Source organism: Labeo rohita, chromosome 18 (assembly GCF_022985175.1).
Source record: "Labeo rohita strain BAU-BD-2019 chromosome 18, IGBB_LRoh.1.0, whole genome shotgun sequence".
NCBI classification, from domain to species: domain Eukaryota; kingdom Metazoa; phylum Chordata; class Actinopteri; order Cypriniformes; family Cyprinidae; genus Labeo; species Labeo rohita.
Window position 1 is genome coordinate 101,057 of NC_066886.1, and position 113,114 is coordinate 214,170.

At 36.2% G+C, this 113,114-nt stretch overlaps 5 protein-coding genes across 6 annotated transcripts; 2 read left to right on the forward strand and 3 right to left on the reverse strand.

Moving 5' to 3' along the window:
- The first annotated feature begins 2,372 nt into the window (after positions 1 to 2,372).
- On the forward strand, positions 2,373 to 14,124 carry myef2 (myelin expression factor 2). The gene is made up of 17 exons (XM_051135162.1): positions 2,373 to 2,545; positions 4,556 to 4,743; positions 5,224 to 5,276; positions 5,940 to 5,947; positions 7,216 to 7,309; positions 7,380 to 7,571; positions 7,907 to 8,060; positions 9,415 to 9,464; positions 9,547 to 9,607; positions 9,705 to 9,803; positions 10,160 to 10,201; positions 10,286 to 10,375; positions 12,375 to 12,470; positions 12,712 to 12,768; positions 13,330 to 13,508; positions 13,590 to 13,641; positions 13,727 to 14,124. Exons 1-17 carry the CDS (start codon positions 2,421 to 2,423, stop codon positions 13,888 to 13,890), a joined length of 1,704 nt encoding a protein of 567 aa, XP_050991119.1. The 5' UTR covers positions 2,373 to 2,420; the 3' UTR covers positions 13,891 to 14,124.
- Positions 14,125 to 15,191: 1,067 nt separating this feature from the next.
- slc24a5 (solute carrier family 24 member 5) lies at positions 15,192 to 27,590 on the reverse strand. Its single transcript, XM_051135161.1, has 9 exons — positions 26,926 to 27,590; positions 25,352 to 25,531; positions 25,184 to 25,267; positions 24,074 to 24,177; positions 23,902 to 24,002; positions 21,675 to 21,958; positions 21,271 to 21,477; positions 16,688 to 16,789; positions 15,192 to 16,591 (listed from the first exon to the last, which is right to left on the reverse strand). Exons 1-9 carry the CDS (start codon positions 27,083 to 27,085, stop codon positions 16,269 to 16,271), a joined length of 1,545 nt encoding a protein of 514 aa, XP_050991118.1. The 5' UTR covers positions 27,086 to 27,590; the 3' UTR covers positions 15,192 to 16,268.
- A 455-nt stretch (positions 27,591 to 28,045) lies between these two features.
- On the reverse strand, positions 28,046 to 70,076 carry LOC127181254 (thrombospondin type-1 domain-containing protein 4). 2 transcript variants are annotated; one of them, XM_051135923.1, is made up of 19 exons: positions 69,731 to 70,076; positions 69,209 to 69,454; positions 68,506 to 68,554; positions 67,890 to 67,941; positions 66,224 to 66,450; positions 65,724 to 66,045; positions 63,271 to 63,373; positions 61,480 to 61,616; positions 42,799 to 43,003; positions 39,385 to 39,560; positions 36,772 to 36,871; positions 36,396 to 36,590; positions 34,718 to 34,847; positions 33,535 to 33,739; positions 33,156 to 33,329; positions 32,908 to 33,081; positions 31,627 to 31,806; positions 31,392 to 31,536; positions 28,046 to 30,087 (listed from the first exon to the last, which is right to left on the reverse strand). In XM_051135923.1, exons 3-19 carry the CDS (start codon positions 68,526 to 68,528, stop codon positions 29,942 to 29,944), a joined length of 2,694 nt encoding a protein of 897 aa, XP_050991880.1. In that variant the 5' UTR covers positions 68,529 to 68,554; positions 69,209 to 69,454; positions 69,731 to 70,076; the 3' UTR covers positions 28,046 to 29,941. The 2 variants fall into 2 exon arrangements, with proteins under 2 accessions (XP_050991880.1, XP_050991881.1); XM_051135924.1 differs by lacking the exons at positions 61,480 to 61,616; positions 63,271 to 63,373; positions 65,724 to 66,045; ... (3 more) ...; positions 69,209 to 69,454; positions 69,731 to 70,076 and adding an exon at positions 52,894 to 53,022.
- Positions 70,077 to 71,136: 1,060 nt separating this feature from the next.
- Positions 71,137 to 93,812, reverse strand: LOC127181193 (leucine-rich repeat-containing protein 49). Its single transcript, XM_051135763.1, has 18 exons — positions 93,599 to 93,812; positions 92,684 to 92,752; positions 89,679 to 89,739; positions 89,261 to 89,479; positions 89,083 to 89,185; positions 87,448 to 87,651; positions 86,369 to 86,435; positions 84,997 to 85,140; positions 83,085 to 83,146; positions 82,216 to 82,366; positions 80,129 to 80,212; positions 78,192 to 78,367; positions 78,030 to 78,116; positions 75,305 to 75,539; positions 74,143 to 74,328; positions 73,958 to 74,067; positions 72,670 to 72,817; positions 71,137 to 72,588 (listed from the first exon to the last, which is right to left on the reverse strand). Exons 1-18 carry the CDS (start codon positions 93,662 to 93,664, stop codon positions 72,367 to 72,369), a joined length of 2,394 nt encoding a protein of 797 aa, XP_050991720.1. The 5' UTR covers positions 93,665 to 93,812; the 3' UTR covers positions 71,137 to 72,366.
- A 4,690-nt stretch (positions 93,813 to 98,502) lies between these two features.
- larp6a (La ribonucleoprotein 6, translational regulator a) lies at positions 98,503 to 108,023 on the forward strand. Its single transcript, XM_051134905.1, has 3 exons — positions 98,503 to 99,119; positions 101,812 to 102,010; positions 106,351 to 108,023. The coding sequence occupies exons 1-3, from the start codon at positions 98,542 to 98,544 to the stop codon at positions 107,440 to 107,442; spliced, it is 1,869 nt and encodes a 622-aa protein (XP_050990862.1). The 5' UTR covers positions 98,503 to 98,541; the 3' UTR covers positions 107,443 to 108,023.
- Positions 108,024 to 113,114: the final 5,091 nt, after the last annotated feature.

Consider the following 113,114-nt stretch of genomic DNA (forward strand, 5'->3'; position numbering starts at 1 on the left):
TAACTCAATATTGTAATGCATTACTTTTAAAAGTAACAACACTGTGCATTACATTACTTTTGCATTATTTGCAGTGTTTGTTTTTAATATAAAATGTTCTATTTTTGGCAAACGTAAAAGCCCTTTCACACCAAAAGTAAAATTAATCAGCCTCAGTCTAAAGGAAATGTAAATTCTTGTCTGTACAGTAGAACACAGGAGAATCCAACACTCTTCAGCAATAAAAAAAATGAAGCACAAATGTAAGTTTAATCTGTTAGTGTAAAAGGTCAGTTTAATGTTAGTCTCTGCACTACTCCCGATTTTCCCCCAACATAGGGACAAAAAACAACAAAGTAACTGGCGTTACTTGTTTGAAAAAGTAACTCAGATATTTTCTTGTAAATTGAGAAGTAATACGTTACTTTACTAGTTACTTGAAAAAGTAATCTGATTACGTAACTCAAGTTACTTGTAATGCATCACCCCCAACACTGATCATGACATGAGAAATAATATTAGCCTTGATCTTTTGGCATATAAGAGGTCTTTGTACCATTAAAACATCTGCAAGTTTCATGGTTTAAAACATCCTAATTATAAACAAAGCATTTATTTAATCAAACTCCAAAAACGGCTTGTTTGGATCTGCAAGATGACGTGACCCGGGCACAGTCATTTGCATAAACACCACCTCCAGAGCAAGGCATCAACGAATAGGGATCTTCTCACCATAGGCCCCGCCCACTGGTGTTCAGTCGCTTATTGGCTAACACGCTGAATGTGAGTGTTGAATCATGTCGAAAGCAAATAAAAATTACAATCATTGCCGCTACACTGTAAAAAACAATTTGTTGAGTCAACTTAAAATAATTTGTTACCCAGCTGCCTTAAAATGTGAAGTTCATTCAACTCAACAAAAAGTTTATTCAACTTGAAATGTTAAGTTATACTAAGTGACAACTTACATATTTGAGTTGATTCAACTTAAAATTTTAAGGGAGCTGGGTTACTTACCCAGCTTTTAAGTTTAACAAACACAAATTTCTAAATTGTTACTTAGTACAACTTAACATTTCAAGTTGACTGAACTTAAAAATTTAAGGCGGCAGGGTAACAAATTATTTTAAGCTGACTCAACTATAAATAAACACTGGTTAGTTTATTTATAGTTTATTTTTAATGGACCGTGTCAGAGTATTGATCGGAGCATGTTGTTTTGTAAACGAGGCACGGGGTCATGGAGAGTTCACAAAGAAACATTTGTTGAAAGATGGAGCGGTGCTATAGATCTAACTGCAGCTGCATCACAAACTGTAAGTAAATTAATTCATAATGCTTTGTCAGGAAAGTAGAGTTTTTTATTTTGTCAAAATACTCACATGCAATAGCGAGGGGGTGTTGATACTGTTTCCTGTGCAATGATGTTAACCAATCAGGCTGATTCTTGGCCAGCCTTAAAGGACCCGCCCCTTAAAACAGGCCGTTTTAGACAGAGGGTCAGAATGAAGGGTTGAAAATAATCAGTTTTCCACATATTTGTTTTTTTTTTTTTTTTTGTGCAAAAAACTTTAACATAAGTAAACCTTCGAATAGTAGTCAGAATACATTACCTAATATGTGTAATCCAGTAGATTACAATTACAAACTATAATTTCTGTCTATAAAACTATACATTTGTAATGAGTAACAGACTAGAGTTTGTAAGTAATCTACCAGCACAGGTGGTGTCAGAGTTTATATGTGGTTTCTAGGAATTTATGATTTTCTCTGTGATTTTCTACTCTTCCATTGTCCCGCCTTCAATGTGCGGCTGTGGGATTTTTCCATCAAATTTTTTTTTTTTTTTATATCTGGTACATGTTATTGGCATCATAAAGTCTAAACTTGTAGTTTATTGCACATTATTACCATAATTAACCTCATAACCTCAATGAATCTTACTCAAAACGAAACGTAATTTAGTCAGATAGGAATCAAATGTTCCATGTTCTGGTGAAGTGTTCACAAGCACATTGCAATTTATGCAAAAATATTAATATAAATATATAAAATATAAATATAAAAATAACAAAATATGAATGAGCACAATTAGACAATATCTAGTTTGGAAATAAATAATTTGTCACAAAAATACAGGATAATAAAGAATACAAATGCATTTTTTTTCAGAGTTTTTCTCACTGACAGTTTTCATTAAATGCACAAATTTAAGCGAAAACTTACCGTTACAGACCACAAAAAAACCAAAATGTTACAAATATAACACAGTAAAATATTTTTATTGTTTTGGAGTTGCTGGAGATACAGTATTGTCCAGATTAGTATAATAATATTTCAGCAAAATGCGCTTGTTATAAAAACAATCCAGCAAAATCCAGTAGCGAAAGTCTCGCGATAGTTGAGTGTGCGGGGACGCGCGCCTGAGAGGAGCAGCAGTGATGGCGGACGCGGAGCTGACGCTGGACCTGACTGACAGCAAACATGAAGAATCAGGCGATTCTCCCACTGACGAAGGAGACGCGGAGCCCCAGCAGACGCAGGAGAACACGAATGGCGTCAAAACGTAACTGAAAGCTCTTTAAAACTCAAGTCTTGCACGTGTCGCGTCTATTACGCGCGTATTGTTAGCTTGGCCTGTGCGCGAGCGGAGCGCATTCACAGAGCGAAAGAAACGCGTTTGTTTTTCCTTCGTGTCAGTTTGTGTTCACACCGCTTGTATCTGAAGAAATTTCCTGTAGTTCTCGGTTCCTCTCAGCGCGTTTTTTTCTGTAGTTCGTTTGTTTTGAGGCGCTGCGTTCGTTAGTGGCGCGCGCCAATCAGCGGTAACCCATAGCAACCGCCCCATCACCTGCCATTGATCAACACAGCCCGCCCACTTTAGCAACCGTCGAAAGTTTAGTTCTCGTTAAAGATTGATAAACCAGTGAACCGAACCGACCAGTTGAGTCACATCATTATAAACTTTGAATTGAAGCAAAAAAGTGTTTGGAAATGGGACAAAGATGCCTTCATTTGAGTGGGGGAGCTGAAGAGTTTGGTTTGAGTTGTTTGATTGGTGGCGATTTCTCTGCTGAATCATGGGTAATGTAGTTTCTCAACATGAATCCTGTTAAAATTGAGTTGAAATGACGGTTTTAACAAAAGCAAATACCATCGATTAATAACCTCGTAGCTTACAGTAGGACTGTTTTTAGAGGTTATTTGTATTTATTTATTTATTTTGTAAATCAGTTCCCAATAAAGAAAATGAATGAGTTTTGATCATTCATTCCAGAGTCTGACTTTTGCTGTATATGTTTGTCTTTAGGAAAGTGTTGCTTATAAAGAAAAAAAGTTTATACTTGTATTATTTTACTAAAAAATGTATACATATTTACAAAAAAGTTTTATAAAAGAAAAGAAATATATAAAAATATAAACTTTATTTTAAAAAAAGGAAAAAAGTTTATATTTGTTTAAAAAACATAAACATTATTATTGTAGACATGTTAGTAGAACCAATAGTGAAAATTGATTACATATATACAAGATATATGTTATATCTTTATTAAAAACAAGAAAAAGGTTTATACTTCTAGTATTTTTATATATATATATATATCTATATATATATATGTATATATACATACTTATATATATATATATATATATATACTTGTATAAAAACTTTTTTTCTTTAGTATTGTAGTGTATTATTTTATATATTACTGAATGTTGACAGAACCAATAGTGAAAATTGATTACAGAGAAAAGAAAAATATATACTTGTAGTGTTTTATTTTATATATAACTAAATGTTACTGAATGTTTATTTATTTATTTATTTATTGTTTACACTAGTAATGTGTTGTTTTATATGTGCCCCTGGATCACAAAACCAGTCATAAGGGTCAATTTTTCAAAACTGAGATTTATACATCATCTGAAAGCTGAATAAATAAGCTTTCAATTGATATATGGAGATATATATATATCACAAACACACGTGTTCCGATAGGACGGTATTTGGTCGAAATAAAACTATTTGAAAATGTGGAATCTGAGGGTGCAAAAAAATCTAAATATTGAGAAAATCACCTTTAAAGTTGTCCAAATAAAGTTCTTAACAATGTATATTACTACTCAAAAAATAAGTTTTCATATATTTACAGTAGGAATTTTACAAAATATCTTAATGGAACATGATCTTTACTTAATATCCTAATGATTTTTGCCATAAAAGAAAAATCAATAATTTTGACCCATTCCATGTATTTTTGGCTATTGCTACAAATATACCCGTGATACTTAAGACTGGTTTTGTGCTCCAGGGTCACAATATACTTGCTACTAAACCAATAGTGAAAATTGATGACAAAAACACAATTTTTAATGTTTAGAATGGAGAACAAATATTACAGGTCAAATACTTTGTTGGGCAAAATTTAAACAAGTAAAAATGTTTCTAAAGCAGTTGTTTAGAAATGGAGAACAAATTTTTCCTGTAAATTTTGATGTTTTTTGTTGAGTGTTATGGGGGTTTTTTGTAGTGTGTGTAAGCTGACGGTGTTTCCTTTCTTGTGTGTGTTTGCAGCGACGCCGAGGAGAAGCCGGAGCCCAAAGAGAAGAGCCGAAAGTCGCACCGCTACCATCCCTACAAAGAGCGTCACGGCGGCGGCGGCTCGGCGGACAAGAAGGCCGCCCACAGGAACCGGGTGTTCATTAGCAATATCCCTTATGATATGAAGTGGCAGGCAATTAAAGATCTAATGCGCGAGAAAGGTAACCCACGCAGAGACGGCGCTGCGCCCCGTCCCGTCCTCTCCCTCTCTCAGCTCTAGCTCGTTAAATGTGTGTCGAAGTAGAGAAGCGTGCGGCACGAATGTCGGCCAGGGGAGTTGCCTGTGTTCTGGTGTGAATCTGCCTGTGTTCTGGTGGTATTTGCTGTAGTCATTCACTGTAGTGATGATGATGATGATGATGATGATACTGATGTTGAAGGATTGTACAGGTGGGTGGCCTTGTGATTTTTCAACCTGTGTACAGTACCTGTAGAGGAATGAATGTAGCGCTAGAGCGGCCGGGTGCGTCTGTCACGAAGGTGCCGTTCGAGGAGCGGCCGCAGGGCTCAGGTGTATGTGTGTGTGTTTCACTGGGCTTTTCTACCTGTAGCGTCGCAGCCAGGGCGACCCTGTGCCGAGACCACTGGTGATTTAAATGCCTTGTTCTCTGTGGTATTTTCCCTTTGTATGTCTCATGTAGTTGGTGAGGTTACATACGTGGAACTCTTTAAGGATGGAGAAGGAAAGTCAAGGGTAAGTGTTGGTGACTCTGCGCTGCCTGCGTGAGGTTTGAAAGGCCTCCGCAGCCTCACTCTCATGTGCTCGGGGCCGGTAGAGCCGATATATTCTGTCGTACCTTTGACCTCGGGACGGTGTGTCGATGTGTAGCGTTACCGTAAAGCCCATTAAGATGATTATTTGGATGTCCTTTTTAAATTGGTGCTGACCCGTTCGGCTGGGGTCCATCTGTCTCTTTCTCTCACATCTGATGATTGCTTAGGTGTTTTTGATTTGGACCTAACTGACCTACGAGAGTCATCTGTGTCAGGTGTCTTCCCTTAAACCCCTTCATCCATCTGTCCCTTCATCTCTCCTCCCTCTCTCTCTCTCTGTCTCTGTCCCGTAACAACAAGATCCAGTTTCATTTGCCCCGAGTTCATTTGCTTCCATTCGTCCATCTCACTGTAGCCACGTCCAATTGAAATGCTCCCAACAGCTCGTTAAAGTAGAGTCATGAGCATGTGCTGTAATTGATCTTTCTGAAGCACTAATGATCAGTGAATCAGCTGTTTTTCTTTGTGCTGAAGCGCTTTGAACTGACGTGGTTCTGATCATCTTCTTTCTTGTCGTTCTCTCACCTCCTCCTCCTCCTCCTCCTCCTCCTCCTCCTCGCTCTTCTGGGACGTGCTCCTGCAGGGCTGCGGGTAAGAACCGCCATAGAGAAAATTAGCGCAATTAAAAATAGAACTGAGCGTGTTTTCATTTGGCAAATACTTGCATCAAAGAAAGTAAAATTATGAATATTTTTCCAAACATTTATAAAGGCAATCAGCAGCAAAATAAAGATACTTAAATTTTGTAAGCAATTATTATTCATTTTTATTTAGATTTTTTTTTTCCAAGCATTGACTTTGACACGAAAAAGAAAATCTTTTCAGTGCTTGGAAAAATCTAAATGATTGTAATTAGAATGTATTAATGATCATATTAATTTAAATATAGTAAAATTTAAGTAAAGAAATTACAAACAAGTTAATGCAATGCCTTCAAGTATTTCAAGTGTGGAAAAGTGCATTATTTATATTTTCCTAAACATTAAAAAAGGCAGAATCTAGATAATAGTCATACAAATATATTCATTTAAGTAATATAGAATTTAAATTACAGATTAATGCAATTAAGTATTGCTTTCAAGTGTCTGTCTGAAATGTCAGGTGTTCATGTAGAAATTTTTATTATTTATATTTTCCCAAACATTTAAAAATGCAGTCAATTGCGAAATAAAGGCACTTAAATTGTTTTAGAACCAGAAACATTATTATTATTATTATTATTATTATTATTATTATTATTTTCCAAGCACTAAAAAAAAAAAAATCAGCTATTTAAAATGCTTATTGTAAATATGAATAAATGTAATCAATGCGGTGTTGCCTTATTCAAGTATAAATTAATAATTTTATGAATATTTTTCAAACATTTAAAAAGGTAATCAACTGTGCAATAAAGGTTTTTAAATGTTTATTTCAATAAAGTAAATATGAAAAAAATTAAAACAATGGAAAGTTACCTTAAGATGTCTTGACAGCAGTGTGAAGTGTTATAATCAGTTATTATTACTCCAAACATTAAAAAGGTATTCAACAGTGAAATAAAGACATTTAAATGTTTTACAAGTAGTAAGAAAGTATTATTTATATTCTTCCAAGCGCTGAGAAAAGTAATCAGCTATATTAAATGTTCATTCAAATAAAGTAAATAAAAGCAAAAACAATGGAATGCTTTTTTCCCCCAAGCATTTCTTCAGGTATCTGACAGCAGTAACAAGTATTCAAGTAAAAATTATTATTGTTTATATTTTTCCAAGCATTGAAGTAATAAACTGTAAAATAAAGTCACTTAAGTTTTTTATTACAATAAGTACAGATTTACTGTTTACCAGTGTGTGTTTACTGCTGCTCTTCTTTTTCAGTGTGGTTGAGTTTAAAGATGAAGAGTTTGTGAAGAAGGCTATTGAGGTCATGAGCAAACATGATCTGAACGGACGGCCGCTGAACATCAAGGAGGTAAATGCTCATTCTGCCTGTTCTGTCCAGTGTGTTTGTCCAGACGGTGTCTGACACGTGTCTATTTCAGGATCCGGACGGTGAGCACGCGCGGCGCGTCCTGCAGAGATCGGGCCGCATGTACGGAGGTGGCCGAGGGCAGGACACCGGTCCGACCGGGATGAACGTCCCTCCCTCCATCGCCAACAACCCCAACATCCCTCCAGAGATCATCAGCGCGCTGCAGGCCGGACGGCTGGGAACCACCGTGTTCGTCGCCAACGTGAGTCTGAACGTGTCACTGCAGTTCATTATTGACTTTAAAAAAAGGTCTCATAGAGTCTTAATAAGCTCTTTTACAAATTAAATCAGTCTAAAAAGAGCAAAAAGACAGCTGAACATCCTTAAATCAAGATACGTTTACTGAAGATCCAAAATTAACGTCTTTTTTTTTCCTGAAAAACTGAACAAAATGAAGTGAGTTTATGATTAAAACGTGAATGAGTAGTGAAAACTTGTAGTCTTCTTATTTACTGTTGTTTTGTTTGTCCAGTAAAAGTATCTTGATTTAAGAATCTTGAGGCATTTGCACTGAAAAACATCTGTGTTGTGCTGCAGCTGGATTTTAAGGTGGGCTGGAAGAAGCTGAAGGAGGTGTTCAGTATGGCGGGGACGGTGAGGAGGGCCGATGTCAAAGAAGACAAAGACGGGAAGAGTCGAGGAATGGGAACGGTCACCTTCGAGCAGCCGCTGGAGGCCGTACAGGCCATCTGTATCCTCTCAACCTGAACATCATCATCCAGAAATAGTGCATAATTAAAGTCAAAATGGATTAGTTTTATGTGTTTATTTATCAGTTCATGCATATACTGAGAATCAAAGCCACACTTCAGATAAAAGCTGAATACAGAACAGTACTGATTAAAAAAAAAAAGGAAAATTAGGGCAAGACACTGCAGGTGTAAAGAGAAAACATTTTAATTCATGCATATCACCCTACTTTCCCTGGCTGATGAATCACATCACATTAAGACAAGTGCTTTTGAGACAAAAGTTTTCAGAAATTACATTATTCCCAGAACTGAAATCTTGAATATTGGATAAATTCATGTTTGAAACTTGTTAAAGAAAAACTCTTTAAAGAGATGGATTGAGATTGAAACCTACAGACACAAATTAGTTAAATAAAGACTTGGCTGTTTTCCTTTCACCAGTCTGAAAAAAGACACTCAATTGACCACAATCTCAAAATTGAGCAGTGCATGAAACAAACACTGGTTTTTCCTGTAGTGTCACTTCCAGAACAAACATTTACAGATAATGTACTCTCACCCTTGTCATCCAAGATGTTCATGTCTTCCTTTCTTCAGTCGTAAAGAAATTGTTTTTGAGGAAACATTTGAGGAATGTTCTCCATATAGTGGACTTCCATGTTGGCCATGAGTTTGAACTTCCAAAATGTAGTTTAAATGCAGCTTCAAAGGACTCTAAACGATCCCAGGGTCTTATCTAGCGAAACGATTGGTCATTTTCGAACAGATTGACAATGTATATACTTTTTAACTTGAAACGCTCGTCTCGTCTTTGTGATGTCCATGCATAGTCTGTGTAATCTGGGCCAATACAGTTATGTCGAAAAACTCCCATCTTGTTTTTCTTCTTCAACGACAAAATCGTCCTACATCGCTGTTTTACTTGTTTTACTAGACCCTTCTTCCTCGGCTGGGACCATTTAGAGCCCTTTGAAGCTGCATTTTGGAACCATTTTTGCACCATAGATTTCCATTATATGGAGATAATTCCTAAAATGTTTTCCTCAAGAAACATCATTTCTTATCGACTGAAAAAAGAAAGACATGAACATTTTGGATGACAAGGGGGTGAGAAAATTATCTGTGAATCTTTGTTTTGGGTAAGTGAACTTCTCTTTTAAAATGAGCTCTTTTATGTGCTGTGTATTTTTAGGCTTATTAGAGCATCACATCATTATCTTTGCCAAGTTGATCTGATTCTTTTGGAATCATTTGTGAGTTTCTGGTTATTCTGGGTCACCTTTTAGCGTGTGCTGCAGTTAGGACGGTTTGTTTTGAGCGTTAGATGACGTCTTCCTTCACTCGTGCTCACAGCCATGTTCAACGGTCAGATGCTGTTTGACAGACAGATGCATGTGAAAATGGTGAGCTGCTGCAGTGTTTATTCTTATTAAGTTTGTATGTGTTTGAGGCTCAGCATACATTCATCTGTTCATTGTACTGTAGGATGATAAATCACTTCCTCCAGATGACTTCAGGCCTGCAGAGAAACCGCCACAGTTACCCAGTAAGAGCTTTGTTGTGCTTGTTATGGATGTGTATATCTGTGTGTATGCATGTGTATAATTCTGTATGTAAATGTGTGTTTGTGACGTGTGCTGCAGGAGGTCTGGGCGGAGTCGGGATGGGTTTGGGTCCCGGCGGTCAGCCAATAAATGCCAACCGTCTCAGTGGAGGGGCCGTCGGCTCCATGGGACCTGGAGGTGTGTTCATGTTTGCGTAATTGTTCATGTGTGCTTTATATTTATTTGCATGCAAAAGCATTATTTGTTGTGTAATGATGCAGATTGAATCAAGTGTTTTTAATTGATACATTTAAACAGACAGTTCACATTGATTTGCTAAATGATTAGTTTGCTTGATTCATTAACTGAAATGAATCTAATTGACTGTAACCGCACTTAAGCTTTAATCAGATGTTTACATTTGATGCTACTAAAAAGTATCTGAATGCTGATGAAGATCATTAAACATGATGTGATTTTTAAATTGATAAATAAAAAGAGCTTAAACCTCCTGCTGGGATTGATGAGTTAACACAGGATTGGTTGTTTCGCAGGGATGGACGGGCCAGGATGCAGCAACATGAACCGCATGAGTGGTGAGTCATATTCATCTGGAGCAGATCCATCAGAGATCATGTGAGGATGCTCATCTAAGTGTGTGTGTGTGTGTGTGTGTGTAGGGATGGGCGGAGGTTTTTCCGGGATGGACTGTGTGGGTGGAATGGGAGGATTCGGTGGCAGAGACATGGGACCCATGAGCCGAATGGGAGGTAAAACATCGCTCCTTCAGTCTGTCTGACAGTCATTAATCTAATCACATGTATTTCTATAGGAGCATCTATCAAATTTCAGAAAATTCTGTGGCAACATCTTTGATTCAGTTAACATAAATAGTGATGATAATGTCATGGATAGATATTTACTGAGTAGTGCACTATTTTGTAAAGGAGGGTCCAAATTACAGGGTTAAAATGACTTCAGAAAGATGGCAGCATCATTATATTATTGTCACACAGAGATTATGTATATTAGTAAAATCAGTTGACTTCAGTAATCTTTGTTGCATCATATGCCAATGGAGGTGGTTCAAAAATGGGGAAAAATATACTTTTCATGTTTTTTTTCTGAGGTTTGTGTGCCTGTAACTCCAGAAGTATTAAAGATATCTTAATATCCTTTTAGATGTTAGTTTTAACCCCCTGTGACCCTGGGTCCTCAAATAAGGGCATTATATTTTAGTGAATTTCCCTGAGACTCTACATGCCACAGTTTTAAGTCTGGACGCCCTGTACAGAGCACATTCGGGGCTTTTCAGAGATACTAAATGTTTGGATGTTTCACCATGACCACTCCTTCTCCTTGGTCTTCAAAAATGTCTAATATTAATTTGAATTATGATAATATTTTGTGATTATTTAAATCTGGCTAATTTTTAAATCTGTTTTAAACTGTGTGTCATAAATAAACATCTCAGGAAAATGTTATGGGGTTTCAAATCAAAATATGACTCGTATTACAGAACAGGACGTCGATTTCGTACATGTCCTCATATGAGGACACCGGGACTATAAAGCATGTGTATTACGCATTTTGGAAGACAACAAATGAATAGGGAAAGAAATTATATTTTAATATTTCAATATTCCTATGAATATTTCAAATATTATGAAAATATTATGAAAATCTTGTCAATTATTACTCCCATTATTACACTTCTTTTTTCATTACATGTTGCCCCAAAAACATATTAATATGACAATTAGATTTAGTTTATAGATGCATTGTATATAATAAGAAAACCTGTTTATGGCCATTTTACACACATTTTGCATAAAGAAAAATGGTATATAAAATCATTCTGTTATAGCTGAGACTCATCTTTATAAGTAATAATTGTTAAAAGTAAATTGTTAAATTGTACACAGTGGTCATAAACCAAATGTGGGGTGCTTTGCATTTAAAAACTCTTTTATTTTAATGAGAAACAGATGAAGAACAAAAAATGCTGAAACTAAAAATGTTTCTTGTTTTAATCTGTCAAAACAGTTGCATAGAACATACATCTAAATTCTCTTTTTATGAAGCCTGTAATTCAAGAAGTATTAAAGGTATCTCAGTTTAATTGTAGATTCTGATTGTCAACAAGTTTCTTAAACCAGTCTTAAGTATCACGGGTATGTTTGTAACAATAACCAAAAATACATTGTATGGGTCAAAATGATCGATTTCTCTTTCATGCCAAAAAATCATTAGGATATTAAGTAAAGATCATGTTCCATGAAAATACTTTGTAAATTTCCTACCGTAAATATACCCAAACTTAATTTTTAATTAGTAATATGCATTGCTAAGAACTTCATTTGAACAACTTTAAAGGTGATTTTCTCAATATTTAGATTTTTTTTGCACCCTCAGATTCCAGATTTTTAAATAGTTGTATCACAGACAAATATTGTCCTTAACAAACCATACATCAATGGAAAGATGTATACATCTCATTTTAAAACATTTGAAAAAAATGACCCTTATGAATGGTTTTGTAGACACCTAGACACCCTGGTTGAGTTGACACAGAATGATCCTGTAGTGCTCTATACAATACATACAGTTTCAAAGCAGCTTCACAGAGATGAACAGGATAATCACAGAGTCAATGATGTAAAACTCATCAAATATGAGACAGATTCTGCTGTAAATCAGCTCTACTGAAGACAGTAATGCTGTTATTCAGATCATTTATGTTGAGTGTTCACTCATGTTTGTGCACAGACATGTATCGATCTGGAATGACAGGGATGGACCGAGACTTTGGCAGAAGTGACATGGGAATGAACCGCCCGTTCGGAGACTCGTTTGGAGGTTTAGGTGTGTACAGCTGTTTGTGTGTGTGTGTTCTGGTATATATGATTTATGATGACACTAATGTGTATAATGACATGGCTAATACAATGTAAACATGGTTTATGAGGTTTACGCTTCCTGTGACCCCAAAAGGCTTAAAAACGTACTAAACTGTTTTTTGAAATTAAAAAGTTACCAGTAGTTTCCGTGAGGTGCAGGGTAATAGAAAATACGGTGATGCTGACGCTCTTCTCTTTATCATCAGGTGGAGGATATACAGGAATGGGGAATGCTGGGATGGGACCCATGGGCTCTGGATTAGGTCATTAATCTCACTCTCTCACACACAAAATTACTTTTATTTTAAATGCAATTTATTTTGATTTAACAAAAACACTTTTTAGTGTTTTTAGTGTAAGACTTAATTCACCCTTTCACAAATCAAGTCCTTTAAGGTCTTAATTAATAAGGTCTTAAATTCATGTAGTCGTGGCAGTAAATGTTGCATGCACTGCAAAAAATCAGTATTTTTGTCTTGTTTTCAGTACAAATATCTAAACATATGTAAATTAAGATAAAATTACTGGACATGCAAAATCAACATATGAATTCTTGCTTTCTGAGCATTTGAATGTGAGTTTTTTTGCTTAAAAACCAGAAACAAATACATGAAATATATGAATGCTAGTTTCTTACCATAGTTTTTTTTTTTTTCCTCATGTGTATGAAAGTGAATTAAATTAATGAAGGAATTTGTAATCTGTAGGAATTTGTATATTCAGTTGTATATGTTGCTAATGAATTGTAATGTGTATTGTGTCCCGTTCAATTTATTCCTTACATTGTCATGTACAAAAATATCTAAAATGTGTGTGTGTTTCAGGAGGAGGAGGGATGGTGAACATGGGAATGGACCGCATGAACTCTGGCTTCGACCGGATGGGCGGGAACATGGACATGGGGCGTGGCTTCGGCCAGTACGGAGGCGGCTCAGGTCACATGGGTGGAATGAGTGACAGGGGGGTGGGGTCTAAGGCCGGATGCCAGATCTTTGTGAGAAACGTACGTATGATGATGAGTGAACATGATGAAGTGTGTGTGTCACTGAAGCGTGTTTGATGAGGATTGTGTGTGTTTCCACAGCTCTCGTATGATTTGACCTGGCAGAAGCTCAAGGAGAAGTTCAGTCACTGTGGTACGTGTATAACTCTCATTTCTGATAACGGCAGCGTCTTGATTTAATGCATAACAAATATAATGAACGTCTCTGTGTTGTTCAGGTCAGGTGATGTACGCTGAAATAAAGATGGAGAACGGCAAATCCAAAGGCTGCGGGACTGTGCGTTTCGACTCTCCTGAGAGCGCCGAGAAAGCCTGTCGAATGATGAACGGAACCAAGATCAACGGAAGAGAGGTCGATGTTCGTATCGACCGGAACGCTTAAACCTCCGCCCACACACTCACACACACTCACACACACTCACTGACGTCACACAGAGCCCAGCTTTTGTTTTGTTTTAAAAACATCATGACTGTCATATCAGCACTCTCACCAGCCGCTTCAGCTCCATGTGTTAGTGACCACCGCCCTTCTTTTTCTTTTTTTTGTAAACATTTTAATTTGTGGGACGTTCGTCTCGGACTAAATTTTAAAAAATAAAAAGCTGGCTGTTGTCAATTGGGTCTGGGTCTCGGTTTGTCAGATCTCACACTGAAGATGAAGTGTAGAATTCTTGACTGTTTTTGTATTTTGAAATTTGTATTCCCAGAAATACCTCTTAGGATTGTGTTTAACAGTTCATGTCATTATCACATCTCACACACTCTATATTATGATTATTTACTAGTTTAACACTTTAAACTGTCACTCACATTTTTGAACATAGATGTGAAAATGCACTGTCCAAACCTAAATTTTTATAATTCATGAACAAAAATATTTTGTCATTTGATTTTGATGTACATTTTCCATGGTAATACAATGTCTTATTTTAAAATGGTTTTCAAAGGATGAATTATGAGATTTTTAGTTTTCAACTGATGTATAATTTCTTATGATTTCTCAAGTGTGACAGGGAAAAAGGCAACGAAGAAACTCCTGTTATGATGTAAATGTTTGAGGTGCACTCTTTTCATAAATTAATCTGTTACTTTTCCTACATAATTTGTAACACAAACAGTGGTAAAATGTCTATTTAGGAGTCTTAGACCTTTCCAACGATGGTTATGATTATAATAGGATTTATTTATAATATGGGACTTCGAGGTTAAGTCTGAGGGGACGAGTTAAGACATTAAACCTTTGAAACCTATTTTTTTTTTTTTTTTAAGAAATGTAAGGTTTTCATAAGACCATATTTGAGACCTTAAAAAATGTTTCAATAATTGCACTTTCTTATGAACTTATAAATAATCCTGGGAACTTTAGTTTTTTTCTTATAATTCTTAAATATGTCTTATCTGCTCTTTTCTTATTTTAATTTAAGAAAAAGCTCATTCTTATTAACAAAAACAGTTTTTTTTAAAAAAAGTTTAGAAAACTGCACTTACAACTTTTGTATTTTTTTAAAAATTGTCTCAAGTAAAGCCACCAAGTTTACATTTGATACACAGTTTATTAAAAAGTTGCATTTCTTAAGATGTTTATGCTGTGTAAGAAAAATGTTACAAATGTTGTTTTTTTTTCCCAAAAATGCTTAAGACTTAAGAATATTAAACCCTTCTTAAGTCATAAATTATGTGAAACAACGTCTTTAACAGCATGGAATTTATTAGGCTTTCAAATATTAAGCATTAATCACACTCATCTAACAAATGAACTGTTAATGGCCTTATACATGGACAAATACATGACTAAGATTCACCAGAGTAAAGTTCTTAAGAAAGTCATTCATGAATCCAGCAGCAAGTCATATTTCCAACCAGAAGATGCATCAGTGAAGAAATGCCTTTGTTCTGTTCTTCACAATGAGAGTATGTTTTATTGTAATGCAATGTATTACAGTAATAATTAACCTCCAAAAAAAAAACCTGGATGAATTCACTGAGGTAGACGATGAGTATCAGTGTGATAAAGATTTACAGTTACAGAGATGAGTAATTCTGTAACTACAAACGCTTGAAAATGAAACAAACATATTGAGTAAATGATGTTCTGTTAGAATTGTTTGGGTCTAATCATCCGTCTTTGGCGTATCGATTTCTAAAGTTAAATTTGGACTTCGAGCTCATTCTTGATAAACACATATTTTCTCAAATAATTGTTTATTACATTGACCAAAATCCCTGAGCAATAAAGTTTTAGAAAGAAATCAACTCTTGCCACCATAAAAATAAACTGGGGGAAAAAGAAAAATGAGCTCATTACGAGCGAGAGACATTCAGTGTAAATACAATGCGTCACGCTGTCGACCAGAGCAAATTACTGAACACAGTAACACAATTAAATGTGTTCGTTTGTTTACTGTATCTTTTCAGGACTTTTTTTTAAAGATACAGTCAAAGATTTTTTGCTCCATCCATATTAAATAAAAAATAGTTGACTTTTAATGATGTGATGGTAAATGGCAGTTGAACATGACTGAAGTCAAACTACTGCATATAAAGGAAAATGTTTTAAAGGGCGTAAAAGAACGTGTTTTATGTGACTATATTAGTGTTTTATGATTCAGTGAGGTCAGGAGCATCCCTTGTTGCAGAATCACTTTATGGACCAATAACTCAAAACCTTTATTTTTTGTCCATAAAGTGCCCTCACATGATCGTTGAGTCGCACTGATGCCAACCCGTTGGTCGGTGACATTATATCGTCCCAGTGGCGCGTCAGTCACCGCAGGAGCGGATGGGATTGTTCCCGATGATCCCGAGCTCGTAGAGGATGGACAGCGTGGCGAAGAGCACGTAACACACCAGAGACACCAGACCCAGCTTCCAGTCCAGCTTCCAGCCGTTGATGTGAACGGCCACAAAGAGGAAGACGATGGAGAGCAGCAGCGTGCAGGACATGAAGACCAGACCCGCGCTGTTGACCTCCACCGGAGACCCAGTGTCCACAAACACCGTCTTGATGAACCACGGCAGACCCAGACACAGCATGTCGAACACGTTTGAGCCCACGATGTTGGACATGGCCATGTCAGCTTTACCTGCGAGAGACGCACAGAACAGCACTGATGAATCACACGTTCCACAATGACGTCTGGACATGTGAGGGTTTTTATTTTATTTATTTTTTTTTTAACCTTCGCGAGCGACCATCACGCTGGCCACGGTGTCCGGGATGCTGGTTCCCGCTGCCAGAAGTGTCATTCCCATCACCGTGTCCGGGATTCCCAGCGTCTCTCCTGGACACAAACAACAGATCCTGCTAAAAGTTTTCCTTTAATAACAGACAGAACTGAGTTCAGTGCATAACTGGAGTCATTAAAGGGACAGTTCACCCAAAAATAAAAATTCTGTCATCATTTACTCCTCATGTCGTTCCAAACCTGTACACTGTAAAAAACAATTTGTTGAGTCTACTTAAAATAATTTGTAACCTGCTGCCTTAAAATTTTAAGTTCAGTCAACTAAAAAAAAAGTTTATTCAACTTGAAATATTAAATTGTACTAAGTGACAACTTAGATATTTGAGTTGATTCAACTTAAAATTCAAAGGCAGCTGGGTTACTTACCCATGTTAAGTTTAGCAAACACAAATATCTAAGTTGTTACTTAGTACAACTTAACATTTCAAGTTGAATCAACTTATTTGAGTTGACTGAACTTTTTTTTTCTGAAAATTTTAAGGCAGCAGGGTAACAAATTATTTTAAGCTAACTCAACAAATTGTGTTTTTTATTTTTTACAGTGTATGAGTTTTTTTCTTCTTTTGAACACAAAATAAGGTACTTCAAAGAAAGTTAATAAACAAAGTTGACGGTATCCATTGACTTCCATAGTGGTTTCCCATATTCTTCAAAATACCTTCTTTTGTGTTCAACAAAAGAAAGAAACTCATACATGTTTGGAATGACATGAGTAAATGATGACAGAATTTTCTTTTTTTTTTAGGGTGGCAGCAAATCAGCATATTAGAATGATTTCTGAAGGATCATGTGACACTGAAGACTGGAGTAATGATGCTGAAAATTCAGCTGCGCATCACAGAAATAAATTACATCTTAACAGATATTTACATAGAAAAACAGCTATTTGAGATTGTAGTAATATTTAACAATATTACTAATTTTACTGTATTTTTGATCAAATAAATGCAGCCTAGACGAGCAGAAGACACAGCTAAAAGATTTCCTTTAATAACAGACGGAACTGAATTCAGTGCATAACTGGAGTTATTAAAGGGATAGTTTATGCAATCATTTACTCTTCCTCATGTCGTTCCAAACCTGTATGAGTTTCTTTCTTCTGTTGAATGAAAAATAAGGTATTTTGAAGAACGGGAGCCATTGAGTTAAATAGTGTGAAAAAAAATACTATGGAAGTCATCTGTTTGGTTCCCCACATTCCTCTGTGTTCAGCAGAAGAATCTCATACTACATCAGAAGCAGACATAAAATGAAATACTTGTATGAAAAACTAATATGACAAAACAAAAATTCTGCTGTATTTTTGCAATGTTGAGCTGAAAAAAATATAGATAAAAAAAGTACATTTACAAAGGGTTTCAAATTTGCTAAATGCTAAACTAAATGAAAATTGAGACAGCTGACAACAGACTTTAACATGCAGATATAAAGCTATAAATTATGTTTAATGTTTTTGACAGTCTGCTGTTTTCTAAGTGAATATCTGTTAAAATTAAATTTATTTCTGTGATGCGCAGCTGAATTTTAGCATCAGTCTTCAGTGTCACATGATCCTTCAGAAATCATTCTAATTTACTGATTTGCTGCTTAAGAATATAAAACCATGATACACTTCCAATTAAAAGTTGAAGTAAGATTAAAAAAAAATAAAATAAAAAATAAATTGATAAAGAATGCAAACTGATCAAAAGTGACAGTAAAGATTTCCATTTCAAATAAATGCTGTTCTTCTGAACTTTCTATTCATCTGTGAATCCTGAAAAATTAAATGTATAACTGTTTTCAAAATTGCTAATAATCATAAATGTTTGTTGAGCAGCAAATCAGCATATTAGAATGATTTCTGAAGGATCATGTGACACTGAAGACTGGAGTAATGATGCTGAAAATTCACAGAAATAAATTACATTTTAACAAATATTTACATAGAAAACAGCTGTGTAAATTGCAATAATATTTCACATTTGTACTGTATTTTTAATCAAATAAATGCAGGCTTGGTGAGCAGAAGAGACTCTTTCAGAAACATTAAAACTTCCTGCACTGTTCAGGGGCAGGAGGTTCAGTGTGTAGGTCCTGTAGTGTGACGTCCTCATCCTCAGGGTTTTTGTCTCTCAGTACCTGCTCATTAGCATCGCTCTAAAGCTCCGCCGGCTCTCCAGCGCTCATGTGAATGTGTGTGACCGTGTGCAGGATAATAATCCTATTATATGCAGCTGCATCACATGATTTCTCACGGGCCCCGTGGGCTTCGGCCGGCCGTAATCCAGCACGGACCGAGAGGAGAAACTCGAGTCTCCAGCATCATAATCCTTCAGGATACAGCGCTGGCATTTCAGGAATGGAGACGGGAGCATGTGACCCGCCCGCGTGTGACCCGCTCGAAACCCCAACATCTGCAGCGCAGCTACAGGACGACTGAACTAATGCAGTGTGATGCTGATCGACGCAGAATAATCGATCGGAACAAACACAAAACAAAACTAGACACTGAGAACAGCTGTGCTAGTCATGTTTGAAATATTTCAGAAACACGACTAACATGCAGGATAAAACTATACATGATTCTGTCTGGAGGAACAACAGCGGCTTCCTCTTCTGTCGATTTCATGCAGGAAACATCCAGGCAGTATGAAATATTCAGAAAGGGCAAATCAATCTCTAGATCTGCTGTGTGTCACAATAAATCAGTCCTGCATGTCTGCACCGACGCTGAAGGACTGAGACGTTCTAGGAATTGTTTTGTAAGTCTGTAGTTAGTCTTTAGTTGAATACATTTTTTAAATCATTCACTCTTGCTTTGAACAAAACCGTCAAACATTCTAATCTCTTCATCGAACAAAATCGACTAATGTTTAAATCTGTTAATCTAACAAGACCAACCAATATTTAAATTTTGCAATCACACAAACCTGACCGATGTATAAACCTCATAATCAAACAAAACTGACTCACATTTGAATTTCTTAATCGAAGAAAACCAACCAATATTTAGATCTTGTAATCAAACGAAACTGACCGATGTGTAAATCTCTTAATCAAACAAAACAACAAACATTTGAATGTCAACAAATATTTAAATATCTTAATTGAAGAAAATCAACCAATACTGCATCTTTTAAGCAAACAAAACAACAAACATTTAAATCTCTTATTTAAAAAAAACAGCCAATGTTTAAATCTCGTAACTGAACAAAACTGGAAAATATTGTAATCAAACAAAATGACAAACATTTAAATTTCTTAATTGACCAAAAACCAACCAATATTTACGTCTCTTAATCAAACAAAACCAAGAAATATTTAAATCTCGTAATCAAACAAAAACATTTAAATCTCACAAATATTTAAATCTTGAAATTGAACAAAACCAACAAATACTTAAATCTCATAATCAAACAAAACTGACAAACATCTAAATTTGTAATCAAACAAAACCAACTAACATTTAAATTTTAATCAAAACCAAACAATATTTAAATCTTGAAATCAAACAAAACCAACCAATATTTCAATCTCATAATCAAACAAAACAACAAAGATTTAAATCACTCAACTGAACAAAACCAACCAAAATTTAAATCTCTTATTTAAAAAAACCAACTAATATTTACATCTCATAATCAAACAAAACAAACATTTAAATCTCTTAACCGAACAAAACCAACAATTATTTAAATCTGGAAATCAAACAAAACCAACCAACATTTAAGTCTCGCAATAAAACTAAACAAACATTTAAATCTCGTAATCGAAGAAAATCAGCAAATATTTAAATCTTGAAATTCAACAAAACCAACAAATACTTAAATCTCATAATCAAACAAAACTGACAAACATTTTAATTTATAATCAAACAAAACCAACTCACATTTAAATTTCTTAATTAAACAAAACCAACCAAAATTTAGATCTTGTAATCAAACAAAACTGACCAAAGTGTAAATCACTTAATCAAACAAAACCAAATAATATTTAAATCTTGTAGCGAACGAAACAACAAACATTTAAATTTCTTAATCAAACGAAACCAAGAAATATTTAAATCTCGTAATCAAACAAAACAAACACTTGAATCTCACAATCGAAGAAAACCAACAAAAATGTAAATCTTGAAATTGAACAAAACAAACATTTAAATCTCTTAATCGAACAAAACCAACAAATATTTAAATGTCAATTAAACAAAACTGACAAACATTTAAATCTCTTAATCAAATCCAAACAATATTTAAATCTTGAAATCAAACAAAACCAACCAAAATTTAAATCTCGTAATCAAACAAAACCAAGAAATATTTCAATCCCGTAATGAAAACGAAAGCACTTAGGCGTTACAGATGTAACAGTATGACTTTCTGTAAAGCTGCTTTGAATCTGTTTTGTGAAACGCGCCGCACAAATAAACTTGACTTGTATTTCCTGTAGCTCATCGGGTTGAGTGTGATGCTTGCAACACAAAGGCTGTGGGTTTGCATCACAGCATGAACAGAACAAACAGACGAACGCTTGTTTACCGACGATGGTGACCATCCACACCAGCACGTATGTGAATCCGGAGATCCAGACGGCCGACATCAGGAAGGTGATCATGTAGCATTTCCTCCAGAAGCGTCTCCTGCAGTCGGGAACGGTCAGGAACAGCAGAACGACGACCGGCAGCGACAAAACCCACAGGATCCGCTTCAGATCGTGTTCCGGCATCGCGAACACGCTCTTCTGCTCTGAGACACACAAACGTGCAAACGTGAAGTTGCTGAAAACATTGTTATTATGGTTTGTCACATGCAGTGGAAACTTGTTTTGTGCGGATGCGATTCTTCGTAGGTATTACAAAAATTCTAATAAAAAGAGATGCAACAGAAAAGCAGAAAGATTTTATGCAAATAAAAAAGCAGCACACGTTAACGTAAGAATGTACCGTCCGTTATCTCGTTCAGGCCGTGCAGGCTGAGCGACAGGTGGGAATATCCCGAGTCGTCCTGGAAGATGCCGCTGTCGGCTCTGGAGCGGCGGTGAAGGCGGAGGCTGCTGTTCTCGCTCCATCCCATCAGCGGCTGCTGCTCGTCGCGCTCCTGCGAGCTCTTATTCACACACGAGCAGCACGGACTGAAGCGCTGCATCACGTACTCGCTGATCTTCAGATCGAAACACAGCACACACACGTACACGCCGTACACCAGCAGGAGACACGCGCCGTCATACCTGCACACGTCCGACAGAACACAACGATATGAAATTAGAGCATAAACAAACATGGATATTGGGAATGATGTATTTTCATAGGCTAGACTGTAAATGATGTTTACAATATTCAAAATTATGCAATTTTGATTTAAAAAGGGAACTGAAAGGTGTTGCAACACGCAGGGTCAGAACTTAATTTTTGTTCATTTTCTACAAGTTTTTGCTGGATTTAAAAAAATTTTGTGTGATTTTTGTGGGTTCACATCTTACATTTCTAATAGGAAAAGTCAGAGTTATGAGATACAATTACGACTGCAAAAAACTGTGAAAAAGCTTAAAGAAAACAAGATAGTTTCTATCTTATAATTCTGACTTTTTCCTGCCAAAATTATGGTTTACCGGATCGTAGAAAAAAATTTTCTTCCACTATAGAAAACCGATGCCAAAACATCTCAGTATGGGCGCTGTAATTTTGCAAATATTGCAGTTTTGATTCATTTGGAGGGTGATTCTACATGGTAGTGATTCATCTGCAGTGTTGGGGAAAGTTACTTTTAAAAGTAATGCATTACAATATTGCGTTACACTGCAACATTTTTAGAAAATGTTGTCTTGTTCTCTAGTATAAATTTCTAAACATTCTTGAATCAAGATGGATTTATTTCACAATTACGTCTTTTGTTCTGAAAAAATAATCAAAAATCTGTTAGTTTTTTCTCAAAACAAGCAAAAATATCTGCCAGTGGAGCAAGAAAAATAATCTTGTTTAGCCTTTGAATTAAGATCATTTTTCATACCTCACTGGCAGATATTTTTGCATGTTTTAAGCAAAAACTAACAGATTTTTGATTATTTTTTCAGAAAACAAGACATAATATCTTAAGTCATTTCACTTGTAAAGTAAATCCATCTTGACTCAAGAGTGTTTAGATATTTTTACTAGAAAACACGACAAAAACACTAAGTAAAAACATCATTTTTGCAGTGTACTTCCTAAAATCTAATGGTAACACTTTATTTTAACGTGTTCTTATTACGTTACATGTACTTACTATTATAATAACAATTAATTATGCGTAATTACATGCAAGTAACCCTAAGCCAGTACTTAAATAATTACACTGTAACAAGGACACCTTAGTTACACCTATGTAACTAATTACATAGTTACTTTTTAATGGAAAGTAATGAGTTACATTACTTTTGCGCTACTTTTAAACTTGGGCAGGGCTTGCTTGTTTGTTTTTAATATAAAAAAATATTTTTTTAGCAAATGTAAAAGCGCTTTTACACCAAAAAGTGAAATGAATCAGCCTCAGGCTGAAGGAAAAGTAAATTCACATCTGTAGTTCAACACTCTTCAGCAATACAAAAGCAATGAAGCACAAATGTTAATTTATCTAAAGTCATTTTGCATATTAGTATGGATGAACTGGATCATCAAAGGTCGGCAGCAAAAACATTGGTTAATAAAATGGGATTAAACACATAAAGTATATTTGTGTTATTTAACATTTAATTATTGTAGGTTTGCCTCATATTCACAGTTGTTTTTGCATTTCACAGTTTTTAATTAAGTCTGATGAATACTAAATCTGTCTTTTTTTGTGTGAGATGCGAGATGAATTAATGCATGTTCACATTTAGTCTAGAACTAAAATAATATCATGTTTACAAAGTGCACACAACGCCTCTGTACTTCTGATTTCTGTCAACATGGGGACAGGAGACTTCAGTCAATAACAAAGTAACAAAGCAACTGGCGTTACTTATTTGAAAAAGTAACTCTGATTATGTAACTTATGTTACTTCTAATGCGTTAGACACAACACTGTTTATTTGGAGCCCGAGTCTGTGCAGCAGGGTTAGTCATGCTGATCATGTGGTGGAAGCTCACAATCATGATGTAGCATCAAAAATAACCAACTAAAAGCAAACTTGTCAGAAAAACGAACACTCACCAGTGAACTCTGTTATCTGAGATGATGGCGATGACTGCTGCGACGCTGATGGCGTACGCCACGCAATCCCTAAACAACGGCCAGCAGGAGAGACGACCCACCTGAAACACACACAGATTCAGACACACACACCACACGCTAACGGAGCGAGAATAATGATACCGTCACGCACCACAGAGGTCAGCAGGCCACACGCCGCACAGATGCACAGCAGGTTATAGACGGCCGACCCCATGATGGTGCTCACGCCGATGTCTCCCTTCGTCACGAACACACCTGAGCGGAAACACACCTGACGTTACTTAAAATAGAAGTTCACTTCTGGAACAAACATTTATAGATAGTTTACTCACCCTGTTGTCATCCAAGATGTTCATGTCTTTCTTTCTTCAGTCATAAAGAAATTGTTTTGTGAGAAGAACATTTCAGCGATGTTCTCCATACGGTGGCCGCGAGTTTGAACGTCCAAAATGTAGTTTAAATGCAGCTTTAAAAAGCTCTAAACGATCCCAGCCAAAAAAGAAGGGTCTTATCTAGCAAAACGAGCAGTTATTTATTTATTTTTTTTATATACCTTTTAACCTCAAATGCTCGTCTTGTCTAGCTCTGTGTGAACTCTGTGTAATCCGGGTCAATACAGTTGTTGGTATGTCAAAAAACTCTCATCTTGTTTTCTCCTGCAACTTCAAAATTGCCCTACATCGCTGTTTTACCTACGTTTGATCTTCTTTGCATGTTCACTTTGTAAACACTGGGTCCGTATTTCTCAGCGATGAGGATGATTTTAAAGTTGGAAGAGAAAATGAGATAGGAGTTTTTTGACATTCCCTAACTGTATTGACCCGGATTACACAGAGTTCACGCAGAGCTACACAAGACGAGAATTTGAGGTTAAAAACTATATAAATTGTCAATTTGTTTAGAAAATGAATGATTGTTTTGCTAGATAAGACCCTTCTTCCTCGGCTGGGATCGTTTAGAGCTCACTGAAGCCGCATTTAAACTACATTTTGGAAGTTCAAACTCACGTGCACCATTGAAGTCCATTATATGGAGAACATTCCTGAAATATTTTCCTCAAGAAACACAATTTCTTTATGACTGAGGAAAGAAAGATATGAACATCTTGGATGACAAGGGGGTGAGTACATTATATGTACATTTTTGTTTTGGAAGTGAACTAATCCTTTAAATTGAAAAAGGTTACTACAGTCTTTATATGTCAATTTTGTCTAAGATGTTTATGCAAAAAATCCTCAGTAGAAAAACAAATAAAAAGTACCCAGAAACGCGGTGACGAGTTCTGGTGCCGAGCTCCCGGCAGCCATGAAAGTTGCTCCAGCGACGTCCTGCGAAAGACCGAGTCCTGAAACACACACAGATCCATGAAATCACACTGAACACACACACACACACACACACAGCAGAAACAGGAAAAACCACAGCTTACGCTCGCTGATGAGCTCCAGAGACGGCAGGAAGTAATCGTCACACACGATCGACACGGACAGAAGCATGTAGAAAATGATCATGAAGTAAATCAGAATCCCTCCATCCTTCCTCTCCTGAACCGTGAAAAATCCTTCAGGAAATTCAGACGACTGCGGTGGGATACAGTCAGACGCATTCTCTGAAACACACACACACACACACACAGATCTTTGGGTTCTGACGTCATTTTCTAACTTCAAGTGTTTTTATCTCAATGAAATGAATGTACTACACTGCAAAAATGATTTTCTTGCTTAGTACTTTGTCTTGTTTTCTAGTATAAATATCTAAAAAATTCTTGAATCAAAACTGATTTACTTTACAAGTAAAATGACATGTATTATGTCTTGTTTTTTGAAAAAAAAAAAAAAATTGTTGATTTTTGTTTAAATCAAGTAAAAATATTTGTCAATGGGGTAAGAAAAATAACTTAATTCAAAGGCTAAACAAGATTATTATTTTTTTGCCCCATTGGCAGAGATTTTTTGCTTGACAAAACAAAAACAAACAAAATTTTGATTTTTGATTTTTCAGAAAACAAAACATAGTATCTAAAGTCATTTTACATGTAAATTAAATTGACAAAAATTCCAAAAATACTTTAGTTCTTTGGTTCTACTTTATGTTTGTTAATTTAATATTTTTTGTATTTTTAAGTGATTTTATGGTACTGAAATCTATTTATGGCATAGTTATGATCCTTTTATTACCTGTTATCTGTTATTATAATCACATTTTGATGCAATTGAAAATTAAATGTTCAGCTTAAACCTCCAAACTGAAGGTTTAAGACTTACATTTGGTCTCTTTTAAAAAAATGAAAAACATTAAAAAGTAAAAAAAAAAAAAAGTTTAAGGTTTTTTAATTTCATTTTTAATTTCATTTTTATTTTTTTTATAATAGTAAAAATACTATTTTTGAAATTTTATATGAAATATATATTTTCCAAAACACGTTTTACTCTAAAACCGCAAGAAAATCAAAGCCATAAATTTAAGCAAGTTGTGTTCCAAATTTGAGGTTGATATCACAAAACAGTCAGTCTTGTTTAAGTTCCAATGAAGTCATTTTTGATTGTGAACAGCATAAGTGTGTCCTTTTTCAGGACCATTTAACCTTTTTGAATCATGTCCATCATTTTTTTTGTGTTCATTTAGCAAGTGCCAAACCTTTACAAACTTTTGTACCATTCTGATGAAACGTAAAACTTTTCTGGTCATAAATGACCGAAGAGGATCAGAGGGTTAAAGACGGTTCATATTCAGTAATATTATCAATTTAACTGCACTGACAAAACAAAATCTGAAACAAACTGATCTGAATAAAGACTCTTGTCTTCTGTAGAGCTGAAACTGTATTTGTTTCATAACTGATGAATTATACAACATTCACACGGTTAGTTTTTCTCTGTGAAGTTGCTTTAAAATCATTTGTATTGTATGAAGCACTATAGAAGTAAATGTGACTGGACTTCAGAATTCAATCTGTCTCTGACTCTCAAACACTTGTCGAATGAATGAAATCTTTCTTACCGAGATCCCGGCGGACTCTCGCAGACGCCGAACCCTGAAAACTCTTTCCAGCATAGAAGATGAGATGAACCACGGCGAATATCAGCAAAACTACAGCGATGATGTACAGCAGAACGTCTCTGCGCTTCTTCCTGTGAAGAACCACGTCTGTCCTCATCATTCCCAGCGACTAAAGACGCGCCAGGAGGAGACGCATGGAGCCGCCGGAGCCCAAAGAGACTCTGACGTTCAGAGTGTGTGTGAGCGTGTGTGAGAGTGTGAGTTAGGGGTAGTGTGTGTGAGTGTGTGTGTGTGAGTGTGTCACGGGACTCATTATTCTGCATGAACGAATCTCAAGCCTTCAGGGCTGAAGTGGTTTGACAAATACAAATGTTATCATGCACAATGACGTGCCTCTTAAGGAGATCATTTGATTCTCTGCGCATGTTGAATCTGTGATCACTCTGATTTATATGTGTTTTCTACAGCTTTAGTACAGCAGTTTGATGAGACTACACACATGTCTGTCTCTTCACCTGCTAAAAATGCCAGAAATAGTTCAGATTAGGTTAATCAAATTTCTGTTTTAATATTTTATTTAATACTACTACTAATACTAATAATAATAGTAATATATTATTATTTTTTCTTATTTTTACATTACATTGAAATATTACAATATAAATACTTTGTTTCATATTTTCATTTTACAGTAGCAATAATTATAAAATTTTAAATAATAATAATATTTGCTTGTATTACTATTATTATTATTTACAATAAAATTAATATTAATATTAATAATACAATTTTGGGCCAAACTGTGCAAACATGCAAGGAAGTCTAGAACATTAAAAAAAAAAAAAAATCACATATTAAATCATAATTGCATTTTTTTTTTAATTAATTTCTTTTTATATTCATTTAGCAATTTTATGATTTTATTCATTTTTAGTATGTGCTTATTTTGGTTGGTTTTAATTTACAGTTCAAATATTTATTATAACACTTTAAAAAATTAAACATGCAACAAAAACATGCTCATGTTACCCTAAAATCATTAAAAAAAAAAAAAAATATATATATATATATATATATATATATATATATAATAAAAAATAAATATTTTGCATTGGGAAAATTAGGCCTATTTGTGCATTCTGGCATTATATTTCAAATAATTAAGCACATTTACGAAATGTAAAAAAATTAGCAAATTACTCATAACTGTAATCTGTTTGATTTTTATTGTTTTTATTTATTGTTTGTTATTTATAATTTGTATTTAGCAATTTTATGGTTTCATATAAAAAATAAAAAAGCAAAAACTTTAGCTAATTATTCTGAGTTTTTTTTCTCACAATTCTTAGAACTACAACAAAAACTTTGAGAAAAAAAGTCAGAATTTTGAGACAAAAGGTCTGGGCAGGAAATCTGGGAAATTAAAAAAAAAATCACATATTAAATCATAATTGAAATTTTTTTAATCAATTTCTTTTTACCCCTAATTGTGCAGCACTACATTATCTTATCATAAGCTGTGATTATGGTATTATGTGATGCTGCAAACAGATGTTTTGATTAATTTCCAGGTTCAGTCGGATCAGGAGGAATACAGTTCAACTTTAGACTTCAATCAGCTTTATAAAGATGAAAAAGATACAGCTAAACGGCTCTGAATGAGTATGAAAATGTTGACAAATCTGTTTCAAAACTACAGAACCGAATGTGTTCGAAATATAAATACATGTGAGTACAGTAAAAATATAAGACTTACTTATTAATGTACGGACGGCCGGTGGTCACGGCAGTTCAAACACGCTTCAAACACGCTGTTGTAATTATGGAGCTAAAATAGTCTCAAAATGAATCAAGCTACATTTTCATTCTTAAATTCAAAGCATCAAGCAAAGCGCATTACGATTGGCTGGACAAAGAATTAACATCTGATTGGCTAAAAAAAATCACTAATTTATGAATCATTGTCTGGTAGGAAAGTCTTAAATACACAAATCCAGAGCGACTGAAACATACAGTATATTCAATATGGAAACATTCGGAAATGTGCTAAAATATGTATGAATTGAGTTATGCATTTGTGAATCTTATTTTAAAAAATGTAAATTTGGTTGTGCATTAGTTTGTGGTTAAAGTTTGTGAATTTGCAAACAAATACAAACGTCTTGGTACTTAACTGTAAAACCTATATAATGCATAATATAAGTATTTCTAATGCATTAATTCTGCCTTGTAATGCACCTTTTAATGCATTGTATGATCTTCATGAATAATTGCAACCACAGTTATAATGCATTAAAACACTGTTACACCTTTAGAAAATCTAGTGCAATATAACATGACAAAACTTCAAATATTATAATGCACTTTAACTTTGCTTACAATTATTTATGAAAAGCTATAATGCATTACTTAACATAATGCAGTACATAATGCATTATACACAAAGGCTTTGTTTTTTGAACTAGCTTCTGCATTTTTGACTCCTATTTTGTAAATACATTAATTTTGAGACTATTTTAGCTCCATATGTTAATTCTGTCAGCATGAATCATTGTCCATCTTTGTGTTTCTGCCCCTGAAGTTCATCAGTGAGAGTTTACCTGACAATAACAGGCCAAAGAAAGCGTATCTGACGGCTGCGTTCCAGATTTGAGGAACCGGATCCGGTTTTACAGTGAACCGCACACGTTCACACAGCGCCGCTCTTCTGAGAGATCGATTCTGTTCTGTTCACACACACTCCGTTCAGTCTGAACAACACTGAATCCACAATAAATCCATGCAGTGTGAACAGAAGTGAACAGAAGTGTTTGTTAATGCAGTGATGTTTTCTCTCCTCGTCCTGCGCTCTAGTGTTCACACGTGACGTACTGAGTACATACTGATTTCATGACGGACACGCTGCACCTGATCTGATGGAAACGTCCTCCACTGCCGTTCTGTCTGTATGAGCTGCAGTTCCACGTCATCTCCCGTCCAAAGAGAACTAGCGACGAACGGTCAGTCTGTGTTCCGGTCATGATCTCTGTCTCCAGTGTCCGGAGCTCCTCTGCGCCACACGCGTGCAGGACGCGCAACACGCCTTCTGATAGTAGTCGTACACGCAGAGACGCGCCTGAACCACCACGTTACAGTTGAAGTATTTGTCACGACACTTTTCATCTGAAACACACACACACATTCAACCGATGCAGAATGCACATTTCTCATTACTGTAACCTGGTTTTATTTATTTTAATGTACCACTTTTTAATATCTGTCTTTTTTAGTATTAGTGTTTATCTTGATTGCTATTCCTTTAGCAGTTTTATGATTTAATTGCTTTTTAGTATGTTTATTTTGATAGTTTTTAATATACAGTTGAAAAATCTCATCTGAAAAAACACACAAGTTGAACAGGCTCAATGATGAATCTCATGAAAACATGCACACATCACCCTAAAATCATAAGACGAAGAATAAATTTTTGCATGAGGGTAATTAATCATTTTTGCAGAAATAAATTATTTGCATAAGGAAAACGAAGCCTATTATTCCATTCTGGAATTACATTTATGATAATTATGCACATTTTCATGCAATTGTCTCATTACTGCAATCTGCTTTTGTTTGTTTTGTTTATATTAATTTAGCAATTTTATGATTTATTCATATTAGTATGTGTTTATTTTGATTGTTTATAATTTATAGCTTAAAATAGTTATCATAAATATTTATGTTATTATAAATATTTACAGACAAATATTTATCATAACACTTTTCATCTGAAAATCAAATTAAACGTGCAACAAAAACATGTTTGTGTCACATGCTACCATAAAATCCTAAGAAAAATAAATAAATTAAATAAAAAATAAATTATGCTTTGCATGGGGAAAATTAGGCATATTTTTGCATTCTGGCATTATATTCCAAATAATTAAGCACATTTACAAAATGTAAAAAAAATGATTTTTATTATTTTTATTTTAAAATAATTTATATTTAGCAGTTTTTTTAGTTTTCAAATTTTAGTTTTTTCTTAATTGACATTATTCTCGATGATTATCATTTGATTCTTATTACTATAGTTGTGTTTTTTATTTAGTTATTTAAGAAAAGCAAACTTACTCTAATATAGAAGCTACAGAACAAAAATGGGATAAACTAATTATTCTGAGGTTTTTTCCTCATGATTCTCAGAACTTGCAATTCTGAGAAAAAAGTCAGATTGTGAGATAAAAAGTACATTTTTGTTTTTTTTGGCTTGGCAGAAATAAACTTTTACAGTAATATAATGTTTGTATATAAATACCAGCATGATGCATAACTACTTTGAATTTAAATAACGTCATTATTATTGATAAATACAATTTCTTTCTTTTGATTTTGGATAAATGTGACAGTATTTCCAGAGGTGCGTTTATGAAATGAGCACAGGTGAATATGCAGTGGCATGTTTACATATTAATGAGTTTGAGACTGACCAATCAGAGGCAGGCAGGGCTCGGGGTGACACTCCTCCTTGTTGTGTGGCTTCAGTGTTTCCTCGCAGCGGTCGCTGGTCGTCATGTCATCAGACAGACAGCGCACCTCTCGCACGCGGTAGCCCGTCTCGCAGGTCTTTGAGCACTGCACACCGAAGAAAAACACACACGTGAGCTGATGATGAGTTGTAAGTGTGGTTGTATTTTGAGTGTTTTGTCGGTGTGATGGTTTCACCGCGCTCCAGTCGGTGTGGAACCACTTGGCTCCGCAGGTTTTGATGAAGCAGCTCTGCTGGCTGAGGGGTTTGTCCAGAGACGAGCACTCGTACCCCGGCATTACGGCGAAACCCTCGTCAGACCTCATCAGACACACCACTGCCCTCTGCTGACTGCCAGAGCCACACTCCGCCGAACACTGACACACACACACATAACATTTTTTATATATTTTCCCAACACATTCATCTTCCTTCTTCAGTATTTATTTGGATTTTGTATTTTTGAATGATTTTACATTTACATTTTGATTACATTTTTAGTGTCTTTGTTTTTTAATTAAATATTTAGTAAGTGTTTTATTTTGATCGCTTTTGTTTTAAAATCATTCACATTAATTTTGCATTTGGACTTTTGGTGTTTTATTTAGTTTTTAATGAAAAAATTACTTGTTTTAGTTTTGCATTTTTATGATATAATTAATTTTAGTAAGTGTTTTATTTTGAATGTTTTTATTTTTAAATAATTTTACTTTACTTTTCTAATTTGACTTTTAGTTTGACTTTCAATTGATTTTTTTTAACCATATATTTTAATTTAACCTTTTACGAAAACATTTTTCATGTTTTATTTTAAAATAATTTAAATTTTGCCATTTTGTGATTTAATAAATGAATAGTATATGTTTATTTTGACTGGTATTATTTTAAAAGCACTTTTTTTTAGCATTTTTATGATATAACTGACTTTTAATAAGTGTTTATTTGTGTTTTAGTTTAAAATCATCTTAATTTTAGCATTTTTATGATTTAATAAATGTATAACATGTTTATTTTGACTGGTATTATTTTAAAAGCACTTATTTTATTTAGCATTTTTATGATTTAACTGGTTTTAGTAAGTGTTTTATTTTAAAATCATCATAATGTTAGCCTTTTTATGATTTAATAAATGTATAGTATGTGTTATTATTTTAAAAGCACTTATTTTAATTGGGCATTTTTAAAGAATTTATTTTAACAGCTTTAGTGTTAATATTATTTATACCTATTGTGGATTTTCCTTCATTTTTAGTAAGAGTTTATTTTGATTGTTTTTTATTTATTTTAAAATCATTTATTTTAATTCTACATTTTATGATTTAATGAACTTTTAGAAGGTGTTTTATTTTGATTGTTTTATTTTAAAATTATTTTAATTTTAAATAATGATCTTTGCTTAAAAATTTACGAAGCCCAGTTTAATAAACTCTGATCTATAACATCAGATGCCCCCTTAAGAAAATCCATGAGCATCGTACCTGACTCCAGGGCCCGGTGAACCACTCGGTGCGGCTCTCACAGGGGCCGTTGTTGCAGGGCTGCACCTCAGTGGGCCGTTGGGAGCCGCAGCCCTCCAGAGGAAGACTGCTGACGTGATCGCTGAGACACTGAACGCTGCGCGTCCGCACGCCCGCGCCGCAGTCCGCCGAACACTGCGTCACACAGCAAACACGTCATCACAGTGAACCCAGCGACAAACACCCGATCGGACACGAGCGGGACTCACCTGAGCGCTCCAGTCGCTGAAGAACCAGCTCTTGGTGCACGGACCCACGTCGCAGTTCTCCACGTCGCTGGGACGCAGCTTCATGTTGCACTCGTCGTCAGCCACGATATCGCCCACATTACTGACACAGTGCACCTCACGTGACCTTTGACCCACACCGCAGGGCACCGAACACTGACGACACACACAGGGAACACACAGTTAAAACTGTGTTGAAACATTAGTATTAAATATAATGGTCTGTATATATGTTTTCTGATTTGCAGTTCTCAACCCCAAGCTCCGCCCACTGCCCCCGCTGATAGGCTAGTGCTCAGAGTCCTCACGTGTGCGGCCAATCAGCGGGGAGGAGGGGCAGTGACTGACAGCTGTCACTCACGGGGCTCCATTCCGAGCGGATCTGCCACTCGCTGCAGATCTTCAGCTGGCAGGAGCTGCTGGTCTCCGGTCGCTCCAAGTGCTGACAGCGGCTGCTGTGAACGTTCAGCGTGCGGTTGGCGTACGCCTGACGACACAGGACCTGACGATGCTGCAAGCCCAAACCGCACGTCTTGCTGCACTCGGACCATTCGCCGATGTCCCAGCTGAACGCACGATAGAAATCAGAAATGTGAATTCTAACAGAACAAACCAATCAATATTTCAATACAACAAAGCCTACAAAAGCAAAAACATCCTTATTTGTGACCCCTTAAAAGCATTTATTTTAATTTAGCATTTTTATGATTTAACTGATTTTTAGCAACTGTTTTTCATGTTTTATTTTAAAATCATCTTAATTGCAGCACTTTTATGATTTAGTAAATGTACAGAATGTGTTTATTTTGACGTATTATTTCAAAAGCACTTTTTTTTAATTTAGCATTTTTATGTTTTTTATGTTTTATTTTAAAACAAATTTATTTTACAACAAAACCTACAAAAGCATCCTTTTTTGTGACCCTGGAGCACAAAACCAGTCTTAAGTAGCACGGGTATATTTGTAGCAACAGCCAAAATAAAAAACATTGTATGGGTCAAAATTATCGATTTTTCTTTTATGCCAAAAATCATTAGGATATTAAGTAAAGATCATGTTCCATGAAGATATTTTGTACATTTCCTGCCGTAAATACATCAAAACGTAATTTTTGATTAGTAATATGCATTGCTAAGAACTTTTCCCAGTATTTTGATTTTTTTGCACCCTCAGATTCCAGATTTTCAAGCCATTTATTTATTCATCTTTCAGATGATGTAGTCAAATCTCCCAGCCCTAAAACCTGCTCTGAAACCATGTTTATTGTGAAAAGCACTATACAAATACATTTGACTTGCTTCATAACCACCACTAGATGTCAGTATAAGCTCAAGACGGCTGACACACAATCATTTACTGCAGTGTTCTTCAAATCCAGTCCTGCAGAGTTTAATTCAGACCTGATCCAACTCACATTAACCTCCTTCGGGATCATTAAAATTTCATGCAGTCTGATCAGGGTTTGAGCTCTTCAGGACAGAGGATCCTGATTTATTGCAAACAAGTTTAATCAACACACATTAAAAAAGAAGCAGAGACTCACAACGCAGGGCAGGGCTGGACGTTACACGGCTCCTCTTGCGGGCTGGGTTTGGTGCTGCTGTCGCACAGACTGTTCAGTACTTGAGCGTGAGTTACACGATGAACGCAGATGAACACGGTGAACCGGCTACCTGAACATCACATACAGCAGTCAACAAACCAGCAACCAGCAAACCCTCAGGTCGTCCAAGATTAGGATGAGTTTGTTTCTTTATCAGATTTGTAGAAATGTGTCATTCCATCACTGTCTCAACAATGGAGTGAATGGGTGCCGTCAGAACGAGAGTCCAAACAGCTGATAAAAACATCACAATAATCCACAAGTAATCCACACCACTCCAGTCCATCAGTTCACATCTTGAGAAGACAAAAGAAACAAATTAAATTGTTTTTAACTAAAATACGAGTCCATAATCCACAATAACGCTTCCTCCAGTGAAAAAGTGGTCTGGTCTGAATCAGGAGAGAAATCTGCACAGATCAAGCACTGTTTACAAGCCAAAACAGCCCTAAAATGTAACACTTTTGTCTTCTCAAGATGTTAACTGATGGACTGATGTTTTTATCAGCTGTTTGGACTCTCATTCTGACGGCACCCATTCACTGCAGAGGATCCACTGGTGAGACAATGATGGAATGACAGTTAGCATTTAAGTTAGTTTTTAAATCAGATTTGTACAAATATGTCATTCCATCAATTGCTCACCAATCAATCCTCAGTGGTGAATGGGTGCCGTCAGAATAGTCCAAACAGATGATAAAAACATCACAATAATCCACAAGTAATCCACACCACTCCAGTCCATCAGTTAACGTCTTGACACGACAAAAGAAACAAATTAAGTTGTTTTTAACTAAAATAAAATCCATAATCCATAATAACACTTCCTCCAGTGAAAAAGTGGTCTGGTCTGAATCAGAGAGAAATCTGCACAGATCAAACACCATTTACAAGCCAAAACAGCTCTAAACCTTAACACTTTTGTCTTCTCAAGATGTGAACTGATGGACTGGAGTGGTGTGGATTACTTGTGGATTATTGTGATGTTTTTTATCATCTGTTTGGACTCTCATTCTGACGGCACCCATTCACTGCAGAGGGTCCAATGGTGAGACAGTGATGCAATGATGCATTTCTACAAATCTGATGAAGAAACAAACTCATCCTAATCTTGGATGAACATATTCCAGTTAGTTTTTAATCAGATTTGTACAAATGTGTCATTCCATCAATTGCTCACCAATCAATCCTCAGCAGTGAATGGGTGCCGTCAGAATATGAGTCCAAACAGCTGATATAATAACACTTCCTCCAGTGTAAAAGTCCATCTCCTGTTGTCTCTCACATCAAAATCCAGCCACATATTTGTTTAGAGCTGTTTTGGCTTGTAAACAGTGTTTGATCTGTGCAGATTTCTCTCTTGATTCAGATCAGACCACTTTTTTCACTGGATGAAGCGGACTGGAGTGGTGTGGATTACTTGTGATGTTTTTATCAGCTGTTTGGACTCTCATTTTGACGGCACCCATTCACTGCAGAGGATCCATTGGTGAGACAGTGATGGAATCACACATTTCTACAAATCTGATAAAGAAACAAACTCATCCTAATCTTGGATGATCTGAGGATGAGCACATTCTCATTTTTGGGTGAGCTATTTGTTTTTGTAAATGAACACCTCGTCCACAGGAGGCGCTGCAGTCTGTGGTGCCGCTGAGTTTCCAGTTATATTCTCTGGTTCTGGTTGAAGGTGGAGCTGCAGGAAGCTTATTATCCGGTACGGGAGGAGGATATCTGACTCCTGAACTCTCATGATCCTCCGGGGTCGACTGTCCGCTTGCATCAGAACCAGCCTGACCGTTCACAGCGTTCACTGTGGAGTGACGCAAGATACACTGAACAGAATGCCATTTTGTTTCACAAGAACATTGCAAAGACAGAGCTCTAATATAAAGGGAACACACATTTTCCAAGTGTGTTGGATTGCATGACATAAATCAAATCTCATTCCACATCCCTTTTAAAAAAATTGATCTTAATATATATTGACTAACCATCCAGCTGGTTCTCTTTAGGACGTGGGGCGTCTACAGCATTCTCTGATGGCATGATGAACTCATAATGAACGCCTGGATTGGGCTGCTGGTAGATCATCTGAGGACAGACAAACACACAGATGAGACATCAGCGATGATCAGATCTTATTAGGAGTTCGAGTGTGTAGCACTGAAACCTTATTGTAATTGTTTGAATGGTCACGGATGAACGATTTCCACATAAAACTGATTGTGCCAAACCGTAAGTCGTAGAGACTTGAAACTTGGAGGGATGCTAGTACTCACACCACCTACAACATCACCAAGGCTCGCCCAAATCGGCCTGACGGGGGCGCTACAGCGATCAAAAATAAAAAAAAATTTTGTGTATTTCAAATTTTTTTGCAAAACCTACTTTTGCGAGCTAGTTCTAGGTTTTCACCTGATCTGAACCAAACTAGTGCAGAAAGATTCTCTGGAGAGTGAATATCAATAATTATCAAAAAAAAGTTGAACTTTCAACTCACTGTAGCAAAGGGACGCCAAAACGTTTTAGTAAAATGCCTATAACTCCTGAACGGAATGAGATATCTTTGCAAAACTTGGCACACTTATGTTAGAGCTCAATCTGAGGTCACAGGAAAAAAATGTGGAGAATGGCCACTTGGTGGCGCTATAAGAGGGAAAAAACTTAAAAATGGCTATAACTAGGCAACCGTTTGTTCTATCAACATGAAAATCAATGTGCACTGCCTTTGTCCAAAGCGCCACAAGTGTCTACAAGGACATTAGTGTATCTCAAAAAAGCTTCCTTTGAGCACCTATTAGACAAGGTTAACAGAGGCTGATCAGAACAAAACTCAGTGGACCTGTTTGACTCGCAGCCCCAAAGGTCTGTAAGAAATCTGAAAGAAATCGGCCACTGGGGGGCGGTACTGCATTTTTTGATGGCGTATTCAATATCTTTTTTCTAAAAGATATATTTTTGAGGGCAATATTCATATGGTATTATAGACCTCTTCATTCTGAACACCTTTATATCAGGAACCACTGCTGTCAAATCATTTTTTAAATGATTGAGAAGATGTGAAAAACCTGCCTTTGCGAACTAGTCAGGTTTTTTGCTCAGTCTGGAAAAACACAGCAGTGCAATTCTCTGGACTCTCTAGGTCAATAATTACCAAAAACATGTTGAAATGTAATCTTTGGCAAGCTATAATGGGGTCCTTTAGAAAAGGGGCCTTTCCAAATATCCCGAAAAGCCTATAAAGCCTAAACCAAAACTCAAAGCTTCACAAAACCTGCTGAGCACATGCAGCAGGTGATTCTAAACAAGCATGCAAAATTTCAGGCAGATCGGACCACAGCTGGTGCTATAAAAGTCATAAATGTTATAAAAACATTGTATTTCTATGGTAAATCACCTGAATTTGACAAAAATGCTTTTTAATAATTGATTTAGGTGGTTACAGGCTTGCTAAACAATATGTAATGTCTTTTTCCTAAAGTGCTTGAACCCCGGTAATCGCTGCTTGCAGCTATATTTATTATGATGCAAATTACAAAAATATTAAAATATAACATTATATTAAATATTCAGTATTATGTTCAATAATATAACATACCTACTAAATTAACAAATATACACTATCGCTTAAAAATTTGGGATCAGTGAGACTTGTATTGAGACTTATAACACAGCAAAATGTTATTACAACATAAAATAACATTTTTTATTTTAATATTCTTTAAAATGTAATTTATTCCTGTGATGCAAAGCTGAATTTTCATCAGCCGTTACTCCAGTCTTAAGTGTCACATGATCCTTCAGAAATCATTCTAATATGCTGATTTATTATTAGAATGATCAATGTTGGAAACAGTTGTGCTGACAAATATTTTTATGGAACCTGTGATGCTCTTTTTCAGGATTCTTTGATCAATAAAAGGTTCAAAAATACAGGATTTATTTAAAATAGAAAAGTTTTCTAACAGTATACACTACTGCTCAGAAGTGTGGGGTCAGTACATTTTTATTCCTTCTTTTTTTGAAAGAAATTAATACTTTTATTCACCAAAGATGTGTTAAATTAATAAAAAGCGATAGCATAGATTTACACTGTTAGATTTTGAATAAATGCTGTTCTTTTTAACTTATTCATCAAAGAATCCTGAAAAAATTACATATAAACATTGATAATTCTAATAATAAATCAGTATATTAGAATGATTTCTGAAGGATCACGTGACACTGAAGACTGGAGTAATGATGCTGAAAATTCAGCTGCGCATCACAGAAATAAATTATATGTTAAAGAATATTAAAATAAAAACCATAATTTTTTTATTGTAATAACATTTTGCAATATTACATTTTTTTCTGTATTTTTGATCAAATAAATGCAGCCTTGATGAGCAGAAGAGACTTCTTTAAAAAACATTACAAGTCCTACTGATCGCAAATTTTGAGCTGTAATGTACATTCAATAATGACCCAATAATAACAATAGTATGAATAATAACAACAATTACATAGTTATATTAATATTTCAGTATAATGTTGCAATAGCATAATATTGACTAAAAGTGAAAGTGCAAACGACAGACATCCAGTGTTGAGGTGTCACTCACATACACATCCAGGATTTCATTGGTCGGCCCCTCGGCCAGGAAGGATTCTCCTGCGGTGCTGCTGATCTCATTGGGCCGTCGGTACGTGAACATCGTTCCCACTCCCTCATACATTCCTGGACGGTCAATGGCCCAGTTTCCATTAATAATGGATCGTCCAGACCGGCTGAGCAGGGCTGCACACACACACACACACACACACACACACACAGTAGCTGCTCAGAGTTATGACCGGATTGTTGCTGACAGGGAAGTTCAGCAGTTAACGGTGCTTCTGACAGTCGCTGACACGCACATAAAACTCGAAGCGCGCGCTGAATAACGCACGCAGCTCACGCTCGGTGACCTCGGGCCATCGCACGGCTCATCTTTGCTCTCTGAGCGTTTACACGGGATGTTTATTGAATCCTGTGGCTCATAAATCAGCAGAAGGAAAATCCGGACACTGTGAGAAAAGAATTTTCCGTCCTCCGCTGAGCTTGTCATTGAATTAAGCCACGGTTCGCCCCGCAGCACTGACATCCGATTCTCCACAGGGCAACCCGTGTTCAGCTACTGGAAACAAGCAGCGAAAGCGTCACACTGTTAAATTAGAAACGCTGAGCTGGAGGCCGAACGATGGGGAGCGTGTTTATCTGCGCAGCCGCAGGCGCAGGAAGGAGGCCGTGAAACCGCCGAGCGGCAGCGTGACGCTCGTTACAGCAGCGACTATAAAAACTCATTCAGTCTTGGTCTTTAACTAACAAACCAGCACTTACAGAGACTGAAATACACGTTAGGATGTTTTCCATTGTAACTGCACAGATCTGATGTGTTTTACAAGCGCATGATGGTTAGGAGCCGGTTCTGAAATAGCCGCGTCAGCCGCAGCTCACAGATACAATTTGACTTTTTAAGACACAGTTGGAGCCACAGAATCACATTTACTATACTGCAATCACGCAAGATTTCAGCTGGAAATAAGGCCGTTCATACTGAGAATGATTACTATAACAATGATGACATTCAAATGACAGGGGAATTACATTATTGGAATCACTGGCAGAGTGTTTATTTTTTCCAGTTGATTAAAAAAAACATTGACAGCCAATCAGAATCCATCTGACCTTAAAAGGCTCAAGCATTTAAAGCAGCAGGCGATGAAACTGCAGTTTGTGCGCAGAATAAACAAAGTTATGGTCTGTTGGTTCGGATACTAATATTGGTCCAAAGTTGGAAACATCTTTTCCAAAACTTTTGTATGCATGCAAATTGTACAATATCCCTAGTCATTGTGCAGTTCTCATATTGTATTTTTGGAAATCTTTTGGAATATTTGTCCTCTCCACAAATTTGTCACTACCAAATATTTTAATAATTTAATTAGAAGGGTTATACTGACTTCTTAAGCTTTTATTTCAAAAGTAATTTATGAGATTTGTTGTATTTTGAATCCAATTTTTCTTTGTAAAAGGCGAAAAGTTGATCATACTGATTTCAAAGTTAAGGATTCACTAGTTTTTAATATATTGATCATAACATCTGAAGTTGATAATTCAGTATATTTTATTTTTGACAAAACATCCCATGTTTTGGTAGTGACCACGTCACATTACAGAATTTTAACTCACATACTAAAACATACAAAAATACAAAAAAAAAAATGGCATAACTACAAAAATGTTCTTTATTTCCCCCGAATATGTGGATTATGTGTTCCCTTTTAACTGAACTGCAGAAAAAAGGTGTTTGGTAGTGACGTTCCTTAAAGTTACACACATTTTTCAGACTTTTGAACACATTTACCACAAATTGATGAGACCTGTCTACTCACATCCTTGTAGCTCTGAGAGGGAGTGAGCAGGAATATTTCCTGATCATAAATGTAACGGGTTTAGTTAAAATCAGTCCTACAGCCAATGGACTAAAACATACACTGGTTTGGTCGTGACGTGAAAAATGCGGGGCACATAAAATACATATTTTTTAGAACTTTACTTTTTAAAAGAATCAAAAAGCTAGTTTTAAAAACAACAACGGAAAAAAATACAAAAATAATTTTAAAGTCCACTTCCAGAACAAAAATTTACATATAGTTTACTCACCCCCTTGTCATCCAAGATGTTCATGTCTTTCTTTCTTCAGTCAATAAGAAATTATGTTTATCTTTCTCTCCATATAGTGGACTTCAGTGGTGCCCCAAGTTTGAACTTCCAAAATGTAGTTTAAATGCAGCTGTAAAGGACTCTAAACGATCCCAGCCGAGGGATGAAGAAGGGTCTTATCTAGCGAAACGATCTGTTACTTTCAAAACAGTTGACAATTTATATACTTTTTAACCTCAAACGCTCGTCTTGTCTAAGTCTGCATGTACTATGTTTTTTGCCGGTTCAATATGGTCAATACAGTTAGGGTTTGTCAAAAAACTCCCATCTTGTTTTCTTCCCCAACTTCAAAATCATCCTACATTGCTGCAGAAGAACTGACCCAGTGTTTACAAAGTCAACATGCAGTACAAATCAAATGTCCTTTACAAAAAAAAGTAAAACAGCGATGTAGGACGATTTTGAAGTTGAAGAAGAAAACAAGACTACACAGACTACACACGTGCATCACAGAGACGAGACATGACGAGTGTTTGAGGTTAAAAACTATATAAATTGTTTAAAAAAAATGACTGATCATTTCACTAGATAAGACCCTTCTTTCTCAGCTGGGATCATTTGAAGCTGCATTTAAACTGCATTTGGGAAGTTCATACTCGGGGCGCAAGTCCACTATATGGAGAAAATTCCTGAAATGTTTTCCTCAAGAAACATCATTTCTTATTGACTGAAGAAAGAAAGAAATGAACATCTTGGATGACAAGGGTAAATTATCTGTAAATTTTTTTTTTAATATAATTTTCACAAGTTCAAATTTGCACACTAAGTCTGAAATTTTCACACCTTAAAATATAAATACGACCTCATGTTGTGTCAGTCACGTTTACACACTGCCTCTAAAACTTTCGTCTGTCATAAAAAAAATTTCAAAAAACGGATCAGGTTCGATTTTCTGCGACGGCAGGACAGCCTAACTGAAAGCACCCACTAAATGATGATTTTAAATGCATTAAGCTTACTAATATTTTAAATATTTTTGTGGGTTTTACTAGATATTGAAGGATCTTAATAAACACCTAAGATTTAAATACTTAAATGCTTTTTAAATGTGTTTTTTGGTTGTGGGACAGCAGTTTACACCAGTTCTGTAGAATAGCCCATAGTCAATTGTATTGCAGTTATTGTTATAGTTACTGTTAAAGTTCTTACTAAAGTTATTGTTAACATTATCATTCTTGGTCTGGGCGCTAATATAGTTATTTGTTATCATTATAGTTATTGTTACAGTTATTACAGTTACGGTTCTTGCTGTGATCAGCTCTTTACTCACCCAGGTAGTTCCTGCTCTTCACCATCTCGGTGACGTTGATCTTGGTGGCTCCTGGCGGGATCTCCACGATCTTGTGATAGCCCACTTTGGACAGGCTGTGCTGAAACAGGCCGGAGACGAGCTTACACCCGCTGTTGTCCCCGCCGCACACACCACACTTATCAGGAACCTTCCCAGAACCCAAGAAATCGTCACAGCCGGCGCTCTGAAACACACACACACACACGGTCGGTGAACTCTAAGGAACACACACACACACGACCTCTGTCACACTGAGGTCAGAAGAATCTCTTGTCACATGATCCGTTTATCTGGCTAATGGTTTGGACAGCTTGATCTCCACTACACACTGTACGCTGACGGAAACCACCATTAATCAGACGTCAGCGCTGGACACGGGAATATATTTCTCTTTTCAGCGCTTCATAAATCCAGCCCAGACTGTAAAACCAAAGGTTTAGGGAACAGGTGCAGAAATACGGGAGTGAAAAGACAGAAAGACAGGGAGAAATCCAAAATGAGGAAATGATGGAGAAAAAGAGTCTGGAGCCAGTGAGCCTGTGGGAGGTACAGCCACAAACACCCATAATCCCTTACTGAAGTCAGAGCCAGCGGTCACTCAGCATCTGACCTTCTGTCAAACCACGTCCAGATCTCCAGAACAACGGCCGTCCCGTCCAGAGCGCAGCAGTACCGATTCACAATCACTGAACTCACACACAAACGCTGGAGCGCACAGTGGAGACGAAGGAAGGTTTGTCAGCAGGGTTGCCAGGTCTGCGAAACAAAACCAACCCAATCGTGTATTATTCTGCTGTTATCCGCTCTATCGAAATTGTGTTCTGTGGAGAACCCCATATCCAAAATAAAAATTTCCTTATAAATTACTCTCCCCCATGTAATCCAAGATGTTCATGCCTTTCTTTTTAAAAGAAATTAAGTTTTTGAGGACAACATTTCAGGATTTTTCTCCATATCGTGGAGTTTCAGTGCAGCTGCAGTGCACAATCCCAGCTGAGGAAGAAGGCTCTTATCTGCCAAAAACAATTGGTTATTTTCTAAAGAAAATGACAATTTATATACTTTTGACCTCAAATGCTCGTCTTGTCTAGCTCTGTGATGTGCATGCATATTCTGTGCACTCCAGTTCAATACAGTTACAGCTGGGGTGCTCAACCCTGATCAAACACACCTGAACCAACTAATTAGGATCTGAAGGAGCACTTGATAATTACAGACAGGTGTGTTTGATCAGGTTTGGAACTTAAATCTGCAGGAAGGTCGATCTCCAGGAACAGGGTTGTGCACCCCTGAGTTAGGGAATGTCGGAAAACTCCCATCTCATTTTTTAAAAATTAAAATGTGTAGTGTGAAAATGACCGATCGTTTTGCTAGAAAAGACCCTTATTCCTCAGATGGGATTGTTTAGAGCCCATTGAAACTGCATTTTTAACCTTCCATCCGGTGAGCACCGTTAAAGTCCACCATATGGAGAAAAATCCAGGAATGTTTTCCTCAAATAAACTTAATTTCTTTGCGACTGAAGAAAGAAAGACATGAACATCTTGGATGACATGGGGTAAGTAAATTTTTAGGAATTTTTTATTCTGAAAGAGTAATCCTTTCAGCCGCGGAAACAGCGTAAAAGTAGCCCAACTCCGCAGTAAATCTGTGGACTTGGCAACCCTGTTTGTTGAAAAAAATATCAAAATTAGACAGATTAAAAAAAATGATGAAACTTTCTAATAATAACTTCAAAATCATCCTACACTGCTGCAGAAGTACCAACCCAGTGTTTACAAGGTGAACATACAAGGAGGCTCAAACACCCTGTACAAAAAAAGATAAAACAGTGATGCAGGATGATTTTGAAGTTGAAGGAGAAAATGAGATGGGAGTTTTTCGATATACGCTGTATTGATCCGGATAACACAGAGTACACATGTGCATCGCAGAGCTAGACAAGACGAGCATTTGAGGCTAAAAAGTATATAAATATGATTTTTTTTTTTTAAAGAAAATTACCAATCGTTTCACTAGAAAAGACACTTATTCCTCCGCTGGGACAGCTGAGAGCCTTTTGAAGCTGCATTTAAACTGCATTTTTAAAGTCCACTATATGGAGAAAAATGCTGTAATGTTTTCCTTAAAAAAAAATGTATTTCTTTGTGACTGAAGAAAGAATAGAAATTAATATCTTGGATGACATGGGGGTGAGTAAATTATCAGGAATTTTTTATTTTGAAAGTGGTGTAATACTTTAACCCATGGCAACAGTGTAAAAGTAGCCCAATTCCGCAGTAAATCTATGGACTTGGCAACCCTGTTTGTTGAAAAATGAAAAAAAAAAAAAAAAAAGAACTATGAAACCCTCTAACAAGGCAGTTTTTTGGTCCAAAATCCAAATCTTGGTAATGACTTTTTAAAGATTTATTTTTTTGGCCATTTTTGCCTTTATTAAGACAGGACAGATCAGTAGTGACAGGAAGCAAAGTGGGAGAGAGAGAGATGGGGGTGGGATCGGGAAAGGTCCTCGGGTCGGGATTTGAACACAGGACACCCGAAGCAACTGACAACCAACCAGAATCCATCTGACCAACAACTTCAGCATTTAAAGTGGCAGATGACAAAATGAATGGAATATACTTGCTGTTACAGTTATATCGTTATAGTTATCATTACATTTATTGATTTAGTTATCATTATAGTTAATATAGTTATTCTTCGAATTATTGAAATATCTTTAATTATTGTTACAGTTACCATTATAGTCATTTAAGTTATTATATTTATTGTTTTAGTTATCGTTATAGTTATTGCAATAACATGTCTATATTGTTTGACTAAAATCCTTTCAGACACAAAATACAACTGATGGTAATGATTTTCAAACTATAAAAATAATGACACACACTGTAAAAAATTCTTTCAAAACGTTTTCAACTTAATATAATTTTTAGTTTAGTCAACTTGAAATTTTAAGTTGCTTAATGTTAATTTAAGTGACAACCGGAATATTTTAGTTGACTAAACTAAAAAAATTTAAGTCAGTGGGCTAACAAATTATTTTAGTTGAAACAACTAATTTTTTTTTTTACATTGCAGAGGAACAATATATACAGTATAAGGAAGCCTGTTTAAACCACTGATTAAAAAAAATAACAAAAAGGAAATTGTAATTTTTTCTCTCAATTGTACGTTTATTTCTCAGAATTGCAAGATCACGCAGTTCTGAGGAAAAAAATCTAAATTGTAAGACAAGAGTCAGAATTGTGAGATGAAAAGTCACAGTGACCTTTATTTTTTATTCAGTGTTGTAAACGAGCTTCCATATAATTATTATAGTTAACCTTATACTTATTGCAATAATCATCATTATAACGTCAATTCTGTCTGACCAAAATCTCTTCAGACGCAAAACACAGAAGACGGTAATGACTTTCAGACGTGTAAGTAGGACTTTCCCAGGAGGACCTGAAGGAAGCATCAGACCTGAATCCAGGTCATTTGGTTCCCAGAGTCTCTCTCTCCCTCTCTGCAGGACATCCGGCCTGTTTGGCACCCGGAGAAACACCAAAACACGGATTTCAGCATTCCTAAGATTCCCTTCAGACTCGCTGCTGCCGACAGCTGACGGCGTTTCGGTGATGTTCCGTGCTCATATAAAGACAGTTCTCCTCGCAGGTGGAGATGATGGTGAAGAATCAAGAGTTTCTGCATGTAATCATCATCCATCATCACACGGTTTTTCCTCAACGCCACGGATGTGACAGCTGGACGCATGACGGCCGAAACACCAAACCTCTAGAGTTTCAGCCTGACGGATCAGCGTCTCCTGTGATATGTAATATCCTCTCTACAGTAAAAGCTCTTTGAAGCCACGGGCGGCTCCAGTTTGTGGTTCACCAGCGAGAATGAAGCTGGCAGCGGGAAAGACGCAGTCCGACTGACCCGACGGCTACAATTACAGCGGCCCGGGATATTTTACACTCCATAATGGGCGAATTCAAACAAAAGCACCTTCACACGCAGCAGAACACACACGTCTGCGCACAACCGATGACCTCGAATTATTCTGCCTCAATTTATTGATATTTCAAGCCCTTGACTGAACCAGTGCAATTATTACATCGCATTTCGTCTTGTTTTCCAGTACAAATATCCAAGCATTCCTAATCCAAGATACATTAACTTGAGACGCAAAATCAAGTGAATTCACTGCAATATAAAAAAAGGCTTTTCTTACTTAGTATTTTTGTCTTGTTTCTAGTCAATATATCTAAAAAAAAATTAATTAAGATGCATTTACTAGATAAGCAAAACGACATAAGATATTTAGTCTTGTTTAAAGCAAAATGTTCTTATTTTTTTTTTCCCTGAAAACAAGTAAATTATCTGCCAGTGGGGTAAGAAAAATATTCTTAAAACAAGAGGCACTGGCGGATAATTTTACTTATTTTAAGCAAACTGCACTTCATTAATTTTTTTCCCCTGGAAACGAGACTAAATATCTTATGTAATTTTGTTAGTCTTCTCATAAAGTAAATTAGATATTTTGACCAGAAACATAAATACTAAGTAAAATAAGCATTTTTATTTTTTATGCTTAAAACAAGTTACGGTAAAAAAAAAAAAAAAAAAAAAAAAAAAAAAAAATAAAATATATATATATATATATATATATATATATAAAAAACCTGTTTCCATTTGAATTAAGTTAATATTTTTTTGAAGCACTGACATATTTTTTCTTGTTTTTAAGCAGTGTTATTTTAGTATCACATTGGTTTAGTTTTTGTCAGTTATAGTAGTTTTATTCATTTTTATTTCAGTTTTAGTTTTAGTTATTTATGTACATCAAGCTAAACTAATGACAAAATGAGAAATGTTTGTAACTAGCTGAAATAAAACGTTTTTATACTTTTATTTTATTTCAGTTCAAATTTGTTTTATATCAAGTAAATAAAATATTTTTTATGATTTCAGTTTGAGTTTTACTTGGCTCAAACTCACGTAAATTTTCAGAAAACAATACCTTAAGTAAATGCATCTTAATTTAGGAATTTTTAGATATTTTGACTAGAAACAAGACAAGAATACTAAGTAAAATAAGCCTTTTTGCCATGTTTATGCTTAAAATATAAAAAAATAATATTTAAATAAATCGTTATAATAAGTTAATATTTTTCTGAAGCGCTGATATATTTTTTCTTGTTTTTAAGAAGTGTTATTTTAGTATCATATTGGTTTAGTTTTGGTTTAGTTTTTGTCAGTTATAGTAGTTTTATTAATTTTTATTTCAGTTTTAGTTTTAGTTATTTTAGTACATCAAGCTTAACAAAACCAGAAATGTTCTTAACTAGCTGAAATAAAACATTTTTATATTTTATTTTATTTCAGTTCAAATTTGTTTTACATACACATATTTGTTTTAAGTAAATAAAATATTTTTTATCAGTTTTTACACTGCAAAAAATGCTTTTCTTATTTCGATTTTTTGTCAAAAAATTCTTAAATCAAGATGGATTTTTTAGACAACCGAAAATTGTCTTGTTTTCAGAAAAAAACAAGTCAAAATGAAGTGAGTTTTTGCTTAGAACAAGCAAAATAATCTGCCAGTGGGGTAAGCAAAATAATTTTATTTCAAACAGAAAACAAGATGATTTTTTTTACCCCATTGGCAGATTATTTATCTTTTTTTTAAGCAAAAACATAATTAATTTTGACATGTTTTTTCTGAAAACAAGACAATAATTTTTAATTGTCTAAAAATCCTTTCTATTATATTTTGGCTGGAAACAACACAAAAAATCTAAGTAAGAAAAGCATTTTTTGCAGTGTACTTGGCTCAAAACAAGATTTCATATCTTCTGTCATTTAATGCCTTAAGTAAGTGCATCTTGATTTAAGAATGTTTCGATATTTGTGCTGGAAATCAAGACAGAAACACTGAGCAAGAACATCATGTTTTTCAGCGTTCAGGTGAGTTAAACAAAGCAGCTCTTTGTGTGTTTAACGCTCACGTTCACCTGGATCTTGTTTATACTTCAGATTCACATTCTGACTTCTGGCATAAATAAAATGCAGTAGTTAGTGTCCTAAAGTCTTCTTTCTGGGCTCATATAATAAATAACGATCAGATGAAATACGGCCGCGAGCCGCTGGACGGACATCTGCGGCGCTGCTTTATGGCAGAGTCTCCCGCTCTCCGTACGAGTTCCCACGATGCACTGGGAGCGGCAGCCAGCATCTTATGGACAGGCTGGAAACCATTCAAGTGCTCTTTCCATCCAGATCAGCGTCTCCCTTACAAAGCCAACAAACAGACACCAGGAGCTCTCAGATCGCTTCATCTGCCCACGGCCGTCAAACATCACCGTGTGTGGCGCCTTTTTATGAGATGATAATTCAGAACGGTGATATCACATCATCATGATGGATTTAGATCACATGAAGATGGAGATGTACAACACAACACAGATGGACCCTGACTGTACTCAACGTGACCTTCTAACCCTCTGGTTGCTTATTTTAGACTGAAAATTGTATGTTTCGAATTCGAATTTCAAATTCTCAAATGATCTGAGAGACTGTAGATCACCACAGAAAAACAGTTCAGCTTATAAAAACAAGCACAAGGTTAGAAAGTACTGTACTTAAATACACAAAAATAACCTGTTCTATGTAGTTACACTACCAGTCAAATGTTTTTGAACAGTAAGATCTTTAATGTTTTTATAGAAGTCTCCTCTGCTCACCAGGCCTGCATTAAACACTAAAAATTTGAAATGTTTTTACTATGTAAAATAACTGTTTCCTATGTGAATATCTATTAAAATGTCATTTATTCCTACCAATTCAAAGCTGATTTTAGCATCATTACTCCAGTCACGATACTTCATAAATCTTTCTAATATTGTGTTTTGCTGCTCAAAAAACATTTATTATTATTATTATTATATTGAAAACAGCTGAGTAGAAGGTTTTCAGGTTTCTTTGATGAATAGAAAGTCTGAAATAGAAATTTCATTATAAACGTCTTTCACTTTATCATCACTTTAAAGCATCCTTGCTAAATAAAAGCATTAATTTCTATAATTTCTTTTTAATTTCTAAAAAACAAATACTGACTTCAGTGTATAATGTTACAAAAGTGTTTTATTTCAGATAAATGTTAATCTTTGGATCTTTAACTAAACAAAGAATCCTAAAAAAATGTACTCAACTGTTTTCAACATTGCTAATAATCAGAAATGTTTGTTGAGCAGTAAATCAGCATATTAGAATGATTTCTGAAGGATCATGTGACACTGAAGACTGGAGTAACGATGCTGAAAATTCAGCTGCGCATCACAGAAATAAATTATAGTTTAACAGATATTCACATAGAAACAGATATTTTAAATTCTAATAATTTTTCACTATTTTTTAACTGTATTTTTGATCAAATAAATGCAGCCTTAATGAGCAGACGAGACATCATCTGCATTAGTGACTTTTCAGCTTTGAAATCACAGGAATAAATTGCATTTGAAAATATATCCAAATAGAAAGCAATTACTTTAAATAGTAAAAGTTTTCAAAATTGTACTGTTTTTGCTCTGCTTTGGATCAAATAAATGCAGGCTTGGTGAGCAGAAGAGACTTCTTTCAAAACATTAAACATCTGGTAGTGTACAAGCAATATTTCAACTCCTGACATGATCATGTAAAGCTGGTAAACACAGTAACTTTCAAAAAAAGAAAAATCACCTCAAAAGGACAATTTAGACACTTTCCAGCTCATTTTTGTGTCGTAACATTTATATAACAACTGATGCATGAGGCAAAACGTGGGAATCTGCAGAGGCTTAGAGAACATTTACAGTATGATGAGGGAATATATTTCCCAACCGTCTGAAGCAGCAGCGTTTGTAATTGTTTGTGTGTCACATTCCTGTGAAACTCCTGCGGCTGAGCTCATGTGGACCCCATGTGGAGGACGGGACGGCAGCATGTGTCCTCCAAACGCACAGATGCACTCTGGGACTTTAAGAGCATAACCGCAGGCTCATAACGGCCACCGTTTACCGCGGTAAACTCCAGCACTGGAGCCGCTGTAATTACCTTCAGACTGTAAACGGCTGACTACCGGTCTGCCACGCACAAATATACACACCACACACAAAGAAAACTCAACCAGAGCTCAAACTCATGCTCAAGATGTGTACGATTCCTCACATCACGTGTGCTACTGACGTCACTAAGTGATCAGATGCACCATTTTCACCTGCTGGACCAGAAAACACGTGAAAGGATCCCACAGATCACATGTAAGCGCAACTTCAAGTTGTGAGTTGCAAACATGTGACGCGAATCTGCTTCGGCTGTGATTTACGGCTCATCTGAGCGCCGACATCAGCATGAGGAAACGGAAACGAGCGACACCCAGAGCCTCAAGGGTCAAGGTTACACCATAAACACGCGGCGTCCTCCCGTAAAGAGCGCTAAAATAGCCACAAACCCGGCACCGAACGGCTGTAACGGCTCTCATTCTTTCATCTCTTGGATCCTGTTATTAAAAGCCCAGCGATGACATTTAAAGGGCCTCTGCGGTGTCGTATCTGCAGCGTTTGACATCTTCATGATGGAAGGGGAAGTGCTGGAGGAAGTGAACGTGGCCTTCTGTAGCATCTGTGCAGATTATTCACACTCATCACACCCAAAACACACCATAAATGTCACAATAACGATCAAGGACGCTTGTTAAATCGGCGTATTTAGCAAAAATCTAGGATGATGCATTCAAACTGACATCCAAAGTTGAGCTGACACGACTTATCGCACAAAATGAGTCATTTTATTTAAGTGCAGAAGCATTTATCTTGCAAATTCAACTGAAAATCATAAGATCCGTTGATTCACATCAAATGAATGAATCAGTCTGACATCAGATGTGACCCTGGACCACAAAACCAGTCATAAGCGTCCATAATAAATGAGCTTTCCATCGATTTATGGTTTGTTAGGACAGAATAATATTTGCCCAAGATGCAACTATTTGAAAATCTGGAATCTGAGTGTGCAAAAAAAAAAATCAAAATACTGAGAAAATCACCTATAAAGTTGTTCAAATGAAGTTCTTATCAATGCATATTACATTTCAAAAATTTCATATATTTACAGTAGGAAATTTACAAAATATTTTAGTGGAACATGATCTTTATTTAATATCCTAATCACTTTTGGCATAAAAGAAAAATCAATAATTTTGACACATACGGTGTATTGTTGGCTATTGCTACACATAAACCTGTGATACTTAAGACTGGTTTTGTGCTCCAGGGTCACAAATGTCCAAAAATACACAAAATTAAAAACTATTTTAGGTATATTATTATTATTATATATTTTTGTTAATAATCAAGTGATAATGTGTATTTAAAATCTAAAATAATTTTTTATTTGGATCTTGATTAGCTCAAATCAACTCAAATATCAAATGAACGAATCACGCTGACATAAAAACATAATATTTGTTAAAACAGATTCGCAAAACTAGTCTTTTTTTTCAATTATCTTGCAAATTCAATTTTAAAACGTTTTATGTTTTAAATAATCATGTGTTAATGACTATTTATCTACAATATAGTGAATGAAAATGAAATACTTTCCAAATGAAAGGTGCCTAATCTCAAATTATTTTTGATGATTTCGATTCATTCATTTGATTCACATCAAATGAATGAATCAGAGAAAAACAGATTCACAAGTTCAAAACTGAAAACTAAACAGTCAAACTCATTCAGACTGCAAATTCTGAGTGGATGTGAAGTTGTTCAAGCATCTGTTTCACACATTGGTTTAATTAATATTTATGCGATAAAGTTAGGCAATATTAAAACATCTGCATCTAACAAACATCCCTAAAAACAATCCAGTTAATATTTTGCACAACATATCAACAAGCCACAGTGTGCAGAACAAGACTGATAACAGCAGCTCAGACAATGCATTTCTTAAAATGCTTCCATGCTTGTCTAAATGTAAACTGAAGAGGTGATTTCCCCGAGACTCTGAAGCAGTGTCATCAAACCAAACATGAAACACACAGACCTGCGTCCACGGCTTCCCCAGAACACGCATCTGCAGACACACGAGCAGCAGCAGAGCCACGGCAGACAGCATCATGACACACACACGCTCTCTGTGCGACTGTGTCGTCCTCTGGAGCGCAGATCTCACACACACACACACACTGACACACACATTGACACAGACGTGAAAGCTGAGCTGCTGGAGGAGGAACAGTGGGAATGGAGAGAGAGAGAGAGAGAGAGAGGGAGAGGGAGAGAGAGATTCTGGGACATGAGGTGGGAAGTTTCAGGATGACTGAGAGAAACACAACAGTGAAACAACTCATGCTACTGAACATTTACCATATTACTTTGCTAATGCTGTGTATGAAATGTGCTACATATAAACAAATACATGGACACTGCATGTTATTAGCATCTGGAGTCTGGAGGTGGGATGCACAGAAAACTGTTCCTATATACATGTGGGAAACTGATCACAGCACAGTCCAGATGCACACGAGCGTGGAGGTGAAGGCCACTGACGATGAGTTTAACAGAACGCCGGCCTCCACTTCTCCTGGGACGCTTCTGTTAACCGTAAAATCAACCCACTGTTAATGACAGCAGAACTAACTGTACAGAATCACACACATGGTAAGAAAGAGAGAAGCAGCAATCAATCACCCTAGCAACCGCCCACAATGCCCTGGCAACGACTCTCAGGCCCAATGAGAATATCCTAACAACCACATAGCAACACCCTGGAAACCATCCACAGCGCCCAAGCACCACCATGGCAACCACCCACAACACCCTGGCAACCTCATAGCAACACCTTGGAAACCACCCAAAACACCCCAGCAACCACATGGCAACACCCTGGCAACCACCCAGAACACCCTAGCAACACCCTAACAACCACACAGCAACACCTTGGAAACCACCCAGAACAGCGTCAAAATTACATAATCACAACTACCCAGAACAGCCCAGCAGCCACATAGCAACACCCTGGCAACCGCATAGCAACACCTTGGAAACCACCCAGAACACCACAGAATCCACATATCAAAAACCTGACAATCACACAAAACACCCTTGTACATTAATACTGTTGCAACACCCTGGCAACAACCCAAAACACCCCAGCAACCACATGGCAACACCCTGGCAACCACCCCGAACACCCTAGCAACACCCTAACAACCACACAGCAACACCTTGGAAACCACCTAGAACAGCGTCAAAATTACATAATGACAACCACCCAGAACAGCCCAGCAACCACATAGCAACCCCCTAGAAACCCTCCATAACACCCAAGCAACAACATGGCAACCACCTAAAACACCCTGGCAACCGCATAGCAATACCTTGGAAACCACCCAGAACACCACATATCAAAAACCTGACAATCACACAAAACACCCTTGTAAATTAATACTGTAGCAACACCCTGGCAACAACCCAAAACATCCTAGCAACCACATGGCAATACCCTGGCAACCACTCAGAACACCCTAAAAACCAAACTGCAACACCCTGGTGAACATCCACAACACCCTAGCAACACTCTAACAACCACACAGCAACACCTTGGAAACCAACCAGAACAGCCTTAAAATGACACAGTAACATAATGACAACCACCCAGAACAGCCCAGCAACCACAACACTATGGCAATCACCCAGAACACTGTAACAACCACACAGCAACACCCTGGAAACCAATGTTCATTCTTAACGAGTGAAACTGTGTGAGCGTCTTTACATTCAGACTTGAACGTGAAGCTACAGCGATAAATCCAGCCCAGTGTAAGCAGCAGGCGCTGAAGGCCGGACTCTGAAACAGCATTACATGTGCGGCTGCAGACAGACTCACAGCTCACATCGGCCCGAGAGACGCACTTGTAGAGCCTCCAGATATCTCAATACAAACATCACCATCAACACCTCACACACACACACACACACACTAGAGATTAGAGAATGGTGAAGACAAGTCTAGTTGCTTTTTAACAAAATATTAGTGAAAGGAAGAGATTAAACTACTAAGGACAGTTGTTCCTTCACTTTAGATGAAACCACTTACATTTTACATTTGTTTTACATCATGTTTCTAATTTTTGCAACACTTGGGATGGATACAGATTAAACCCTCATTAGTATGTATTTTATTATTTTTTAATGCATTATTATTAGTGCTGTCAAACAATTAATCGAGATTAATCACATTTTTTCATGTGTACTGTGTATATTTTCAAAATATATACTGTATGTGTGTGTGTGTTTATATATACACATATATTAAATATACACAGTACACACACATATATTATGTAAAACTTTTATTTTGGATGCGATTAATCGTTTGACAGCACTAATTATTATTTAAGATTTACCGTTTTTATTATATTATTGATTTATGATTTTCTAGCAATACATATTCAACTAATATGTTTTTGATGTTAAAAATAAGTTTATTTAATGCAATTAATAATGCAATGTAAATAATAGAGCTAATTTTTCTATTCATACGAAACAAATCTACTGATTGCGTTAAATATGTGAAGAGTTTATTTGCAAAAACATAAAAGTCAATTTAAAAAAAATTTAAATTATGTTTTTTATGTTATCACATTTTTATTGTTTTACTGTGTTAGTTAACTGTATTTCTAGCTGTATTTTACTTAATCAAATTAACCCAACTGCAGTTTGATTAATATTAACTGGAATTCACAATGAAAAATCATTATTTTAAAAAATTGTTCAAAATTGCTCAAAAAGTTATCTGTTCTTGCAAATGAACTCTTTATATGATATTGTCAGATGATTTAAGTTTCAATATATTTGATGTGTTCAAAAGCAAATGTATAAAATATATTAAATTTAAATACAGTTTTTAATTTTAACTTTTTACTTCCACCACTTTTTACTTGCTACTATGGTGTATAAAACATGCACTATAAATTATTTTTCCATGCCTACATGTTTCCTCCAAAAACTAAAATGGTGTTAACATGGTATTATTTTAAATGATATTTCCAAGCTGCTTTTCCATGTCTCTCTGTGAAGCACCTGAGATTTGCACCTTTATTACTTTTATAAATATATTGTCTGGAGCCCAGTTTGCGCTATCACTGGAAAGTGTCGTCGTTCCTCTGCTCTCCCTGTGAATTCTAGTAGTTTTTCCTGCAGTATTTCATCTCACTCTCATTCAGCTCACAGGCTCAATCACTGATGCTGTCGTGCAGACAAAAGCAGCGTTCAGAGCCGTAACTCACCGCATTTACATTAATGCATCTGGCAGATGCTTTTATCCAAAGAGACTTACATTCCATTAAACGCATATATATTATAGAGTTCAGGAACTCCTTGAGCCTTAAACCCGTGACTCTGGAGTTTTTACTGACATGAGCTACGGGTGCACTGACATCAATCTCACTCATTAACAAGTCAACATTATTTACATAGCGCTTTTTACAATGTGCATCATTTCAAAGCAGCTTTACTGCAGTATTAATGTCTTACATTTCAGAAAGTCTTCATTTACAGTAGCAGTTCAAAAAAATAGGGCAAGTATGGCAAGAAACAAAAATTCCTTAAGATGTTTTATAGTAAAATAAAACATAACATACACTCCGTATGCATGGAAGCTTGACAAAAAGGTACCTTTTTGATTTTTTTTATGTGAATATGTGAATGCAATGCAATCACATATTATATTTTTCTTGGTAAACAAGGGTATTTCAAGCAAATAATTTAGGTCACAGGGGTTCCAATAACAAAAAAGGTTGGGAACACCAGCTGTAAAGACATGAAAACACACACACACACACACACACACACACACACACACTCCTCTGGCTTTCTGCCGCAGTTCAGTGCTCAGTGGGATTCCCTTCATAAAGGCTCTTTCTTTTCTTCAGTGTGTGAAACGGTGAAATTCCCTCTCAGGCTCGTCTACAGCTGCAGTTACACTTCTTCAGCATTTACCAACACGCCAAACTGTTTCAGGACAGTAAATGCACCCTAAACACACGTTTGTTCATCTCTGCATGAAATTTTAGCAGCTGAAAAATGTGCAACCTCATTAAAAATACAAACAAATGTACTTTGGCATATGATGAAAGGTAAACACTTTACTCTTTACAGTAATCTCCCATCTCACTGCATTAACTATGAGCAATACATCTGTTAGACTATTTATTAATCTGAGTTAACATTAATAATACATGCTTAGAAATATTGTTCATTGTTAGTTCATGGTAACGAATGTAGTTTACTAATTTTAACAAATGGAACCTTAATGTATAAGAAATCTATCATCTAAGAAAACCTCTGGAAGCATGTTTCCACAACAGGAGACATTAAAAAAAGAAGGTAATTCAGAATTGCAAGATGTAAAGTCAGAACTGTAATATAAAGTTACAATTGTGAGATGTTACAATTGTGAAATGTAAAGTCAGAATTGTAATATAAAGTTACAACTGCGAAATGTAAATTCAGAATTACGAGATGTTAAATCAGAATTATAATATAAAGTTATAATTTTGAAATGTAAAGTTACAATTGTGAAATGTTACAATTGCGAGATGTAAAGTTACAATTGTGAAATGTAAAGTTAGAACTGTGAGATGTTACAATTGCGAGATGTAGTTACAATTGTGAGATGTAAATTCAGAATTATGAGATGTTTAGTCAGAATTACAATATAAAGTTACAATTGTGAAATGTAAAGTTACAGTTGTGAGATGTTACAATTTGCGGATGTAAAGTTACAATTGTAAAATGTAAAGTTAGAACTGTGAGATGTTACAATTGCGAGATGTAGTTACAATTTGCAGATGTAAAGTTACAATTGTGAAATGTTACAATTGCGAGATGTAAATTTACAATTGTGAAATGTAAAGTTAGAACTGTGGGATGTTACAGTTGCGAGATGTAGTTACAATTGTAAGATGTAAAGTTACAATTGTGAGATTTAAATTCAGAATTATGAGATGTTTAGTCAGAATTACAATATAAAGTTACAATTGTGAAATGTAAAGTTAGAACTGTGAGATGTTAGAATTGCGAGATGTAAAGTTACAATTGTGAAATGTTACAATTTGCAGACGTAAAGTTACATTTGTGAAATGTTACAATTGCGAGATGTAAATTTACAATTGTGAAATGTAAAGTTAGAACTGTGAGATGTTACAATTGCGAGATGTAGTTACAATTGTGAGATGTAAAGTTACAATTGTGAGATGTAAATTCAGAATTATGAGATGGTAAGTCAGAATTATAATATAAAGTTACAATTGTGAAATGTAAAGTTAGAACTGTGAGATGTTACAATTGCGAGATGTAAAGTTACAAGTGTGAAATGTTACAATTTGCGGATGTAAAGTTACAATTGTAAAATGTAAAGTTAGAACTGTGAGATGTTACAATTGCGAGATGTAGTTACAATTTGCAGATGTAAAGTTACAATTGTGAAATGTTACAATTGCGAGATGTAAATTTACAATTGTGAAATGTAAAGTTAGAACTGTGGGATGTTACAGTTGCGAGATGTAGTTACAATTGTAAGATGTAAAGTTACAATTGTGAGATGTAAATTCAGAATTATGAGATGTTTAGTCAGAATTACAATATAAAGTTACAACTGTGAAATGTAAAGTTAGAACTGTGAGATGTTACAATTGCGAGATGTAAAGTTACAAGTGTGAAATGTTACAATTTGCAGATGTAAAGTTACAATTGTAAAATGTAAAGTTAGAACTGTGAGATGTTACAATTGCGAGATGTAGTTACAATTGTCAGATGTAAAGTTACAATTGTGAGATGTAAATTCAGAATTACGAGATGTTAAGTCAGAATTATAATATAAAGTTATAATTGTGAAATGTAAAGTTACAATTGTGAGATGTTACAACTGTGAGATGTAAAGTTACAATTGTGAAATGTAAACTTACATTTGCAAGATGTAGTTACAACTGTGAAATGTAACGTTAGAACTGTGAGATGTTACAATTGTGAGATGTTAAGTCAGAATTACAATATAAAGTTACAATTGTGAAATGTAAACTTACAATTGCGAGATGTAAAGTCAGAATTGTAATATAAAGCTACAATCGCAAAATATTAAATTAAAATTGTGACATGTAAAGTTACAACTGTGAAATGTAAAGTGTTAGCGAAAATAACTACAACCTCCCTGACAAGTACAACATTCTCATACAGTGATCATTTTTCTATTACATTCACACAGAAACTGATGATCATATTTGAGTTTCAGATGCTCACTGAATCATGTTTTTTGGAAAAGTTGCTCTAAATCCGACCCAAACGGCCTTCCTGCCAACATATCTAAATGTCAAGGCTAATGCGGTGGATTTGGCGTTTGATATCTTCATCCCGTCCACAGATCCTCCTCATTACCCGAGGAAGAGATCTTTAAGCTCTGGATTTGTCGACCAATCTCTGTCAGCTTTCAGAAGAATTCAGAGCATCTGAGAGAAATGTCACAAAACATCCTACAGCGGAGGAATGGAAGCGTCGTTAAAATGTAACCTTTTGTTTGTGCGGCGCGGCCGCGTGTTGGCATGTGCAGCTTGTTATTGTGGCGTCTGTGTTACATCTTATTTCTGCAGGATTTGCTGAAGTGACATGTCTGCAAAAAGCACAGCTGGACGACAGGCAGATTCCGGAGCGCTGAAAGCGTGGCTAATTCACTCACAAACACAAAAGATCCTCCGGCTCAGACAGTCGGCAACTGTTGTGCATCTGACAGTCTTTACGTGCAGGATGTGGCACGCCGCACTGAACTCTGGGTAATTAACGCATATACGGAATAATATATCTGTAAGAGAAAAGCTTTAATAGGGACGACAAAGAATGATGTCCAGATGATCAACTGTTAACAACACGTCACTAAAATTCTGTTAGGATCAAACTCAAGAAGAAACAACCGGCTCATCATTGAGATACTATTATACATTTAAATTTGATTTGATTTGATTTTTTTAAATAATAGTTTTAGCCATTTTGTAGTGTTTTTGTCATTCTCATTAGTAGTTGTTTTGATATATGTATTCTTTTTATTCATTTTTATTTCAGTTTTAGGTTGTTTCAAGTTAAACTAAGAGAAAATGAGAAATTTCAGTTTTAAATATTTTATTTTATTTCAGCTAACATTTTACGGTTTTAGTTTTTGGTTAATTATAATAACAAATAAATAATCTAAAGCTTATTCTTAAAACATTTTCCTAAAGTGACACTGTTTTTATGACAATTCAGCACATTTTCTCCCTAAATTCTCGTTTTAATGCAATAATGAAAATCTTACTGTTTTTGGTAACACTACAATAAGGTCACATTTGTTCATTAGTTAATTAGTAAATGCATTAGTTAACATAAACTAACAATGAGCAATATATTTCCTAAAGCATTTATTAATCTTTGTTAATGTTAGTAGTTTATAATAAATAAAAAAAATATAATATATAAAAAATGTAGTTTATAATAAATAAATACATTTTATTACAAATGAAGAAATACCACTTTTGATTTAAAAATGTACTGTAAATGTTACAATTAACATTGACTAAAAATGCTTTAGAAATATTGTTTATTGTTCAGGTCAACTAGGACTGTCAAATAATTAATCTCGATTAATCGCAAACAAAATAAAAGTTTAAGTTTGGCTAATATATGTGTGTGTACTGTGTGTAATTACTATGTATATATAAATATGCACAAATTAATGTATATATTTATGAGAAAAGTGTTATTTATGTACAAAATATTTTTATTTATATATAATATAAATTATATAAAAATTATAATAAATACATATACATAATAATCACACACAGAACACACACATATATTAGGCAAACTCACACTTATTTTGTATGTGATTAATCACAATTAATCGTTTGATAGCCCTAAAGCTAATATATTTAATTAATGTTAACAAATGAAACCAGGGTTGCCAGGTCCTAACAACTAAACATGACAAATTGTTAATCAAAAGTGTGTTTTAAGGGGGATCCCCTGTTAAAAATCATGTTCTGGGGGTTAAAATAATTTTTGATGGGGTTCCACTAGTAAAATTCGCATTCCAGGAGCTAAATATCACGTTATTGGGGTCGCTTCAATCTGTGGACTTGGCAACACTGAATAAAACATTATTGTAAAGTGCTACCAAGCTTTCTATAAAAATCAGTATGTAATAAAACAAACACTATTATACTTTAAATTTACTGTACAAATGAAATAATATATCAATATTTGCATCAAAGAAATGAGTTTTTTTTAGATGTGTGTGACTGTAAATGATCTGCACTAGAAACTCCCATCACATGAGATTCAAAGCCATGAGCTGTCAGACACACAATTAAGTTACTGCAAATGAAACTTTCTGCTAAATGACAAGAAACAACAAGAGCAAAAGAGCTGTGTGATGTTTTCACATCCTTCAATCTCCACTGCCCTCCACTGCACAACCGCAGCACTGCAGCTCCTGCACTTAATAGTGTCCTGCTGCTGCTGCCGCATATGAACCCACATGTGAAAAAAACATTCCAGCACACGTGTGCAAGCAAAACAATTGTGAATACCTGATTCCTACCTGACACTGTCCGGCCACACACACAGACGTCTGGTTCTGTCCGCACGGCGTGCCGTCGATCACTCTGTCCGCCTGACGCACGTAGAAACGAAAGCCGACGGCGCGACAGTTGAGCTCACAACGCTGCTCACTGGAAACTGATCAAACACACACGACTTCACATGAGAGAATGTTGAACGTCTTTTCTGGGTCAAAACAAACCTGAATGCATTGTGAGGCTTAAAGGAGAATCCACTTCCAAAACAAAGATTCACAGATAATGTTCTCACCCCCTTGTCATCCAAGATGTTCATGTCTTTCTTTCTTCAGTTGTAAAGAAATTGTTTTTTGAGGAAAACATTTCAGGATTTTTCTCCATATAACGGACTGATATGGTGCCCCGAGTTTGAACTTCCAAAATGTAGTTTAAATGCGGCTTCAATAAAATCACAGCTGAGAAAGAAGGGTCTTATCTAGCAAAATCAATCAAGATCAATTTTAATTCTTTTTAATCTCAAATGCTCGTCTTGTCTTTCTCTCCCTGAACTCTGTGTATTCTGACTCAAGACAGTTAGTGTATGTCGAAAAACTACAATCGTATTTTCTCCCTCAACTTCAAAAATCATTTCAAAACCATCCTACATCGCTGCAGAAGAACAGACACAGTGTTTGCAAAGTGAACATGCAAAGAAGATCAAACACCCTTAACAAAAAAGGTAAAACAGCGATATAGGGTGATTTTGAAGTTGAGGGAGAACATGAGATGGGAGTTTTTCGACATACACTAACTGACATGAACCTGAACAAAAACAGTCCAGACAGAGTGAGACAAGACGAGCATTTGACATTAAAAAGTATAGAAATTGTATTATTTTCTATTAAAATAACCAATCGTTTCACTAGATAAGACCCTTCTTCCTCGGCTGGGATCGTTTACAACCGCATTTGTGATCGTTTGAAGCTGCATTTAAACTGTATTTTTGAAGTTCAAAATTGGTAGAAAAATGCTGAAAAGTTTTCCTCAAAAAAGTGAGTACATTATATGTGAATCTTTGTTTTGGAAGTGGACTTCACCTTTAAATCACTGTAAGCACTACTGATGAGAACACAATGAGACGCCTGTAATGATTCACAGCAGCCACTAGAGGACAGCAAAGACACATGATGGTGAAATAAACCAGAATGAGTCTTTGATTGTTTGTTGAAATGAACCTAGTTTGTCATCAAGACAAAAATACTAAATTCTGGCATGCCTTCACTGTTCTTCATTTACCGCCTGCGGTAGAAGAATATTTCACATAAACCATAAACATAAGTGAATATGAATCAAACACTGGCGCAGTTTCACACTTCATAAATCAGATCTGTTCAGTGGAGAACATTCGCTGCACAGGATCCGACATGCTGGGAAACTCCACTGCAGCACAAATGAACTCACTCAAATGTGACTGTAACTTTAATTACAACATGATCATTAGAGCTAATTAACAACACAAATATGTGTGCGGCATTCAGGATATTTTTCCTCGGGGTAACAAGAGATTTGTGCCAAAAACGTATGCAGAAAACTGGGGTAAGATTTTTAAAAATGTTTTTGAAAGACGTCTCTTCTGCTCATCAAGGCTGTGTTTTTTGGACTAAAATCTTATGTGAATGTACTTTAAAATGCACTTTAAAATGACCAACCCCAAAGTTTTGAATTGAGTGTAAGAAGAAACAGCATATGAAATCTCTCAGATTCCTATGAAACTTTCTAAAATCATTCCGTCAGCAGAAGCTCATTCATGTCACGAACTGAGAGAATCCGCTCACCGTCATTAAAAGGTTCCCAGTGGTAGAGTCGCCCCATGAAGGGCTGCGTGTTGAACGTGGAGCACTGCAGCTCTCTCATTGGTCTGCTGGGTGACGGACAGGCCTGTCGATTCACAAACACGCTGCTTTTAGATTCAGTTTGAGTAAATCTTGCATCTCTTTAGAGTTTTCAAACAGCATCAGTTTCTTTGACATGTTGAAACTAAACAGGGCATTAAAGTGTGTGCTGCTGTAAAAAGTGTGTGAATATCTATGAGTCAAAGCCGTTCAAACCACTTTACAAGTTCAGGCTTAAAAATGCCATTTTGCTGGGTGAAATGAATGTGTGAAACATCAATAGATATTAGGGTTACACTTTATTTTGATAATGCAGCTTAGACATTCTACTAACTAAAAGTCATTTTGCAAATACATTTCAACTGTCATGAATTTGTAACTAAATTTCAACTGACTCATTACTTTGCAGCTACACCTCAACAGATTCTCGTGCTTTTGCAACTACGTCAGCCGTCATTAATTAAGTTGTCTTGAGAAATCCAACTCACTCAAATTCTATTTAAACAACTTCTTCTGAGACTAAAATGCTCAACTCTAACTCGTCCTACAGCTTTAACTCTACAAACGCCAAAATCAGCCCAGATCTTCAGACTGATCTGACTATTCAAACTCCCAGAATCCTTTGAGACTCAATCAAACTTCCCTTCTATGTACTGTATTTCTAATCCAATCAAACTCATTCAAACTCGTCTATCTATCTATCTATCATCTAACCATTACTGACTATCTATGGCTAGCAACCAGAATCATGCTAACAACGTGCTAATCATGTTAGAAACATGCTAATCATGCTAGCAACTTTCTAGTAACTTGCTAATCATGCTAGAAATATGCTAGCAACATGCTAATCCGGCTAGAAAGATACTAGAAAAATGCTAATCATGCTAGAAACAAGCTAGCAATATGTTAACAACATGCTAACAACTTGTTAATCATGTTAGAAACAGACTAGCACCATGCTAGCAACTTGCTAATCATGCTGAAAACATGCTAATCAATGCTAACAACGTTGTAACAACTTGCTAATCATGCTAGAAACATGTTAACAACGTGTTAATCATGTTAGCAACATGCTAACAACTTGCTAATCATGCTAGCAACATGCTAATCAGGCAAGAAACATGCTAGCAACTTGTTAATCATGTTAGAAACATGGTAACAACTTGTCAATCATGCTAGCAACGTGCTAACAACTTGCTAATCATGTTAGAAACATGCTAGCAACATGCTAATCAGGCTAGAAACATGCTAGCAACTTGCTATTCATGATAGCACCATGCAAACTACTTGCTAATCATGTTAGCAACATGCTAATCATGCTAGAAACATGTTAACAACATGCTAACAACTTGCTAATCATGCTAACAACATGTTAACAACATGCTAATCGTGCTAGAAACATGCTAGCAACTTGTTAATCATGTTAGAAACATGGTAACAACTTGTCAATCATGCTAGCAATGTGCTAACAACTTGCTAATCATGTTAGAAACATGCTAGCAACATGCTAATCAGGCTAGAAACATGCTAGCAACTTGCTATTCATGATAGCACCATGCTAACTACTTGCTAATCATGTTAGCAACATGCTAATCATGCTAGAAACATGTTAACAACATGCTAACAACTTGCTAATCATGCTAACAACATGTTAACAACATGCTAATCGTGCTAGAAACATGCTAGCAACTTGCTAATCATGCTAGAAACATGTATCTATCTATCTATCTAACAGATTAGCCTTCAAAACATTCAAGATTTAAGATTTTAAAGTATTTTAAACTTCAGTCTGTTTCAGACTGAAAACCATCAAACTTTTAAAACTTCTAAAATCTTTTAACAGTTTAAAACTTTTAAGTCTTTTTAAGACTTTAAAACTTTTTAAAACAAACTTTTTTTATCTTGTTTGTAACTAAATTTCAACTAACCCATTACTTTGCAGCTACACCTCAACAAATTCTCATTAATTTGCAACTACAAGTAACTAAATCTCATTCATTTGCAACTAAATATCAACTCACTCATTAATTTGCATACATGTCAACTAACTCTTATTAGAGTATTAGTAGACTTAGGTTAGGGTTAGTAGAATGAGTTGACATTTGTCTGCAAATTATAAAGTAGTCAACATTTGAAGCGGATCAGAAAAGTTTATCAAAATTGGCAAGAATGGATATTTTGGGACGAGTTTGATGAAAGGTTTTGATCCACTTTAAATGTTGACTACTGTAGTAGGAGAATATCTGTTAAGCAGACAGTCTGCTGAAACTCTAATCACTGCTAGTTGACATGTAGTTGCAAAATCAAAAGTGTAACCAATTTTAACAGCTGTAAGCAGATCTACCTGTATAATGCATATTCAGACATAAACAGAGGCGTCTCTCTGCAGATGTTACCATGGTGTTGCAGATCTTGTGGCGGTTCGCGGTTCCGGGGCAGGAGGTGTTTGGTAGCGGGCTGTACGGCCTCGTCTGCACTGCCGCTGTGTTGATCTGCGGTCGGGTGTGCTGGGCGGCGGCGGGCGGCTGGACGGCTGAGTGATAGCGGGTGTTTTGATACGGGTTTCTCTGATGAGTTCTGTAACTCTGGCGTGGGAGGTTTGATGTTGATCGTCTCTGTTTGTGGGACGTTCGGCTGGATTCTTTCTGTAGAGGCGTTACGTATGGCATCCTGCCGTATCCGTAAGCTCCTGGACCGATACGGCTACTGTTTGTTCTCCTTAAACAGATATGATGAAATCAAGCATGAAAAGCTAATAATTATATGAAATGTAACATTAAATTAAACAAATGGGGCTACCCAATTCATTAAAATATAATGAAATAGCAAAATAAATCATGACTGCCAAATAAAGGAGTGAGAACGGCTGGTCTGTCTGCTGAAGATAATGTCACACCTCCATCCATATCTGCCGGGGCTCACGTGTCTCTGCTGGCTCTGGTTCGGCGTGTCTGTGGCCGCGTTGTGCGGCGGCGCTGCTGACGGATACTGCGGCAGACAGACTCTGGTCTGTTCCTGAACTCCTCCGCCGCAGGAGCGCGAACACTCGCCCCACGAACCCCAAGAGCTCCACGACCTCAAAGACGCTCCTTCAGAACCGGTCTGCTGTGGATCAGACCGTATCTGAGCACGTGTGATGGCGCATCACGTACATAAAGAGGAAACAAAATGACATGTATTTAGAGCCAGAGCACTAAGACTGTCAATCAACAGCTGACGGCCAGTCAGAGGCCAGAGGGCGTGACCTCACTCAGCCGGACCCTAAAACTCAAAGCTGTGGTCGTTCTCAGGGTCATTGAGAGGTCAGACAGCTGGAGACCATGTGATCACTCTTACTATGACAGGAATGAGACGACACTCAAGCACATGTTTTCCTCTCTGGAAATGCTTCATTTTTTTTTAACAGAAATCCATGTGGTGACACTTTGAGTTCAGATGAATATTATGCAGGGCTCCCACACCTTGGTTAACTTCAATTCAAGGACCTTTCAAGGACTTTCCAGGTCCAAGGACTTAATGTGGGGACACATTTGAAGTGAGAGCAAGGTTACATCGTGTTGCCTTGTAAGATACATTGTTGCAGTTTTCATGTGTCAAATTGTGCAAAAAAGCTTTTTTTGGCCATATGACAGAGATCTGATATTCTATTTGTCTTAAATCTGTTTTGCATAAAACTGAAGAACATTCGGTACATCTTACACTATTTTCTAAAATGATCTGATATGGATTTGCATGGATTTTATTGAAAAGAGCTTATGCTCTTGTAAATGCACGAAACTAACAAAAACCAAGCAAGCTAGTATGCACAGGGCACAAAGTGTTACCAAAATAACACATTAGGGAATAATATGGACTTTTTTCCAGAAAACTTCTTGCACAAAATAAATTCAAGCACTTTCAAGGACCTGTACCTATGTGTGTTTATTTTCAAAAACTTTCCAGGGCCTTGAATTTTTTTTTCAGATTCACAAACTTTCACAAACTTTTTTCTAAGATTTCAAGAAACTCTAACTATATGTGACCCTGGACCACAAAACCAGTCATAAGGGTCAATTTTTTGAAATTGAGATTTATACATCATCTGAGTAAGATGAATAAATAAACCTTCCATTGATGTATGGTTTGTTAGGGACAATATTTGGCTGAGATTTTGAGCTATTTGAAAATCTGGAATCTGAGGGTGCAAAATATTGAGAACATCCCCTTTAAAGTTGTCCAAATGAAGTTCTTAGCAATGCAAATTATTAATCAAAAATTAAGTTTTGATATATTTACGGTAGGAAATTTACAAAATATCTTCATGGAACATGATCTGTACTTAATATCCTAATGACTTTTGGCATAAAAGAAAAATCAATAATTTTGACCCATACAATGTATACTCGTGCTACTTACACCCGGGTTTGTGGTCCAGGATCAGATCAAATTAAACAAAATCCAAGCCAAATACAGTATCAGTAATTTCATCAATTTACCTCAGTTTATCAGCCAGTGATGTACAAATTTAATTTTGGAAACAGCAAAATAGTTAAATAAATAAATGCATGAATAAATAGTCTTACCTGCCTTGTTGTGTGATGACACATGAAGATCAGCCACAGAAACACAGTGACACTACAAACACAAGAGATTATAAAAGTCACTAATGCAGATGAAGTCTCTTCTGCTCATCAAGGCTGCATTTATATGATCAAAAATACAGTAAAAAAAAATCTGTTTCTGTGTAAATATCTGTTACGATGTAATTTATATCTGTGATGCGCAGCTGAATTTTCAGCATCATTACTCCAGTCTTCAGTGTCACATGATCCTGCAGAAATCATTCTAATATGCTGATTTGCTGCTCAACAAACATTTCTGATTATTAGCAATGTTGAAAACAGCTGCACAATATTGTGGTGGAAACTGAGATGCATTATATTTTTTTAGGATTAACAGATGAACTGAAAGTTCAAAAGAACAGCATTTCCTTGAAATAAAAATATTTTCTAACATAAATGTCTTCACTGTCACTTTTAATCAATTTAATGCATCCTTGATGAATAAAAGCATTCATTACTTATATGTTAAATGAAGAATAAACGCTTTTATTCAGCAAGGATGCACTAATTTTGATCAAAAGTGACAATGAAATGCTAAAAGGAATGAATGAATAAATGTGAAAACAGTGTTCCTCACCTGATGTTCAGAGCTGCTCTCATACTGAAGACTGACTGCAGCGCTGCACCTGTACACACACACACACACACACACCTGTGTCACTCAAGTTCAAACTCACGTTGTACTCTTTTAGACCTGAGTTGACCTCTGACCTGACCTGCTGACCTCTGGAGCACTGGAGCTGTTAAATGTGTTAAAGACTGCAACACTGCAGCTGCTGCATTCAAGTGCATGTGGGAAAGTCACGCAGGAGTCAGTAACCACACATTCATGAAGGTTTGTGTGATATAACGTGAGTTATATGTTATGTGAAGGGGTAAAGTATCAAAAAAGTTTCATAGTATTACATTTTGGTTACACTTCTTTCTAAGGTGTCATTGTTACAGTATAATTACATGTTTAAGCACTGCTCAGTGTTAATTTACAACATGCACTTACTATAGAATTATGATTAGTTGCATGTATTTATGCATAATTTACTGTTATCACTGTTGTTGGTGTGTTACCAAATGTTACCACAGTGTTTTCTTAAGTAGCTACCATGAAATTATCATATACATATATGAAAAAGTACTATCGTAACTTGCTTTTCCAAATATTCAAATGTGAAAAATACATTTCTTATAGCTCCTACACATAGTAAAATGACAGAATTACCATTCTACCCTGTGTTGGTGCCTGATAGAGTTTGTGTGGTGATAGTGTAGTAATAGTGCGGTACCCGTTGAGCTCCAGCTGTTCTAATGGTGAACGCGTTGATGGATCGTGACGCGTCCTGACGCGCGTAATCCTGCGCGTTCAATAATAATCCTGCAATTTACGCGTCCCTCATTAGCAATAATCTCCATCATTAATGACATTCAGCCTGTTCAAATGCGATGATTCCACTCCAGTAAAAGTTTCTCCGTCAGTCAAACATCCGTGGAGACACGAAGCGCTCAGAGACAGAATGAGAATGCGCCACCTGCTGAGAGAGAGAGAGAGAGAGAGAGAGATTCAGTAAAAACAGGAAACTGGATTCAAAAGCATCTGCTACAGTTTATAGACATTAAACAAATTAAATGCCACCGTTTACACGTCTAAAATCTCTAAAACAGATTTTAGAGTCTGTTTTATAACATACAGGTCCCCCAATAAAAGTGCTACAAATATGATACAATTATTTTAAAATAATGCTAAGATCCACTTATATTTTCTTGAGGTTAAACTACTCTTTCTTTGACATTTTATTTTGAACACTCACCTTCAGTCAGATGGACTCTCTGTCATCTACATCTCTAAGACTGGGAGGACAAATACCTCATGAAAATATATAATGTGTGCTTTGATTACACACTTTGTGTCTTGTTTGTTTCAAAAGACACCAAACGTTCCTCTCTTTTGCCCTCAAGGCAAAAAGTTGCAAAGGGGTGCGAAAAAAAATGAATGGTTTCTTCAGTTGTCACTTAATCTGCTCAAATGTTTTCATTGAGGTATCAGTGTTTCACAGATTTTTTTTGTTCTGCAGATTTAAACAGGTCTAAGTAGATCTGAGAAATATTCCTGTGTGACAGCACCACTTTCAGCATCTTAAATTATTATTTTTTTAATTAATAATACAAATAAAATAAGATTGCATGTCAAAATAAAACTTCTGGACAATTAAAATAAGTCATCTGAAGCCCATGCCAACCGAAAATAATAGAATTAAAAAATATATATATATATATATACATACATACATACATATATAAATAAATAAATATTAATTTCAATAAAATAATGAATTAATAAAACCCATGCCAACCTAAAATATGATAATAATAATAATAAATAAATATATATATATATATATATATGCATAGGCCCATCAGCTTGGGCCAACAAAGTTAGAAATAATAAATAAATAAAAAAATTGATTGCACTAAAATATTGCACAAATAATTGGCCTCCAAAACCCATGCCAACTTAAAATAATAACAATAAATAAATAAATAAATATATTAAAATAAAATCAATCAATTGGACCCAAAAAACAAACAGAAAACAATGTATTAATGTGTTAATAAATAAATAAAAATTAATTCATTGCAATAAAATAATTGTTGCACAAATAAAGGCATCTGAAGCCAGTGCCAACTTACAATAACAGAATAATAAATTATAAAATGTTAAAATGAAATGGGTGTCAGAGATTCAACAGCTCAGTCTTCATTCACAAACACTGAGGACAAATAATCATCCTAACCTCTGTTTTTCACCTTCTCACCTCTTTCTGCCCGCATGTTTTTAGCTGTCATTCATCAGCTGCAAGCAGGATCCCATCGCTGTTGTTTTTGTGAAAACGCAGTCATCAGTCTGTCATCTGCTTTGATTTGAGCACTAGTTAATGGTTAGGAGTGTTTGACAGGAATGTTTCAGGACAAAAGCTGTTGATGCAGGAACAGTTTGAAACTTTTCCTGGAGGATCTTTAGTTCAAGCACAGCATCATTAGGAAATGTGGGGGAAAAAAGTTGATTTTTTTTTAAACAAAAGTAAAAATAAAAATGTATTTGATTCATTTAATGATTGTTTTATTTCAGTTAATGTTTATTTAATTTTTTTTTTACTTAAGTAAAGTAAAAAAAGTATTATAAATAAATATATTATTAAAATATGATTTAATTGGTTAAATAAAGGTGAAAAACTTTTTGATGTTTTCTTTTTTCTTGGCAAATTCAGGTCAAAGTTTTTTCACTTTTATCTTTTTAATAATCAGTCAAATACAAAACATAAATTGTGAAAGATCATGTGGTTTGATTTTGACATTCAATATGAGGAAACGACAGGCATCATAGACAGAATGAACAGAAGATCTGAAACACACTCTACACACACACACACACACACACACACCTGAACACAAACGCTTCATCTACACAAACATGAGTGTTCAGAAATGAGTCAAAACTCAACTGATCATGCAGCTCAAGTGCAGATTAAACTCTCTTCATAAACCGTCTTCATTCGCGCTCAGATTTCACTTTCAGTCACAGCTCAGCAGAGAATCTTGAGCTAGTTAGTTAAACTCTCAACATGTTTAGAGCTGTTAACTGGACTGACCCTAAATAAAATAAAATAAAATAAAATAAAATGAAATAACTCCAGAAAAAAGTAAGACCTCTGAAGGCCATTCCAGACTAAAATAATAGAATAATAAAAATAAAATACACTACCAGCTTAGGCCCTATTAAAATAAAATAAAATAAAATAAAATAAATAAAAATTAAAAAATAAAATAAAATAAAATAAAATAAAACTGCTGAAAAAAGTAAAGCATCTGAAGTCCATTCTAGCCTAAAATAATAGAATAATAAAAATAAAATGTTAAAATAAAATAGACTATCAGCTTGGGCCCTAATAAAATAAAATAAAATAAAATAAAATAAAACTGCTGAAAAAAGTCAGGAATCTGAAGTCCATTTTAGCCTAAAATAATAGAATAATAAAAATTAAATACACTACCATCTTAGGCCCTATTAAAATGAAATAAAATAAATAAAAAAATAAAATAAAATAACAGAATAATAAAAATAAAATGTTAAACAAAAAACTGTCTGCTTGGGCTCTAATAAAAAAAAAATAAAAAATAAAATAAAATAAAATAAATATTCCTCTACAGTCTGATTTCTCTTTCTGCTCAACTACTATCATGGCAGAGCAACAGTTTGAGAAGAATCTCCATCTTGTTAGTTGAAGTTTAACTCCACAGACATCTGAAGGAAACTCTGTCTGTAATACGCGTGTAATGTCTGTTTCATCAGGAGCACCATTAGAGACACAGAGGAAGTTATTGGCCCACAGGACTGAGCGGATCCGCTCAGATCAGGACAGTCGCGCTGTACATTCAGACTCTGCGTTCACGTCTGTGATTTTCTGTGGAGCCGCTGGAGACTGGTGTGTCTGAAGGCCTGTCTGTCCCTCATCTCCAGCACGGCGTCTCTCACGATCTCGCTGAAGAGCGACGGCCAGATCTTCTGCAGCGCGTCTGCCTTCACGCAGTGACCCGACGCTCTGTGGATCAGCCCTCGCAGATACTGCTGCACCATCCCCGAACGCTCCGCCGCGTCAGCGCCGCCCTCCTGACACACGCAGAGATGAGTTAGTGCCGCTGGACGCGGAGCGACCCGTATCTGTGTCGGCGTATGTAGTGCGCCTCTCACCTCGGGGCCGTCGGACAGTCTGCTGGGATAGTTGAAGAGCGCTCGGCTCAAACCGTCTCCCAGCTGTTTGCCGTTCTCCTTCAGCTCCTCTGGACTCTGACCGCTTCTGCGCCCGCGGCCGTCCAACAGGAACTGCAGCTGCCGCTTCCTACAGCGGACGGACAGAACCACTGACACATGCAGCAGGAACAAAACATCTGAGACTGAAAGATGCTGATTCATGTGATCTGATCTGCCGTCTGATTTGGGACTGAAACCATGTGGAGATGAATTACAGTCTGAAGTCTATGCCAACTTAAAATAATAACAGAATAAAATAAATAAATAAGTAACATTAAATTAGAATATTAAATTAAAACTGATGAAAAAATTAATTAAGGCATTTGAAGTCAACCAAAATTAAAATTAAGATTAAATTTTTTAAATTAAAAATAAAATCAAATAAAGTAAGGCCTCTGAAGTTCATGCCAACTGAAATTAAAATTAAAATTAATATTAAACATTTTAAATTTAAATTAAAATTAAATAAAGTAAGGCCTCTAAAGTCCATGCCTACCAAAATTAAAATTAAAATGATTCAATTAAAATTAAATAAAGTAAGGCTTCTGAAGTCCATGCTAACCTAAACTAAATTAAAATTAAAATTAAAATTAAAGCAGGGCCTCTCAAGTCCATGCCAACCTAAAATAAACTTAGAATTATGAATGTTTAATTAAAATTTAAAGTCTATGCTGAACTAAAATAATTCTAGAATAGAATAAATATATAAATTTTATTAAATTGAATGAAAACTCCTAAACAAATAAAGCAAGACTCCTGCATCAAATGCCAAGTTAACGCAATAATAAAATAAAATAAAATACAATAAAATAAATTTAATTTTAATTTTAGCACCATCTCTGTTCAGGCTTAAAAAATAAAACTTATTTTAATTTAAAAAAAAAATTTAATTAAAAATTTAACGTTAAAAAATTAAATTAAATTTTATTTAATTTAAAAATTAAATTAAATTAAAAATTGTAATTAAATTAAATTCCCAGGGTTTTAAGTTTTCATTTTATGAACTGCAATGACTTTTCCAGGTCCAGAAATCACACTTTTTAAAGTCTCTGAGGTGCTCATGGGTGCAGCAGATGGATGAAAAGATTTTCTGCACAGCACAAGAACAAACTGTATTTAATACTGTAAATCCTGGAGCGCTGAAATAATTTTGGACACACACACACACTCGCTTTAGGATGGCAGCTGCTATGGACATGCACTGGCTTGTTGTCTCTCACACACACACCTGGACTCCTCCAGCAGCAGCAGCAGGCGGCAGCGTGGCGTTTCTGTAGCAGCGACGTGACCCAGAGCGCCGAACATCCGCTCCGATGCCATGATCTCATTCATAGTGACCTGAAACACACAAACATCATCACACACACACTCCCAACACACACACAAACACACACAGAGACTGACTGCTCACACCTCAGTGCCGTTGATCTTCTGCAGGTTGAGATGCTGCAGTCTGTAGATGAGGAAGGATCTCCAGAGCGTCAGACCCACCACCGGATTCCCCTCCGAATGGACACTGATCTGCTCCAGACGCCGCACCTGAGCCAGAGCCGCCAGCTGAGGGAGATGAGTGATGCTCGTCTCCATGAACATCAGGTGCTGCGGGACACAACAGCATCAGATGGGTGTTAAAACAGTCACGATTCATTCACACGGCCGATTCATTCTGAAATGAAGCAAGTGATTGTCTATGTGTGAGTCATTGAATCATTGAGTCACTCGATTTGTTCAAAACCGTGGATTCATTTAGAAACGAAGCAAATGATTGTTTATGTGTGAGTCATTGAATCATTGAGTCACTCGATTTGTTCCAAACTGTGGGTTCGTTAGAAACTAAGCAAGTGACTGTCTATGCATGAGTCATTGAGTCACTCTATTTGTTCAAAACCGTGGATTCGTTCAGAAATGAAGCAAATGATTGTTTATGTGTGAGTCATTGAATCATTGAGTCACTCGATTTGTTCAAAACCGTGGATTCGTTCAGAAATGAAGCAAATGATTGTTTATGTGTGAGTCATTGAATCATTGAGTCACTCGATTTGTTCAAAACCGTGGATTCGTTCAGAAATGAAGCGAGCGATTGTCTATGTGTGAGTCACTGAATCATTGACTCACTCGATTTGTTTAAAACCGTGGATTCGTTCAGAAATGAAGCGAGCAATTGTCTATGCGCGAGTCATTGAATCACTGACTCACTTGATTTGTTCAAAACCTTGGATTCGTTCAGAAACTAAGCGAGTGACTGTTTTTATGCGCGAGTCATTGAATCATTGACTCACTCTATTTGCTTAAAACCGTGGATTCATTCAGAAATGAAGCAAGTGACTGTCTTTATGGATGAATCACTGAATCACTGACTCATCTGATTTGGTCAAAACTGTGAATTCATTCAGAAATGAAGCAGGTGAATGTCTTTATGCGTGGGTCAATGAATCATTGACTCACTCAATTCATTCAAACACTTGAATTCATTCAGTAACAACTCAGAGACTCAAAAGTTCTGCTGTGGCTTTGATTGCAACTATTTTCTTTAGTGAAACTCAGCAAACTCTGTGTGAATCGCTGTGATTCTCACCGTGAGGTTCGGGAATTTGAGGCGGATGCGCAGGAACATGGGAATGATGGAGTCAAAGTGGATGTATCTGAAGGCGACGGTGGTGACGCTCGCAGCTGTCTGAACGCCCCAGCAGCGCTCCAGCGTCTCCAGGGCCCCGGGGCCGAACAGACGCAGCGTCTCGCCGTCCAGCTCCGCCAGATGACTGTCAGACATAGACAGACTCTGAACGCTGGGACCGCCGGCGTCCTGCGGTCTGCAAACACAAAACATAACACATCACATGAGCAAAACGCCTCCTGTTACACACAACTGTATGAATGATTTCAACATGTCTGGGCAGAGACTCTTCTGAGAGGAATATTTGGACTCCAGCCTGTTGTAAATTCACATTTGGCACAATGAGATCCACAGTGTCTGTCATCCACATCTGATCCAGCTTTTGCTTACAATTGTTTTTATATACAGCTAATGCTAAGTACTACAACCAATCCCTAACAAAATCCTTGCATTTGCACAGAAAATGGATTTGCACATACCATGCAAATACTTTGCACATTACTTATACAAACTGCCATTCAAAAGTTTGGGGTCAGTAAGATTTTCTTAAAGAAATTAATTCTTTTACTCATCAAGGACGCATTAAATTGACGAATAAAGTGACAGAAAAGACATATATAATGGTACAAAATATTTCTATTTCAAATAAATGCTGTTCTTTTGAACTTTCTATTCATCTGTGAATTCTGAAAAATAAAACATATCATAGTTTCCACAAAAATATTGCGCAGCACAACTGTTTTCAACATTGATAATATGTTTGTTGAGCAGCAAATCAGTATATTAGAATGATTTCTGAAGGATCATGTGACACTGAAGACTGGAGTGATGATGCTGAAAATGCGGCTATGATCACAGAAATAAATTACATTTGAACAGATATTCACATAGAAAACAGATTTTTTGAATTATAATAATATTTCACATTTTTACTGTAATTTTGATCAAATAAATGCAGCCTTCATGAGCAGAAGAGACTTCTTTCAAAAGCATTAGTAAATCTTCCTAAACCCCAAATGTTTGAAAAGTAGAGTTTCTTCAGCTGTGTATGAATTTATACATCTGATTATTACATTACAAGCTGGTTTTATTGTAACAGTGATAAAGATACATACTAAACAAATCTCACAGTAGTTGATTCATACAAAATCAAGTGTATTTCTGACTGGCGGGTGAATTAAGTGTTGAATCAGTGTCAAAATCACAATCGTTTGTCAGTCATCAGCGTTTCCAGTGTGGTTTTGTTAATTATAATTGAAGCAATTTGGTTTTGAGAGATTTAATTTCGAGAGGTTAATTCTGAGGGGAATAATGCGTTTTTAATGAACGCTCTTGATGAGACGCACGTGATTGGCGCTGTAATTCTCTGCCCACATACAGACAGAAACACTCACGGCGCAGACGCTCCTTAATGAATCTGTAGTGCTCTTCTGCTCATCGCTAATCACTGATCCTACACAGAAATTCTTCATTTAATGGACTCAATTGACAAAGTGAGCCACCAGGAATCAGATCAGTCTGCTGTGGATCACCGAGATGCTTTTAGCAAGTATTAAAACACACAAAAGTGCAATAGTGTGACTTATCCTGGTTTATCGACATTTTCGGTCAGGCCTCTTCTCTTATAACTGGATAAATCTGATGTTTAATATAACATAAAACACTAATAAATCATAAAAATATACAATTAAAATAAACGAATCATTCAGAAACAATCAAAATTGTAAATTTTTTTATTAAAATCTTTAAATAAAATAATTTTAATTAAAACTTTTTAAAAACTAGGCTAATAATTCAGTTGTAATAGGCTAAATTAAAGCAATAATTAAAAATATAAAACAAAAAAAACCTCATGCATAAATAAAAATGTCAAATTAAGATAAATCAATCATTCAAAACAAAAACAATTAAAATAAAACACTTAGTAAATATTAATTAAATCATTAAAATGTAAAATCTAAATAGATAAATAATTTAAAAATAGAAACAATCAAAATAATAAAAATAAGACAAATTTTAAATTAACAGAAATAATTTTAATCAATCAAAATAACACACTTAGTCGGATTTAATTAAATTATTAAAAAAAAGTAAATTTAAAATAATTCACAAAAAATCTAACCGAAATTTTTACTAAAAAAAAAAAAAATTAAAATGAAATAAAATAAAAATTAAATATTTTATTTGTTGTCACATGTCATGTGACCTTTAACCAAGAATTGAATCAGAGAAGTGTGAAGATGCATGAACATTATTGAAATAATAATCAGGAGGACTTCAAGAAAGTATTTCAGCTGACTAAAAAATCTTTGGAAATTGTCTAGTTATTCTTAAAATAAATCTTTTTTGTGTGTTCAACAGATAAAAGAACAGCATACGGTTTGGAAACAACATGCATGTGAGTAAATCATGACATCATTTTGATTATTCCTCCAACACTCTACATTTCTGCATCACGTATCACCTGCAACCATGGCAACGGGGCTGCATCCCTATTGGTTGACTCTCTGAATAAGGAAATCAAATGCAACACTGTTGCTAATTAAAACAAACCAACAAATCTAATAAACACTCAGTACAGCATCATCACCCTCCGCTGATACATGAACACAAACTCTGACTCTGTGCTGTATGTCAGTGTGTTAATCAGTGACAGCAGAGTGAGTTAATGAAGCCGTCAGTGTACCTGGGGTCTCTGGGACTGTTTGGTCGACTTGTTGATCGTAACCTGTTCTCATTCCCTCCAGCTGAGACTGTGAGCGGACTCAAGCGTCTGTGACAGAGAATCACATCGGTCAAACACACACACACACACACACACACAAATACACTCATGAGTGACCCTCACTTGGGCTCATCCGGTGACGTCTCCTGCGTGTTTCCATTGGTCTGGGCGGGGCTGTGGGCGGGGCTGTTGTCTGGACTGACGTCTTCCTTTGTGCCGTTCTGGGCAGGAAGCTCGAGGCACGCTTTCAGACCCTCCCATTGCTGCGCTGCGTTCTGGATCGCAAGTCGACGTCTTTCCTGCGACAAAAAGAAAGAGCGCGGCCTTCAGAACTGTGTACAACTACTACTGCTTTAAGGAAGCAGCATCGGGGTAAACCTCATGAAGAATCTTTTATATAGTTTATTTTATATAGTTTATTATAGTCTACTACTAATATATCAATATTTATACATATGCATTACAGTAAATGAGAATTCAGGTCATTGACATCGTCAATAATCAGTCTAATGTCAATCACTCACTAATTACTAAATATTAATTAAATTTGAAATGAATAAGAATTTAAATATTAAAAATATACATTTTTAATTGCACGTACTAAAATAAATTAAATGGTAAAAATGTGAAAATAAAATAAATGTGACCCTGGAGCACAAAACCAGACTTAAGTATCACAGGTATGTTTGTAGTAATAGCAAAAAATACATTTTATGGGACAAAATTGATTTTTCTTCTATGCCAAAAATCATTAGGATATTTAGTAAAGATCGTGTTCCATCAAGATATTTTGTGAATGTTCTACTGTATATATCAAAACCTAATTTTTGATTAGTAATATGCATTGCTAAGAACTTCATTTGAACAACTTCAAAGGTGATTTTCTCAATATTTAGATTTTTTTGCACCCTCAGATTCCAGTTTGTCAAATAGTTTGTCAAATATTGTCCTGTCCTAACAATACATCAATGGAAAGCTTATTTATTCAGCTTTCAGATGATGTATAAATCTAAATAAAAAAATAAAAAATACCATTATGTCTGGTTTTGTGGTCCAGGGCCACAAATGGTTTTTAAACATAATAAAACACTTAATAAAATTAAATCATAAAAACTGAAAATGATTTTAAGATAAAAACAACCCAAATAAAACATTTACTAAATAAATAAAAAAAAATTAAATAAGTGACTTAATAAAAACAATCAAAAAGAAACAACAAAAATAATCATTGTAACATAAAAACAATTAAAATGAAACCCTAAAAAATGTGTTGTGTCATGTGACCATAACCGACGTCAGAGATCACACAAAAGTGTTGATAAATTGTTCAAATATGAACTAGACTAACATGACGAGATTTGATGAGACATTTAATGAGATTCTCTCATCTGGAGTGTCTGCACTGTTCTGTATCCATAATTAGAGCCTCATGAGATTCAGATCAACAACATTCTGGAGAAACTGTAGTTGTGTTTTATGTTCTTGACCTCCAGATGCTCCTAGAGAATAAAGACTGAATCCTGGGACTGAATGTGTCACACAGATGTCAGAGCTCAAGCATCGCTGTGATCCAAAAGAATTTGACTGGTTCCATCCATGTGTCTGGATGAGCTCCATATCCCATCATGCACCGGGGCAGCGTGTGATACGTGCGCAGCCGCTGCCACCCACAAACAGCACCTACAGGTGATGAATGCACCACTCCTGTGTGTGAGTGAGCGATGCTGAACTCAACGGGAATTATCAGGCTTACATTACAAATCCCTGCTGGATCTCAGCTCATCAGCACACGGTCAAAAACACTCACGCATGCGAGAAATCACGACCGCAGAAACTGGCGCTCCTCCTCAGTGTTTGTTTTCCAGCACAAATATCTTGACATTCTTTACTTGAGATGAAAAATGACAGAAGATAATGAAGGAATGCATCAAAATGAAGTGAGTTTTTGCTTAAAACCAGAACAAACATCCTGCAGTGGATTTGTTTTCCCTCTGAATTGAGCTGATTTTTTTGGAGATATGTGTTGTGTTCTCGTTCTGTGTTAAAGTGTGTGTTTGTACCTTGTGTGCAGCCTGTTTGTGACTCTCTTTCTTCTTCTCATCCTCCTTTCGTGCTGAAACGCTCGCCGTGCGTCTCTCCTCCTCCTGCACAACAGCAGCACAGTCAGCGTGCAATTAACACACACACACTACACAAATGCCTCTGTGTACTCTACTGTGTGTGTGTGTGTGTGGATCAGAGAGGATTATTTTCAGACAATTTGCCAACCGCCCAGCTGTTTGTTTCCCAGCATGCACTGCAACAGTTTCGGAGGTCTTGGTACAGGATCATTTGGAGAGAGATGGAGATCAGGCTACACACACTCACTGTCTGTCTGAATGTGATTTACTAATAAACGAGTAACAAAACTATGAAAGCCAATTTCTACCACTGAATAAAAAATAAAAAAGGTAATTGTGACGTTTTATCTCACAATTCTGACTTTTTTCTCAGAACTGTAGATATAAACGCAAAATTGCAAGTTATAAAGTCAGAATTGCAGGATAGAAACTCACAATTCTGACTTTTGTCTCTCAACTGCAACTTTGTATCTTGCAATTCTGACTTTTTTCTCGCAATTTCGAGTTTACATCTCACTTTTTTCTCAGAATTGTGTCATATAAACTCGCAATTCTGACTTTTTTCAATTGCAAGTTATAAAGTCCAGTTCTGAGGAGACAATAAAGACTGATATATTATAAGTTGCAATTGTGAGTTTATATCTCATAATTCAGAGAAGAAAAGTCAGAATTGTGAAATAACAAGTCACAATAAACTTTTTTTAAATGTATTATTCAGTGGCAGGAACAGGCTTCCATGCAAAACAGTCTTTAATATGACAGCTGATAATCTGCACTATATATAACACACAACACTCCTCTTTTCATGCAGTTTTGAACACGTTTGATCAGCTGATCCTGGAGCTGTTCTGTAAATCAGCACATCACAGAGGCCAGATGTCAGATCAGCTTTTCTCTGAGTTTTATGAGTCATTATTCCCGGATGTGTTTAGCGATTCTGGCCGATGGGGAATTCTTTAGAAATGAGCACTGTGTATTTTTGTAATATTTCTAAGTATTATATGCTCAGATCAACAGTGACTGAAATTACCTGCTGTGATAAACTCATTTAACATCATTGTTTGCTTCTAACAAACACAATCCAGGGCACAAAATGTAGATTTGTTTTTTTTTTTTTAGCTTTTTAAAGATATTTTTGAAAAATATACATTCATAAAATACATTTACACCGATAAATTAATTTTTTTTTTTTTTATATTTATAAAATCTATTTATTAATTATTTCTATATTGGTAAATGTACCAAAAAATATTTATGTAAATTATGCAGCTCTAATTTTACTCCATGACATAATCAAAAATTCTAGAAAATGACAAATTTTTAATTAAAATTTGTGCCTCCTGCTATCATAATAATAACCTGGTTATTTTGAAAATACAATGTATCACAACAGAAACATACTACATTTGAATCATTATTAGAACCCATGAAATGAATTGTTGATGTATTTTCTTTTTAAACCTGGCCTTGTTTTGAATTAGTTTAACCCTTTTTGTTTACATCACAACTGTGACATATTTGTATCATAACAAATGTGACCCTGGAGCACAAAACCAGTCTTGAATAGCACGGGTATGTTTGTAGTAATAGTCAACGATACGTTGTATGGGTCAAAATTATAGATTTTTCTTTTATGCCAAAAATCATTAGGATATTAAGTAAAGATCATGTTCCATGAAGATATTTTGTAAACTGACTACCGTAAATATATCAATATATCTTAATTTTTGATTGGTAATATGCATTGCTAAGAACTTTAATGGCGATTTTCCCAATATTTAAATTTTTTTGCACCCTCAGATTCCAGATTTTCAAATAGTTGTATCTTAGCCAAATATTGTCCTATCATACATCAATGGAAATCTTATTTATTCAGCTTTCAGATGATGCATAAATCTCAGTTTTAAAAAAATGTACCCTTATGACTGGTTTTGTGGTCCAGGCTCATAAACAGGTGAAAACAAGTCATCATTAGTGCACACACACACTCAAAACTGTAAAACAGCATTAAAGTCAGCGGGACTCACTGTGACGCGCTTCATGTCGAGCAGCTGAAGGTGTGGCGAGCAGCAGCGGAGGAGAGTCTGTCTGTAGCATGACTCCAGCGCGACAGGGTTCCCATCGACGCTCAGCTCGCTCAGAGAGCGGCAGTGCCACAGACAGGCCAGCGCATCAAACCTACGAGATAATCATCAAGTCAAAGTCAGGTCACCCTTATTATTACAATGTAGAATGTTTCAAAGCAGCTTCACAGTAAATAAACAGGAACGGTGTCATGTTACTTCCCTCTGCATGGAAGCCTGCTTCTGCCGTGGAATTGAAAATAAAAAACGACTTTTTAATCACAAACACACTCGGAAAATGAGAATTCTCAGATAAAAACCCTAGCCTGAATTGCAAGATATAAAATCAGAATTATGAGAAATAAAAAGTTTCATTTTTTTTTATCCATTCCGTGGCTTAAACATACTTCCATATCACCGCCCAAAACTGAATGAGTAAATTAAATGAACTCAGTTTTACATACACGATGCGTGACCCCGTGACCCCAGTTAGCCCCGCCCACAGACCCTCCCTCACACACACACAGGCAGGGCTGTGAATGCAGCAGTATGACACAGCAGTAATGAGGGACAAACACGCAGAAACACTCGGCCGTCACACCGCATCAGACTGCAGCACTCCCTTAGCAACCACAGCATCCCACCATGACAACACAGCAAAAACACATTGCTAAATCATGTTCCCATGGCTACAGAATCAGACACACTAGATGACTGTCCGAACGCCTCCACCCATGTGTGTGTATGTGTGTGTCGTGCTACTGCAGTATGAGGACACGACACGTCCTCAGACAGGACGGGGTTAAACACACGCGGACGAATGCGGCTCTTACCTGCTGATGCTGTTAGCGCTGAGAAACAGACGCTGCAGACGAGGAAGATTCTCCACATCCGTCTGCAGACAAACAGAGACACACAGAGAGATGATGCTGCATCCCACAGTCACCGGCACACCGATCCATCCGCCCGATCACACACACACACACACACACGCGTGCTGATGGGAGGGGCAGCGGAAGAGCAGGATGACTGCGGGGGAGGGGAGAGAGAGAGAGTGTGTGTGTGTGTGTGTGAGATGCTCAGATTCAGCACACACACGCAGGAAGTGTTCAACAGCAGAAACAGCCAGTCATTGTTTTCAACTGAGGGTTTTTCAAAAGCAATATGTGGTTGCTAAGGTGATGAGGATGGTTGCTAAGATGTTTCGCAGTGGTTGGGGATGGTCACTGAGTCGCTGCTGTGGGATGTTTCTGGGTGGCTGCTGTGTTGTTGAGGATAGTTGCTAAGATTTTTAAAGTGGTTGCTAGCATTTTAACTATAGTTGCTAAAATGTGGTTTCTAGAGGGTTTCTAAGATGATTCTAATTGGTTGCTAGGGTGTTCAGGATGGTTGCCAAGATGAATAAATTACTGGAATATTTATATCATCAATCAGTGAAAACACAGTGTTTGACTGAACAACACAGACAAGATATGTGTGTTGTTCCTGGTGTCTGAATGTCTGCATTGATCATCCTCTCTCTCCCTGACTGCAGCTAAATTTAGCAGCGATGTCCCAGACACTAAATGACGTCACAATCCAGCTGATGTCCTGCACAACTCCACCAATCACACACAGAGAGACAGACAGACAAATGACACCAATCACAGACAGACGGATAGACAGACAGAGACAGGCAGACAAATGACACCAATCACAGATAGACGGATAGACAGACAAACAGACGGACAGACTGATGGACAGGCGGATAGACGGACAGACAGACGGATGGATGGATGGACAGATGAACGGATGGACAGACGGACAGAGACGGATGGACGGACATACACAGACATACGGACGGACAAACAGAAGGACAGATGGATGGACGGATGAACGGATGGACAGACAGAGACAGATGGACAGACAGACAGACGGATGGATGGACGGACAGACAGAGACGGATGTACGGACATACACAGACACGGAGAGACAAACTGAAGGACCGATGGATGGACGGATGGACAGACAGACAGACGGATGGATGGACGGACAGACAGAGACGGATGGACGGACGGACAAACAGACGAAAAGACAGACAGATAGACACACAGACAGAGACAGATGGACGGACGGATGAATGGATGGACAGACAGAGACGGATGGACAGACAGACAGACGGATGGATGGACGGACAGACAGAGACGGATGGACGGACATACACAGACATACGGATGGACAAACAAAAGGACTGATGGATGGACGGATGAACAGATGGACAGACAGAGACGGACAGACAGACGGACAGACAGACAGACGGATGGACGGACGGACGGACAAACAGACGAAAAGACAGACAGATGGACAGATAGACAGACAGACAGAGACAGATGGACGGAAGGACAGACAGACATACAGAGGGACGCACGGACAGACAGATGGACAGGACGGGTGGGTGGATGGACAGACAAACAGACAGAGACAGATGGATGGATAGATAGACAGACTGACAGACAGATGGACGGAGGAACGGACAGAGAGAGGGACAGACAGATGAACGGACGGACAGACAGACAGAGAGATGGACGGACGGACAGACAGACAGACAGAGACGGACAGACAGACATACGGACAGATGCATGGACAGACATACGGACGAATGCATGAACAGACAAACAGGTGGACAGATGGACTGACAGAGAAACAGACAGACCGGCGGAGTCCTTCATGTATGTGATGGACACTAATACGTGTGCAGCTCCTCACCACAGATGTGATGCTGTTGTGACGGAGGTTTAGTTCAGTCAGACAGTTCAGACCTCGCAGATTCTCCACTCGAGTGATGCGGTTTCCAGAGAGATTCAACAAACGAAGCTTTGACAAACAAGACACGTTTTCAATCTGAGAGATCTGAAAAGAGAGAGAAACAGAGAATTAGAAATATTCCTATTAGAAATAAATGCTGTTCTTTTGAACTTTCTATTTATCTATGAACCCTGAAAAAATAAATTGTATGATGGTTTCCACAAAAATATTGTGCAGCACAACTATTTTTAACATTGCTAATAATCAGAAATGTTTGTTGAGACGCAAATCAGCATATTAGAATGATTTCTGATGGATCATGTGACACTGAAGACTCGAGTAATGATGATGTATATTAACAAAGAAATTATGAGCCACAAACTGTTGCTCCTCAAAAGCAATGAGGCGTTAAACCCCGCATATGTGTTCAACAGCTGACAGAAAGCACACAAACCAACACTTAACATGATTAAAATAGCCTGACGCAGGAACTAAATGACAGAAGGATGCTGGAAATGATTGATCCGCCTCAAAAACACCCTGCGTCTCCTCTCATGATGAGGGTTTGTGATGGATTATTCACAGCAGTGAGGAGGCGGAGCTACTTATGCACAGCACGATCAAACCACCAATCAACCAATCAGCATCTGCCTCCACAATCACAACACAAACAAAAATAGCACAAATGCTGCTGCTTTACATGAATAGAGTGCAAAATATGACCTTCTTTAACATGATGTGATTACCTTGAAAAAGCTGCTGGTCTTTCAGAAGGTCACTTTACATATTTTCATTTAGATATTACATGAACTGAATAGTTTGCATGGCAAAACTTAACATTCATGTTAAAGTCATGAAGTCATGATTCTTTCATATCATTACATACATTCAGTATAAGAGAAAGATCTGAAAATCTGAATAATAAATGTAGGGCGGGGTTTGATTCTGTGCACTGGTTGTTGATTGGATATTAATATGTGGGCGTGGCTCTTATGTGTATGCAGATGAGCATGAGCTGCAGAGGCGGAGTTTAAGAGCAATAAATGATTACAGAAATCTTAAATCACAAGAGAAAAGATGATCCAGTTATGATCTTTTAATTCAACAAGGTCAATAAATGTTTAAAAATAACATATGCATAGACAAATTGTTCATAAGATGATTTATGCATTTATTTCCATTTTATTTGCATGTTATTTCACACTGGCTGTGATTTGATGGTAGACACATCTAACAGGATTTGTGCATTTATTAAGACGCCGTGCAGCTGTCAGTGTCTAATAATAATAAAAAAAAAAAAAAATCAAATGCAACATTGCCTAAGAATCTGTACCTGATTACTGTGCAAGTCCAGAACGTCAAGTTTAGTGAGGCCGTCCACATCACAGATCCTCTGGATTCTAGGACACACATTCATTGATCACTGATTAATACATTAAATACAGCAGCATGAAACACACCCAGAATGACTGAATGGAGTCGTGTGAACAGGAGAAACTCATTAAAGTCACTGGGTTCATGTGCAACTCCCTCGAGACGCAGCACAGAAGCGGCTCTGAGAGGAGAGATCTGTTACGACGAATCCCTCACGGACACAGAGAAATACTGACAGAGAGTAATGAGATCCTGCGGCATTCAGCATGAGATTCAGCAAACTCCTCCGAGAGAGACGAGGCGTCTTCAGGTGAACGTGACGGCTTAGATTTCACCTCAACAAAACATGAGAAATGATATAATGCAGAAATGAAGCCTAATGCATTCTGATGCATTTTTGCACAGGGTCGTTCTTCTCACAACAATTATGCAGAAAATGTATGTAACACTTTACTTAAAGGATTATAAAAGTATTTTTAATTATGCCTTTTAATGCATCTCATGAATAACTGTAATTACATTTATAATTCTTTTTAAGAAAGTACAATGCATTAAAACATGACCAACAATCAGTTGCAGATGCCGAGAATCTGCAAATATTATAATGCATTTTAACTTTAGTTAAAATATTTATTTATGGAAATATTTAATGCATTAAAATGCCTGTTATGAAGAACTTCATACTGCATTATCATAAAATCTCCAAGTAAAGTGTTAATGAAATTTGCTGCATAATTGTTGTGAAAACAATATTAGAATGCAAAGTGGATTTATTGCTCCTCAAAATAGGCTTGAGGTTTTTCCTTCGGGAATATGATCTAGACGTATCCAAACATCAGAATGCAACTTATTCAATAAAACACACCAGCTTTACTTCAGATATCAAACGCTGACAGTTTAATTGGGGTTATGTTGGATTTAAGAGCAGGGTGTGAGCATTCCTGTGGGATTACACAGCTACAACTAGACCAGTGTGTGTGTGTGTGTGTGTGTGTGTGACCCGACAGCCCACCCACCTACACACACACACACACTCACCTGTTCTTCCCGAGCAGCAGCACACGCAGCGAGGTGAGAGAGGAGATGCCAGACATGTCAATCACGCGGTTGTCATGGAGATCGAGGAACACGAGGCGCTGCAGGTGAAGCAGGTCCTGCAGGTGTGAGATGAGGTTGTGCTGCATGTTGAGGAGACGCAGGTTCTCGGCCCCGTCCAGACGAGGGACATTCGTCAAACCGCGCCTGCGGGACACAGATCACAGATCAGTCAATCAGTGTCTTAATCAACTGCCATACAGACGTCTAATTACACTGCATCTGCTAAATGACTCTTTCTTGAGAAAGACTCTCCTGCCACCTACTGGTGTGATTGTGTCGTGACGTGTTCACACACACTGATTCCTCAAGCTTAAACCTTTGAATATTAAGGGAAGACACTGCAAGGAAAAATGCTGCTTTTTTATGCACCTGTTGAGTTTGAGATTTTGGGCTTTTTGCTTTTACATAGTTTCAAGTGTTTTTCTAATATAAAGAAAATATCCAAAAGACAGTTAAATGTTTATTTCATAGCACTTTATCTATTTGTGTCAATAGATTTCAATTGTAATACATATTTTTAAAGGTGTTTTCTTAAAATGAGTTTTTTTTCACCTAAACTGAGCCATAAACATTTTTATTCCTGCTTATATGCCGAAGATTTTTACAGAGGGATTTGTTCATATAGAATTTGCTTGATTATATACATTTTATTCCCCCCCAAAAATTGTAAAAAATAAATAAATAAATAAATGAATAAATAAATAAATATTGTCTTCTGTCTGTTTTTTCTAATTTATGAACAAAATTATGAATACAAAATTCCCTCTGTAAAAACTCTAATATGACTCTAATATGTCAAAAAAATTATACAATAATTTTGAAACTGACTTCATACAGTGTTTAGGTTTTTGTACTAGATGTTTATGCAAATTAGCACATATTGCATTAAATAATGTCTAATTTGCATACTTTAACATTTTAGAAAACTCGTAATACAAAAACTGTTTGCAATTATCAGGTTAATCTATCAACTGGACAAGTAAGGTGTTAAATATTAGTTATTTTTTTACCCTATTCACAAAAAAAATACAAATATTAAAAATCATGTTTCAAAATGTTGCATCAAATTCTCAGTGTCAGTCATTATTTAACAATTAATGAATATGAAAAAAGAAATATGGGTGGTGTTACTCAGGATGTTGCTATCATGCATGTGATCTTAGGTATTTTTTCACTGTTTGAGCACACACACACACAAAATACACATCTACCAAAAATAAATAAATAAATAAATACTACTACTAATAATAACCAATATTTTGAATTTAAAATGTATAATATTTTATATAATATACATTTTATTTTAAAATTGTTATTTTGTGAAAAACAAATGTTTAAAAATACTGCTTAAAAAGCGTTAAATACAGGAAAACACACAAACTTTAAAAAAAAAAAAACTAACTAAATAAACAAATAAACAAACCTTCATTTTTTTAAAGAAAAACAAATTGAATGTTAAAAATACAGCTTAAATGCAGTGTTAATACAGCTTTAAATCATGTGCTCTTATGTTTGTTACTACGTTTCATTGCAGTTGCTAGGGTGTTTCTTCCTAAAGGTAAATAAATGGGATACCGGTCCAGATCCAGTCTCTCCGGACAGGAAGTGATGTCATCTCTGAAGCTGAAGGCAGTCAGGAAACATGGGACAGAACTGTCACGCAGACTTCCTGTGTCACCTGAAGAGGAAGTATTATGATGAGTGCGATAACAACTGCATTTCACACAGATGTTCCTGTGATTCAGCCTCTTACCCCGCATGTAAGTAAGCGCTGCTTTGCTCTGAAGGGACGCGGACCCCGCGCTGTGAGCGGCCCTCTTTATGCGGTACGCCTGCGGCCCCAGATCCCCCACCATCCCCACAGGAAGAGCCACAGGGAGAGAGAAAACGCCACGATCCGCTGGCGTGAGCTCACTGTCACAGGACAGGACCGGAGCGCGCAAGGGACGGAGAGACACGTGCAGACGAGCATCTGACCAACACACACAACAACAACACAGATGAAAGAAGATTAGTGTTGTTTATATACGGATAAACAATTAAAGATGCATAAAGATCAACTGTGTTCAAATAAATGGAAAAAAAGTAAACAATCACTGGCACATAATAAAGTATTAATAAAGTAGTATTATTAGATACTAGTGATATTATGACAGCAGAGAGATCTGTACCGGTTCTGGATGGGTTCACATTCAGTGCTTTCTGCAGGTCATTTGATAACCTCAGATCAAGCTGACACAAGAAAAGAGTGACAATATTTAAGTTATTATCAGTTTATTAACAACTACTGTACATCAAACACTAATTGATACATATGTATGATTTGATACACTACTGCTTAAATTTTTTTTTTAAGATTTAAAATACTTTTATTAATCAAGGATGCATTAAATTGCTCAGATTTATAATGCTACAAAAGATTTCTATTTCAAATACATGCTGTTCTTTTTAGCTTTCTGTTTATCTGTAAATCCTGAAAAATAAAATGCATCACAGTTTTCACAAAAGTATTGTGCAGCACAACTGTTTTCAACACTGATAATAATCATAAATGTTTGTTGAGCAGCAAATCAGCATATTAGAATGATTTCTGAGTAATGATGCTGAAAATTCAGCTGCGCATCACAAAAATAAAATACATTTTAACAAATATTCACATAGAAAACAGTATTATTGCATTTAAATTGCAATAATATTTCACTATTTTTCTGTTTTGTACTGTACTTTTTACTGAGAGCAACAAAACTTCTTTCAAAAACATTAAAAAAACTTACCGACCCCATATGTTTGAGCAGTACTGTATATACCATTGTAATGAATCAAAGCATATAAACCATGGTATTTATACAAAACACCAAAATATTGCTGAATACCATGGTATTTCAATGGCACATTTTGACATTACGCCCAAAAAACCTTTTTAAATATCATGGATATCATTATTTACACTAAATGAAACCTATATAAATACTTTTATAATAAATACGACCACAAAAAACTGTCATGAGAGCGTCTTATAATGCAACAAATTTTAATGTTTACAAATAAAATCTTATGCATCCTTGAAATTAAATTCTTTGTTTCACAGCAAATGCTATTTGACTTTTTATTAGAGTACATTATATGTTTACTTCTTGAGTTATTAGGCATGACGTGCTATTGTTTTCCAGAAACAGACAAACGTTCCTTTATGAGACACAAAGACGCTGTACATAGAAACTGGAGATGAAACTAAAGATGAAAGTAGCTGATGAATAAGAAAGCATAAAAACTTTGACAACCATAAGAAATGAAAGCATTTAGATGCCTGTGGAGGAAAAAACTCTCTGTCTGTAATTATAATCTATAAATTATAAGATTAAACCCCTAATGTTCCTCAGAAACCACTGAAGCATTGAACATGAGCTGAATTCATTGTGCTCAGAACACAACCTGTAATTCGTGCTCTTTAACCACTCCAGGACAAAATGAGAGCGAAAAGAGAGTCCAGCTGGACAAGAAAGCCAGATCTAATCAGATTAGAGAGACGATGGGAAATTACTCTTATTATATTTGATTTGGGTCACATACTATAGAAGCCCATTTCTGTAAAAGGATAAAAATATAAAAAAGGCAATTGCTACTTTTTATCTCACAATTTAGACTTTTTCCCCTTGTAATCCTGAGAAAACAATCAGAATTGTAAAATATAATTTTTTTCTTGCAATTGCAAAGAAGTCTCACAATTCTGAGTTTAAGTCTTGCAATTTTTACTTTTTCCCCAGAATTCTAAATTTAAATTTTGCAATTGTGTTTCTTGGATTTTTGCCACAGAAAAAAATATAGTTATAAACTGTTTACTATAACTAATTATGACTTTATCTTGCAATTCCAAGCAAAGATGTCTGAATTGTGAGCTATAGGACTCACAATCGCAATAATTGCGATTATTAATTACGATTATCACAATTTATATCGAATGATGTTTTGAATAGCTTGAATGAAGCAACTGCATGCCACATTTTTATATATAGTTTCTTCTTTAAATATAAAAAAGAAAAATTAAAAAATTAAAACAATGAGAAAAAAAAAACTTATAATAACCTGTAGGAAAAATACACACCCACACATCTTAAAGGAGTCATCGGATGCCCATTTTCCACAAGTTGATATGATTCTTTAGGGTCTAAATGAAAAGTCTATAATATACTTTGGTTAAAAATTCTCAATGGTTGTGTAAAACAACACCCTTTTTACCTTGTCAAAATCAGCTCTGCAAAAATCATCTCATTCTGGTCGAGGCTGCTTTAAATGTTAATGAGCTCTGCTCGCCCCGCCCCTCTCTTCTCTCTGTGGAGTGAAGAGCCTGTTTACTTTAGCCACGTCTAGCCGCTAAACTTGCTGACTAGCACATTATTAGGAAAGGCAATCGATACAAAGGCAATTCATACAAAAACCCTTATACTCACTTCTGCTGTAAGTGAAGCTGGATCATGAATGATTTGCGTGAACACAGACGGATATATGTAGATCGGGAGGCGCATTCACTTCACAAACAAACGTAATCCACTGCATCTTCAGCGGCTCAGATGTCGGGAGTAAATGACGACCACTATGTTCATTATTACATCCAGCAACACAACACCTCAATCGCTCAATCGGAGATATTCTTGTCTAACTTACATCCCTGCTCCAGCATCAGAACAAGGAAAGTTACTGGACTGTTACAGCTGGTCTGAGGTAAGAGCTCATGTCAATCAACTATTGTGGGCGTGTCCTCTGTCATGTGACGCCACAACGACAGGCATCTGAGAACGGCTCGATTTGAAAAAGGGGATATTATTTTTACAGATTAATTAAAAACCACTGCATGGATTTTTATCATTATAGGGTAGATTTGTACATAAACTGACAACACACATTAATGTTCAAACAACATGAAAAAGTGAACTTAGCCTCTGACGACCCCTTTAAGAAAGCAGAATAATGTAAAAAATAAAGTTTTTTTTGGTAATTGTGCCTTTGAACACAATATGAATTACATAACTGTGATATCTGTAATTGTAATCATGATTAGAAATGTGATTATTTGTGCAGCCATAGCTATAAGATCAGAAATGTGACAAAACCAGTCAGAATTGAGATAAAATATCACAATTTTTAAAGACTTTTGTTTTTAATCCCATGTATCTCTCACCGGTCTGTGGGTCAGTCTGTCCGGCAGTAATGACCGCACCGCTGCCAGGTGCTGCTTATAGCTGTGAACCTGCACACACACACACACACACACACACACACACACACACACAGTTGTGTTTCCATGTTTTATGGGGACATTCCATAGGCGTAATGGTTTTTAGACTGTACAAACCGTATTTTCTATCACCCTACACCTAAACCTAGCCCTCACAGGAGACTGTGCACACTTTTACTTTCTCAAAAAAACTCATTCTGCATGATTTATAAGCCTGTTTCCTCATGGGGACCTCACAAATGTCCCCACAAGGTCAGAATTTACTGGTATTACTATCCTTGTGGGGACATTTGGTCCCCATAACGTGATGAATACCAGGTGCACATATCACACACACACACACACACACACACGTTTGTTTTTGTGAATTGTGGGGACTTTCCATAGACTTCTATAGTTTTTATACTGACCAAACGATATTGTCTATCTCCTAACCCAACCCTAACCCTAAACCTAGCCCTCACAGAAAACATGTTTGCATCGTTACACTTTCAGATAAACACCATTTACTATTTTTAAGAATTTTTTAACGGTCCCCACAATGTCAAAAATTTCAGGTTTTACTGTCCTTGTGGGGACATTTGGTCCCCACAATGTAGCAAAAACAAGTACACACACACACACACACACACAAAACACACTGAAATACACTTAATACACACTAATCATTAACAACTTATGTCACTCTGTATGTCAGAACTTCAGAAGGTACTAACAGAACTGTTGGTATTAACATGGGACATGGTGATTTTTCTGTAAAGCACATTCTGGTTTGTCGGTGCTGTGAATAAGGGCTTTGTCTCCATCTGTATGTGATCTGCAGCAGCAGCTGCTGAGTTTGGCAGATCAAACTCTTACCGCCGGCGGCAGGAATCGCCCTGATGCCGCTTTCTGATGCTCGTCCTGCTGCTTAGACGAGCGCATGTCCGCGCCTTCCTGTCACAGAGTTCACGAACATCCGCGACTCACTGCACGTTTATGACAGTAAGTCTTGAGATGGAAAACATGTTGCATTTCCAGCAGTGTTTCTCAACAAGTCTCGTGGAAAGCGCGTCACTGCGCGTCCTTAGCAACTAACTTTTAGTAAACAGTTACGGGAACTTCCGGTGGCAATCGCGGAAGTTCACTGTTTCTGTCCCTGCGTCCCAGTGTGCATACTATCCACCATATCTGCCCTAAACAGTACTGAAAATGACTAATATCACATAGAATCTAGCATGGACAGTATGCACATTGGGACGCAGACTGTGATTGTATCAGACTTCCGAAAGAAGTAAATTAAAAAATATTCATCATTATTAACCTTGCTGTCTCACACTTTATTTCTGTTCTTACAAAAAAAACAAAACGAAACAAAACAAAAACTTCTAGCTTTAACTTTCAGCATCCTTACATCTTCTGTTCTTTCATCTGTGTAATATTTCTGGTTCTTTTTCACTTTGATTTTTCTGACAAAAGAGGGAAATGATGAGACGATGTGTCCTGGGCTTTTTTTACTTTTGATTTACATTTACAATAGTCATTACAAAAAAAAAAAAAAAAAAAAAAAACTGAAATAAAACAGTTTAAAAATCAAGCTCAATAACAATAAGCCTGGAATAAAATAAAATAAAATAAAATTATTATAAATGATTTTAATACTGTTTTACAGCTACAGAAGATTTCTCACAATTAACATACGAGTATTCATTGTTTAATGTTCAGTATTGCTTAAAAAGCATTACAAATATTTAAAGTGAATCTCTGGTAAAGAAATAAAATCTAAAAACCAATATGAAAACAATCCATCATAAAATCATGCACAGACAAAGCACTGATGCTGTACATGTGTCTCTGTTAAAATAATAAAATAAAATTAAATTAAATTAAAAATAATCATGTTTGGATAATATATAAAAAATATGATAACCAGTGTTGGGGAAAGTTACTTTTAAAAGTAATGCATTGCAATATTGCATTATTATGCTACATAGTTACTTTTTATGTAACGTAATGTGTTACATTACTTTTGCATTCCTTTCTTGTTTGTTTTTAATATAAAAAGTTCTATTTTCGAGCAAACGTAAAAGCCCTTTCACACCAAAAAGGTGAAATGAATCAGCCTCAGACTATAGGAAATGTAAATCACAAAAACACAGGAGAATCCAACACTCTTCAGCAATAAAAAAATGAAGCACAAATGTTCGTTTAATATGTTAGTGTAGAAGCTCAGTTTAATGTTAGTCTCTGCACTACTCCTGATTTTCCCCCAACATGGGGACAGAAAAGCTGAGTCAATAAATAGGAAAACAAAGTAACTGGCGTTACTTGTTTGAAAAAGTAACTAGTTACTTGAAAAAAGTAATCTGATTATGTAACTCGCATTACTTGTAATGCATCACCCCTAATACTAATGATAACAAATACCAGTTTCAGAATCAGAATTAGTTTTATTCGCCAGGTGTGCACAAACACACAAGGAATTTGTTGTGTTTTTTTTAAGGTGCTCCTGGTACATACACACATACATATCTGACACTTGCATTATCAAGCAGCATAAAGAACTGTTTTAAACATAAGGTGGATCTGATCTGGATACAATACTGAAGCAAATAAATCATTATTAGCGAAGCAGAATGTTATTTGAATAAAAATGTCCTCGTGAGGGAGTGAATTGATTTTAATACTGTTCTCCAGCTACAGAAGATTTCTCACAATTAACATACAAGTATTTATTGTTTAATGTTCAGTATTGCTTAAAAAGCATTACAAATATTTAAAGTTAATCTCTGGTAAAGAAATAAAATCTAAAAAACCAATATGAAAACAATCCATCATAACAGCATGCACTGATGCTGTGAATGTGTTTCATAAATGCAAACAGCTGCTCATCAACTTTCACAGCATCTGCTTCTGCCACCAAACCAGCTCAACAGCTCACAAACACAAACGCTCTTCAGCTTCACATATATCTTAAAAAAATATATCAGAACACAAAGCTAATTGTATTTGTCCTAGACATTCCTAAAAAAAATTTTTTTTTTATTATTCCAAAATATTATTACATTTTTTTTGTTGCTGTTGGTTTATTTGGAATAACATCTTGCTATTGCAATGTTTTCCAAAAAAGTGGTAATTTATATGGATCAGCATGTGTGTGTGGTAAAGGTCAGTCAGTCAATAATTCTTCCCTTTGACTCATTTCACAATGAGAAATTACACTTTGCACTATGCAAACAATATTTCAACAGTGTTCACTGTACTGCCTTTAATTTACACGGACTCCATTACAATAAAATGAGTTTTTAATAGGAATCATCTAAACCATCACAATCTTAATGGCCTTAAAATGCGCTTCATTTCCTTCATGTCAAATGCAGTTCCTTGACTGTGTGTAAAATCCGTCTGAGCAAAACTAAAAATGCTATAAACACAACTCTAAATGAACGTTCTGTAGGCTAGATTCACGGCCAGACGCGGTATAAGCAGCAGGTCTATAGGAGTGAGTGTTAAGCTCGATTTACTGTGTGATTTCCTCTGCATCTGTCGTTGGCGAGAGACTGTAAACTCATCATGATGGACGATGACTTCACATGCATCTCATGAAGTCACTCTAATGCGCTTTATGATTGATTAATGGCTTACTCTGGTAAACAGAGACATAAATAGTGCTTGGACATCCTCTTTGTGGAGAATCACTATGTCCAGACACATGAATGATGATGTTTGCATTGTGCACTTTATCAATAGTGATGCATTCATTCATGAGCAGGAAGGTCCTCTGGGTTCAGCGGCTATAAATACCGCAGCAGAAACGCTGCATTTCCAACCATCTACATAAAAACACATTCAGACCCTGAACCGACCGCTGATGGAGAACACGGGTCAGACAGATCAGAACCACAGAAACACGGATCTACATTATTACTGCTGCTCAATACAGACAAACACAGAACGGACGAGACGATTCATTCAGGCTTTGTTACTGTGTTTCCATAATGCACAGCTGCACTGGCTTCCAAATAAAAGCTTAAAAGCTTGCATGAAGCGTCTTAAAGTGAACCTGGAGCGTGATTGTGTCTGTGCTGCTCATCATCAGTATGCGGGACACGGCCGTGACGTCCTGCAGCAGCATCACCTCATTCACCACTGAGCCCAGCCCTGCACACACACATCAATCACAGACACGTCAATGACTCACACCCTCATGACGTCACACACTCACCTTAAAACAACTCCAATGCACTGGACTGAACTACACAACAGGCTGCCTATATATATTTAAGATGTTTTGGATAAATATTTCTGTGTAGTATATATATATATATATATGTATATATACATACACATACATACATATATACATATATATTTTTTAAATTTTATAATGATTTTTTTGCTCACCAAACCGGCATTTATTTAAACCAAAGTAGAGCAAACACAGTAAATTTTTTAAATATTTTTACTCTTTAAAATAACTGTATTTGTTTAAATATATTTAAAATTGTATTTTATTCTTGTGATTTCAAAGCTGAATTTTTAGCATCATTACTCAAGCCACATAATACTTCAGAAATCATTCTAATATTCTGATATGCTGTTATATACATACATATATATATATATATATATATAGTGTTGAAAACAGCTGAATTTATATTTTTTTCAGGTTTCTTTGAAGAACAGAAAGTTTAGAAGAAAAGCATTTGCAAAAACTGAAATCTTTTGTAACATTATAAATGTCTTTATCATCACTTTTGAACAATTTAAAGCAAAAGTGCAAAAGTAAAAGTATTAATTTCTATAATTTCTTTCAAAAAAATAAAAAATAAAATAAAATAAAATAAAAAATAAAATAAATAAAATAAAATAAATAATAAATGATACTGACTCCCAGGTTTTTGAATGGTACAGTGTACAATGTTACATAAGCCTTTTATTTCAGATAAATGCAGATTTTTGGATCTTTCTATTCATCAAAGAATCCTGAAAAAATGACTGAATGTTTTTAATATCGATAATAACAATAAATATAATAAATATTTTTGTAAATAATTTTTCTTGAGCAGCAAATCAGTATATTGGAATGATTTCTGAAGGATCATGTGACACTGAAGACTGGAGTAATGATGCTGAAAATTCACAGAAATAAATTACATTTTAACAGATATTCACATAGAAAACAGTTATTTTAAATAGTAGAAATATTTCACAATATTACTGTTTTTGCTGTACTTTGGACCAAATAAATGCAGGCCTGAGATTTTAAAAAACTTAACGTAAAAAATCATATTTGTAGATGATAGATAGATGTAATGCTTTTCATATAGTATATGTAATATATATATATATATGCATAAAATACATGTATATATTTTATATAATAACAATAATCATAAAGATTATTGTGTGAGTCATTTCTCCATAAAGATTAAATTGTGTGTGTGTGTATATATGTATATATATACAAATATCAAGTTTTACACGTCATTATTTCAATTTAAAAACAAAAACATCAGGGACTTAGAAACTTTTTTTTTTTTTTTTTGGGATTACTAAAATTAAATGACTTCACAGCGTCGTCTCATGATGACGAGTCGTTTCTTTCGCCCTTCCGAGCGGTAAATCCGCTGCTGTAAAGCCTATTATCCAATTTGCACGTCTAAATTGGGTCGGGCGCTTTGATTGATCGCCGCTGGCGTGTTTTTTTTTTTTTTCCCTCCCCTAATTGCCCTCACGTGAATCGATGATGATTTACCGATATAAATGTACGGACGAGGGGCTCGCGGCCTCTCTAAGTAAAGATAAAGAGACGCGAAGAAATGTCGGCCGCGCTGAACGCGTTCCTGCGCTGCGTCGCGTTCCTGCTGCCGCCCTCTTGGCTTCAGTTTTGCTGGTGGGTTGGGGAGGCGTCATGGCCCAATCCCAGAGCTCGATTCAAACACACAAAGCCTCTTACATATGAGGAAGTAGCTGCTCAAGACGAACCCAAACCCGTCCCCTCTTCCTCGTCTGACAGCGGCGCGCCGTCACCGTCTCCGTGGCGCAGATTCTGGACGCTCTGGTCCGCCGTGGAGCGCGTCCTCTCGGCTCCCTTTGATCTTCACTCGCGCCTGGGAAGTTTGTGTTCGCCGTACCGCGCCGCCGTCGCTTCCCCTTCGAGCGCAGACGCCAGCGGAGCCGCGGAAGAGGAGGCGTTCACGGCGGAGATCATGAGCTCCAGCACCGAGCAGCCGCAGCCGGACGCGGAGCCGCGGGAGATCAGCGCTCCGGTGACCATCACCGTGGCCATCCAGGCGGCGGAGGACGAGGAGCCCGACGAGGAGCCTTCGTCCAACACCATCGAGCTCCAGACGGGCAGCGGCAGCGAAGACGAGATCGGAAGACACGATAAATCCAGGTAGAGTGACTCCAGTCGTTCACATTCAAATCGCTCTCGCATATAATAATAAAGTCATTGATTTCCATCGATTTGTCCGTCCGTCATCAACACGCACACAAACAAACAGCAGCCGCGAATCCAGCGCTATAAATAGACGCGCTCACAATGTTTGACCCCATGAAAGTGCACATTTCTAATTGTCATTCAGAGCCTGTGTGTGTGTGTGTAAGTGACACCTGTCGCAGCTCATCAGGTAGGAATGGGACCAGACCTGTTGCTCTACTAGTTCCACACATCATCCAGATCCACTGTCCACTCCAGTGGTCCACCAGCATCATGATGCAATACTCCTACATGTCAAACGGGCACACGAGAGCTCCACACATTACACAATACTCACTGACTGTCTCAGGATGGCCAACATCAATCCGTGTTTTTGATCTTTCAGATGAGATGGACCTCCACTATGATCATCCTCATGTGAGAGATCCACGTCCTAAAACTGTAAAAGATGCCCATGTGTTTTCAAGTATAAATGACCCAATTCATCAAATCAATGTGGAAATATTATTTTTTACAGTTACAGTAAGTTTTGAGTCACTAAAAGTTGAAATCTAATTTAAATGTATTTTAATTCATTTTTTTGGTTGCTTTAATTTTTATAATTTATTTTTGCACATTTTTACACAGTGTTTTTAAGTAAGTTTTTCTAGCCACTAAATGTTTAAATCAGTTATTTAAAATGTATTTTAATGTATTGTTTTTGGTTACTTAAATTTGAATCTATTTATATTTTTATAATTTATTTTTGCACATTTTTACACAGTGTTTTTAAGTAAGTTTTTCTAGCCACTAAATGTTTAAATCAGTTATTTAAAATGTATTTTAATGTATTGTTTTTGGTTACTTAAATTTTAATCTATTTATATTTTTATAATTTATTTTTGTACATTTTTACACTTTTACACTTACAGCCCCTCCCCCCTGTTTATTTCAATCTTTCTTCGTAAGCTTTCTTAATGTTTTTTTTTTTTTTTTTTTTTTTTCTAGTCGCTAAATGTTTAAATCTAAATTATTTATTAATTAAAATGTATTTTAATGTTTTTTTTTATTTCTATTTTTTTTTTTTACACTTTCTGCAGCCCCCTAGTTTAAATCTTTAAGTGTTTTTTTCCTAGTCACTAAATGTTTAAATCTAATTTATTAATTTAAATATATTTTTATGTATTTTTTTTTTTTTGGTTACTTGAATTTTAAACCATTTATATTTTTTTTTATAATTTATTTTTGTACATTTTTACACTTTCTGCAGCCCTCCAGTTTATTTATCTTTTAAAATCTTAAGTAGTTTTTTTTTTATCTAGTCAGTAAATGTTTAAATGTAATATTTATGTATTAATTTAAAGGTTTTTTTTTTTTTTTTTTTTTTTTGGTTACTTGAATTTTTTATAATTTATTTTTGTATATATATATATATATATATATATATATATATATATATATATATATATATATATATATATATATATATATATATATATATAAAATTAATTGTATACTTATTTTAATATTTACAAAATTACTTATTTTAATTTGTATTTAAACTTGTATTTATTTGATCTAGTATTTATTTAAATATTTTCATCTATTTATTTTCCATTTCTTATATTTACTTTTTTCTGACATGTTTTTTTTCTCAGTTGCCTATCCTTGCTGCCCCCAGTTTATTTGTTTTTAATCTAGCTTTTTTTTGTATTTTTATTTAATTCTTTTCCCCTTATTTTTTATATTTAACACTTTCTCAAATTTTCCACTGATCCAGCATTTCCATGTAGCCCCCAGTTTATTAGTTTAATTACTTATTTTAATTATTTATTTAATTTTAATCTATTTAGCTTCATTTTTACACCGTTCTTCTCAATTTTTCCACGAATCCCCTCGTAAACCCGTGGTTCTCGTTCACTAATGTCCCCAGTGAGCTGAGCGAGCGCTGACCCCGTGGCCGTTTCGGAGCGTCTGAACTCTGTCCGCCGGCTCATCTGCGCTGTTGATGTGCAATTAAATCTCTCCCACGTGACCTATTGAGCGTTTTCCCACTCTTGGAGCACAAGGGAGCGTTAAGTATGATGCGAGTAGTTGATGGTCTACGGCCCACGGGCCCGCGCGTGTATTGTTGTGGAGCACTAATGAGTCCGGCCGATGCCGCTATTGTGCTTCCGCAGCCGTGGGCGGATCGTGACGGGCCGCTTTCTGCGCTTGAAGGGCTTCCCCGCCTTGTCTGAGAGCGGCTCTTAACGCGCGTCTCTTTGGGAGTTTGTGTGCCCGTCCCGATTTGAAAGGTTGTGGGCCGGAAGGCGATGAGTCATGCGTTTAATTTGTTTTCTGAAGGTTATTTCCAGCAGGCGGGTAGGTAAACCGTGGAATCTGGTAGAAAAGATTGATTTGTTTTGCTGCTGGAAGCGGAGCGCCGGTCTCCGGAGAGCGTGAGAGCGAGCACGTTCAGCATGTGTTCGGCGGTCAGATGGAGAGGTCTCGGCGCTGCTCGTGTGTTGGTGTTCGTGGGCAGCGAGCCGTGATGCTCGTGTTTTCGCGCAGGCTGTTGGATTGTGGGGGAATCTGAGATTTTAGGGGGATGATGGGAAACAGACGGGCTCCCTGCTGCGGATTCACGCCAGCTCACTAGCTTGCGCTTCTTGTGTTTGTCCGTCAGTGGCGCCGGGACCAGCGGCGGGGAGCTGGAGGAGGAGAGCTGGCAGCCTCCGGACCCAGAGCTCATCCAGAAACTGGTGGCGCAGATTGAATATTATCTGTCCGACGAGAACCTGGAGCACGACGCCTTTCTGCTCAAACACGTCCGCCGAAACAAGCTGGGCTTCGTCAGCGTCAAGCTCCTCACCTCCTTCAAGAAGGTAAATGCCTCGTGTTCCTGTTCTTCAAGACCTCATGACCTAAAACACGCAAAAGCTGTTAACTTTGTATTTTATTTTACCTAAAGCTGACACACATTTGTACCAGATTTAGACACGCACACAGACTTCACATAGTACATACATCCATATGAAGTATAGAAATTTAAAGAATGTATATACATTTTGCTTTGGACATTCTATATTTCTATATTTCTAATTTCTAACAAATCTAAAACCCACATGAATGAATGAATGAATGAATGAATGAATGAATGAATGAATGAATGAATGAATAATTATTAATTTATACTTTATTATACATTATAATATTTAATTTATTATAATTTATTTATTATTAATTTATTTATTATTATTATTATTATTATTATTATTATAATTAATAAATTAAACAAATATACAGACACACTATTAAAGAATTTTATTTTAAATTATTGAACATTTATTATTATTATTATTATTATTATTATTATTATTATTATTATTATGAATAATTGATCATTTATTATACATTATAGTATTTAATTTATCATTAATAAATGATTAACAATAATAATAATGATAATAATAATAGATATTATTATTATTATTATTATACATTTTAAAAATGTATATATATATACACCCTAAGAATTATATTTTATTTAAATTATATTTAAAACGAGAACATTATTATAATTAATTATATATTTTATTTAAATTATATTTAAAACGAGAACATTATTATAATTATTATAATTATATTATTATTATTATTATTATTATTAATAATAACAACAACAACAACAACAACAATAATAATAATAATTATTATTATTATTATTATTATTATTATTATTATTACTATTATTATTGTTGTTATTATTATTATTATTATTATTATTATTATTATTATTATTATTATATTTATTTATTTATTTATTTTATATGTAACCCTGGACCACAAAACCAGTCATAAGAGTCAATTATTTTTTTTTTTTTAATTGATTTATACATCATCAGCAGGCATACATAATCTGAAATGTTGCCATTGATGAGTAGTTTATCAAATTACATTTTGATACAATTACGGTAGGAAGTTTACAAAATATCTTCACAGAACATGATCTGTACTTATTATTCTAATGATTTTTGGCATAAAAGAAAAATTGATCATTTTGACCCATACAGTGTGTTTTTGGTTACTGCTACAAATATACCCGTGCTACTTAAATACTTAAGGTTTTGTGCTCCAGGGTGACATATATTCATATAGAAAATGCATGGAATGTCCAAAATGAGAAATAAAATGAAATATAGATGTTTTGTTCTAAAATGAGAACATCCTAAATGAGACCAATAATCAGGTTACGGAAGTAAAAAGTATGAACTTTTGTACTTTTTAGCATGACTTCAACATTTCTGCGAAAGTGTTTAATAGCCAAATTCCCGCTGAGGAACTGAACTACCCATAATCCTGATGACAGATCAGCCAATCAGAGAAGTCAGCGTTACCATGGAAATGAGAATCTTGGCGAGAGTTAAGCAATGACCGCCCACTCCCATGAGGCATTGCGAATGACGTAATCAAACCGGTCTGTGATGAATGTTTTCATGCTTCAGCAACGAGTAAAAATCAGTTTGATATTGTGCTGTCGTTTCTGATTGTCATTCACAATACTTCATGGACGTCCTTGACTTGCATTTTTCTTTTTGCTTTAAATCAGTGATTGATTCATCTTTGAACGGGCTGCGTCGCTTTGGTTCGTGACTCACAACTCTTTATTTATGTTTTATACCCATGAAGAAAGTGAATGAGAACAGTGCTTGTAGAAGCACAACCTTTCAACAAATGAATAGTAGTAAATGACGGTTTTGTTGGGCTATTGACTCTTAAAAAAGGAACCGGCATTTCAAAATGTTCCACTTTAACTTCCTGTTTCAATAAGAAATCAGAAGCGCAGGGGGAAACGCATTTGTCGAGTCATTTGAAGTACTCTAGTCTAAATTACCGCTCTGCAATCATATCACACGCTGCTTCTGACGCTCATGTTGGAGAGATGCCACAAATTGGTCTTTCACTGCCTTTTCTGTTCTTTAGCGATCTTAATTAAAGCTCTACTTTGATGTGCAATGACAAGGGAACATAATTACTTTTCTCTTTGAGACATTAATGCTGCATGGACGACAATCGAGACTGTTGATGAATGGAAGCTTTTCACAGACGGCGACGTGTTTCTGCAGTTATTAACATTGTAAATCATTATTTACAACACACAAATTACAGAAAACTAGTTGGCGCTTTCAGGAAGTTTCTAATACAACAACACTCACATGGCGACACTTGTGACCCTGGACCACAAAACCAGTCATACGGGTCTTTTTTTTTTTTTTTAAATTGAGGGTTGTAGATCATCTGAAAGCTGAATAAATGAGCTTTCCATTGATGTGTGGTTTGAATATCTGGAATCTGAGGGTGCAAAAAAAAAAAAAAATCTAAATATTGAGAAAATCACCTTTAAATTTGTCTAAATGAAGTTCTTAGCAATGCATATTACTAATCAAAAATTAAGTTTTGATATATTTACAGTAGAAAATTTACAAAATATCTTCATGGAACATGATCTCTACTTAATATCCTAATGATTTTGGCATAAAAGAAAAAACAATAATTTTGACCCATATTGTTGGCTATTGCTACAAATATACCCGTGATACATTTATCTTTTTTGACCAATGATTTATTGATTTCCAATGACATTTAATTTATTTATTTATTTTTTTTAATATAAATTTTCTATGTTTTTTTCCTTTTTTGGAAAGCCAGAGAAAAGCGATTATGATTTTTCTCTTCTTTTTGCTACACTGTATTTTAGTGTTATTTTCCAGTACAAATGTTTAAACACTATTAAATCAGGATACATTTACTTGAAGCAAAATGCCATAAGATCAAGTATTGTTTGTATTTTAACTTAAAACAAGGAAAATCTCTGCTGAAGGGATCAGAAAAATGTGACCCTGGAGCACAAATAGTGTCTAAAATAGCACGGGTATATTTGTAGCAATAGGCAACAATACATTGTATGGGGCAAAATGATCGATTTTTCTTTCATGCCAAAAATCATTAGGATATTAAGTAAAGATCATGTTCCATTTTGTAAATTTCCAAAACTTAATTTTTGATTAGTAATATGCATTGAAAAGAACTTTGAACAAATTTAAAGGTGATTTTTTTTTTTTTTTTTTTTTTTTTTTTTTTTTTTGTTTTTTTTTTTTTTTTTGTGCACCCTCAGATTCTCGATTTTCAAACCGTTTCAATTTCAATGCAACCAAACCCTTATGACTGGTTTTGTGGTCCAGGGACACATTTACCTTCTTTTTTTTTTTTTTTTTTTTTTTTTCCAATATGTTTTTTCCTCTTTTGGAAAGCCAGAGAAAAGCGATTATGATTTTTCTCTTCTTTTTGCTACACTGTATTTTAGTGTTATTTTCCAGTACAAATGTTTAAATACTATTAAATCAGGATACATTTACTTGAAGCAAAATGCCATAAGATCAAGTCTTGTTTGCATTTTAACTTAAAACAAGGAAAAAAAATCTCTGCTAAAGGGATCTGAAAAATGTGACCCTGGAGCACAAAACCTTAGTCTCAAGTATCACAGATTTATTTGTAGCAATAGCCAAAAATACATCGTGTCACAATGACTGATTTTTCTTTCATGCCAAGGATATTAAGATCATGTTCCATGAAGATATTTTGTGAATTTCCTACCGTAAATATATCAACTTAATTTTTGATTAGTAATATGCATTGCTAAGAACTTAATTTAGACAGAAAGGTGAATTTTTTTTTTTTTTTTTTTTTTTTTTTTATTTATTTATTTATTTTTTCCCCCTCAGATTCCAGATTTTCAAATTGTATCTTGGGCAGATATTGTTCTATCAAACCATGCATCTTTGGAAAAATGGACCCTTATGACTGGTTTTGTGGTCCAGGGTCGTAAATAATCAGCTTAAATCAAAGGGAAAACAGGAATATCTTTCCAACCACATTAGCAGATGTTTTCTTGTTTTAAGCAAGAACTCACTTGAGTGATGCGCTTTTCAGAAAACTTGTAATTTTGCTTCAAGTAAATGTATCTCGATTCAGGAATGTCTGGAAAACACGACAAAAACACTAAGAAAACAGGAACACAAAATGTTGTAGTTTCCATTACCATAATAGACTTTAACCCAGCTATGACGACTTCTGAGAGACCTGGAAATGTGAAAAGGTCCATGTTTATAACATGACCGATGATCATACCTGAATAAGGTGACATTGCGTTCTCTCTCTTCTTCAGGTCAAGCACTTGACGCGGGACTGGAGAACCACGGCGTACGCCTTGCGTCACTCCAACCTTCTGGAACTGAACGATGAGGGCCGTAAGGTGCGACGCAGGATGACCGTGCCGGTTTTCGCCAGCGAGTCTCTACCGAGTCGCATGCTGCTACTCAGCGAGCTCAAGCGCTGGCCGGAGCTGGGCGTGGCGCTCGGAGGCGACGGAGGCAACGGCGCGACCCAACAGGAGCGGCTGATGGAGCTTCTGCTGAAGGCCTTCGGAAACTACGGGCCCATCGCCTCCGTGCGGGTTCTCAAACCCGGGAAGGACTTGCCGGCCGATCTGAAGAAACTGAGCGGGCGTTACTCCCAGCTGGGAACGGAGGAGTGCGCCATTGTCGAGTTCGAAGAAGTAGAGGCGGCCATGAGAGCCCACGAGGCGGTCGGCGGAGACTCGGGCGCCCGAGGGCCGCTCGGATTGAAGGTGGTTCTAATCGGCACCAAGCCTCCAAAGAAAAAGGTGCCGAAGGACCGGCCGCGGGACGACGGAGTCGGCGGGATGCGGAAGAGTCGCTCGCTCAATAGCCGGGTCCGAGAGTTGCAATATCACGGTGACGACTCGGCCGCGAGTTCCTCGGAAACCGAGAGCAATCCAACGTCGCCGCGCTTGGCTCGCAAGTCGCGCTCGTGCAACAAGCTCAGCCCCACCAGCGCGGGGCCCAATCACCTCAGTCCGGTGGTTTCGCCGCGCTCCAGTCCTTGGAGCAGCCCTCGCGCCAGTCCCTGCACCCAGCGCAAGACGCACCACTCGGGGAAGTCTCCCCTGGCCAGCGAGGGCCGCTTGAGCCCCGAACCGGGACGCCGTTGGGCGGACTATTCCTCGGACAGCAGCTTGACCCCTTCGGGCAGCCCGTGGGTCCAGCGGCGGAAGCAGGTGGCGAGTCAGGAGAGCAGCCCGGTGGGAAGCCCGATGCTTGGGAGAAAGATCCAGAACGCCGACGGGCTTCCTCCGGGCGTGGTTCGGCTCCCGAGAGGTCCGGACGGCACGCGAGGCTTTCACTCGGTTCCCTCCGGCGAGCGGGGCAAGACTGCGTCCACGCAAACCTGTCTTTAAGGACCGTTCCTGTTGTCGCCCGGACCCTCGCACTCTCAAAGCAGTCGTGACATCTCTGTAGGACTGGCCTGTCTTTTTGTAAAACCTTTTTCTATATGCTATTTTTGTTAACGTTTTATACATCTTAATTTCTCGCTGAATGATGGCATCACAAGGGAAGCTGTTCTGAAAGTGTTTCAGTTTTAAATCTCCGCCGTACTTTTTCTGTTCTCCCGGCGTCTGACTCCCGTGTAAATGTTGTAAATGTATTCTGTGTGGGTCGCGGCTCGGGCGTTCGCTTTGGACGCCGTTGCCGTGATCTCGGGAGCCCTCGCGCTGGAAATATCTTTAGTTTTATTTGCTTTCTCTTCTGTTTTGTTTCTGCCTTCAAACACGCTTCTCATTTTAGTGATTTACAGATCAGATGGGATCGTTTTTTTGTTTCTCTGTTCTTCGGTTGAGTCCTCTCTGCTTCCTCTCTGTGAAAGAGTGTTTGAGGTTTATGTCCTGAGCACAAACGCCTCGTATCTGCCTTCGTCTGAGTTAAGGCAATGCACAGTCTGCTTCCTTACTGTACAAATAAATCACTACAATCGCAGTTATCTGGGGTATTGCTCATTTCTTCAGATCCAATATTCTCTGGCTTTTGGCTGTTTCGTTTTGCATTTCATTTGCCGTTTGGCTTTCATGCAAATCAGTGGTTCTCTCCTGCTTCACACTGAGCGTTGTTTGGTGCACAAAATATGCAATATGTGACCCAGGACCACAAAACCAGTCATAAGGGTCTATCTTTTTTTAATTGAGCATTTATCTGAAAGTTGAATAAATAAGCTTTCCACTGATGTGTAGTTTGTTAGGACAGGACAATAATTGGAAATATGGAATCTGAGGCTTCTTGGCAGTGCATATTACTAATCAAAAATTAAGTTTTGATACATTTATGGTAGGAAAATTACAATACCTTCATGGAACATTATCTTAATATCCTAATGATTTTTTGGCATAAAAGAATAATCTATTATTTTGACCCATACAGTGTATTTTTGGCTCTTGCTACAAATAAACCGTGCTATTTGAGACTTGTTTTGTGGTCCAGAGTCCCATATTACAATGCATTGCACAAGCCCAACAAGTATTAACTGAAAGGGAAAAATGACACTGATGATTATGTAAATGCATTAACAGCAGAAGTGTGATTTACACATTGAACAACACTGGGCTAAATATTGTTTTCGCATTCGCCATATCAACTGACAGATTAATTAGTGCCAAGAGTTTGACTGGAGCCTCTGGCATCAAACAAACATTATCAGATGCTTTTCCTCTTATGCATTCACATTGTCCTACACAGATGCATCCAGTTTGCATTCAGCAGTTTCACAGAGAAGGTCAGCTGCATTGTTCTTTTTCACTGAGAATCATGCTAAAGTGATGGTTTGAGTTAACGATCACATCAAGAGCATTTAGTGTCACTTCCTTTGAGGAACGGGCTTGTGGCTGAAGCGTTTTTAATCTGGAAGAAAGGTGATCGTTTGCTCCCATTACCTCGAAGATAATTTTATTTGACACAGTGTGACGTTGTAATGTTTCTTAGCAACCATCTGATCTCCACAGGAAATCACAGAATGCTGAGACGACCACGAGCAAATGTGTGTTCCAGTTCGGTGAGATTCTGCAGGTCAGTCCTGAGCGAAATTATACCTGAGTGGAGACCCTATTCAGAAAGCAGTTTGGATCCTGACTGCGCTTAATTTGTTCGTAGCTCCAGTATTTTACAATAATTTGCATTAATTTCAGTAAATTAGTGTACTTTCATCTGCATGCTCACCTGAATCACACTGGGCTCAATAAGCATTTCGTCAAACGACAATTATAGTTCATTTTCTGGTAGAAAGAGCTACATCTGCATTTACAATTACATTGGCAACATCTTCGTTCGGCCAGATTGTCCATTCAGCAGAGAACCCAATGAAAGCGTCTCATCACAAACAAATCCTTCATCTCAGTAATGGCTTCTGTGTCATTTAAATCTTTTGATTTTGCTTTTTGGCAATTATAGGCCATGTGTTCAGTGTCCAGCTTCATAAAGTAATAATGTCAAATCATTTTCTGAATTATGTGGCTCATGACTAATCCACAACCAATTTAACTGGAAAAAAATACAGACTGAGCATACTGTAATTTTCCAGAACCTTTACTGTCTGTTCCACTTTGGTGGAACAAGCTGCAAACCTCCAATTGATCATCTGAGACCATCGTGACAATCTGAAGACTCTTATAACATGACACTAACCAATCCACAACCATAAACACAACTCCTGTTTATATAAAATCTGGTTCTCTTACTCTGCCTATTCTGCGTCTTGTGCACTAGTTTATAATTCAAACTTGCCGTCGTGTACTATCAATTTGTGGCTTTTTTTGACATTTGTTTTGTTGTTTTTCATTTGTAAGTCACTTAGGATTTGCATCTGCTACATAAAAATGTTAAATATCAGTGAAGAGTAGCAAATGAGACGCTTAACGTCATAATGAAGTCTGTGCCGATAGCCTTGTGGGCAGCGCGACGACATACGAGCGTCCCGAGTTCGAATCCCGATACAAACACCTTTCTCGATACCGCCCCCTCTCTCTCCCACTTCCTGTACAGCTATGATCGGTATCCAGAATGCCAACTCTCTAACAACTTTTAAGCAACTGCTGAAAACTCATCTCTTTCCAAACTATTTGACTTTGAAAAAAAAAAAAAAAAAAGACAAAAAAAAACTTTATTCTACTCTTTTTTTCCTTTCTAGCTTGTACTTATCTGAACAATGTCTGCTTTATGGTACTATGAGCACTTCCTAAATCGTTTTGCCTCTTTAGGACAAATCGATTGACATATTCCCCACTTGTAAGTCGCTTTGGATAAAAGCATCTGCTAAATGAATAAATGTAAATGTACTATCATAATAAAAGAAAAACGCAATGATGCAACACAAGTAGCAATAGATCTTCTTTGCTATATTGTGACGTGTATCAGAGTATAATGAATTATCAGGATGAAAAAAAGTCGGTTGTTGATTGGATGTTGAGATGAGGGCGTGGCTCTCAGAAATGAATATGATTAAACATTACAAGCAGTGTTGCCAAGTCTGCAGTTTTCCCGTGTAAATGGGCTACATAAACACTGCTGCCACAGGTTGTTTTTCATGTCCGCGGGTTTAAACGACCCCAATAACGACCCCTGAAATTTTAACTTTACCAGGAGAATCCTGCAAAAAACAAGTATTTACCCATTAGAATGCAATTTTTACCAGGGGACCCCCACCAAAACACAATTAGGCTAGTTTTGAGTAGCAATTGGGTGGGTTTTGTTGTGAAAACCTGGCAACCCTGATTACAACGTCAAAAAAAGCATACCTAAATGAATCATTCACAATAAGATCAATAACATATGTAATCAGTCCGTTACAGATTACACGAAATGTGATTAGTAATGTAATCTAGGTTACTCATTTTTGGTAATGTAATCGGACTACTTTTTTAGATTACTTTTAAACTCAGCATTAAACCATATTGATTAAAAAAGGCAAATATATATATATATCAACATAAAATGCATTAAACATTACATCGCACCAGGGTTTCCCAAACTGGACTTAATGTAAAAACCGCAGTGGGTCTGTGATTTGATAAAAAGCTAGTAATTAATTAAAATCATAAAAATGTGAAAATAAAAATGTAAACTAAAATTATAAATATTTTATCTGTTTACATGCACGTCAACATGACCAATAATTGTCAACAGAAAACTGTAAACAAATATGTTGTTAAATTAATTAAAATATTAACAACTTCTATTTTCTTTCATTTTATTGTAAGAGTTTGGCTGACAAAAAATGTTTGGGAATTATATGAACAAACATTAATAAGCGTGAAAACAGCAATGGCATTACATGGCCAAAATTTTCCAGGTTTGAAATATTTTTTGTCAAACTTCAAACGGTTACTGAAGATCACTGGATATTGTGTTTCACAGCTATATTTAGTAACCGGCAAAATTATTAAGCTTTTGCCTCAAATTCAGAACCATTGCAAATTTATTAACTTGTGAATACAGTACAAGCTCACTGGTACGACACACCGATTTTTAGAAAATAACATTTTTAGAGAGAAAAATAAAGATTTAGGTAATGAACACATTACTGCCACTGTGTAAATAACATATAATCCATAAAAATGTAACTGTAATATGAGTTCAAAATGTAATACTCTAATTCTGATAATGTAATCCAGATTACTAGCCAGCACCATATGTACAATAGATGGGGTCATGTTTGGTAGAACTGTATTTATACCTGCTGCTGTATATACTGCCTTCTGTTTTAATTAGAGAGAAATGTCAGACGGTAGAATGATATAGTGCTGTCGCATGACCTCATCTTACATTTAATTCAGCGAGTGACACCCAGTTGTTTTAGAATTGAGTTATTGCATGTTTTGCTTGTGTACAAATGTAACATTTGGCAGCCTGTTCAAATAATGAAGCACTTCTGTTTCATCCGTCACACTGTAAATGGAAGGTCAAGTTGAGTGCATTGCATTGTGGGATACAGTATGCAGTGCAGCGAATGTGTGCTTGTGTATACTGCACATTTTGGCAAATGTAGTGAGTCATCAAACAGAAGCAGTGCATACAGTACACATACTAAATAGCGCAGAAACACTGTGAGTGTTCTGTTCATTAAGATGATGTAAGACTTGCAACACTTCAAAAGCAAATGTTGAAACTGCAGCTCATAAAACCAAACCATCCCTTCAGGAAGGAAGACATCAAGCACATTTTTCTGGACGACGTCCAGATCTGTCAATATATTTCACAGGGTGTTTGCAATGACTTCAAATCTGTGGAGAAAAGTCATCACCTCGTCCCCTCGGTAGTAACAGAGACGGGAGTCGTCTGCACTGTGAAGTCGTCCAGGAAGTGCAGCTCTGGTGAGAAACGGACGCATGCTGATCTGCAGCGACCGCCAAAGCAGGAGCGTCAGCATGTGGGTGCAGATGAGGAGGAGTGCGCGAGCGTAGCTGAAGATAGAGCTGCCATCACTGCCAAACACAAACCACACAACACAGCATTACCACAGACCTTCATGCAAAACTGCTGCTCTCACTTCTGCGAGGCAGAGACGTGTAAACAGAGGAAAGACACTGTTTATCCCAAAAATCTGCTGATCAGGACAAACGTAATACAGAGAGTACAGTGTTCTTCTGCTCTCATGAATGCTATAAAAACTTCCACTGTTCACACACTCCTGTCTCTGCAGAACACAGAGTGCATAGTATGCAAATGGTCCTGCTGCACTTGCCAAAATATGCAGCACAGTGCGTCCCACAATGCAATGTGCTTGACATGACACGTGCAGAAAGTCCTCAGTCCTCCTCTGAGTGCAGAATTATTTTACTATCATTCAGATACTCATGTTGAATTTTCTTATTTTTGTTTCGTTTTTTTTTTTTTAAATCAAATTACACAACATCATTTGTTTTTATAGTTAAAAAAAAAAATTCGTTTCAGTTTTCATTTTAGTTAACTCTGGTCCATACTTTCTTCTTAGCAGGTTTATTATAGTTAACTAAAACTAAAACTATAAAAATATGAATTACTTGAAATGAAATATGCATTAACTAGAATAAAATTAAAAAAAAAAATC

Excerpts from the sequence above, each read along its gene's own strand:
- myef2 (XM_051135162.1), top strand. The coding sequence starts at position 2,421 with ATGGCGGACGCGGAGCTGACGCTGGACCTGACTGACAGCAAACATGAA. Across the intron at positions 2,546-4,555 it reads AACACGAATGGCGTCAAAAC|CGACGCCGAGGAGAAGCCGG; the intron begins GTAACTGAAAGC and ends GTGTGTTTGCAG. Across the intron at positions 7,310-7,379 it reads GGCCGCTGAACATCAAGGAG|GATCCGGACGGTGAGCACGC; the intron begins GTAAATGCTCAT and ends TGTCTATTTCAG.
- slc24a5 (XM_051135161.1), bottom strand. The coding sequence starts at position 27,085 with ATGATGAGGACAGACGTGGTTCTTCACAGGAAGAAGCGCAGAGACGTT. Across the intron at positions 25,532-26,925 it reads GAGAGTCCGCCGGGATCTCG|AGAATGCGTCTGACTGTATC; the intron begins GTAAGAAAGATT and ends TGTGTGTTTCAG. Across the intron at positions 24,003-24,073 it reads GTGGCCTGCTGACCTCTGTG|GTGGGTCGTCTCTCCTGCTG; the intron begins GTGCGTGACGGT and ends TGTGTGTTTCAG.
- LOC127181254 (XM_051135923.1), bottom strand. The coding sequence starts at position 68,528 with ATGAGAGCAGCTCTGAACATCAG. Across the intron at positions 43,004-61,479 it reads GTGTGGCCGGACAGTGTCAG|AGCGCCGGCTGTGACGATTT; the intron begins GTAGGAATCAGG and ends TGTGTGTTTCAG. Across the intron at positions 30,088-31,391 it reads GCCCTGCCTGCCTCTGATTG|ATGAAAAGTGTCGTGACAAA; the intron begins GTCAGTCTCAAA and ends TGTGTGTTTCAG.
- LOC127181193 (XM_051135763.1), bottom strand. The coding sequence starts at position 93,664 with ATGCGCTCGTCTAAGCAGCAGGACGAGCATCAGAAAGCGGCATCAGGG. Across the intron at positions 78,117-78,191 it reads ACGTCACCGGATGAGCCCAA|ACGCTTGAGTCCGCTCACAG; the intron begins GTGAGGGTCACT and ends TCTCTGTCACAG. Across the intron at positions 75,540-78,029 it reads AACAGTCCCAGAGACCCCAG|ACCGCAGGACGCCGGCGGTC; the intron begins GTACACTGACGG and ends TTGTGTTTGCAG.
- larp6a (XM_051134905.1), top strand. The coding sequence starts at position 98,542 with ATGTCGGCCGCGCTGAACGCGTTCCTGCGCTGCGTCGCGTTCCTGCTG. Across the intron at positions 99,120-101,811 it reads GGAAGACACGATAAATCCAG|TGGCGCCGGGACCAGCGGCG; the intron begins GTAGAGTGACTC and ends TTTGTCCGTCAG. Across the intron at positions 102,011-106,350 it reads TCCTCACCTCCTTCAAGAAG|GTCAAGCACTTGACGCGGGA; the intron begins GTAAATGCCTCG and ends TCTCTTCTTCAG.